Below are 144,179 nucleotides of genomic sequence, written 5' to 3'. Positions count from 1 at the left end.
CATTTATTTTTAAATACATTCAGGCTCTGAAGTACTTAGAAAAAGCTATTACTCCCCTGTCGTTATTGTTGCCATCACTACTGTTAATAAGATTTGGTGGAAGTACTGGAATAAAGGGCAAGGCCATCATTAAAACTCTAGATGTGATTTCACACCCTGGCCACCTGCCTCTCCTTCACCAGATTTAGTTTCTCCTTAATTTGCACACACCCCAATGTTAACAGGAAGAGGTAGGCCCAGAAACTGCAGTACTCAGGAGACAGAGTCCCTGTAATACAAAACAGGCCTGTTCCTCCTACTCCAGGAAAGCTTTTAAATAGCGGAAATTTTTGCCTCTCTTTGGTCATCTGTTTCTCAGGACAAAATCCCCAGCTCCTCTAGTCCTCATTTGACATGATTTCTAAAAATAACATCCTTGGCTTCACCTTTATACATAATAGAACAACTTTTAAGGCAAACATTTATCTTGCCTTATATTTTCATCCTACTTCCCATACTCATGAAGTATATTTTAACTATAAAAATTAAATTTAAATTATATAATTATTATTTCAGGAAACAAATATTCTCCCCCTAAAAGTCTTTATTTTATTCTTCATATTTTTTTTAAAGGGAGAGGGAGAGGGAGAGAGAGAGAGAGAGAGAATGAATTTATTTATTTAGTTTTTCGGCGGACACAACATCTTTGTTTGTATGTGGTGCTGAGGATCCAACCCGGGCCGCACGCATGCCAGGCGAGCGCGCTACCGCTTGAGCCACATCCCCAGCCCTATTCTTCATATTTTTGATACAACGTTTTCATCTAGGGTTTGGTGTATTCTCAGTAAATAACAATGAAAAAAAATCTATTGCATTTACATAAACAAAAGAAAATGCAGAACGTTAGGATAGGAAACATTTGCAAGAGCATCATGCTATCAGTAAATAACAAAATCATGGATTCCAATTTAATTTATTTTTTAAATACAAATAAACCTTAGTTATCTGAGATACCTCCATATCATATTAGAAAAAGTCAACTCTGCTCTGTGTTACTGTGTAATTGAAAAAAAAAAAATGACTTCTGAATAGAACGTCTGAACAGGCATCTTTCTGTGCCTTTAACTATTGATTTGTCCCAAAGCCAAAGTAACTTTTTAAAAAAAAAAATTTTTAAGTTGTAGATGGACAGAGTGCTTTTATTTTATTTGCTTATTTTTATGTGGTGTTGAGGATCGAACCCAATGCCTCACGCACGCTGGGCAAGCGCTCTGCCGCTGAGCTACAGCCCTAACCTTTAATGATTGAAGAGGTGTGCTCTGTATATGTATACACACTCCTTCAATAGACAAAAACATATCTTCTCTGTTGTTTAATGTCTGCTATGACAACAGATTTTTCAAGTTTGGGGGCTAAGTAGATGAGGGTGGAAGTACATAAAAATTGGTTAGGTAATTCTTAATTGACTAAATTATGGAAAAAGTTTAGAACTTCCACTTGTTAAAATTTACATAATTTTAAAGCACAAATCTGGATCTGATGTTGGTTTCAATGTTTAAGTATTTTACATGCTTCACATAATGAGTCACAGCAAAGTATGTTTTAAAAGGCATTCAGGGCAAGAAGTCATATGACTGAAATGGCTAATGATTTCATTATTAGTCTCATCGTTCATGTACGTAATACTCAATTACTATTTTCTTTTAATGACAAGGGGGGAGGAATCTAGGAGCTGAATGAATCAGACTTAGACTAGAAACATGATGATTTGCTCTCCCGTACCTAATTCGACGTTCAGTTCATTATCTCGGTTAAGCTGTAATGAGAATCTTGGCCCAGGGTGAACACTTCATATACAAAACCAGATGCTAAAAATGCACTCAATCAAAAGACACTGTGTTTTAGTCTATTTAATATATCTTCACCCCAATTTAACGTCACTGTTCCTAGGATCTCAATGTGTCCTATTTTTAAAAGCTGAAAATATTTTCAGTCTAATCTTGCATTTTTGACTGAGTCAGATAATTTATTTTTAAGTATGACATGCTTTCTTCAAGTTATAAAGAAAAACATTTTGAAAAATGGGCATAGCAAAAACAAAATAAAAAAAAAGAAGAAGAAGAAGAAGTAGAAATGTCTCATGTCTACAAGGAAGTTAAAGCTGTGAATCTCCCAATGATAGACTAACTATCTGCTTGAACATGCTATGACCTAAATTTTATAACTCATCATATAATTAACCACATTCAGTGACTTTCAGTACTATGTCAGACTATATGTCATGACAAGGATGCTTTAAAATTTATTGAGGTTTGCTTCTAGAAGACAGTGTACCTTACAAGTGAAAGAAAATGATTTTATGCACTCGTGTAAAGAGAGCCAGCAATGGAAAAGGCACTTTGCTAGATCCTGAGGGGAATATTTGCTAGGTCTAGAATAACCAAAATATGACCTTTTCTTCCAAGGAGGTCAGGTCCAGTGGAGAAATGGGAATGAATGTAAATTATTATAATACAAAGCGTGGTCTACATGGCAAAAGCAATATCTAAAGAGTGATTTATTTTGACACGAGTAGGGTCTGGAAGATGCTTCCCAGAAGGAAATAACATTGAATTTGACCTCAGAGGATCAGTTAAGCAGAGAAAAGACCCTGAAGGCTGGGATTGGTAATTTCAACAAAGATGCAGACTCAGGAAAAAACTAAGGCATTGTTTAGGGAGCAAAATTGTTTATTCTGGTAAAGTACATGGTGACTCAGGAAATACAAGGCCAGGAATCAGGGCAGAAAGAGGGTTGAGATGAAATGTTGAAAGGCCTTGAGTAACTGACAGAGGAACAGAAGATCTATTCAATAATCGATGCTCAAAGCATTGTCAGTTTTGCATTTGGCAATGACAGTTCTAGTGACAGTGTCTAAGAGTAATTAGAATGAGCATAAATCACAAACAAGGAAACCAGTGAGAAGTGAGTTGCAGCTGCCTAGGGAAAAGAAAATGAGGTGAAGTGAGCCTGAATTGAAGAAGTGGCAGAGGAACAGAAGAGAGTGGGTGATTAATATAATGCACCTATAAAAAGACAGAGACTGAGAGAGAGAGAGATACTTGTAACAGTGTTACCAATAAGATTTGGTTATAGACATCATGAAAGGCAGGGAGAAGAGAATCAAAGGTAATACTTAAAGCTTCTTGTCTGATGATTGGGTGGACAAAGATCAGGCACACTTACACCATTGCAACTTGTGAAGCCCTTCCTTCTGCATGAACCATTCATTCATCCCCTTTATAAAGACATCCCATCTCTCCTTCAAAGCTTGGATGACATTCCACTTCTTGCAGAGCAGCACCCCAATCCTTCCACACTCAGAACTCATCACTTTTTTTCTTGCACAAAGTATTTTTCTCTCTCTCTTCTATCATAGGTGATTACTTGTGTATCTGTTCCTCGCAGGTATGCAGATGCCTTGAGAAACCATGGTCCACTCATCTTTGCATTTTTATAATACTCAGTGTGGAGATATTCACCAAAATTACCTCTAAAGCTGTTTGAACTCATGGAATTCCTGGGTATTGATCCATGATGAAGGTGGTTCCGAGGTAATATTGAGCAATGATTCTTAAAGTGTGGTACATGAGGAGATATATGGAAAATAATTTAGAGTATGGAAATGTGTTTTAAAAGTTACATGTTTACTTCAATATGTGTTGGAAAGAAATTGCGTGACCAGCTCATCCACTCAGGACCCCACAGGAGTTAATGATGTGCACTCAGATTAAAACTGTCCCCAAACCCTTTGTATGCATCAATAGTCACTAAACAGGGCTTCTGATAATCAGAACGTCCTGCATTCTAAAGCTCACAGCTTTGCTGCCATTTTCTGCCTAGAAACCACTTTTGCTATTCTTATTTCCTCTACCACAAGAATCTCAGAATCCCAGGTTTACCCTCACCTTCCTCATTTAAGCCTCACACAGCCAGAACATTTGATTTCTGTCCTCATTTCCCCTGAGGCCCTTTAGTACACCTCCTAGAACCCACAGTCCTTATCTTCCAAATCCAATATTTCCTCAGTCGCTTCTCTGAATGATCCTTTCACCTTTTTTGTGTTCGCAGAGATCAGATCACCCCTAAGCACACCACCTTCCCTGCAGGCCTCATGGGAGTTGACTGTTTTCTGCATCAGCTCACCATACACAATTATTATGGTAGCCCTAAAGGTATTAGGGTAGCTACACTTCTCATTCTTCATTACGGAGTTCCAGATCATTCTCCCTGCGTGTCTGCATAACATCAGGCTACAACCTCCATTACTCGCCTTCCATATCCTCTCCTGATTTCCAGGTTACCCCCCATGATTTCTAGCTTGATTTAGAATAGTTCAGCAAATTAAACGTATTCAAAGCAGATAATTAAAGCAAATGTGTTAAATTATCAATGTGCAGAATCAGGGCAATGTATATATGGAGTTCATTTTGCTAGTCTTTCTAATTATGAGCCTATTTAAATTTTTACAATAAAATAAATTTTTTAAATATTTTTAAATTTTTCAAATGAAATACCACATGGCCAGTGTCAAACACTCCACTCAGATTAACAGCACATTCTGTTGCCATTAGCTTCAAGGTACGTTTAAAGCACATCAATTCTTACCACCTCCACTGCTGTCTTTCTGACTTAAGCTACTTAATCTCTCAGCTGAACTCACAGGAGCCTCCTGGCTGGGTCCACAGTCTCCCCCAAGGTGTGTGTCTATAGTCCACAGTAAATTCAGAACCTCTTTTAAATGCACAAGTCAGATCATGTTACTCTGAGGCTCAAAATCCTTATTTCCTATCTCTAGAAAAGCAAAATTCAAATTCCTCCCTTTGCTCCTTAAGGTCCTGCGTGAACTGGTTTTCTTCTTCTTTCTCTCTTGTTGCATTTTCCTCCTTTCCTCTCTCTGCTCCAGCCACACCATCCTCCTGTATCTCTTCAAAAGATGGCAAGGGTAGGCTTACCTCACTGTGGTCTTTCTATTCTCTGCTCAAATCAAGCTAACAGAGTAGCTTTCTCTGGTCCCTCCTTGACAAAGATCCACCATTCCACCCACACTGCCCTCTCCCATTCCCTTTCACCAGCTTAATTTTTCTTCCTAAATCTGATATGCTCAACACTTTTTTTGTTGCTGTTGTTCCTTTGGGTCCTCCGGAGGCCGAATCACTGCCATTTCAGTTTCTACAATAGTGTATGCCACATGGTAGTTGGTCAATGAATACTGAGTAAAACGCGCATTGCTCTACCTTTAAGTCTAGATTTAGAAATTACAGAATTTTAGCTGACATTCCTGAACAAAGGAGTTTTATATTCCTCTCACCCTGAAATAGTATTAGCTACCCAAGACAGAACGGAGAAGCCATGAGTAAATAATTCACCTACATATGAGAATAAGATTTGGATACAGAATAGACAAGATCTCCAATTAGAGAAAGGAGGGGCCATGGGACTCTCCGTTGGGTGCAGCTATCCTCCAGGCATATGATTCACAGCTCCCTGGGCAGGGAGGAGTGAAGGTAAGGTGGGTGGAGGTGGAGGGGAACTCCCATGTTATTTACCTAATATACTCAAGAAGGCCAAGTTTCCATTTATGGGCCAAGGGAGACATATTGAGAAAGGGGTAGATCATTGCTAACCACAATGAAGCCAATGATGATGACTATGATAAAGAAGATAACGATTGGCCTTTACTATTCAAAATTCCTTTCTTAACTCATCAGAAACAAAATACGACTGAGAATTTTCTTTTCTTTTTTTTTCTTCTCCATCCACTAAGGTTTCCATCATTTATACTCTAAGCCCAGGAACTCATACAAAGAGAACTGGTATAATGTATTGAACATGACAACATTGCTTTCTAAGCTGGGCATGGCTATCTGTTAAGTAAGATAATAAGGATTAGAATTTTCTGGCAACAAGAGAATCTTCTAGAACCCAGCCTGATTAACCATACAACTTACTAACTATATAACCTTGGACAAGTTATTTAACCTCTCTGTGCTTCAGTATCTAATCTGAAAAGCAGGTAATAACATTTCTTTTATAGAGTTATTCTCAGTAATAAATGTGTGTAAAACTCTGAGAAAAATTCCTGGTACATATGCAGATTCAACTAATATAATTAACATTTAGTTTTCTTCAGTCAACATCAAAATGTTTTATGTGATTCTAAAATGTGTGACTTTATATTGTAATATTGGACTATTTTTCTGTGGAGTTATAAATAGAAAGTGTATTTTGCAATTACTATTACAGGGACATTAATGTAACCAATGGAAATTGGCCATGTTCTTATATTCTTCATTAAAAATAAAATTTATTTAACTCATATTACCTTTTTCCTCATATTCTTTCTTTGGCATCCAGAGATGAAAGATTGAGATTGTCGCCATAGCACAGATTCCATTAAAGATGTACTTTACATTGTCTTTTAATGAAGACATTAGATAAAGTATTTGCAAAGGAGGAGATAAAAGACAGACTGAAGTCAATATATAAGCCTAATCTGTAACTGAACAGTTATTTGGCAAAGATGGCTTTCTTTTTGCAATTTGTGAAAAAAGAAAAACAAGACACTCCTAAGTAAGAATACCACTCACCAGCTCTTTGATTCTACTGTAGAATCCATCTCACTCATTTTCTTTTATTATTTGAGTAAAGACTAAGGTGGCTTGAAATCTGATTTGTCAGTACCACAAAGAATGGCTAAGAGATAAATAGCACTGAGGGTCAACTAAAAAATTAAAAAGAGCAGGGCAGCCTGGAATATTGGACTAAAAGAAATTGTAGAATGTTGTTTATAAAAATGTAGAAAGATCTGAATAGCAAAAGTTTCATGCAATCATTAATTATTCATTCAGGTCCTTTACAAGGAAATGCAGACATTACAAAATATAAAAGGATGGCGTATTTCAATAACTCATAATACACAGTCTAGTTAAAGAGTGAGATCCATAGGGAAAACAAAAGTATGAAGATAGGTGTATTCAAATAAGTGCAGAAAAGCAGCATTTAATTCATCCAATAGGGAGTGAAAGGTGAAAAGAAAGTATCCCATTGAGATGGGCCCTTAAGCTACGGACTATATTCCAGGCAGAGAACATAGCATGAGAAAAAAACACATAGGTAAAACTGCGACAGTGCATGCATGCAGAAAATCCTGATCTCCAAAATGCTGAGGAGAAAGATGGAAGAAAAGCTGCTAGAGAAGGAAAGTGAATTATGCAGACTGTAAGCCCACGGAGAGAGAGCATAACTTTATCACGTAGGCTTGGGGAGTGAATGCAGAGATTTTACTAGAAGAAAGCAGCATGTTCAGGATTGTATTTCATGGGATCACTCTGCCAGTGGTGTGGAGAATGTGATGGGGAAAAGGAAAGAGGAAAGGGAAAGACTGCTGGCATGGAATCAGATGAGAGGAGTCAAAGACCCGACCCACAATTATGCAGTGCTACTGAGGGCACCCCAGGCTTAAGAGCCAGAAGGAAGAAGGAGTAAAAGAAATCCATATGGAATATTACTCAGCAATAAAAGAGAAAAAAATCATGATTTTCAGGTAAATGGATGGAGTTAGAGAAGCTAATGCTAAGTGAATTTAGCCAATCCCCAAAAAACAAATGCTGAATGTTTTCTCTGATATAAGGAGGCTAATTCATAGTGGGATAGAGAACAGGAGAATGAGAAGAATAGACGAACTCTAGATAGGACAGAGGGGTTGGAGGGGAAAGGAGGAGCATGGGGTAATTAATGATGGTGGAATGTGATAATCAGTATTACCCAAAGTACAGGTATGAAGACACAAATAGGTGAGAATGTACTATGTATATAACCAGAGATATGAAAAATTGTGCTCTATATGTGTAATAAGAATTGTAATGCATCCCACTGTCATATATAAGTAAAAATAAATAAATAGATAAATAAATAAACGAAATCCAGAGAGAAATAGGAAAGAATGATCAGCAAGCTACAGGGAAATCTACGTAAGTCCTGTGTCATAGAAGTCATAGAAACAGCAAATTTTAAGAACGAAGTGATTTTCAGTATTGAATGCAATGCGGAAACCCATTAAGATGAGAATTTTAAAAGGACCTTCGAAATTTCACAGGCAAACCGATTGTTAGACTTAATGGGCACAATTTCAGCAGAGTGGTTGAGATGGAAGACAAATTAAAGTGTATTTTAAAATATAAATGAGAGGTAAGTGTAGCTTGTACTTCCTTAAGAAGCTTTGTAATAGAAGAAAGATAAGGTGGTAACTAAAATGAGATTCTGTTTCATATGTAATCAAAGAGATTTGATTCAGTTTAGAGGCAGATGTGACAGAGCCAGTAAAAGAGAAATGAATAAATAAATAAATAAATAAATAAATAAAATGATACTAAGTCCCAGAGAGGAAAAGGCAAGTGAATTCCATGGGTGTAGAGATTATCTTTGATAAAAAAAAAGAGAGTCATCTCATCCTATTCTTTTTAAAAAATGGAGAGAAAATGAAGAGAAGTCTAGACAAGACAGGGTAAGGGTATAGCAAGAATTGAAGGCAACCAGTTTCCTCAATGATATCTTACTGGAGTTATGTAAGTCCTGAACTTCTTGTTTTACACCATGGCAATACCAGACTCAGCTTCAAGACAGTGCCTTAAGCCTCCTGTTTTCAGCCATATTAATACTTGATAACATAGCATATGAAACAGATCCAATAAGATGATAAAGGTGTCAGGAATATAAACGTGGTCCTCATCTCTCATATTGGGATAGACATAGAGGTCATACTTCACTTATTGTGTTCAATTTTGAAGGGCTACATGAAAGTCTTTGTGAAAGAATTTCATGTTCAAAAGAAGAATATTAAATGAAAATAACTCGATAAGCTCATTTGATGAAATCAGTTGGAGAGCTTAGTGGTGTGTTCTCCAAGAACAAAGAATTCAGAGGCAAAGCTCTCCACACAGAGAGTATATTTGCTCTCAGGTAACCCATGCAGCAGAATTTGGGTATAATCAAAAGGTATGTATTCAGAGAAGGGAATAATCCTTTATACAATTGTGTAATTCTCCATCACTGACAGTCTTTGAAGAAGTTTGATAACCAAAAAGTTGTGTGGAATCTCCTGCATTTAGAAAATGTTGGGTATCTTCTAAATCTAAATCTAAGTTTCCAAAGCTCTATTTCTAAATATGGTTTACCCATGAAGGGCTGTGGGATGGAACACATCAGTCTTAATATCTAATGGGATTTTGAATACATTCAAAGAGGAAAGCAGATGACACTGTAATGTTTCAAGTTTTCACTATAGGGAATTGGCACTGACTTTTAACTACATAAGCCACTAAGAAGGTCATTCAAAGTTCTAAACAGTAAATTCCAAACCATAGTAATGGTGTTTGAGGAAAATGACTGGAAGCTTTTCAGAATCTTGAACTTGACAAAATATTTTAAAAATGAATATTGGTAAGATTCATATAGCATTTGTGGACAGGAGAAGGTTTTGGGTAGAGCAATGTTCAGGTATGTAGAGACAGAGAGAGAGGAGTGAAGAAACCACTAAACATATAACTGAGCACTCAAGCAACCAAGTTTATTACACAGGAAAAAAAAAGTAATGGAGTTGGCAAGACACTGAGAGGTCCTGGGCAGCCATAGAAAGTAGTCCATGGATACAAAAATCTTCTGTGAACATTGCCTGCAGATATTGCCCATCGACAATGAGATAATGGATTACAAACAACTGTTAACCATTGAGCCTGGCTTATGTGGGTACAAGATAATTCATTACAAAGCTACAAGAATGTCCTAAGAAACAAGAAAAAGGACTTCAGAAGGCACATGGGACCCAGAACTAGAATATTCATTTCTTTTTTCATATTTTTTGGTGCATTATAGTCATACATAACGTGGGGATATGTTGTTACATATTTGTACATGCAAATAATATAACAATATAATTTGACCAATATTATCCCCTAGTATTTCCATTTATCTTTCCCTCCTCCCTCCCTCAGTCCCTTTCCTCTATTCTACTAATTTTCCATCAATTTTCACAAAACCCCTCCACCATCCTTCTTTTCCTTTTTTTCCTCTCTAGCTTCTACATATGAGAGAACACATGATCCTTGACCTTCTGAGTTGGTTTATTTCACTTAACATAATGGTCTCATCTGCGAGCCATTTTCCTACAAATAACGCAATTTTATTTTTCTTAGTGGTTGGACTAATTTGCAATCCCTTCAGCAGTGTAAAAGTCTTCCTTTTTCCTCCACACTCTCTCCAGCACTTATTATTGTTTGTATTCTTGCTTATTGCCATTCTGACAGGTGTGAGATGAAATCTTAGATGAGTTTTGATTTGCATTTCCCTAGTTTCTAATTATGTTGAACATTTTTATATATATATATATTTGTTGGCCATTTGTATCTCTTCTTTTGAGGAACATCAGTCTAGTTCATTGGCCCATTTATTTATTGGGTTACTTGGGGGCCTTTTGTTGTTAACTTTTTAAAGTTCTTTATATATTCTGGGTGTTAATCCTCTATCAGAAGAGTAGCCAGCCAAGATTTTCTCCCATTCTATGGGTTCTCTCCTCACATTCTTGATTGTTTCCTTTGCTGTGCAGAAGCTTTTTTAATTTGATGCCATCTCATTTATTAACTCTTGACATTATTCCCTGAGCATTAGGGATTTTATTGATAAAGTTGTTGTCTCTACCTATATGGTCAAGGGTTGACCATACATTTTCTTCAAGAAGCTGCATAGTTTCTAGTCTAATTCCTAGGTCTTTGATCCATTTTGAGCTGATTTTGTGCAAGATGAGAGATAAGGATCTAGTCTCATCTTCCACACATGGATAATCCATTTTTTCCAACACCACATGTTAAAAAGTTTGTCTTTTCTCCAGTTATGATTTTGACATCTTTGTCAAGGATCTGAGGACTGTGTCTGTATGGGTTCATCTATGTGTCTTCTATTCTGTACCATTCTGTACTATCTGTTTTTAGGCCAGTACCATATAGTTTCTGTTACTATAGCTATATAGTATAACTTGAAATCAGGTATTGTGATGCCTCTAGCATTGCTCTTTTGGTTTAGAATTGCTTTGGCTATTCTGGGTCTTTTATTTTTCCAATGAATTTTAGGACGGTTTTCCTAGTTCTGTGAAGAATGTCATTGGTATTGTACTGGGGATTGCACTGAATCTATATATTGCTTTTGGTAGTATGGCCATTTTAACAATATTAATTCTGCTTATCCATGAACATGGGAGGTCTTTCCATCTTCTGAGTTCTTCTTCAGTTTCTTTCTATAATATAATAATCTATAGTTTTTATTGTAGAGGTCTTTCACTCCTTGGTTAGATTTGTCCCTAGGGTTTTTGTTTGTTTGTTTTGTTTTGTTTTCCAAGGCTACTTGAATAGAAATGTTTTCCTGATTTCTTTCTAAGTAGGTTTGTTGTTGGTATATAGGAAACTTATTGATTTTGTATGCTCATTTTGTAACCTGCTACTTTGCTGAATTTGTTTATTAGATCTAATAGTCTTTTAGTGGAACTTTTGGATCTTCTAATTATAGGATCATATCATCTGCAAACAGTGATAACTTGACTTCTTTTCCTATTTTTTTTTCCTTTTATTTCCTTCTCTTGCCCAATTGCTCTGGTTATAATTTCTACTACTATATTAAGTAGAAGTGGTAAGAATGAACATTATTTCCATATTTTAATGGAAATACTTTCAGTTTCTCCCCATTCACTATGATGTTGGCTTTGGATTGCTCATATAGAGCCTTTATGATGTTTATGTGGGTTCCTTCTATCCCTAGTTTCTTCAGTGTTCTTATCAAGAATGGGTGCTAAAATTTTCCAAAGGCTTTCTCTGCATCTATTGAGATGCCTAAGTGATTTTTGTCCTTAATTCTACTTATATAGTGAATTATAATTTTTGATTTACATATGTAAAACAATCTTGGGATACAACCAACATGATCATGATGTATTCTTAATATTTTGTTGAATAAAATTTGCTAATATTTTATTATGGATTTTTTGCATTTAAGTTTACCTGAGATATTGGTCTGTAGTTTTCTTCCCTTAATGTGTTCTTATCTGGTTTTGGTATGACTGTGATGCTGACTTCATAGAATGAATTTGAAAGTGTTCCACCACCCTCTAGTTTGTGGAATAATTTGAGGAGCCTTGGCATTAGAAGGACTGGTATATTCTTGAGATTATCTCTTCTCAGATCATCTAATTTTATCTCAATATCTGTTGTCTCTTTCTTTTAGTCTACATTGGAACCAACTGCTGCTCTAGTCCCAAACTTTCCTACAAGATCAACACTTATTGAATTAATTTGTGTCAGAAACCTATTGTGATCCAATTTATTACTGGCACAAAGAGTCTCACTGATTTAAATGACTGTCTGGGCTCTATAGCTGGTACCTCATGGAAGAGGTTGAGAGGTAGCTGATTATAGAGAAGCAGGAATTGAACAAAGAAAAAAATATGTATTCATCAAATAGGATTAAACATTTTTCTGATATACTGATATAACTATCATGAATGCTTAGATTCTTCCAAATAATAGAAGAAAACAAAACCTGCCAAACTGGCCAACACCAGAACACCATGGATGTATCTTTAAAATTCTGCCTCTGACAAGTACTGACTTTGTGTCTGGAGACAAGTTAATTACCTTCTTTGTGCCATTTTTCTTCATCAGTGAAAATCGCCAGTGTTCATACACACTGAGATGACACCCCAAAATATTTGCCACAGAATATGGCACAGAGTGTTTCTGAGATGGGGCTGCAGAGCAAAGGCTGTTCCAAGTATTTCAGAAAACAGCCAATGAAAACTAGACGAAAATCTATCTCCCCTTCTTTTGCCCTGGTGATAACAACAGGAAGGTCTAGTCCTTCTTATTCCCATTACACTTACAAAACAGCCTACTCTAAACCATCCTCATGTTTTAGCTTAGGAGCTTTTAATAAAAATGTGGCTTTTAATAAAATGAGCATCCAAGCAACTAAGAGGACAAATTTTAACTGAGGCAATTTTCTTTCTTCTTGGTGACAGCTCCTTAAACCACTCACGGTCCTACCAAAGGTGTAGCTACCCAAGAGCCTAAGCATCTCATTCCAGAGAAAATGTGCAATCATGGGCAAAGTTCCATCCCAGATGATGCACTGGTTATCAAGCAGGTAATTCAGGGGCAAGCAATACTGAAGCACCTTTGTTTTATTCTTGTTCTTTGTTTGGGGCCATTGTTCTTTAATCTACACTTGTTTATTGGCTCTGCAAATTGCAGGCAGAGAAAGGCCCAGTGAGAAAATATATTTTAAGACTAGTTGGTACCTTAGGTCTTCAACCATCATGGAACGACAATGCCTGACACTTGTTTAGTACTTTGGAATGATTGTTCTTAACCTGTGGAGGCAGCTGAGTCACCAGGAAGGTTTGTTAAAGGGCAAGTTGCTAGACCTCATTCCTAGAGTTTCCGATAGAACAGGTCTCTAGTGAAGCCCAAGAGTTTGCATTTCTAGCAAATTCCTAGGTGGTGCCCATGCTACTGGTCTAAGGAGAATGTTCTTTGAGATCCAATTACAAAATGTCAGGTGTTATTTAGTCCTCTTCACAACTCTGTGAAGGAGGCCTTAGTGTCCTCATTTTTCAGGGGAAGAAGCAAAGGAACACAGAGCTTCTCATCCACAAAGTAGAGTCAGGAATTCCAATCTTATATTGCTAGGTTCCTACCCTTTCCCTCTACCCTCTTTCTATTTGGTGCCATGTTAATTACCTGTAGCTAACATAACCTGATGAAAACAATATTAATGGCACATCACCAATACCATTTGTGTACTAATTCCACAGCTAATGAAAATATTGTATTTCTTAAAAGACAAGGCTTTTGTATTTTTACACTATAAAGAGGGAAATTCAAAACTTTTCTACTAATTTATTTAACGTACTTTTATATGAGAATACAATGCTACAATTAAAGAATGCATAGGTTCCACTGTATTAGTAGACAAATTTCTTGTAATTAATGCTATTTTTCTTTATTTTTTTTTTCCATTTTTAGCTCATTTTTACCCATCCTCTGCACTAGTGGCCATAATTTGCCATGAATGCATTGTTTGCCATGAATGAAAATCAGTTTCTACATGTAATTTATCTTTGAAAAACCTACTTCTTCCTTCTGTTCCTTCAAAAGTTTAAGAAAAAAATAATTTGAAAATGGTCAAGAGTTTCAGGCTATTTTTTCACACTATCTATTTTCTAATTTAATTATTTATTTTCTAAATTTTAGTAATTTTTGTCAAGCACAGTGTTCCATATTTTGAATATTATAACCATATAGGTTAAGAATAGTAGACATCATGATGCTAAAAACTTCCTAATTGCTTTTAAAGTGGTGGCAGTTAGAAAGTAGAATGCCTGCAGATGGGTCTTTGAACTTAAATTCACAGGGTGTCAGATTTTAACTTCAGTGTTTTCTAATTTAAAAATAATTAAAGGATACAACTGTGTCCTGAGTAACTCTTCATGTAAACAAATATTGTTTTTTAAGGACACATAGAATATTAATAACCGTAAGAAACAACTAAATATAGCTAATTCTTACGAGTTTTCAAGCCATAAAAATTGTACTTACGGAAGTTGTTTCTATAAGCATTCATTCAATAAGTATTTATTTGGCACCTATTATGCACCAGACATTATATTTGCACCAACTGAGTAACTACACCAATAGGCTTACTATATCTAAGTAGTCCTGCTGAAACCTGATATGAATGTTATCGTGGTTTAGTAGAACTTATTTCTAACAATTTACTCAAAACAGCATCTCAGGTTGTTGGCCTTGCTACTGCCAAAGCCATTTTTATAGAACAGGCTATGAAAAACGTTTCTTTCAAGGGCTTATGTATTGATTAAAATGGCGGAGGTGGGAGGAAGGAGAGAACAATTACTACACAGCATTTTCATAGTTTTCATTCATTCATCACAATGATCTATGGAGTAAGAACAATACTGCCCCCCTTATCTTTGGACTATCCCCAGTGGATGCCCCAAACAGGATAGTAACTAATCCTATACAAACTTTTTCTTTCCTATACACATACACTTACGATAAAGTTTTATGTATAAATTAGGCACAGTAAGAGATTCAAAACAACTATTAATAAAACAACAACTATAATAGCAATATACTGTAACAAAAGTTATGTAAATGTGGTCTTTTTCTTACTCTGCCACTCAAAATAGGTTATTGTACTCCTCACCCTTATTCTCATGATATGAGTGAGATAACACAAATTCTACATATTGGGATGAAGTGAGGTAAACAACAGAGCATTGTGACAGAGTATTGGGCAACCACATAAGCTTTACTTGAACATAAACACTTCCAAACATGGAAAGTGAATCTGATAAGCAAGAGGAATAATAAGTGTCTAATGGGTGGATAGTACATACAACATGGATACACTAGACAAAGGGAAGATTCATGCCCTAGGTAGGACAGAGCAAAATGGCATGAGATTTCATTATAGTGCTCAGAACAAAGCACAATTTAAAACTAATGAATTGTTTATTGCTAGCATTTTCTAATTAATATTTTAGGATCATAATTGATTTCAGGTAACAGAAACTACAAAAAACTAAACCATGCATGGATCAGGGAGAATTAATGTATTAATAACTACACAATACACATCAAACACTGAAAATCCAAGGCATCAAGCAATGTGTTCCATGCCCACTAACTACTACTGAATGAGAGACTCAACTACACACCCCTGTGATCCTCAAATCATGATTTCAGCCTTTGCACCATTACTCAGAGCATGTGATTACATGGAGTTGAATTCTCCTTGGGGCTGTCATCTGCACCTCTCTATTCACTACCCACTCATTCTTTTTTAACTACTCTCACCTCAGTCTCCTTGTACTCTCTTAAGCTGGTGTCTGCCACTATTGGAAATTAGCAGAGTTGAAAGCAGGAAGACCATCTATGGTGCTGTTGAAGGTGAGGCACAGCTGAGTGACATAGCATTAATGCCTAACCTCTGCTCACCTGTTAGCAGTTGGCATCTGTCCATCAGATCTAAAAAATAAATAAATAAATTTCCAATGCCAGAATATCAGAAATCTGCAAGAAACCATTGGCTAGAAAGGGTTTAAGGCCACAGGATTTTTCAGACCCCTTAACATCACACCCCATAATGGTTGTCCTATCATTGCAAACACAAAAGTATATTTTTTTAAAGTCTAGTTTGCATAATCTCAATTATGCAAAGAAAAATAAACATGGACCAGATATTCACCTAACTCTGGATCTTGGAGGGAAAAGCCACAGATATACTGATCTCACAAGGACAAAGTCTTCCATCCTGATACATTTTGAAGCAAGAATTGGCAGCAGAAACTTGGGGACTTTTGACTAGATGCTGCCTCTGAGCAGAGATGACAGCATCCTGTTCTGAATTGTTGGTACATGTTGCTGAATACAAGGTCACCGTATTCTCATAGGTTTTATATTTCCTTTTACTGACCCCTAACAAGCAGGACCAAAGTCTTTCAAGTCCATGGATAAAAACTGAGTCAGCCACCTAAGCTTGCAACCTTCAGCCTGTAGCCCCTGTGCAAGCTGAATTTCTATGCAATCCTGATTGTGAAAATTTTAAGCTCAGAACTTGAGCAGACACTGATCTGAGACTCCTGCATTCCCCAGAGTTCATGATGTTGCCCCTACAAAACGTTTATAACACTTATAACAAATCATAATTTTTCACTTCAAAATGTGCTCACAGGAAAGAAACTAAAAGATTTTTTTGGCCAATTTGTTTTTCAAATGAGAAAGAATCAGAAGAAACAGGAGAAAATACACCCAAGGAAACACAAAATAGAGCAAAGAGAATGTAATTTTAAACTGAATATGGTTAAACTTTCAAGGAGATGAAGGAAGAGAAAATAACCTAAAAACAATTAATCGTTTAATAAAGAGAGGATTGGCAGATTTTAAAGGACCCAGTAGAAATTAAAGATAATAAGTAGACAGGCAAAGTTAAAGAGAGAATATACAAACATATGTCTACAATAATCATTCAGATTCAGGTGAAATATTCAATGAAATAAATGATAGAAAAATATGCCTGAACAGTTAAGGGACATGAAGCATAGCGTGAGAAGTTTTGGTATATATTTAATAGGAGTTGCAGAGGAAGATATTAGAGGAAATAGGGAAACACATTTAAAGTAGAATTAACTTCAATAAATATGTGAGTGTCCAATTCAAAGTGGTTGCCTGATATCAAACAGAGTAAATAAGTCTCTGTACACACTGGAGCATAATACCTAAAGTGCAGAGGAGCAAGAATACAGAGAGGATCCTAAACATTATCAGAGAGAAAAGACAAAGTTTCAACCAAGACAATCAAAGGGACATCAAAGTCCACCCTGGCAACAAGAGTGTCCTCACCAAGACCATCATTTAGGAATGAAAAAAAAAAAAAACAGGGAATTTCTCAGATGCACAAAATGTGACTAACTTTACCACTCATAGATCCTCACGAAAGAAGTATTGATGAATACATAGATGAGGAAGGACATGAACCCCATGTCCTTTAAGGGAACAAGAAGCAATTATGAGCAACTAAACCAATCTAAAGAAAATATATTGGCATTTAACATTAGACAGGCATTATAGAAGTGTTCTTGACACTTAGTTGTTATGGTTTAGACACAGGGTATCTCCCAAAAATCTCTCATGTGAGACAATGCAAGAATTTTCACAGATGAAATGATTAGATCATGAGAGGTGACACCTAGTAAGTGTGTCAATCCATTGATGGATTAACTGGCTAGTTACAGTAGGTAGGTAGAGTGTAAATGAAGGAAGTAGTCTCTGGGGGTGTGACTTTAGAGTTTATATTTTATCTCTGGTGAGAAGTGCTGTCTCGTGTGCATTCACGCTTACTGATTGCCGCGTCGTGAGCTGCATTTCTTCATCATATCCTTCTGCATGATGTTCTGCTTTACCTCAGGCCCAGAGATATGGAGTCAGCCAACCATGGGTTGAACCTCTGAAACCATGAAACAAATTAAACTTGACCTTCTATAAGTTGTTCTTTTCAGGTCTTCTGGTCAGAGAGATGCAAAAACTGATAGTATGTCAGAAATTTCAATTATTTTCTATAATATGGTTGTCTTTGCCAATTTGTTCCTCAAAAATCAATAAGAATACAGCCACATCAATGTTTATAGCAGCACAATTCACAATAGCTAAACTCTGGAGCCAACCTAGATGCCCTTCAGTGGATGAATGGATTTAAAAATGTGGTATATATACACAATGGAATTTTACTCAGCAATAAAAGAGAATAAAATCATGGCATTTGCACGTAAATGGATGGCGTTGGAGAAGATAATGCTAAGTGAAGTTAGCCAATCCTCCAAAAAAACAAATGCTGAAATAAGGAGGCTGACTCATAGTGGGGTAGGGAGGGGGAACATGGGAGGAATAGATGAATTCTAGATAAGGAAGAGGGGAGGGAGGGAAAAGGAGGAGGCCGGGGATTAGCAATGATGGTGGAATGTGATGGACATCATTATCCAAAGTACATGTATGAAGGCTCTAATTGGATGTCAACCTACTTTATATACAAACAGAGCTATGAAAAATTGTAAATTTTATGTATACGTGTAATAAGAATTGTAATGCAAAAAAGTCCATGAATTGGCATGAACATACTTTAAATACAAAGATATGAAAAATTGTGCTCTACATGTGTAATAAGAATTGAAATTCATTCCACTGTCGTGTATTTAAAAAAATAAAATCAATTTAAAAATAAAATTTAAAAAAATTAATAAGAAAAAAATAGCAGGTGAACATTTATAGATAGATGCCCTGTTCCAATCACTGTACCAAGAGTTTTTTATGGACTGTCTCCTTTATTCATTGTAACAATTTTGAAAGACATATCTACTTGTTATTTCCATTTTATAGATGTAGCAACTGAGTTATAGAACAGGAATGTTCTTCCAAAGTCACATAAAAAGCAAATAATATAAGAGGATTAATGTGATCTAGGAAAAGAAAAATCCAATTTCCTCATCCATGAAATGAAGATACAGATATTTGCCCTGACCATATAATATGATTAAGTGAAACTGAAATAATTCTAATATATGTTAAACTGCTTTCAGAATTACAAAACATTGCACAACTCAAAATCATAATAAAAATAAAACAGAATACATTGTGAAAATTTTTAAAAAGGCATTTTGCCACATTGTTACTAGATGATGATCCTAATTTTTATTCATTCATTCAAAAAGTTATTTTTACCACGGCTTCAGTAAGTAATTTCAAACTATAAAGTAAGGGAGTTTTATTTATGTTTTGCTTGTTTGTCTATTTGCCTGCTTATTTCTCACCCACCCTACAACAAAAAAGATTTTCAAGCAGTTAACAAAAATGTATTAAAAATGTGGGCTGGGGTTGTGGCTCAGTGATAGAGTGCTTTCCTGGCATGTGTGAGGTACTGGGTTTGATTCTCAGTACCACATATAAATAAATAAATAATATACCTTAACTTTAATTTCTGGATATACACATACTTTGTAAAAGCAACTTATTATTAATTTAAAATATAACTGTTCTATGCGTCTTCTATCACCACCCCGATTCCAACACACACACACACACACACACACACACACACACACAACAAATTTAAGCAGCAGGAAAAGTTCATATTGTCGCTTTTGAAAAATGAAAATTGCTAATTTTCATACTGCTATGGCATGGTTTGAGCTAATGATGTGCTAATGTGATATTAAAGTAGTAACTCCTGCAGTTTTAACAGCCTAATCGGGCAGCTGACATCACAATAGTACTGCTAAAATGTTAGATATTGTTTGATTTCCATCAGTAAATGGAATCTGAGACTCATTGCATGCTAATCACTGCAGTTTAGTAGGTCCCTTATTTATTTTGGATAAGCATTGCATTCTCAAATAAAGAATTAAGTGAAGAAATGGGCCAGAATCTGACAGACTCTGGTGGGTACCCATTTCTTTTGGCTCCCATAATGAATAGAGATTTTTAAGCCTATAGAAAATGAGAACAGATGTGGATAATGACACAATTTGTTATTTATGAATGCAGGTTTTCTCTGAAGACTTACAAATTATCATGAGAACTATTCATTGAACCTCAAAAAATCAATAAATATTAATATCAGAATGCAAATGTTTTCACTACATTTAAAACATGAAGAATATTTACCCATTTCGCCTTTGAAAAATCCAGGACATCCTGAATACTTATTAACTGTGTGTCATCGAATGATTCAGAGAGCTTCTCTGAACTACTTACAATTCTCAAGCAAAACAGTGAGAACATATTCTTAGTAAAGAAAAGCTTGTGCATTATGCTGTCTGAATTTGCACTAGTTCTTATAAGCTGAGCAAAAAGAGGATAGATGTAGAATGACAAAATTTGCACTCAAACATGGGCCTTGGGACTTAATAGCCAATACAAATTCAGGTAAGTTCCTTAAACATGAGTTATATTTTCTGCATCTATAAAAAGGAAATAAGGACACATCTCACAAAGGATTATTTGAAGGTAAAATGAGTACAGAACCTAGTATATACTGGCAATTTTGAATTTGATTTAGAATTGAGAATATTCCACTAAAATAGTAATTAACCTTATTCACCTTAGGAATTCTATTTTGCTCAGCATGAATTTAATGATACCTTTCTTGTGAAAATGAAGTGATAGATAAAAATGTCTATATATATTGTCTCCACATTCCCAGTTATAGTAGTTTGGTTGTATGGACCTGACTAGAAGTTTCTAACTATACCAAGTTGTTATGATGCTTTAATTCAATCATTAATATAATGAGTTCTATGCAAGGGATTAAATAACTAAATTTACTTACTCATGAAAATAAGCTACATCCATCTATTAGTTTTGTTTTAAAGACTACTGTTGGTCCCATTCTGAGAGAAACTAAATACCTAGTTGGTTTTATAAAAAGTCATCCAGCTAATGCATTGTGCAAACAATAGTAGAACAAGAAACCTTGTTCTCAGGCATCTTGGAATTGTCTCCTCCTAGCTTCTGTTGAGTCCACAATGTCCCATGAGGGCCCTCAGGCAGCCCCAGGGAGTGGTGAGACAGGAGGAGGTCAATCCTGCTCCACACTTAATTCAAATCAAACAGTTTTGACATTTGACTAAGATTTTATTTGCATGAAGGGTTTTGCCATTAGAAAAATGTTTAAACTTCTCATCTATTTCATATTCCTCATTTCAGAGATGAAGAAATCAAAAAACAGAAAGGGAAAAGGAACCACCTAAGACCCCTCAGAATTTGTTCTTCAAATCAGGAGCATTGGAAACTTGTCTGGATCCAGGCTGTCATCCCTTGATGCCATTAATACCGATCATATGCTGAAGGACAAGCATCATGCCAGATATTCTATCTGGACTTAGTAATGAATTCAGAAAAATTGCTAAGTATCTTACCCATTGGAAGATGAAGTTCAAACGTTTCAAGCAACTTGCACAAGTGTACACTCAAATCCAGCCTAACTCCAAATCCTGTACCATATTTGCCAAATTTAGTTAAACTTGAATATTTTGTGTCACTTATCAAAACAACAGACTAAATGGAGAGTCAAACTAATTTCATGTTATTTTTAAAATCCACCTTTTGCCAACTCTAACTTCCCATTAAAATTAAGTTCTAAGAAAATCAAAAAAGGAACACCATCATAAAGTTACCCAGATGGACAAACAAGTGAATGTTATAGTTAATTGCCAAATTTTGCCTCCACTTTTTATATGTATTTTATTAAAATTTAGGCCCAGTGAATATGAATGTAGCAAGGCCAAATGAAAACCTTGTTTGAGCATTGCTTTCTTTTCTTTCTGGGCTGGGATTCTCAATAAGCACCTCTTATTATATGTTCATTCTGTATTTTATTAGAATAAGCATATGGCTTTTCTACCCTTTGATGTATCATGTGTTTGTACACATTAACTCCTTTCCTTGTTGAAAAGATCTGCTGTTTATATTGCAAATCAAATGTGTTTCATGTGCTCACAGAAAGGGAATATTGCAAAGATATTTTCCCACCAGCATTTTCATTTTTCAAGTTTCTTGTTTAAATCAGTTCTTTGCATCTTGAATCCTCAAATGCAGATAACTGATGTAGTTTTCAGTATAATTATGATATCACTTTGTTTTTGTCCCAATTTATTTTCTTGCATTTCATTTTCACAGAACATCAATGTAATATATATTTATCCTTTAAAATATCCATCTCTAATATGAAGTTATTGAAGACAAACCTAAAAAGAGGCTATAAAAAGAAAAGTGTTCTACAAATGGAAATCAAATCATAAGAACAGAATGATAATATTTTTATGCTGAATAAAGTGAGCAACCAGAAAGAATATATATCTGATCTTATTATTTTTTTTCTGAAATTTTTTCAGTGGTTGGTCTAAGTTTAAAATATAACTCTTCAATTAATCATAATCTAGCTTTCAACAATTTAACATTTTTCTTATAGTGTATAAACCTTACAACTGTATACTACCAAGTCTTTCTTCCCATTATTTAGGCTATTATAGTCAGATATTATACATGTTAAATACAATGAATCGATTAGCTCTGTTTTGCTTTACATGAATAATTATTTATTAGATAAAAATATTTTTAAAAAATTTTTATTTTACTTTGTGTTTACTATTTTCAGTGTTCTTCATCTCTATAGATCCAAGTTTCTGTGTGATATCATGGTCCTTCTATCTGAAGGACTTTCTTTAACATTTTTGTAATTAAAGGTGTTGTTGCATTCTCTTCTGATTTGTATACTTTCTGATAAGAATTCTCTGTCTCTTACTTTTCAACATTATCTTTTTCCCTATTTTTTCTTTTTCTAAGATTTTTATTACTCATGTGCTAGACTATTCTATATCATTCACAGCCCTTATATGTTTTTATTCTTTTTTTTTTTTTACTTCTCTCTCTCTTGGTGTCTTGAGTCCTTTCTGTTAAACTCCTGTTGAGTTCCTCAATCCTTCTCTTGTATGTATCCAGTCTACTGATAATCCTGTCAAGGGCATTCATTAATTGTTACCATGTTTTTCCCTGTGATTTTTTATTTGATTCTTTCATAGCGTTTCCATCTGACCGGTGAAATTCCCTAGCTATTCATGACTTTTGTCTACCTATTTCACTGGATCCTTTCATGAAATAATCATAGTAATTTTAAATTTCTTGTCTGATGTTTTCAATACCTGACCATATTTAACTCGGTAATTGCTCTACCTCTTAACAATGGGTAGATTTTTTTTCTTTTTGTGTATCTCATAATTTTTAGTTGAGAGTTGGACATTGTGCATAAGACAAGAGTAATTAATGAAACACAATTTATGCTTGCAGATGGACAAGACTGGCCTTCTGCATTTTGTTGTTGTTTGGGGGGATGGAAGTGGATGAGTTAATCTACTCATGAATTGAGCTCAGGTTGGATTATAATATTGCTATGATTATCCTCAAAGTTCCACCAATTTAAAATTCCTTTAGTATTTTTTGTGCTTAGGCAATTTTTTCCACAATGTTTCTGTTTCAAATTCAGGTTTCAACTTTCTCTATAAAGTTGTGCCTCCTTAAGGGTCCTTTTCTATGCTCTTTTAACAATCACAGTGGTACAGTGTGCTGACATGTTTCATGACACTTGCTAATTGGTGTTCAAGGGACAAAGGGGAGTTTTCTCTTTTGGGGGTTTGCATTCTATCTTATGCAGGTCCTATGTCCCTGGGTTGTTGGATGCAGGAATTTTTCAGTGACTCTTTCTCTCCCTAACACTAGGAGATCTCTAGTAATCTGTGTGCAGGATGGATTTTTGCTCTTTCCCTCGTGGTGCTGAATTTCTTTTATCAAGTCCCTGCATCTGGAGCAACAGCAATTTTTCTCATTCCTCAAAGGTGAGAGTTTTATTTATTTATTTATTTAGATACAGGAGACATATGAGAGAAGGATCAAGACCAAGCTTAGCATCTTTTCCACAAAGGTTGCTGTCCTTCTCCCTTACCCTACACCACTAAATCAATGTTTTCAGTCTCCTGTTCCACCCACAATCTTTCTCAAAAGCATACATTGTGATCTACAGAGAAGAACACACATAGTAAATGAAAATCTTCCTGCATCTACAGCTCCCATGAGTTCTATATTCTCAGAAAGCCACCCATGGTCCTTAACAATTCAATTAATTTTTTTCTGAAATGATTTTATTCATTTCTGTGATATCACTGACTTCCTCCCTTGTTCTGCACCAGGCAAACCAATGTCCATATAAACTTGTGCCCACGTAAGTCAGAAACCATGTAAGTCACTGTCTTCACTCCTACCCCTCCTTTAAGGTACTGTCTTTCTTCAGATTTTTGGCTAATTAGATACCCCATGTTATCAGTCTGTGATAAATTCAAGAAAAATTATGGTTCTGAAGATTGTTGCTACTGTTGTTAGAGCAGGAGCAACATCCCAGCTTTCTATACTCAAAACTAGACGGTAGGAGTGTTTCTGATCTAACTAAATATGTGATATTATTATTACTTATTTTTATGTTTATGCCTGCTTGTTATTTAAAATTGTATGAGAGAGCTTGAAATAGGGTCATGTGATGAATAATTTCAGGTGTACACTTGACTGGACAAAGGATATTCCGCTGGTATAATATTATTTCTGGATGTGTCCATGGGGATGTCTCCAAAGCCAACTGACATTAAAATCAGTGGACTAAGTGACAAGATCTGTTGTACTCAACGTTGGCAGTCATCATCCATTTGACTGAGGCCAAATTTCATTTATTCTCTGAAATTAAAACTAACCCCATGGCACTCTAGTTAGGCTAGTTGATGGAGCCTCACAAATTATGTTCATGTGTTATTATAGTATACACATACCTCAGGCATATTCATCAAAAATGTAAGTGAAATGGTAAGACTATTTCACTTAATAAATATCTATTGAGAATTTATTTTATGGGGTTCAGGATATAAAATAAAAAGAGGCATTTCCCAATTTCTTGATCCCTACAGTAATTACAAATACATAACTAAATGCACTGGTTAAAGTAAATGAAAATATATTTTTCAAAATTTAAATAGCTTATTGTTTCTAAAATTTGCTCGAAACAACTTTCACATAGACATTATAGCAGTTTATTGTATCTATACAATCATTAGTAATGGATATTTTAATTTTTTATTTCAAAAAAAATTCAGAAATTTCAAATTTACATTTATGTTACCAACATATGACTAATTTATTCAATCTTGAACTTCACCCAAAACTATCAGGTACATGGAAACATTTTAGACCAAATTGTATATAAATTCTAAGAATGATGGGAAAACCCAGAACCAAATCCTGCTAAGGATATAGAGCAATAGAAACTCTCATTCATTCCAACTTGGAATGAAAAATGGCACAGCCATTTTGGAGGGCAGTTTGACAGTTTTTTACAAAACCACATAATCCAGCAATAGTACTTGTTAGTATTTACCCAAAAGGAGTTAAAAACTTATACACATACATATAGCAGCTGCATTTATAATTGCCAACACTTGGGAGCAATCAAAATGTTCTTCAACAAGTAAGTGGATAAACTGTGATACATCAAGATAATGGAATACTATTCAATGCTAAAAAGAAATGACCTTTCAAGCCATGAAAATATAATGAGGAACCTTAAATGCATATTACGAAGTGAAAAAAAAAAAGCTAATATGAAAAGGCTATATATGGCATGGTTTGTATTATAGGGTGTCTAGAAAAGGCAAAACTATAGAGACAGTAAAAAGATCAGTGGTTGTCAGGAGTTAGTGGGAGAGAGAGAAATAAGGATTATAGACTGAAGATCTTTAAGGCAGTGAAACTGTCCTGTGTGATACTATAATGATGGATATATGTCATTATAAATTTGTCCAGACTCACAAAATGTACAATACCAATATTGGACTCTACCTTCAACTACCAACTTTGGGTAATATTAAGGCATCTGTGCACAGTTTAGCAGATTGTAACAAAGGCACCATTTTGAAAGGGGATGTTGCCAGTGGGGATAGCTGTTGAGTGTGTGGGGACAGGGTGAATACATGGAATTCTTTATATTTTCTGTTCAATTTTTCAGTGAATCTAAAGCTATTCTAAAATAATAGAGTCTATTTAGAGGGCACCGGGTGGGTTAGGACATACAACACCCAGGCTCAAGAATCTAGAAAAAAGTTATAAGACTTTACCTTCCCACAATATGTTATAAAAATGGAAAATCAAATTTAAAGAAATTGATAATTTCTTGAACAAAACCATGCAGCCAGAAAAAAAAAAATGTAAAACACACTTGGAGAATAATAAGTAGGCAGTACATCGGTATGTCTTGGCATCCAGGAGTGCTGGAAACGAGTCTCGAAAAGTAGACAAATTACACCAGATGTCTGGAGTAGCCAATCAGATGTGTGAATCTCCAGTGTCATCTAAGGAGCTGAATTTAGAGGCAAGGAGAAAGCGATAAAAATTCTGTGCAGGAAAGAGATGAGGAAAGTGGTCCTTGAAGGAAAATCTGTGCGGTGGCCTGTTAGAGACAGACTGAAGGTAAGAGAAACCAGAAATGAGGAAATGAAATATTTAGTATCATAGCCCAGGAGTAAGGGGGTCAAAATCCAAATAAGGAAGCTAGCAAATGCAAATAGGGAAAACTGGGAGATATTGTAGACAAAGAATTTATAGGACTGGTTGATTTGATAAGAGTGATGAAGGAACAGGAGAAATCAAATCCAGAAAGCTCCATGCTGGGATAATAGTAGTGCAATTTTCTCTCTAGTATCTTCAATCCATTTTTTTTTCCAAGAGCTTTCTCCTTTCTGCTTATAAACTTGCCCATGCTTGAATTAGCATGAATGTTTGGAAAAGGTAAAAAAAAAAAAAGGTTTATCCTCAAAATGTTTTTGAGGTAAACTATTTCTGAAATAAGAACTTGTTTGCCAGCCAAAACTCCATTTGTATTCAAACTGTGGTTTAAACACTCTGTCCAAACATGACAGATGTTGGAACCAATTTGTTTGCAAGTTTTATTTTTTTTTCTCAGCTTCAATAAATAAAATCTTCTTAATTTATCTTCCATCAAATATATTTACCACATCCTCACAATGCATATAGATTTTTGTAAAGTTAATTGAAAAATCACACTCTCTTCAAGAGCTAAAAATAAAGGTAATAGGTGCACAATTGTTTTAAAAGCTTTAAAAATGTGTTTCAAAATCCTATGCCAGGAAAATGCATACACGCACAACATATAAAAGATTTTCTCTTTTATTTCTCTGAATTTTTTATAACATTTTTAGCTAGGTTCCAAATAAATTTCCATAAAAAAGATCTTTTATGATTTTTTTCACCAGATCCCATAAAATACATGATTGGCATTTTAATAATATTATATTCTAGTTCAGCAATTTACGTCTATTTGTTCACATCATCTCCAATATGCTAGAGTGTGCTAAAAAAATAATATTTGTGCAAATGGAATGAATCTGAGGTTGTTTCTGTACACTGTGATGAACAACAAATATTTATTAATACTCTTTTGATAAAGATAATGAGAATAACAACAGACTAAATTCAGTAAAAACAAAAGAAATTGAAATGTAAAACTTATCCCTAAGGCCACCTGGCCCCTCTCTGCCTATTTGTGTATCTATAAACTAGGGCTCAAAATAGAACCTAGCTTTCACGGTTCTAAAGATTAAGTTAAAGAATATGTGCAAATACACAGCATGGTGCCCAGCATAGACTATATATTGAGTGAATATTATCTAATGTTATCATATTATCATATTCATTTATTATCTAGTTATATCCCTTTTATACAGTCTCAATGTTCACTAGTCAGTGAACATTATAACCTTAATATTTTAATTTAATTTAATATTTTAATTTTAATATTTTAATTTTAGTGTGTTTTTTGTGTATCAGAATATTATCCCTGGGTTATATATATTGCAGGTTCATTTCCAATAATTTTTTGCCTTTCAAATTTTGTACTTCATTAGAAAAATAGGGGGAGAGGGACTTTTGATAGTATTGCTTCTCTTAATCTTTTCTTCTTGGTATTTATCATTGCTTCTAGACATAGAAAATCTTCCCTGCTCAAGAAATGCAAAATACCATTTCTGTTTGAGGATTCTCTCTCACCTTCTCTCTTCTCTCTCTCTCTCTCTCTCTCTCTCTCTCTCTCTCTCTCTCTCTCTCTCTCCTGTAATAGCTAGACATTTTACCTTTAACTGTTTAATGCAGCTGGAATTATGGGTATGAGAAGTGAAGTAGGGGCCAAATTTCACTTTTTTAGTAAACATTGCTTACAATTCCAACCTTACATACTGACTAGTCCTCCCTTTCATTATTGATTTACATATATGATTAGTCTGGCTTATCTTTTATAAAATCCAGCTGCTCAAACCCCAACTCCAAAAAGAAGTTCTGCTTCACCTCCCACTCTCCATTTTGAAACTGTCCTCTCTGGTCTGAACATTTGGTCAAGTCCATTGCTTCATTTAGAAATTTTCTTCTCTCTCCACAATAAGTATTTTGGTTCAATTTATTCACATCTTAGGTTTCTCACTTCACTTGGCTTCTACTGACCAACATGTCCAATGGTACCCAAATCGGGTGTCCTAGGAGTGGGAACAGACACTACCACCTTTATTACTCATTAGGCAACCTTGGCAGGCTCTGAAGGTTTACTTCCGTTTGCCTCTGTACTGAGTTCTTCAACACAGCCAACCGTGTTCAGTAGCTTAATTTAATTTAGATTGGTAGATGTCTTTAAGGCCAAAGCAATGATTTGCTTACCACTCTCTATTCTAAATCAAAAACCATCCTGACTATCCCAGGTTAGAACTTCTATGTTTTTATGAATGTATTTTATAGTTTATCTAGTAATTTTAGTTTCTTTCAGCCTCATTTTACCAAACAAAGACTAGCTCTGCATTTCAGATTATCTTTTCAGTTAAATGTTTCCCTATCTAAATTATGTTTCTTCCATATAGAATCATTGCAGGTTCCTAGCACAGTGCTTAAGTCAAGGTACATAGATACACAAATATACTGGGTAATAATCACAGAAAGAGCCGTGGTGATGTCAGACAATCAGAAAACTTGGGAATGAGAAAAAAAAACAAAACAAAAAGTCAAATAACTCTAACACTGAAACTTTAACTATTAAATATTACCTTTCTTTCTTTCTTTCTTTCTTTTTCTTTTTTTTTTTTGGCAGAGGTGTACCAGAAATTGAACTTAGGGGCACCGAACTAGTAAGTCACATTCCCAGTTCTATTTTATATTTTTTATTTAGGGTCTCACTGAGTTACTTAGTCATTGTTGCTAAGGCTGTCTTTGAACTCACCATCCTCCTGTCTCAGCCTCTCAAGCCACTGGGATTACAGGCATGTACTGGATAAGTATCACATTTTTTACCACAGAACCCTTTGAAACAACAACAGTAACATAATTATAAAAAAATAGAAAGAAACTAGTTTCTGTCTATAGTAGGCATCTGTTTAATTCCAAAATATTTCTAAGGGAAATGTGAAAGATGTACAAATATGAAGACCAGAGAGTGAGAAGAGGCACCATCATAAGTATAACTTTTCTATTCTCCAGCAGCATTCCGGAGTAAATTGCTTTACATACTTGATTTTATTAATAGTACAGAGAATTCCCTGATGTTCCAAGTGGTGGTGAAACCATATAATCACATTTTCATTTACCTCGCATCCATAACCTCTGCTAAACCATAAGGCCACAAGGAGAGAGACAATTGGTTTGTTCGTGACCACATATAGAAACAAGTGCACAGTAGATACCAATTAGAAGTTCACTAAATCCTAGAATGGATACAATATTTCCAGAGGCATAAGGCGTGACTATACCTCAGAGAATGTAGCATGTATGCATGAGGAAGAAGAAAGAAGGAAGGACTACCACTTATTTAGCATTTACTACATACCAGTTTTCATACATTTTTATCATCTATTGCTTGCAAGGAACTCAGGAAACAGCTATTACTGCTATAAATTGCGAACGCTACTCTCTGCTGTGTAAGGTGGGGAAATTGCGGCACACAGAGGATGTGGAACCCATTGTTCTCAAGTGGTGCAGCCAGTATTTGAATTCAGTGTTCTCACTCCTCCTTTCTGTGAGTGAAACACAAGTGAAATACAATGCATAGTTAAATTAAAATTGTCTAAGCGTGATTATAAATGACCTAGAAATGCAAAGAATGAGACTCATGAAAACAAAAGACAAGAGGAGGAGTTGGGATTTCAGTTAATTCCTCGAGGTTACAAGTAAAGATTGACACAGAGGTCACTTCAGGAAAGCAATTTCAGAACTCTCATCAAGACTTTTTAGAGTCAATAATTTTTTAAGTGTTACTGGTTGATTAGCACTGTAAATAATGTGGAGATGAGAAATGGTTTGCTCACAAGCCACATAATGTAGCTTAGGCATTATGCTGGCATGTGAAGAATGAAATTGATACAGTATCAACTTTTGCCTCTTAAGATTATCCTGAAAAATAATTGAATGGGAAATGCTCAGAATACTCACACAATCCTTTACTAATCTAAATGATAATACTCAATATCTGAGTCCGTGTTGTGCCTAATGATGACCACACAGAGAAACCTGAAGAGCCAATGACATGTTCTGATTCCTGCATGGTAATTTCACCACTTGATGAGAAGGAGGATGCTAATTGTTCAGTGCAAAATTGGCAATGACCTCTAAGATGCTTTGAAATGACTGGACTCTCTAGATTCAGATAAAAGGTAGACAAGAGATCTTATTAGTTAAGCATTTCTTTTTTTTTTCCCCAAAGCAAAGCTTACTGGCATTATGCTGACTTGAGAAACCCCATTTTGACTGTTAATGAAAACTTAATGGAGCTGACATAAGTAAGATGATCGTAAGCCTGCCTCACTCTCTAAATTACTTTTTTTTTTTTTTTTTGCCTTCTGGAAAGTTATTGGGTCATTGAACATGGATATCATGCCAGGATATGGGAGAAAAACTGGTGAACAACACTAAGAAGCTGATAGGTCCAGACTTCATCTAGGCAAATAGATCTTCCTCTAAAAAAAGCAGAAGTGGGAAATTGAACACCAAAGTAAAGGCCGGGAGTTCAAAAACTGAGAAGTGGCCCAGTAGTTTGGCCAGTTAGTAGGTTTGTTAACTTGGGGTTGTTACTTCACTTCTCTGAGCCTCTGTCTCTTCATTGCCAAGACAGATTATGAAAAGAATACTTCTGATACTACTATAAAGCCTAAAAGAGCAAATTCTTTTTAACATTTTTGCATTGCATCTGACACAAATAGCTTTCATCCATTATCATCATCATCATCATCATCATCATCATCATCATCAAGAAGAACAAGATAAAGTGCTGGAAATTAAAATATGCAAAATAAAAAGGAGAAATAATAAAGTGATAGTAACTCAGGACAGAGGCCAGAAATTTAACACATAAATCCTAGAGTTTAGAGATTATCTAATCAAACACCTTTGGTTTACAAATAAGCAATACAACACTAAGAGATATCTCAATAGTACAACTTTTAAAAACATTTTGGCAGCTTTTATAAAGTTAATTACAGACTTGCCATGTTAACATGGGCAACCTAGTAATTCCATTCTCAAGTATCCACTGAAGAGAAATAAAACCTATGTCCACACAAAGACTCCTGCAAATGACTCATGCAAATGTTCATAGCAGCTTATCAATAACAGCTCAAGCTGGAAACGATCAAAGATCCATCAGCAGGAGAATGTATTAAAATATTCCATACGATTTTAATATAACTATTCATTTTATTTTTCCACTTGTGTTTCACTCACAGAAAGGAGTATGGGACACATTCAGCAATGAGAAAGAATGACCTACTGATACACACAACAGGGACAGATCTCTGAAGCTGCTGCTGGGCAGAAAAAGCAGTGCAAAGAGTACTCACTGCCTGATTTTACTAATAGGAAGTTCTAGAAAATGCAAACTAATACAAAGAGATCCAAAGCATATCAGTAGTTTCCTGGGGTCTGGGGACATGGGGCATTAAGGGCTGGACTGTAAAAGGACACTAGGGAACTTTAATAGGTGATGGAACTATTTGATATTTTATAATGCCTTGTGTTTTGTATCTTGATTGTGCTGTTTGTTACATAGTATATAAATTTGTCCAAATTCATTAAAACTGTACACTTGAGTATGTGTTATTATATATAAGTTATACCTCCACAAAGTTGATTTTAAAGAAAATACCATGCTCAATATCTCATCCTTTCCAAGGCTGGAGCTAGAATTCCAAGTTGGGTCTTAGTTACCTAGTTAGCTAACCTTAGAAATTAACTAGCACTCATTAAGCAAAGTTTTGCTCATTAACTGGTGAAATATTCTGCTCTTTTTGCTCTTATTCTGAGAAGTAGCCAGGTGAAATGATATAAACCTCATCTAGGAGTCATGAGAATGTGACATAGTGACATAGCTTCCCCCTTTTCATAACCGTGGCCTTTGCCACTTTGCTAGACTTCTGTGAACTACCTTTTACTCACCCTCTCAATTGGAGATAAAACCAGTGTTAGAGGATTCTTATAAAGATAAACTGATATGATATAAAAAGTGACTAGAAAATGGCACTCAGTAAGTTGTAAGCTATGGCTACTATTAATTTTTCTGAAAGGACATGCCAGATCTTCTGGGCCATAGATAAACTTAATGTTACAAGGTTATGGTATGACACCTTCAGACTGCATGTATTCATTTATGCCAATAATGTTATAGAGCCTGTGATGTGGCCAGCACTGTTCCAGACTGTTGGAATTCAGCAGAGAAGAGATACTTTCTAATGGGGGGAGACTGCAAATTGATAAGCCAAATACATGTACAATATGCAGGTGGAGTTGCATTCTAAAAAAAAATAATAATAACAGAGTAAGAGAGAAAGAGAATGATTAGAGATGATGGGAAGATGCTATTATCTGTGAATTCAGAGAAATGGTTGGGTGGAAAGTATTTCGGGTAAAGGGAAGAGCAGAGAAGATGCAGGCCTTGATGCAGAAATTGCTTAGCATATTTGGAGATCAGTGACACTGTGGAACAATTTGTATCATTTTCAAGATACAGAGCAGTGCCAGCTTCTTGTGCAGGGAGCATTCATTACCATACACAACTTACCAACTCTTCAGAATGCTAGACTCTGCCTCTCCTTCATTTAAAACTGGATTTTTTTCACATAGACACAAATCTTCATGTCAAGTTCTTATTGTTATTGTCATGCTGAGCTTTTGGGCTAAGAGGAAGTAGTTACCTGTCTATATAAATGATAAAAATTGGTAAATGGCAAATGGTAAAAAAAAAATTATTTAAAATAAGTAAAATTAAGTCAATACCCAGTCCAAATTCATTGTTGTTTTTTTTTTTTTTCACCTGAGTTGGAAATCCGCATACCATACATGATGAGGAGGAGCAGCAGAACAGTAAGGTGCCATGTTTTTTCATTCCCATGATGCACTGGGATCAGGGAAGAAGCAGGACATGGACACAGAAGATGAAAGTTCTCATTCATAGCTTCTCTCCATTCTGATTTTCTCTTAAAGATGAAAAGCATAAAGTCCAAAAGCCCTAAAACAGTGCTTACATTGTCTTAAATATTGTTTGTCAATCTAGGTCCATAAAGTTGGGTGCATCAATACTGGAGTCCAACATCCACACTGGAGAAGAAGAAGGCAGGCATGAAGGCAGAGGTCAGCCATGGGCACTCAATTCCATCAGCAGTCCTGATGACAGCAATTGGCTTCCCTTACACCAGTTAATCCTACTCATCCAAGATTCAACTGCAGGAGAAATCTACAGAGAGGGATGAAAACTATAAATGCTTCCTTATGTTCTGGAACCAGTACAATCCAATTAAATGCTAGAATACTATAGTCACATACTGAGACAGAGTAGAATGCAACTCTGAAAAGCCTCAAGGATCATTCCTGGGGAACACTACCGACTCAACTAATGGCACAGCGTGGTTCAGAAGTGCAGCCAGGCTGTTAACTGACAGGACCCCAGAAGATGAAAGAAACAAACAGTGGCATCAGGCACAGAGCTGGGTAGAGTCACGATCCACCAACAAAATAGTGAAGATAGGAGGGGTTGTTTTAGTCAGCTTTTTCACTGCTGGAACTAAATGACTTGATCAAAACAATTATAGAGAAATAAAAGTTTATTTAAGGGCTCACAGTTTCAGAAGTCTCAGTTCATAGACAGCAGGGACCATTCCTTGGGGCTCAAGGTGAGGCTGAACATCATGGAGGAAGAGTGTGGCAGAGGGGAGCCTCTCACACAGTGATCAGGAAGCAGAGAGAGAAACTCCACTGGCCAGATACAAATATATAGCTCGAAGCCTTGCCCCAATGTCCCATCCCCTGCCTTCAGTTACCACTCAATTAATCCTATCAGATGATTAATTCACTGATTGGGTTAAGGCTCTTACAACCTCATCATTTCTTCTCTAAACCTTCCTGTATTATCTCACAAGTAAGCTTTTGGGGGGATGCCTCAAATCCAAACTATAACAGTGAGGATGCAAGAGGTAAGTGCTTCTTAGTTCTCAGGGAAATAATACTTTGGTGGGGATCCTTGAAAACGATAAGGCACTAAAAAATATGGGCATAGAAAGTGCCTCTTGGATTCCATGCCTGTACCTTCAAGATGCTTCTGACAGTGCATCTTGCCTTTGGATAAGCTATAACTGAGCTCTACTTTCATTGGTACAGACAGTAAAAATTACTTGTGTCCACAATTATTCTAAAGAAAACAGAATTGAGGAAGAATTCAGTGAGGGACCCAGGTTTGTGAGAGGATTGTTTGTGGGAGGATTAATTCAGTCCACGGACCTAAACATTAAATAAACAGATTGCTGTTTAATTGGCTATCATAAGACCCCAAAAGCACAAAGTTGAAATCCAAATTTAACTTTAGAAAAACAGAGAGATAAGGCACTGCTTAGTTTTCTGAAGTTCACAAGATGTATGTGGGCCAACCAATAGAGACTGCCACACTGCTCCTAATACAAAGTCAACAGAAGCCGCTACTGAATCTACATTGAATAGTATATAAAATTGTGTGTGTGTATGTGTATAGTGTATATATATATGGTTATATATATATATATATATATATATATATATATATATAAATATATAAAGATACTCAGAGGAAATAGAATTAATATAAAACATTACCCAAGTTCAATGATATTGCCTCTATAAGAAACACAGAATACGAAAAGTTTTATATTTTAAAACTTTTAATTGAAAATTTTAAAATATTCATAAGGATATTGATGTATAACGATAGCTACTGTGTGATTTAGAATTTTATGAGTATTCCCCTCATCATTTATCAAAAATCGCCCATATTTGTCAGTGCTTTATTGTTTTCAAATGTTGCCAGAAAAGTTCATTCATTTTAATTCTCATAAAAACCTTTAAGGTAAATATTATTAGCTTTTCATTACTGCCAGCCATTTTCCTGAGGAAACCAAGGCTCCGAGATGGTAAATTATTTTCCCAGATTTCTGCAGGAAAGCACCATCGGCAGCACCAAGTTTTCACAAAAAGGCCTTTGACTCTAAAATTCTTTTCTATTTACCCTTTCTGCCTTTTCCAGAAAAACTGAGAACATAACGTGACATAAAACGGATGAATGAAGACTCTCTCCATATATAAGACATACTTTATGGCCATAAATATGAGTTGTTTTACTCATGTGTATGAAAGAAAGAGAGAAAAGGAGAGGGACAGGGACAGAGAGAGACGGCCCACAGGGAAGGAAAGAACTGACTTATTCCCCCTTTCCTTGTCTATCTCTACACATCCCTCCACACTTTCTAATGCTTTTTGTATCCTAGAGCTACCTATTGCCTTTACCAAACTCCATAGCTGATTTGTTTGCATTTTCTGAAATCCATACCATGATTATCTTCAACACTAACGAGTTTTTATAAAAATCTATTCTAATACACATGTTTATGGTACAAACACCACTGCATTTTGATATTTGTTTTCTCAAGCCAAGACAACTATGCAATCTTGTTTAACTATGCAAACTCTGTTTTTATTAATATTAAATATATTACTTTTTAAAGATATGTCACACAGGTAGGACAAGATATCAGTTTCCTGCTCTTATATATGTAGTGAGTTAAACAGAATGCCAAAGAGTACAAAGATGACAATTATGAGCCTAATCTGACCAATTGGGAGTTGCCACCTGGAGCACAGTGTTGTAAAGTGTTCTGAGACCAAGGCCAGACACATGGAAGGGAGTGGCCAGATTGATGAATGACGCCTGTCATGGCCTCATGAGGAGGGAGTGGCACCTACTTCCCATCCTGAAGTTATTATTTCTTGCCAGACTAGGAAATAAAATATTCAAATGCCTTTCATTAAAAGTTAAATTCATAATTTGCATGTCAGACTATAAAGAGAATCATATACTTATTTCAAACTCTCTGAGTTGGACTTCTGGATGGGCTCCAAGGGATGGTTTTAATCAATGGCACATTGGGTGGGTAATTTTAGACCCTGAGACAGCCCTGTCTGGCATCTGACTGGGTGTGTTCAGTGTTTCAATATGCAGGCAGTAAAGCAGAGATGTGGAGGAGGAGAAAAAATGAAGGAGAAAGAGTGTACTTTTAAGACTGATCAGAATATTTAAAAGTGCACTAAATTTTGGCAACATCCAAGATGGTGCTTCCACATCAAAGTTCAACAAATCTATGCAGACCACGTGTTGAACATCTCTCCTCCATTCCCAACTCCATCCCTGCCATCTGACCCTGGGCTCTCTCTCTCCAGTTCACTTGTGATCCTGTTCAAAGACTAAGAAGCTCAACATGAGGTTCAAACATTGATATTGAAATGCAAAACAACTTAACCAAATAAAAATTGCAAATACCCCTTTACTTTTTTCCTTCTGTTATTTCATTAGGTCCATTCAGTTAGGGTCTACTTTCTGAAATTTGCCACTGTTTGCAAAGTCAGTCTTCAGATTTCTTATTGATTTGAATAGAGAATTGGTTATTTGTTTGGAATATCCTAACACCTATAAGACAAACAAGATAAATAAAATCTGAATAAATATCCAAGCCCTCCTTTCTATTACCAAGAAACTACAAGAGCTTCCATTCCCCCCTGGGTGTCATTCACTAATAAAATTGAGCTCTTTTCAGGAGCTGTTGTGAGGTAATGAAATTATTGAGCTGTACCTGACTTAAATACAGTTTCAGAACTCCTTCCTTTTTTGATCATTTTAGCTTTCAAGATCTTTGGTGCTGCCAGCAGTTACAGGAATATTCAGTAGACAGATGCAATCATTCCTATTTGCAAAGTTCCTGGAAGAAAAGAAAGCAGACCAGAGCTCCCTGCTGTGGATTGTGGATTGAAATATATTTAACCAATAAAAATGCAAGCCACGGAAAACACAGCGGCGAGGGAATAGCATGTATTTCTTGGCCAGGAAGTCATTGGTCCTTGAAATACAAGGAGTCCAGAGGAAATCTCCTCACTGCAGTCTCCTCCAGTTAAAATCCAGGCCAATGCTCTCATTCATTTCTCCCTATGCCTGATGTGAATTTCTAGCTGTTGTTTGGTGTTCATGGTCCTGATACTCTTTTCATCATATGATCATCTTTTGAGTACTATAAATCCAGAAGCATGTTGGGGATACAAAAATAAAACCAAGTCCTGCTTGCAAAAACAAAATCACACTTTTTGGTGTGCTGAAGATATCATTTATTCAGGTCTGTAATCTTATGTATCTCCTCAGAGCAGTTTTTCACCTCTCCATTATTTAGGAAGGTAACTCCCTCTTTAATATTTTTCTTCTCTGCACTTATAATTCCTGGAATCATGTTACTTATTTATACATGTATTGTTTATTATCATCCTCCCCCAATAGAATGTAAAACCCATGTGGGCTGAGACTGTAGCTGTGTCTTCTGTGTTGTATCCCCAAGGATGAGAGTGGTTCCTTCTATGTAGGAAGCATCCAATGAATATTTGCAGTATGGATGAATGAACAGATTGATGCATGAGCTGCAGGCAGTTTACATAGTGGTTATATTTGGCTTCTCTGGATTTGAATTTTTGTTTCCAGAAATTACCTTGGGATAATTATTAACTTACAAAAAAACCCTATTTTCTCATCTGTTAAATTGAGATAATAATACTTCACAAATTGGTTGTGCCTGATGCATAATTAACACTCAATAAATATCAGGTATTCTTGTTACAATGCAGACATGGCACAAGACTCACAAAGCCAGAGGATGCTCCAGATGTGTCTTAAAGAAAGAAAATGATACAAACTACAGAAAGGACAGCATGTGCGAAGGTCAGAACCTGAAGTGTCAATACACTCTCATGTCACCCAAGGCTGTCCAATATCAAAGTCATTACCATATCAGAACCTCACAGCTTATATTCATTTATCTCAAAATATCTATCTTCAATCTTCAACAAAAAGTCCCAACAATCTTTAACAGATTGGAAAGGTCTAGAAGAGACTTCTCTACAACTAAACATAATACCTGTGTTTAAGACTTGAGATGATGAGGTGATGAAGGTGGTAAAGAAAAAGCATCTGAGGCTGTCTCACTGATCACAGCCCTTGAAACTGGCTTGAACCTCCCCATCCACCCTACGCACCACACTTCTGAGAGAGGTGCATTAAAAGGGCTGTGATATCTAGGAGAGTCCTCTGGACCCCCTCTTGCCAGTCTTGGTCTAAATGCCCTCCAAACTCTTTTAACTGCAAACTCTGTTTTTATGCAGTTCAACAGCAATCCCTACCTCTTGCTCCTCTGACCCTGTAGTTTTATGAATCAGCACTGGTATATGGACTTACTGTATTTTAAGGGGACCCAGACTTGGTCTTTGGCTCCTAGCATCCTTTATTATTTTGTGCAGAAGCACTTTGCAGGAGCCTCAGCTGTCAGATTCCAGGCCCCTATGTACATCAGTGTAGTTTCCGCCCAAATAACTAGCTCCAACCCCAACTGTAATGAAGAAGGTAGTCAGGAGACATGGGCTTTATTCCAGTTATGTCTTTTGTGATCTAAGGCTTAAATGGGTTTTCTCCAATTAAGAACTATCAAACAGGCAACCTGAGAGATATGAAGACCTATGAAACACTTCCTTCGGCCCTAGCCTTGGAGGAGAGTAGGCAGTGAGGCCCAAGATGGGACATCCTAATTGCCTATGCTTGGAAGACATGCAGTTGGGCAAGCACGAGATGATGCCCACAGGAAGAAAGATAGGGAACTGGTGACAGCTTATGCTGGGAACTTCAGTGAAGAGTCAGAGAACTGCATATTGGGGCAGTTGCAGATAAAGGGAATCCAGGTCACAGTACTGCTCAGATGCTGAGATGGGCAGCCTGGAGACACAGAAAAGGAGATCAACATGCTAGAGCTCCAGCGTCCTGGTGACTTGAGAATTTCTAGTTTCTTTCTTGTGGGATTGGAAGAAGCATTATAGGATCCCAGTTGGTGAAACCATGTTTCTAAAGAATGTACTCTCATTTAGGGAGTAGTTTTGATGCTTCCTTCCTTGCAAGACAAGAACATGTAAATGACACATAGCAGCAGTAGGCTCATTTCCCCCAGTCACCTGCTCTGCCCCTTTGCTGCTATTTCTTACCTCCCTGTCTCCATTGCCTTATCTATAAAATAGACTTGAAATAGTTTTCATTCTACTGAGCTTTGGAAGTTTCCAGTGATGTTCAGGTAAGACGTTCAATAATATCTGGAATGCATAAATACTCAATAAATGTCTACTCGGATAATTACCTTGTATGCAATAATAATTAAGATTGAATTAGCCATTATTTCTTGCCAGACATTCTTCCAAGGGCTTTCTATGAATGCTTTCCTTAAATCATTAAACAACGCTGCAAAGTCTAGAGTAGTACACCTCTATTACTTATATAAAGAAGTAGAAGCACACAGAGTTAAAGCAACTTGTCCCAGGTCACACAATCAACATGTCATGTCACCCAAGGCTGTCCAAGGGTAATAACAAAGTCATTACCATATCAGAACCTCACAGCATATGTTCATTTATCTCAAAATATCTATCTTCAATCTTCAATAAAAAGTCCAAAACAGAAGCAAGCTGGAACATAAACCCAGGCAGCCCACATTGACAGCCTGGGCTCTGAATGTCCAGCTCACTCTGCTACCTCTTCAGATGGGGACATAGTATCACCCTCTGAGAGTCAGGTTATGAAATTGGCACAGGGATATGCAAAATTTCTACAAGGAGGCAGAATAGCCTTCTAGCCAGTGTAAACTCACTAGAGTTATTGATGTAGTGATCTCAGAAGGGTAAGTGGTCAAGCATGGAACACAGAAAAATGAAGTTCCCAGAGAAGAGGACCTCAGCACATGCACAACCCTAACCACATGAGAGGAGGCCTTTGGTCACCTGGCAAAACCACTGGGGCAGATTTGGTAGGTAATCCTACAGTACAGGAAAAGGGTTCCAGTTATTTTAGTTGAGGTATATTTTAAGATCAACCAAATTTCATTGTTCTGATTTGATCCTCAGCAAGTAAATGCTTATAGTTTGACTATAAAGAGGCTCTGGGGATTCAAGAATTTTGGCAACTTAATTGAGTAGGATTCTGGCTTAAACTCCAGTCTTGTCTGTTTAGTGTGCTCTTCCCCTGAAAATCTACTCTACTCTCAACACAAAATCAGGTCCTCAGAGTGGAGAGCCAGACATACATGAAAACACAGAGTCTGCTGAATACAGATGGCTTCAGGAGGGCTCTTACAGTCAACTGGTCAACCTTCCCACAGGCCAGCTTTGCAACTTCAGCATGGCTCAGGGCAGGACCAAGGAAGCAAGGTCATTCATGCTGTATCTGTTCTAAACTAGGGCACTGCAGAGCTTTAAGTCCTTAAAACAGTCCATTCTAAAATTAGGGTTGATAAAGGCAGGTTTACACATGAGTGTGGTTTTAAAGATTAGCTGTGAGGTAGAGAGAGAAGAGGAATTGAAAATATGTGAGCCCACTAACTGGGCAACATTAGACAAGTTATTGAACTGCTCTGAACACTAATTTTTTAATATAAATTATTGTGGATTACATATCTACTTCACTCACCCATAGAGCCTTTATCAGGGTCCAAATCTACTTAAAATTCTTTTACAAATCTATATGCTACTATACAAACTAAAGGATTGCACATGTAAGTCTTGAATATAGTGACAACTGTCATTTATGCAGCACGTACCATGTGCCAGGTACTATTCAAAGCATATTTTGTATATTAACTTATTCAGTGCTCACAATAGTCCTGTAGTAAATACTGTGATATATCTCCTGATGACTGATGACAGGACCAAGACCCTCACTTCCTCAGCCACCTAGCCAAAATTGGCAAATGAATGCTCAGATCTGAGTTGCTCTCTGAAATTGCTTTCGGTCAAAGGAAACTGCTTCATCTAAGATTACGACCACTCACCAGGGGCAGGGTATTTCCAATGATTAGTTGTGGGTGAGAGTGAACAAAGACCCAGCCCCTTGCTCTGTGGCCACTCAGAAAGACCATCCAGCTCTACAGCTCCCCATGGAGTGGGCCGAGGCCTCTGTTCCACCTGTGTCACGACCCCGTCTCCTTCTGTGCCCCATCTTGTACCTCTCAGGCCCTTACAGTGCTATTTCTGGAAGTCTTCCCCAGTGAACTATCTGAACACAAATGTCTGTCTCAGAATCTATTTGGGGGAGCATAAAACTCAAGACAGACATTATGGAATGTTTTCATCATCCTCATTTTCAAGAAGTGAAGTCATTGAGTTCATGCAGTTACTCAGTAGCAGAACTGAGATTTGAAACCAGGCCACCTAAAAAATATTTTGACAATTACCTTCTGCACAGGAATTCCTCTAAGTGAATGGACTATTTGTGTTAGATATGTAGTTTTTAATGCTTGGGCTTGAAGCTAAACTCCAGGACCTGGATGTTGGTTGCTGCCATAACTTCAAAGAGGAGAAAAGCTACTCTGAAAGAGAAAAACAGTGAAACAAATTCAAATATTGACATTTGGGGATTAACTCAGGTTGGAGGGGTGGAGTAGGAGAGGAAATGGAGAGAGGTGAAAAGATTTAACTGGGGAAATGCTGAGATCTGTGTGATGTGATTCGTCCCCATGATGTACCTCCTCCCAGATCTCTCCAGTAAAATCTCCCAGCTTGGTACACATTGGGTGTTGTGTTGATTTGTCAGGGCCACCCTAACAAAGTACTTCAAATTGAGTGATTTAAACAACATACTTCATTCCCACCATTCCGGAGGTTAGAAATTCAGGATCAAGGTGTTGATGGAGGGGGTGGTACAAAGGGCTCCATGCCTGTTGTTTTACTCAGCTTTTTCACTGCTGTGACTAAAAAGACCCAACCAGAACAACTGTACAGAAGGAAAAGTTTATTTGTGGGCTCACAGTTTCAGAGATCTCAATCCATGGATAGCAGATTCCATTCCTCGGGGCCAGAGGTAAGGCAGAATGACGTCATGGTGGAAAAGTGTAGTGGAAGGAAGCAGCTCACATCATAATCAGAAAACGAGAGGTCTCCACTTGCCAGATATTAATATATACCCCAATTCTCACTTCTTCCAGCCACACCCTACTACTTTAATTCCCACAAAGTTTATCCCTATCAGGAGATTAATTCATTGATTAGGGTAAGACTCATATAACCCAATCATTTCTCCTCTGAACCTTCTTAATTGTCTCTCCTGTGAGCTTTTGGAGGATGCCTCACATACAAACCATAACACCTGTCTTCCAGCTGATGGTGCTCTCTCACAGTCTTGACAGTCCTTGGTGAGTAGAAGTGTCACTGATCTCTGTCTCCATCCTCCTGGGGGGTTCTCCCTGCGTCTGCATCTGGGTGGGTCTAAACGTCCCCTTTTTATTAGAACAACAGTCATACTGGACAAAGGACCTACCCTCTTCCAATATGACCTCATTTCAACTATTTACACTTGAAACAGCACTGTTTCCAAATAAGGTCACATTGTGAGGACTGAAGGTTAAGACTTCACCAACTGAATTTCTGTGGCACACAATTCAAAACCATAAGTAGTATAGACTGGATTTCTGGAGGAACCCTATAAAGGGGTTGAGTTCTACATCTGGATTGATGTGGAAAGAGATATCACTTATCCACCAGGCTATTCAGAAAAGACTGAGAAGATATTTTGGAGTAGCCTAGCCTTTTCAAGTTGGGAAATTGAGTTTAGAGACAACTCATATCTCAAGGGGTAGCAGACACAACTGTGCCTTGAAGTAAATTCAAAGGTTACTATAAATTCCCTTCCTACCATGACCTTAAGAATTTATAGAACAAACTGTCTTTGCCCTCACCCCCCAAGAGATTATCCTTTCCCTTAAATCTTCAAGTTCAATAAGAGGTAATATTCTTCAACTTATTTTATTTCCCTTAATATTTCTAATACATGGGAAAATGTCCTACTGGAGATGGATTACCACAAGTCCCCAGATGGCTTGTGAACAGATATAATTTTTGATGATATAGCATTGCCATAGCTAGATGTATACATATCATTTTTCTTGGTATCTGACTTAAAGAAAGGCTGACAAACAAATAGTATATCATATAGTATAGAAATTTCCTATTCAAATTACCTGAGCTAAAAATCCAGCTCTGTCACTGACTAGCATCTCTCTTTGCCTCAGTTACTACATCTAAAAAATGGGGATAATAATAAACCTCATCCTGATGGGGATCTTGTGAAAATTATATGAGTTAAACCAATTAAAATTATATAAGTTAAACCAATTAAATACTTAGAAGTTGGGTTCTCATTATAATGAGCTATTATAATATAGTCAAAATAGAAATTACCTTTCACAGTATCAAAATGTGATACAACTGGAACTGTTATAAGAAATACTCAAATTAACTATAGGACTTGAAATTAAGTAGAGAAAGGAAAATTAATTAGAATTTTAATTAGCTCTAAAATTGTTGGGTTAAACTTAAATCAATAGTCTGTGTCCAGCCAATAACAGAGTTAGGCCTTTGTAGTATTTTAAGTATAATCTTTTTCTACCTGTATCTACAACATCAGCCAAAGCAACTACATAATTGTAAACAAAAATTCTTAGCTGAAGTCTCTGATTTAATTATATGTTCAGTCCACTAACTTCATTATATAGACAATTTGATGGTTTAAAAATATAAATCCTGAGCCAAGATGCAGTTTCAGAGTAACCATTATGTTTTTCTCCTTTTAAAAATGTCTTGGGAAGAAAAAGAATGACATTTCACAGAACAATGGCTATTATGAAAAGAATTGGGATAAATGAAAAAATTGTAATGCTAGGTCAGGTTTATACTAGACGACAAAGTCAAAGATCTGATGGATTCACCAAGTTTGACTCTTTTAAAGAAAACTCCAAGATTGTGGTATTTCTGCTTGAGAAAACCTTATCCATGATCTCCCTTTTGTAAATTCCACCATTTAGAAGACAGTAGAGGTTCCTCATGTGCAAAATGAGAAAATTTAAAAATATGCTATTCAGGACATCATTAGAGAATCAAAAATGAAGTAATTTATACAAAAGCAACTAGAAAATTGAAATGTATATATAGTAAGTATTATTAGAGTTAGAAAGGGATTCATAACTTCTCAAATGAATATTAGAAACAATCATATAAAAATGAAGCAAACTGAGTAGAATATTCAAATGTAACAATACTGGTATATTGTTTAGGATTTTATAGAGCATTTTGATATTTACCACATCTGTTGGTTCTCATGAACACCTTTCAAGGAAGTCAGGTAGCTATCAGAAATAAGACTGAAGCTCTGGGTAATGTGTGTGTGTGTGTGTGTGTGTGTGTACACATATACACAGCAAATCCAGAACTTGAAAATTCTTTTATTTTTTTTCCTGATCTCAGATCTTGCCCCTGTTTTATGCTTCTTACCCTCTAAACTGAGAACTCCTTCCTTTCATAGAACACATCTCACTGTTACCAGTAAACTAAAAATAATTGTGAGTTAACTTCTTCCTTTCTTTCAAAGTCGTGGAAGAAGGAGCAAACTCTGTGCTACCCCCACAATATCTTACCTACTGTGCTCCAGGGAGAATACAAACCAGACCCATTTATTTGAGTTCACACTCTGTGTTCAGAAGGCCCTCATACCACTCTGCTATGCTGCATAACAGATCACGCCAAGTTTAGTGACTCTAACAGGCATTTTTATTGCTTCCAAGTTTCTGGGTCAGCTGGGCAGTTCTGCTCTCAGCCCAGTTCACTTGTACATCTGTGGTTATCTTGGGTTGGGTTAGCAACTCTGTTCCGCTTGGCTGGACTTTCACACACATTTGTGGGATGACCACCTGTAGCCTGCTCAGGTTGGCCTGCTGGGACAACTGTCATTTCTTCTGATCCTTTGTCCACCAGTTTTTCCCAGGTTTGTTCCTGTGACAGCAGCAGGAGTCTGAGAGAGGAGACAAAAGTGGACAGAGTTGCTTACAGCCTGAGCTTAGAGCTGGCAGGTTGTTCTTTCTGTTGCATAGAGTGGGCCGGAACAAGTCACAGGTCCAGCCCAAATTCAAGGACTGGAGAAAGACATGCCATCTTTTTTTTTTTTTAATTTATTTTTTTAGTTTTCGGCAGACACAACATCTTTGTTTGTATGTGGTGCTGAGGATCGAACCCGGGCCGCACACATGCCACGCGAGCGCGCTACCGCTTGAGCCACATCCCCAGCCCGACATGCCATCTTTTGACACAAGCAAAAAGAGTGAATGGGCATGAAAAGACATAGAGAATTAGGATCATATTCAAGCAGTCTATTGTAGCCATTAATATGTCACATCGATGTGCAAGGCTCAGGGTTTGATTCACAGAACTAATACATAAACATAAAATATGTGTATGTTTAATATCATAAAGAAGGAAAGCCTAGCATATTAACATGAACATTATGCATTGACATTGATTAGATTCTTGGTTGTCACCTTATGGCATGTTAATCAAGCAAGGGATTTTGTAATAATTCTAACTTACTCATCTTTGTATTCCAGGCACTTGGCCTTGCATCAGACAAATTGTAGGTATTTCATTAAAAATTAATGATTAAAAAATTATAGTGGAAAAATCACTGTACTCGAAACCAGGGAATCAGATGAAGCACTGGGCATTTATGCCAAATTCTCCATGCAGCTTCAGAAGGGAGTGATCATCCTCCCTAGATTTTGAGGGACAGAATGAGACTAGGGATTCTCTCTTTCTTTTAAAATATTAAGACTAATAAGAACTTTAGAAATTATATAGATCTACCTACTCATTATCCAGGTGGTGAGGCTGAAGCCGGGAAATCCAGCTTGAAAGCACAGATGGTTCATGTCAGAGACTAGAACTCAGAGCTCATGGCTCCTGGCCCAAGCTACTATGCCTGATCCCAATACCTGGTTACTCAGAGTGCATTCCACGGAAAGGATGGTCTGGGAGTCTCAGCAGAGTCTCAGAGTCTAGCCCAAGGTTTCTGAATTAGACTCTGGGTTTTTAACAAGATATTTCACATTTATGTTAAAGTTAAAGATAATCTAGGCTTCTGACTAAATGATTAAAGGCTGAAAAATAAAAATAACTTGTTTAGGAGTGATGTTCCTTCAGAGATCTTAACACTGAAGCCGACAGATACCTCCTGAGTGTTTACTCCATGTGAGCTATTGCAGAAACACAGAAACCAGGTCCTGGCCCTGCTGGAATCAGGCTCTCCACAGGGGAGTAAAAGCCCCTTCTCTCCTCCCAAGTCCTCCTGACTTCTTCGTGCCCTCTCTTTGCCCTTTCCTTTGCCCTTTCTTCTATGCCTCATCTTAATGATTCCGTGACTGGGTTCTTTTTTCCTGAAGCTATTGATATAAGAGCAAAGTATTTTATTCATTTGAAATTCCAATTTCAGAAGAGTGATTTTAAAATGTTGGAAAAATTTGATTTGGCCCACTTCCAAGCGGCTTACATTATACTGTCAGCATGACCCTAAAACTGTGTATGAAGAAGACTGAAGCACTCAGAACCCTTTGGGGGAATTCTATATGAACATACTGTGGGTTATTTGTACATTTGAGTTTTCATATTCTTCTAATGCAGTCTTTTCTCTAAGAAGATAAAAGGTTGGGAAGCTCTAATACTGAAATAAAAATTCAAAGAGATCCTATTTTTTTTCTCTAACATTCAAAGCCAGCATATCTCTAATAAAATATTCATTTCTTCATTGAAGAGAAAAGGAAAAAAATTTAATATCAACAGATTGATTGTGTTCAAGAATTTGGGATGAAACAGAGACAATGAAACAGAAATCCAGCAAATTGGCTATTTTCTGATGAGTAATGAAGCCTGGAGTCTTTACATTAAGCAACTAGAGCACAAGTCATGGTTATGGGATACTGCTCAATTCCTCTGAGGCCCAGTATGCCTAGCATTTTAAGTTCCAGTGTTTGACAGTGTTACACCTCTCTTCTTTCTTTATACTCTCTCATAGTTCTGAAGAGCTCTGAACTCATTTCATTCTTCTTTCCTTCCCTTGTCTTCTCCCTCTTCAAAGATATTCCACAATGACTATGCTTTTCAAAATCAAGACTGCTTGAACTTTAGCTGAGAGTCATGAAATTTCAATCTTACACACAATGGCAAATACATCCTCTTTCTGCTCTCTTGGTGTCCTCAGAATAGCAACTGCCCGCATGAACAATAGGGCTCCTTTTCAGTTCTGAGGGCCCGGCCGTTGCTGACCAGCAGTGCATAGAAATAATCCTTGGCAATCCCATGGGTGACATTCCTCATTCCTTATCGCCCATGCTGCACACAGCCGGAACTTGATAAGACACCCAGAAAGAAGATAATGGCTGCTATCAAGCTGTCTAGGTAGAAATAATAATAATAACCTGTGTATGGAAAAGCAGCTGTCCTATTGTTTGGGATTTCATGAAATCCCAGAGTCAGATCCTCTCTTCCATGCCAGCCCCATTCCTGTTCCTCATGCCAATCCAATCACTTGGGGGCTTTAACGACAGGCTTTTTTTTTTTTTAATGATCTTTGATACAATAGACAAGGATACATGTAAATATCCCATCTTCATATTCAGTCACACGGTATACTTTTTTTTTAAATTTTTATTGTGGGTTGTTCAAAACATTACAAATTTCTTGACATATCATATTCCACACTTTGATTCAAGTGGGTTATGAACTCCCACCTTCACCCCATACACAGATTGCAGAATCACATCAGTTACACATCCATTGATTTACATATTGCCATACTAGTGTCTGTTGTGCTCCGCTGCCTTTCCCATCCTCCACCCTCCCCCCTCCCCACCTCTCCCCTCCCCTCCCCTCCTCTCTCTCTACCCCCTCCACTGTATAACCCTGAGGGTCTCCTTCCATTACCGTGCAATTTCCCTTCTCTCTCCCTTTCCCTCCCACCTCTCATCCCTGTTAAATGTTAATCTTCTTCTCCTGCTCTTCGTCCCTACTCTGATCTTAGTTACTCTCCTTATATCAAAGAAGACATTTGGCATTTGTTTTTTTAGGGATTGGCTAGCTTCACTTAGCATAATCTGCTCTAATGCCATCCATTTCCCTGTAAATTCTATGATTTTGTCATTTTTTAATGCAGAGTAATACTCCACTGTGTATAAATGCCACATTTTTTTTTTATCCATTCGTCTATTGAAGGGCATCTAGGTTGGTTCCACAGTCTTGCTATTGTGAACTGTGCTGCTATGAACATCGATGTAGCAGTGTCCCTGTAGCATGCTCTTTTTAGGTCTTTAGGGAATAGACCAAGAAGGGGAATAGCTGGGTCAAATGGTGGCTCCATTCCCAGCTTTCCAAGAAATCTCCATACTGCTTTCCAAATTGGCTGCACCAATCTGCAGTCCCACCAGCAATGTACAAGTGTACCCTTTTCCCCACATCCTCGCCAGCACTTGTTGTTGTTTGACTTCCTAATGGCTGCCAATCTTACTGGAGTGAGATGGTATCTTAGGGTGGTTTTGATTTGCATTTCTCTGACAGCTAGAGATGTTGAGCATTTATGATCTGCCCAGATTGAGTCAGGAGGATATAGAAAACCTAAACAGACCAATATCAATTGAGGAAATAGAAGAAACCATAAAAAGACTACCAACTAAGTAAAGCCCAGGACCGGATGGGTATACAGCAGAATTTTACAAAACCTTTAAAGAAGAACTAATACCAATACTTTTCAAGCTACTTCAGGGAATAGAAAAAGAGGGAGAACTTCCAAATTCATTCTATGAGGCCAACATCACCCTGATACCTAAACCAGACAAAGACACTTCAAAGAAAGAAAACTACAGACCAATATCTCTAATGAACCTAGATGCAAAAATCCTCAATAAAATTCTGGCGAATCGGATACAAAAACATATCAAAAAAATTGTACACCATGATCAAGTAGGACTCATCCCTGGGATGCAAGGCTGGTTCAATATACAGAAATCAATAAATGTTATTCACCACATCAATAGACTTAAAAATAAGAACCATATGATCATCTCGATAGATGCGGAAAAAGCATTCGACAAAGTACAGCATCCCTTTATGTTCAAAACTCTAGAAAAACTAGGGATAACAGGAACATACCTCAATATTGTAAAAGCAATCTATGCTAAGCCTCAGGCTAGAATCATTCTGAATGGAGAAAAACTGAAGGCATTCCCTCTAAAATCTGGAACAAGACAGGGATGCCCTCTCTCTCCACTTCTCTTCAACATAGTTCTCGAAACACTGGCCAGAGCAATTAGACAGACGAAAGAAATTAAAGGCATCAAAACAGGAAAAGAAGAACTTAAATTATCACTATTTGCAGATGATATGATTCTATACCTAGCAGACCCAAAAGGCTCTACAAAGAAACTATTAGAGCTAATAAATGAATTCAGCAAAGTGGCAGGATATAAAATCAACACGCATAAATCAAAGGCATTCCTGTATATCAGCGACAAATCCTCTGAAATGCAAATGAGGACAACCACTCCATTCAAAATATCTTCAAAAAAAATAAAATACTTGGGAATCAACCTAACAAAAGAGGTGAAAGACTTATACAATGAAAACTACAGAACCCTAAAGAGAGAAATAGAAGAAGATCTTAGAAGATGGAAAAATATACCCTGTTCATGGATAGGCAGAACTAACATTATCAAAATGGCGATATTACCCAAAGTTCTCTATAGGTTTAATGCAATGCCAATCAAAATCCCAACGGCATTTCTTGTAGAAATAGAGAAAGCAATCATGAAATTCATATGGAAAACTAAAAGACCCAGAATAGCAAAAACAATGCTAAGCAGGAAGTGTGAATCAGGCAGTATAGCGATACCAGACTTCAAACTATACTACAGAGCAATAGTAACAAAAACAGCATGGTACTGGTACCAAAACAGGCGGGTGGACCAATGGTACAGAATAGAGGACACAGAAACCAATCCACAAAACTACAACTATCTTATATTTGATAAAGGGGCTAAAAGCATGCAATGGAGGAAGGATAGCATCTTCAACAAATGGTGCTGGGAAAACTGGAAATCCATATGCAACAAAATGAAACTGAATCCCTTTCTCTCACCAAGCACAAAAGTTAATTCAAAATGGATCAAGGAGCTTGATATCAAATCAGAGACACGCCGTCTGATAGAAGAAAAAGTTGGCTACGATCTACATTTGGTGGGGTCGGGCTCCAAATTCCTCAATAGGACACCCATAGCACAAAAGTTAATAACTAGAATCAACAAATGGGACTTACTCAAACTAAAAAGTTTTTTCTCAGCAAAAGAAACAATAAGAGAGGTAAATAGGGAGCCTACACCCTGGGAACAAATCTTTACTCCTCACACTTCAGATAGAGCCCTAATATCCAGAGTATACAAAGAACTCAAAAAATTAGACAATAAGAGAACAAACAACCCAATCAACAAATGGGCCAAGGACCTGAACAGACACTTCTCATAGGAGGACATACAGTCACACGGTATACTTAAAAGACTAGAGAAGAGACACTTCACAGGAAGATTTGAAGACTAGGAAGACTTTGTAATGAATATAGGGAAGCCCACTGTTTCTTTTGAAAAGAGGTATAAACCCCAGAAGTATTCAAATGAATAGTCCAATAGTGATGATAGTCTAAAATATTGACCCTCAAAATCTCACAGGTAATTCTTAAAATACTTAAAGTGAAACTCCAATGAATTATGATACTGTGGTTACCAGCAGACAGGACAGGTCACATCTATGCTGGCTGATTCCCATTTGTCCTGAACAGAAGAGCTAAAGGTTTAGTTAGAGAAGCAGTCTGGCAGTAATGTCACTGTTCTCCTTTTCTTTGACCCAAATCACTCTCCTGGATGCAAAAAGGTCTCCCTGGGCTAAATGTGTGGCTGCTTCCTTTCAGAGAGCATTGGCTTCATCGGGGTATCTGGGGATACTACTTTTCTTCATCTGTCCACTTATCTCTAGGGCAGCAAGCCCTTCAGGGTGAATCAAGTGAAGAGAACCAAATAGATCAGTCCTTGTTTTCCCTCCACACAACACTAAAACCTACGTAAAACTTGCATTTTTATTTCTAGGGAGAGGAGACACCTCCATCCTTGAAAGAGTTAATCCATAAGGGTCCCATTGTGGTAGTGAGAAGACGGTTGGAGGAGCTCTTCCTTCTCCTGTGGTTTCTCTAAAATCATTATCACTTCCACCTGGCTGAGTTCACAGTCTCCCTGGTTCCTCTTTTAGTAAGGACTGGAAATAACCTAAGAATGAAAAGAAGGAAAAGATAAGGGCAATTAAGTGGAGAAACAGCCTTAAAGGATTTCCCACTGACCAGTCCCTCCATTCTGTGTGACAGAATTACTCTTTGAGCCAGAAATATCTCTGCCTCTGGGTGAGTTCAGTTCTCTTGGTACCCAACAAAGACACACTCAGCCAAAATCTCTCTCCTTTCTCTCTGCTGAGTGAATTTCTAGCCACAGAGGCTTCCTCTACCCTCTCCTACCTTCTCCTCCCTTTCAACAGAATTAGATCACATGTGTTTCTTTCCTCACCAAACAGAAGGGGAATTCCAAGAAAGAAAGTTAATGTGGTTTTATCTTTTGATTCATCTTTGGGAAGACAACATCAAAGTAAATAGGGAAATGCATTTTGCATCAAACATACCTGTATGTGAATCCTACTCTGATATTGACTACATGTGTGTCCTTAAATTTTCTGGGAGTCAATTTACTAAGATGTAAAATAGAGCTGTTTCTTCAGGGTTTTGTTTTTTTTTTTTTTTTTAAGGATTAAGTGCATTCATGCATTTGAATGTAAAATGTTTAACACAATGCTGATATGCAATAAGATCTGGCTAAAAGGTAGACATTGTGATTATACCTTACTTGGTTATCCACAGCCACTGCACAGAGGACTCTTTGTAAATATGTATTAAAGAGTAAATGAAAGAACAAATGAAATACTAAAATAAATATATAGTATTTATACACACATAGGATATACATACACACGATGGTCTAAATACTTATATTATCATCCTCCCTCTGAAAATCGCATTGCTCTCTGCTTTATCTGAGATCTCAAAGCAGGATGGAGTCTGACAGCCTTCAGGGAGTCTATTGGGGCGGGGGGGGGGGCTGATGCTGATCACAGAGTTTGCAAGGATTCTTCTTTCTCAAAGTTTTACTGTAAGAGGTAGCCTCCAGGAACCCATGCATTTTCTCAATGAGGGCAGAATGTGACAGTCCTTTAGACATCAAGACAACACAGGTGGGACAGGTGGGTAGAGTAACGTGCTTCTGGCCCACAACCTAAGGCCTGCAAAAGGAAGAGCACAGGTACTCAGTCTGTCCATTTACCAGGAAGAGTCATGGCAGAATTCGAGAAACCAGGAGATGTGGTCTTTAACTTGCACTTCCTTCTCTCAGTTGCTTTTTTTTTTTTTTTTTTTTTTTTTTGCAGAAGACACTGTAAATTGCAGATCTCATGCTATTCTGGAAAATATCTGGATTCAGACTTGGCATTTCTTGCATGAGACACCAAAGGAGTTAATGTCTGTCCGGTAATCAAAATCTGGCGGCTCCTCCACCACACATAATAGGCATTGTTGTTCTTGAGAGTTTGTCTGTTTTTTCTGGCAGGCTTGACTGTTTGGAACCGATTCTAAAACAGAAAAGGAAAAAGTCAGTCGGCTTTTTCTTTTTTTTCTTTCTTTTTTTGTTTACATGCACATGCAACAAAACATAAGGCTGGTCATATAACTGTTGTTTCACCAGATTTCCAGGAAAATTGATGACTTGCTATTCAAAGAAGATGATATATCAACTTAAAACGTTCTTACCAAAAGAGAATTTATTTATATATGTGCATGAAACATCCCAAACACCCTAAAGTGACTGCCTTCTCTCCATACCAAGCAACACATTACAACTATATTAGCTGGTAAGTGAACTGTGGCTGGCTGAGCCATTCATCTACATAGAAAATCCATTTTCACGATGTTATTAATGTGCTTGTTCATCAACCTTCCCAGGTCACTTGCAATCTTAAGACATGCTTGTCACTCCCACCTGATGTGCTTCCAGATGTTTTCATCTAAAACCAACATGAACATAACTTACTAAAGTTACTGATATGATCAACATCCCATTACAAAACAGACCCATCCCTCTAGGAAAGGGCAGATCCTTTTCAATTTCCAAACTGTCATAAAGCAACATTTTTGTATAAACCAAAATCATTCACTGGGTTTTCAATGACAAATTGTTATAGAAGTTTGTAAATACTTAGTTTCTGTACTCCCATTTCAGAATGAGGATCAAACTTATCCATGGACCATGCCTGATTGGCTCTAGGCTTAGTTATATTGGAGACAGACCAATATTCTAGATGAGTGTTCAAGTACCTTTTCTGTAAAGGGCCAGATGCTAAATATTTTGGGTTTTGCAACCCATACAGTCTCTGTAGCTACTCAATTCTGCTGTTTTAGAATGAAAATAGCCATAGACATGAAAACATTCATAGAAAATAAATGAATGAGCTATGTTCAATAAAACTTTATTTATAAGAATAGGCCACAGGCTGGATTTGGCCCATAAGCTCTAATGTGCCAACACCTGGATGCTAATGTGGTTTATGATAATGATGGTGATGATAGCTAACCGTTACTGACCAGCTACTAAGTGCCAGGTCCTGTCTGTTTTCCCACCATACCCATAGTTGTCCCTGTGATTGAAATACTTAAAATATCAGTATCATCTTGATCATCTTGTTTCCTTTCTCATCTCCCCATCCATCATTTGCCTCAGCAGTACCTAGATCTTAGTGACCAATCACACCACAAATCCTGATCGAGTCAGGGTCAGGGGTAGATACAGTCCGGAGTGAATACACTCACGGAAACATTTGCATATTTGTGTCTTTGGTGCTTGCTCTGTGTCACACACTGGCCTAAGCAATGGGAAACAAAACACCCAAGATCCTGCCCTTATAAAACTTAACATTTGGCCGGGTGTTGTGGCGCATGCCTATAATCCCCGTGGCTCTGGAGGCTGAGGTAGGAGGATTGAGAGTTCAAAGCCAACCTCAGCAAAACAGAGGTGCTAAGCAACTCAGTGATTCCCTGTCTCTAAAAAAATACAAAATAGGGCTGGGGATGTGGCTCAGTGGTCGAGTGCCCCTGAGTTCAATCCCTGGTACCCACCCCCATACAAAAAAAAAAAAAAAACTTAACATTCTACTAAGGAGAGGCAGACAAAAACAAAGAACTATGTATTATACTGAATGTGGGGACTCAGTGTTGGAAGAAAAATAAAGCCGAGTAGGAGAACAGAGTGACAAGGGAATGTTGCTCTTTCATCCAACTCATTTATTTCTTATTCAACTACACTCCAAATAGACCTGTAATCTCCAATGTATCTACTAGGCTTAAATATATTTATAGAATGTGTTCATAACATATTTTTTATCTATTATTTTCCCCCAGTTGTTCAGGAGAGAACACTGAGGTAGGAACTAGTTTATTTGTTGCAGCTGCAAATATTTATTAAGTGCCTACTTTGGGCCTGGTCCTGTTTTTAGAAGAGGGAATCCAACAGCTAGCAAAACAGAGATGCTCGCTCCTGTAATATTTACCTATGACCAGGGAAGTCAGAGAATAAACAAAAACCATAATAAACACACGTCAGAAGGTGATAAGTATAACAGAGAAAAGTCATCGGGGGATAAGAAGAACCAGAGTGCCTGGAAAAAGACAGATTGTCACTTAAAATAGCCGAGCAGAATGTTCTCCAGCGGGTAAGTGCGACTGCAAGAACACCTATCTGAACGTCAAGCCCTGGTGTTTAGTCAGCTCACCACCAAGTCAGCGTGTCATCCATTAAAAGGAAACACAGGATGTTCTGTGTTGAGTGTTCTATTTAAGTGCATAGAAAGAAATGTTATTCTTTCAAAGTCATTTTTGCCCTTCCTTTTCCCTTGCATGAAAGAAAATACTGCAAGACTGGCAGCTGAAACAATGCAGGGATGGAAGAGGGAAAAGGAAGGAAAAACCAAAACTGAGGGCCAGCATTCAGGCTGCTGTTTTAACAAGGATGTAACTGTGGCCCCGCCCTCCCAGGTCCCAGGACAGCCTTGCTAAAGAACCAGGGGAAAGCAGGGCTGGCAGACGCTGGGCATTTTCCATTAGTGTGCAGTTGGCTTTTTCAAACAGTAATGAGATGTTAATATAGATTTGAATTTTAATCGGATCCAACATGGGAACCGGGTGTTTTTCTTCAAATGTGAAATATTTCTAGGCTTTTAGAAAAATGTCAGCTGTATAAAGGCTAACTACTGTTTTACATATAAAACTGCCATTCTTCATTGGTTTCTCAGGAAAAATATGACGATAAAATGAAACATTACTGCAAAGATTTTTTTTTTACTTTCTTAGGAACATTAATTGTTTCTGAGGGTTTTATTTTTTATTTTTTAATCATTCTCACAAACTAAGAAAAATGCTTGTAAGGTTAAGGCAAGGATTAGGAGATTTCAGTTAATACATCGTGAAAACAGACGTAATTGAAATCTATTTTTGATAATCATAATATTAAGTTAAGAGAGCTCAAAAATTTCTTTAAAAAATGTGATACACTCAGCAGCTCGGTAGGATGAGTCAGGAGGATTGCAAGTTCAAAGCTACCCTCAGGAACTTAGTGAGACTCTAGCAACTTAGAGAGACCCCTGTCTCAAAACAAAAGATAAAAAGAGCTGGGGAAGTCACTCCGTGGTTAAGCACCCCTGGTACAAAAAAAAAAAAAAAATACAGATTTAATGCTATGTGATATGGTTTAGATGTGGTATCCCCCCAAAAACTTACATTACACAATGCAAGAAGGTTTAGAGGACAAAACCATTGGGTTATAGCCTTAACCTAAGCAGTAAACTAATTAATCCCTGATGGGATTAATTGAGTGGGAAACTGAGACAGTGGGGTGTGGCTGGAGGAAGTGGTTCATTGCTGGCAGAGCTATGGGGTATCTAATTTGTATCTGGAGAGTGGAGTCTTTATCTGCTTTCTGATCATCATGTGAGCCACTTTCCTCTACCACACTCTCTGCCATGATGTTCAGACTCACCCTGAGCCCTGAGGAATGAAGCCTCCTGCCCATGGACTGAGATCTCTGAAACTGTGAGCCCCCACATAAACTTTTCTTCCCCTAAAACTGTTCTGTTCAGTTCTTTTAGCCACAGCAATGTAAAAGCTGACTAGAACACTAGGAATACCAATAGCAATAACTCTGCCGACAAGCAAAAGGGGTTCAAAGTCAAGTCTGCTTGCCCAGAAAGGACATACTCAGTAACCACCACCCATTGCTACCAGCCTTGACAACACTGTTCTCTCTGGTATATAGTGTTACAGCTGCTCCCTCCACTCCAGTCATTTCACTAAACCCTTCCTCAGAGTGTGCTTTAACAAACCCTGACCCTGCGAGAGACGTGGTTCCCATTTCACAGATGAGAAGGATGCTCAGACGTGTGGTGTAACTTACCCAAAAGCAGACGACAAGGAAGGCTGGGTTCTAGTCCACAGGGCTTCGACTGTCAAGTCAGCACTTCGCTTGGACTTTCTCCCTTCTTATCTTTCCTACATTTCTCCCTTCCCCTCTAGTATTCTTTTCAAGGAGTATGCACTACTTTTGTAATTGGAAAAAGATCTTTTTTTGGAATATACTTATCATGCCTAGTAGCTCTACTAATCAGTTTACTGAGTTATTCAGAATAATGTCCTCTGGGGTGTTAAGGGGCATCCGGGTCCTGGGAGTCTGTCTCTACTACCACACGGGAATAAATCAAGCTATTTTTTGCATGACAAGTCTATCCAAAAATCCATTGGTCAAACAGCAGATAGGAGCTCAAGTCCATGCCCAATCCACTTCCTATCCACCCCCATGAGAATTCTCTGAAGGCCACTAAACAGAGCCTGCTGTGGGTGGAAACTAGGAGACTAGGGACAAGATTTCTGTAAACTTCCTTCATTGAACTCTGATTTGGATAGTCCTTAGAGAAAACAAAGGCAAGACCTCATGAGTGTCCACTTTTGGGGAATGTAAGCTTGATATTTTCCATCTGTGCATATATTTGGATGCCTAAACACATGTTTATAACACATAATCCTATTATTAAGCATCCAGAGTAATAAGACAAATATTCTGGAAAGAGAGACAATTATTTACTTTATTAAAGGATTTCAACATTAAAATATAAATCTCTATTGTGTTAATTTGCAAAGTAAATTGCCTGAAAATGTGAGATGTCAAATTTTCTATCTAACCCAGAGTGAACAGTCAGACTGGGAAACTAAGCATGCTGTTAACAAAGGAGAAAAAGAATGTATACATTGGAGAGGGTCACAGTAGCCCCACAAGTATTCTGATAGGCCCCTCTCAAAACGTCTTAAACATACCTCCACTTATATAAATTAAATATATTTGTTTTTGGAAATGATGCTTATCATCTATAGAAATATCTGCTAGTATAGTAATTTTGAATATTGTATCTGTGAAAGAGAATATCAGCCTAGAGGTGTCAAGTTCAAAGCAGTTGGAGTGGATTTCAACTCACATTATTTGGGCACCACAGCTGAGAACTCTGATTCTGTGGATCCAGAAGGAATTCAGGCATTGGCATTTTAATAAATCCTCTTCCAATGCCCCCAGCCACCACATATGATTCCGAAACACACCTAATTCTGAAAACCCCTAGGCTTGTTAATGTAAAATGGTGGACAGTTCCTTCAAATTTAGGGAGAGAAGGTTAATGCTTCACAGGATAGCATGAAGGCAAGGAATCATTGTTGATGTTTTCAAGATGCTAACAATTGCAGGAGAGTATATGGAAGATATCACATAGTGAGACAGAAAGCAAGAGGGATTCAGGTTCCAGGTTTGCTCTTTGTATAACAACTCACCCTCTCAAAAACTGACTACTCTGTAAAACCAGCATTAATCCTTTCCAAGGACAATGCCTCCCTCAGCCCTAATCACCTTGCACTGAGACTTACATCTAAAAGATTTCTACCACCTCAATGCTACCACTTTGAAGGCCAATCCTTCAACACTTGAACCTTTAGGGCACATGCTCAAATTATACCATGCACTGTCTTAGCTCAGGCCATCATAACAAAATAGTACAGATCGGGTGGTAGCTTAAGCAACAGATAATTATTTCTCACAGTATTTAAGGCAGGGAAATCCTAGGTCAAGGTACAAGTCAGTTGATGTCCTTTGTTAGGTCTGTCTTCCTGGATTGCAGACAGTTGCATTCTAGCTGTATTCTCATTTGGTGGAGGGGGACAGAGACAGCAATCTGATCTCTTTTTCCTCTTCTTATAAGGACACACATTTCATCATGGGGGCCTATCCTCATGGCCTCATTCAAATCCAATGGTTTCCCCAAGGTCCCTACCTCCAAATACCATCATACAGGAGGTTAGGGATTCCATGTAGAATTTGGAGGAACACAGCATCCAGTACACAAGTTTCACAGTTCTCCAGAGAAGAAAAGAGGCCAAAACCATGAACTCCAGCCAACATACTGATAATGTCAGGGCAGTGCTCCCCTCCAATGGATCATCCAAGTGAAAACTCAAACTCAATTAAGAAAATGTGAGTCCATCTTATTTAAAAAAAAAAGAAAGTTGTTGATGTCCTTTTCTACCATATCAAGAATTTGTAAGAACAGAAAATTAATGAAGGCTGAAATTCAAGATTCTAGTAAAAAAAAAAAAATCATTATTCACTTGATGACAGTTGCTTGGTGAGCGACATCCACTGCTCAAAGCAAAACATGAAAGAAAGAAGGAAGTTGTCCATCCACCTCTTCACTCTGTAATTCTATCCCTGAATTATCCACTCTACTTACTATAATTGTCTTTTGGAAGATAACTGGTCTTTCCTAGTTCACTTCTTTCTCTCAATTCAGACGGACTATAGTACATATTTTATAACAGTGCTATCCAGGCTAGGAAACTTGACAAATATTTATCTTTAGACATGCCAAGGTCAGGACTTTCTTTCTCTCCTCCTATATTTCCATTAGCTCATACGGTTGATGAACTAGTGAGTGTTCTATCATTCCCCTCTCTGCTTGCTCCCCTTCAGCCATCATGGAAAGATTTTGAGCACAGACATGCTATCAGATCTGTACTCCTGGAAATAAGGAGTGTGTGTGCAGTGAATAGCAGTTACATTCTAATTATATTAATTCAGACTGCAATTTCACTGAAACATAAAGGACCTGCTGTCGGGGTGGTATGGACAATGGAGGCTGAACATGTCAACGACATGACAAATTCCTCGAGCAGAGTGCCAGATGTATTGTTGCCCAGGATTCTTTTCTGAGAGCAAATTCAGTCCGAACTATCAGTGTCAACTCTGGAGTAAGGAATTGGTTCATTTGTTATCTTTCCAACTTGCAGGTACATCTGCCAGAAGAGTCTGCCAACAGATGAATTGGTAATTAAAATCATTTCCGTGGTTGGAGGGAGTGATTCAGAAATTGTCCCTCTTTTCTTTCTTTCTTTCTTTCCCTGTGTTGGGGAAAGAATACTTTGGTGAATATTGATGAGACTTGGCCACGGGCCGTACCAGAACTGTGTGATTCACTAGTGCCTCCGTGTTCACTTTAGTACTGAGAGCCTTTACTGAGATTTGATTCTTTTTTAAGCTTTTTCATGGAACTTAAGTTCTAGTCTCTGTTAATACCATGGTGTCCTCCTTTGTCTTGTACAAGTTCTTTGGAGCAAATTCTAATATGAATCAAATACAATTCAATTTATGAAGACGTGTGTATTGTATCCCCTTCCTCTGCTAGTGACTGTGCTAGAATAAATAATAATAATAATGAGAATACATTCATCTGGATTTCTTTTACTTCAGCTAACCAAATGTTAATGAGGGGTGAAGTTTCTCCCCATAGAGGAAATTCAATAAATGAAAAGAAAATCATTTGTGGATATGTATCATTCTATATTTGTCAAAACACATAGAATGTACAATTGTGAGCTTTAATGAAAATATCAACTCTGGGTGGTAAGCATGGGTCAATACAGGTTTATTGGTTTTCATAAATAAGCCCCTACTCTGGGGAGTGATGCTGGTCATGGGGGATAATGAGCTTATATGGAGTGGATTATGTGGGAATGTTACTTACATTCCATTCAATTTCTTGTGAACCTAAAACTGCTCTAGAAAATAAAGGTTTTTTTAAAAAATTATAAAATTAAGATATATTTTTAAAAAAAATTATAAAATTAAGATATCAACAATTTTTATAACTAATGAATTAATGGATTCATATAAAAATTTTTAAGAGTTGATAATCTCTCTCTCTCTCTCTCTCTCTCTCTCTCTCACACACACACACACACACACACACACACATACACACACACTTCTATTTACGGAAATACCGCTACTTAAGAAGTAGTATTACCAAAATGTGGAACCAGAATCAGATAAAATCTCCAACTCTAACTGTAATTTTACAGGAAATACAAAGGACAAGATGATGAATATGTTTGAGAATTCCTCAGGAAATGGAATCAAGAAAATCCAGCTTATTCGAAATTGTCCTGGAAAAACAATCTCATTTCTTCAACCAAAGAGTGATTCCAAGAAAAAATGGGAGATGAAAAGGGAACACATATATTAAAGGAAGCCTTGAGAGACAAATCGAACAATCAGAATGTATGGCTTGGATCTAAAGTTAATAGATTGTGATTAAACCTAAATTAGTAGATTGTAAAACAATTGGGAATATACGGTCAAACTGACTACACATTTCCTGAAATGAAGACTTACTGGCAATGTTTGTAGGTGTGATAAAGGTATTGTGTTTATTTTATTTTTGAGAATCCCCACCTCTTAGAGACACACACTGGAAGGCACGTGATGGAATGAAGTCATATATGGAGTGGGACCAGTACAGTTGCATGTGACCATCCCTGAGTGGTGAAGTAAGGAATTTCAGCTCATTATACTTTATATTCTTTTGCATATGTCTGAAATGTTTTAGAATAAAAGTTTACATAACTGAGAAATGGTCTCTATCTGACCAAGCCTCAGTTTCGATAGTAAAACAAATAATATTTATTATAGAAACAACATCATATTGTAAGATTTTCTGAAAATTTAAATAGTATATTTAGAGTACCTGGCATGCAGTAGACACTAGGTTATTTAAGGGACCCGATTTATCTGTTCATTACTGAACTGGCTGGTCTGAACCTGATGGTGTTTCCACACTGGGGAGGGGGCAGGCAAGGGGCAGGCAGGGCTGACACCCTCAGGTTACCACCCTTTCAAGCACCACAAAGATGTTGATTAGAGGGTTTTTAATTTCCATCTTGTGCTGAGTTACTATTTTTAGATTGCTGATCCTGGAACATACATGTAGGCGCCCTGGTTTGTTAAATACTTATTTAATCAATTCCAGGCGACTCCAGGTGCAGGGAGGAAAAGTGCAAATATATCATATCTCCTAAAGCCAATTACTCCGTTCCACCCTCGCCTCCACAGATATTTTTCTTTTATGAAATATCAAAAGACAATTATATTATCTTCCAAATTAATTCTAAGACTATCAATTTCCCCAGCTCATTCCAACTCCCTCTGACCATTTTCTTTTTTTGTATCTCGATCTTACTTACCCTCACAAACCCCTGTTTACAGAAAGACGAAAGTTTAAAGGAAAAATAAAAAACATTAAAAAGTGAAGCACATCCGGAAAAGATTAGATTGCACACAGAGGCACAGTCTGCTCTCCGGGATGATAAGCCCTGACCAAGCAGGAACTCTTCCAGTTAGCTTCGAGCGGCTGAGTTTTCTTGGCTTTCTGGGTCCTGCTGCAGACTTCATATTGTCAAGAACCCAGCCTCAACCCTTTCCAACTGGGGTCTACATGTCAATTCCTCTTATTTCTAATAAAGCTAATTCTTATTTTTCTAACTTGCTTCCAATTCTCAAATGTAGCTCCAAAGAAAACAGAAAGTAATTAAAATGTCAACACTTCCCTGAGAAAGAACATAAATTCGCTTTGGATTTTCTTTCCACTAGAAATGCTGATTTTTCTCCAACGCACTGGGTCCTGTGCACAGCAACCACAGTCACCGAGGCAGAGCTGGCCCATCAAGCAATGTACATAAATCCCCTCTGTCCATTACCTTGTTTGCATTTCTTCTTCTCCCTTACCATTTTCCAAGTGGAGGGATTCTATAAATGAAGCACTTAAACCTGTCTCTTATAATGGACTAATATCTACTCCATTATAATATATCCAAATTTTATGCGATATGAAATAAGCTCTAGCAGCAATAAGCAATTTGATTTAACGTGAAAAAAGCCATGTGGAGCCTAACAGCTTATTATTCAGCGCAATGTAATAAATTAACTGAGCACCATTTTGCATAATGGAAGCCTGATTATTCCTTTTACCTTCATTTGGATTGGTTTGGATGGATTATCACTCTCTTCAGAGTTAATCAGGTTTACGTGAAACAGCTTCTTCTTTAAAGGTATTACATTAAAGAATGAAATAAGGGAGAGAAAACATATGCCATTATTTTGTAATTTGTGTTTGTAAGGCGAGTTCTTTGAAAGAGAATTCCCCAGAAGGAGAATTCTGTGACCAGTAGTCCAGGAATTATTCAATTAAGAGAAGAAAAAAAAAAAAAAAAAAAACAATTCAGGTCTCATGCCAGCCCCTTCCCATTTCCTTTCCATAGATCCCTGCCATTTCCTTGGCTTGATTTTGCAAAGGTCATTGCTCCTTGGTATCAGGTAGATTGGTTCCAGGATCCCAATATTCAAGTCCTTTATGTAAAATGGAACAGCATTTGCATATAATCTGCACAGATTACTTATAATATCTAACATAATGTATATGTTATGTGAATAGTTGTTATACTTCATTGTCTAGGGAATAATGAAAAGGAAAATCTGTACATGTTCAGTCAAACACAATTTTTCTTTCAATATTTTTGGTCTGCAGTTGGTTGAATCTACAGATACAGAGCCAGCAAATACCAATGGCGAGCTGTTCTTTTAGAAGAACTCTTGGTTCCTTCTTTCCATTATCTCCCCTCCCTGCTATCTGTTCTATACATACCCAATTACTTAGCACTTTGGTGCACACATCATGCGGCCCAGCACTCTGTTAGTCAGCTTTACATTACTGTGACCAAAATACCTGACAAGAACATCTTAGTTCAGGCACCATGGTGCACACCTGTAATCTCAGCAACTCAGAAGGCTGAGGCAGGAGGATTACAAATTCAAAGCCAGCCTTAGCAAAAGTGAGGCTCTAAACAACTCATTGAGACCCTGTCTCTAAGTAAAATACAAAATAGGGATAGGAATGTGGCTTAGTGGTTGAACACCCCTGAATTTAATTTCCAGTACCAACAACAACAACAAAAGATCAATTTAGAAAAGGAAAAATATCATTTTGGCTTACTGTTTCAGAGATTCAGCCCTTGGTCAGTCATCTTCATTGTTCTGGGTTTGAGGTGAGGCAGAACATCATGGTGGAAGTGGGTGGTAGAGGCCAAAAACTGCTCAGTTCATGGCACTCAGGAAGGAGAGAGAGAAAGAGAGTGAGAGAGAGAGAGAGAGAGCATGCAGAGCCAGGGACAAGATATAGTGCCTAAAGGCACGCCCCCAGTGACCTATTTCTTTCCATTCCCACCTGCCTACAGTTATCACCCTGTAGTTCATTCAAATCACTAATCCATCAAGTTGATTAATCCACTGATGAAGTTATAGGCCTCATTCCCCAATCTTTTCACCTCTGAACACGGATCTGTTTCCTAGCACATAGCTTTTGGGGGACACTTCTAGATCCAAACCATAACAAGCAACATTGGTCAGTGAATATAGAAGAAGCCCCATTAAGGGTCACAGTCAGATCTCCCATCAAAGTTCTCCAAATGCATGGAAATACATGTCAATAATGACTGCCACAAACCATCACAACCACCCTTTTTTTGAGGACTACGCACAATCCAAGTAACTCTTAAGTTCTTAGAGCAGGCCTACAAGGAAAAGATCATTGTCTCATATTTGCAAATGGAAACTGAGCCTAAGATAAATAAAATATCTTACCAAATTTGCACAGCGAGTGAAGAGGTTGAATCCGTGTGACATGTTACACTGTCTGCTGGAAAAAAAAAAAAAGTTAGCAAAGTAGCATCTCCATTTTTACATCACCGCCCAGGGGAAACAAAACAATGTCCTCCCAACAGTGTGGCTGACTGTTCATAACTGTATACATGGAGTTATTTTATAGTATTTAAAGGAAAATATGTGGCACCACCTCTGCATCTTACAGAGACATTTGGATTTCTTTTCTGGATTATAAATTGCATAAGGCCATGACACTTATTTTCTATATGATAAGACATCAATGTGGTATGGTGTTGAAGCCAGAAAACCATAGGTTCCTCATTTGACTCTACTTACCACTAACTGCAGTGAACTCTAGCTGGTTTTGCACAAAAAATAAGCTTCATAGAGCTATTGAACTAAACTATTAAATGAAGTAAGTTAGATGAACACATAGCACAGGTATGCAATCAGTAAATCTATATTCTCTCTCTCTCTCTCTTTCTCTCTCTCTCTCTCTCTCTCTCTCTCTCTCTCTCTCTCTCTCTCTCTCCATGGATGAAGCTAGTTTCATGGATGTTTTCCCTAGGAAACAAAAGTGCCCACTTTTGTGAGATTCTGATAGAAAATTCCACCCCTTGTGTTATTTTCTTTTACAATTATTCACTGGCACACATTTACATTTTCCCATTTCACCAAAATATTCTAGAAATTAATTTGAGTCCTAAAATTTAGAACAATGAAGTAAATGAAGTTAGCCAGCATTCGTCTTTACATCTTTTTTTCTTCAAACTCCTCCGTCATCATTGCTTCACTTTCTTTTCTTCAGGCTGTGACAGTGCTGCTGGTGATTTAAGAGAAATTTAGATCAAGATCTAGCACATAATTTTATCTACTTCTGCCTCTGACATGAAATGCTTTCCCTTTAGGGGGGAAAGAAAGGGAAAGGAAGTAAAAGGCAAATCTTCAGTTTTTTTTTAAAAAATTAGGAACAAAGGGAAGAAAAAGATGAGTGACTATCTCACGCACAAGAAAAAAAAATTATGTGGCAAAGTTTTGTTATGTTATGAGTGGCTTCAAATTTTAAAGATACATAGAGGTCACATTTTTCTTTGGAAACAGTTACACTTTGTTGGGATCTGAACAAAATGTCTGACAATAAAAAATGTTACATAGAATCTTCAGTGAATGATCATGTATTTTGTCTTTGGTTTATGGCATCTTTTTGCCAAACACTCAAAGAATTTTATATATTTCTTTGAGTTAGAATGAGAATATTATTTGCCAGAATATGGTTTGATAAAATTATAGCTCAGAGACATTAAGTGAAACATACAGAGTCACACAGCAAGTTAGTATCAGACATTTTAAAATTTGGATTTTGGAGCATCATGGAAGCTATAAAATGAGAAAACAGTGAATACTTGCTTCATGGATCAGCTTTCTTGGGGACAGAAACTTTGCTCTTGAGTCTTCCTCTATATGCCCTAAAGGAATGTACAACCTAATTGGATGTGGGTGGCATGGGAGTATATATATGAGATAAAAATTTTTTTCTAGAAATCTAGAAAGGGACACAAAAGTGATGTTTGAGGTAAGCCTTGCAGAATGAGAAGGACTTCCCAAGGTCAACTGTGTGGAGCAGGGGTGGGGAGGGGAGGAAGTGCAGGCAGATAGGGAACTGAGCAGTAGCATGAAAACATGAGTGGAGGGGGGCTGTGTCATGAAAGATGAAGGGGTGGAATCTGGGTCATGACCAGGTTCAAGAGCAAAGGAAGGAGCTACAATTGGGACGACAGAGACCCATTAGAGAGCTCTTACCATCCTCTTGCTGTGCTCTGGCAAGCATCCAGCTGAGGGTAGCATTGTGGACCCTGAGCAGGGTCCTGAGCTGTAAAGGGAGAAAATAGTGGATACTTTGCTGCATTCCCCTCAGAGATGGTCCTCATGCTCACACATCACACCCGTGTCTAGGCAAATGACAAACTATGTCACAGGGCTTCGGATTTCTCTAAACAAAACTTTTGTACAAGCCGCAGTTGATGAGAAAAGAAAGCAGAGGACAGGATGCTGGGGGACACCTGTGAGTCAAGGAATGATAGAGGAACCCATGAAGGTTCCCTGGAAGGAGAAGTCAGAGGAAGACAGAAACCCCAGAGAGCTACGAGATGGAAGTCAAGGGAGAGGAAGCAGGTGAGATACAAATAGAGAATGGGCCTGGGCAGAAATCGCTGTGGCCAGGGACCTAGGAAGAAAGAGCCACCGATTAAACAGCCTGCACAGGTGGAGTTCATGGGGTCCTTGGTGACCTCAACGGACGTTACAAGTCAATTGGGGAATGTAAAGAATGGAGAAAGCACATATGGAGAATATTTCTTTTTTATTAGTCCTTACTGGTTATACAGGACAGTAGGATGTATTTTGACATATACAATCATAGAGTATAACTCATTCTTCTGATTGTACATGATGTAGAATTACATTGGTCGTGTGATCATATGCACACATAGGATAGCAAGGTACAATTCATTCTACTACATTACCTGTTCCCATTTCCCCTCCCTTCTCCTCATTCCCATTTGTCTAATCCAAATACTTCTATTTTTCCCTACCGCCTTCCTTACTGTTAGCGTCTGCATATCAGAGAAAACATTCTGCGTTTTGTTTTTTGGGATTGACTTATTTCACTTAGCATAATATTCTCCAATTCCGTTCATTTACCAGCAAATGCCATAACTTCATTCTTCTTTAAGGTTAAGCAATATTCCATTGTGTATATATGCCACATTTTCTTTATCCATTCATCTGTTGAAGGGCACCTAGGTTGGTTCCATAGTTTAGCTATTGTGAATTACGCTGCTATAAACATTGATGTGGCTACATCACTATAGTATGCTGATTTTACGTCCTTTGGGTATAGGCCATGGAGTGGGATGACTGGGTCAAATGGTGGTTTCATTCCAAGTTTTCTGAGGAATCTCCATACTGTTCTCCATAGTGGTTGCACCAATTTGCAGTCCCACCAGCAATGTATGAGTGTGCCTTTTCCCCACATCCTCACCAACATTTATTGTTGCTTATATCCTTGATAATTGCCACTCTGACTGGAGTGAGATGAAATCTCAGTGTAGTTTTAATTTGCAGTTCTCTAATTGCTAGAGATGTTGAGCATTTTTTCATGCGATGTGTTGGAGCATCTTTTTATACTTACCTATGAAAGGAAGGAGAAATGAGGCCAGAGCAGCATTTAGGGTTAAGATTGGGGCTTTGGGACTTTTTCTTTTCATTTTTATGTTTTGTTGTTGTTGTTATTGTTGTCTTTTTTTTTTTTTCAGGGATGGAGATAGAATCCAGAGCCACAACATGCTGGGTTGTGCTCTACCATTGAGCTACATCCCCAGCTCTATTTTGTTTTTCTTGTTTCAACAGAAGAGAGCATTGAGTTGAGTGCATTTAATGATGGTAATGAGTCTAGGACGAGGATACAGTCCAGAAATGTTCTGAGCAACAAAAGCATAGATGCTAGAAATGAAGGCTTTGGGTAGGGCTGGAGGTGGTTATCAGTGAGTTAAGAAAGAGGAAATTCATCAAAAGGAAGCAAGGACAACCCTGGCTTTTGGCAATAATATATAAAACAGCCTAGTGGAAATAACATTTTCGATCACCAAAGAGTCAGAAACTTCCAACCTGGAGTCCTAGCCTTATCTCTCAGTCCTTCACTCAGATCCTTCATCTGCAATCAGTGAGAAATGCACTTACCTTGGCTAGTGACCTCAGCCTTCAATCTCACTGTTCTCTACTGACATTCCCTCCCCACTGCTCAGCTATATTTTTTATTTTGCCTTCTACACATAACTTTCTGATATGCTCAATATTTTAGTTATTTATCTTCTTTCTTACCTGCTCCTCCTATTAGAATCCAAAGAAAAACAAAAGTGAAAACTTTTTCTCCAGTTTTGTTCACCCCAATATCCTCAGCTTTCTAACGACTGGGACATAGTGGGGTCTCAGTAAATAATGGTTGGATGAATAAATTAAGGATTAAGATGTTACAGAGGAGTTTCTCAAGTTCAGCATTATTGACATTTATGTCCAGGTAACTAATTTGTTTGCGAGGGGAGCTGTCCTGTGTCTTTCTAATATGTTTAGCAATATCACTGGCTCCTAAGAACTAGATGCAAATAGCACCCACCCCTGTGGGAGCGAGCAAAACCGTGTGGAACATGATCAAAGTCCACTGAGAGCAAAACCACCCTAAACTGAGAGTCTCTGCTACAGAATGCTAAAAATGTTATGATATGATATGATACGATACGATACTACACTATATTATATTACACTGTAATGGAGAGAGAAATGCTAAGTGACAGTGACACTTGGTCACCAAATTCTCCCACGGCCTGCTTAATTTGAGGTGCAGGAAAATACTACATCAGTGATGGTGTTGGCTTCATGGGAAAATGACATTTTAAAAATTGTTTTACTAAGAAATATGTTTAGAAGGAAACACCTTATAAATCAAAAAAGCACCTGCTTAACTCTTGTCTGGCAGGTGAGTGTGATGTATATTTTTCCTTGTCACCCCTCTGGACAAACAATAATAACAAAAATAATGATCCCCACTCATGTAGACTTGTGTCATCCGAGCTAATAATGTGTGATAGATGATTTATGGGTAAGATGATTTTAAAATTGATGTCTCAGCCTGCACATTCTAATTACCAAAGGATTATAAGGAGCCTGAAGATACAGCTGAAGTTGTCCTTTTCGAAATTATCTTCCCTTCAAACTGTCCATTTTAACCACTCCCTTCCTCTGCTTTGAATAGAAATCAGTTGTCTTGGATTAAATTGGCTAACACTGACCTCTCAGAAACATAAGGATCTCAAAAAAATGAAGAATGTTCCAAAAACTGCCTTTGAGAATGTAGAAAAAAAAATAGATGCAGAAAAAAGATCCAGAAACATCTTGGCCCTAGGATCTCTCCTTAAGCACAGAGAGCACCAACTAGGGAGTAGTCATCAGGCCAATGACTACTAGGTAATCATGTGGTTAGGACAACCATATGTCTGGTTGGCCTACAATATTCCCCGTTTATGCCTGGCATCCCAATATACCAATTAAAAGCAGCCCCTTTCACTCTCAAAATGTCTGCACATGGACAATGAATATAGGGTCACCTTCCTCAGAGTTAATTATCTCTGGACTGCCTGCACAAGAGCAAGGTGAGCATGGAGGGACGTGTTGCTAAACATCCTCTTTGTTTTTCTGTCTCTGAGCCTTGGGCACAGTTCAGACTTCTCAACACTCCAGGGCAGACCCAGCTACAAGGATGGTCCTTTCTGTTGCACTGGCTCAAGGAAAAACTCTCTGTGAGTCAATAAATGAATCAGTCTTCCACCTCACTCATTGATCTATATGTCATTTCTCTCTCCACTCCCAAAAAAAAGGGAAATGGTAATTAGGCTATCACGTCACAGAGTCTGGCTTGCTCAGGTTTTCTAATGGCATGGAGATTCCCGAAGGCCATGTGGTGTGAGAGCTGACAGATTCTGAAGCTTGCTCTGAGGGCACTCCTGACTGTACAGTGCTGGCTACAAGGAGCCTGAATGAGAACCTCGTGGAGCCATAGCTCAGTACTTCTCAAGATTAGGGTAGGGACGATAGAGAGAGCCAACTGAGCCACAACATCCAGCCCCGTAACTAGCAAGAGACGCCTTTGTCTCTCAGAACCAAGAACACAGGCAAGAGATTACACAAGGGTGGGGTTAGCCACATCACCCTCTGCCCACTCATATCAGAGGTTCAGGTGGTCAGCAGCACAGTAGGGCTCTTGTCCCCGAACTAAGATAAGGGACAGAGACTGAGAACTCAGTAACAGCTACAGGGCATCCCTGAGATGAGTCCCTAACCCTCCTGTGACCAGGAAGTCCTGCGTATCACTAGCTTCTACTCTCATCATTCACCGCTTCAAATTCCAGAAAGAACTACTTTTGATTTCTCTCCTGAGTCAAAGCCCCTCTCAACCCAATACCTTTTTGCAAATACAGTTCTCTAGAACACACTCTAACCTCTAATTCCCATTTATTTATCCTTCCTTTTTCAGTGTGAATGTGTGATTTTTCCTGCAGGGAACCCTCTTTCAACTTCCCAAATTGGAATCCAGGGCCCATCCTACCACACCCAGTCTGCATTTCTTATTCTCACAGGACTCTTCACAGTTTTGATTGTGTTTATTTCTAATCTCTGCTAATTATAACCCTTCAAAGTTAGTAATTTTTCCTTATTCTTGGCCTTTCATTTTTCCCTTGAGTAATCTACATTACCTGGTACATAGAAGTTTCTCAAGGAATGCATGTTGAATGACTATGTGAGTGACTGACATGTTTCACTTTGGTAGCAGCAACTGTGGAGGTGAAAGGTATGATGATCCCCACCTTGTTATTTATGTCACCCACCATGTACCACACACTTTTCTTGAAAAGTTACTGTGAAGACTACTTTAGATAATGCATCTATTTGGTGTTTAATAAATAGTAGCTATCCATAAGATATTACTTAAGCCTCCCTACAACACTGCGATGTATTATCTGCCTTTTAACAGGTAGGAAACCGAGCCTCAGAGAGGTTAAAGTGATTCAGAAGAAAATGGCCAAGTCAATCAAGATTCTAGATAATAACTAACTGCCTGACTCAAACTCAAGCTCGTTCACTGTGACACCCTGATGGAAAGAAAGAAGCAAGAAGGGAGGCAAGAAAAAAGGGAGGGAGGAAGAGAGAGAAAGAGGGAGGGAGGGAGGGAGGGAGGGAGGGAGGGACTAAGAAAGAATGCAAGGAAGGGGATTTGAGATTATAACCCTAATCCTGGCAGAATTCTTCAAACAAGTATCATTGAACTGCTAGCATCTAAGCATGAGCAGTTAACAGGATTTTTGAAAGAAAATTATAAAGCAAACAATTAAAATATCTGATGCAAGGGAGTGCTCACCTCTCGGTCATGATGTCATAGCCGGCAACTGAAGCTCAGCCCGCATTGTTCCTCTGCAAGAGTGGTTTCCGTCAACACTTCCAGCATCTATTAGTTGTGTCCTGACTCTGGCCTTGCCTCAATTCAGGCCTGCTTCCGGCTTATTGGTGTGAGTCACACTGTCCTTGTACAGGGTGATGAGTCAGATGGCTCGGCCAAGTACTTCAGTAAATGGAGGTTAGGGACTAATATGAAGTCATCGAAGTTCACATGAAAGGGACAAAGGAGACCTCACAAGGTTGCTGCTGAAGTCTGGTTTATAAATAGCCTTTCTCTACAGATCAAAGCCCAAACAGGAAACATCTAAAAACTCTCTCACACCTAGGGGTTGTGAAAAATTGATCATGCCAGATCAATGCCATCTCCATTCTCCTCCAAAAGGAGAACATCAATAGCTTCGAAAATAAAAAAATTAAAAATGTGGCCCCATCAGCAATACAAACCAAAGAACTCAGATAGACTTCATGTGAGCCATATATTTTCTTTATGGAAAATTCTGGGATGATTCCATGATGACATATGGTCTCTGATATAGAACCACCCTAGTCAGACTCATCAACTAAATTTCTGTAAATACACTCTAGGAGCTAGGCGGCCTCCATGTTAAACTCAAGGATGTAAATGTGAACTAAACAGAAGTGATCCCTGCTTCCTGGAACTTACTTCCTGTGACAGTTGTAAGGTGCCTGTTCTTTTTTTACAGTCTGATATAAAGACAGATAATAAAATAGTATGTATATATATACATACTATATATATAATATGCATATATATGCATATTATATATACATACTATTTTATTTTATATATATATATATATATATATATATATATATAATAAAATATAGTTCGTACTCATATATATGAGTACGAACTATATTATTCCTCTCAGAGAAAATAATTTTTAAAATCTTTATTATATGATGTGTCGATTTTGGTAAACAGGTGTAACTGCAATTTTGATTACAATATCCAAAAGACTGAAAATACGTTCCAAAATGATAAGGCTTGCTAAGTTGATGGAGAAGAAAAAAAAAATTATTTCTCAATGTAGACTGAGTCCTGTAGGACAAACTACAATTCGCATGCCTTTCTTCTGGAGAAGAAAATGATATAACAAATCATTCCAATGGTTATGACTACTAAACATTATCATTTTATTTTGTAAGGATCAGTGAACTAAGAAAACTCATTTTATTTCAGAGAATTGTGAAATTTGAGAGTTGGGAAGCCGTTTTGTAATAAAATCCTATTCTCTCTCATTTTAAGATCAGGAAGCCAAGTCCCAGAAAATGTTTCTTCAACATCACACCCAGAGGCACATCAGTGGTGGAAGGAGAACTCAGATTTCCTGATTCTGTGCTCCCCTTTCCAAGACAAGTTGTAAGGTGCCTGTTCTTTTTTTTTTTTTTTTTTTTTTTTTAGGAGTGCTAATTTACCAAAGGCATAGAGATAGTAGTTTGCTTTTAAAATTCTCTCGCTATGTCTCTCTCCCACATACATACACACACATGAACATGACTTAAAAAAATCTTGAAGGCAAAAGTTTTCAACTACTCATTGCTTCATGACAGGGACACATTCTGAAAAATGTGTTGCTATGGAATTTTGTCATGCCACATCATAAAGTGCACAAACTTGTACAACTATGATGTCACTTGGCAATGTAATCCATGGGACCACCATCATATACACAGTCCAAAGCTGATAAAAGTGTCATTATGCAGGTCATGATGGTATACAGTAATCAAATCTTCCACTAGTGCTATATAGCAAACAGAAAGAAAAATCTGTTCTTTGTTAATTCAACTTGACAAACAGCTTTTAGACAAAGCACAATTACCCAAGATACTTTGCTTGTACTTGTGAGATTGATATTATATGAAAAAGTGTTTAGTGTTTAAACATAAAAGCCTAAGTGGAACAGACTAGAACTCTTTCAAGGACTAATATTGTATTATTATACTTAGTTTTTGGCAAGGAAAATTTTTTTCCAAGGTGACATTCATGTATGTTCTGTGGTTATTTAAGGTTTATTTTATCAACTTAATTTATTTTATATACTCAAATAGCATAAACTCAGCTATAGTTGATTAAGAAAAAAGACAACTGAAAAAATAAATTTTAAGTGTAAATTTCTTCAAAAGCAAGACAGAAATTTAATATGTTCATTCCATGTTCTAAGAACACATTTATATCTCCTGAAATTTGGTGTCATCTTAGCTTGAGTCACATGGTTTAAAGTGTGGCAGGAGGAAAGAGCTATGAAACCTACTCCACCTTCTCTGGCTGCTGGGGGTGGTGCCACACAGCTGTGAAGATATAACTGGCATTTCTTTCTGTAGGACTGTTATCTCATGTAAACACTGAAACACTTGCAAGGATTATTTTGTAACAGCAGCAAAATGCCCTTATTTTCCCTATAATCTAAATAAGACTTGGTGTAGGTCCCAGGAACAGAGAGATCTGGTAAGACAATAATATACACAGCAAAACAGGCTCCATGCCAAGTCTAGAAGTATGCATGAATCATATGTGTACTATAACATAAATCATGTACATTAAAGGAAAAACATCTTGCCAAGAGCCCAGGAATCAGTTAGGTCGTGGAATGCTAGTGTAAACCTGCTCCCATTAAATAGACCTCCACTCGTGAACATTTTAAACATGTGAAGATCTTTCTGCTTAACCAAATGTTGTTTATGCACTGATCAGTCTTTCTGAATTTGTAGAAGCAATGATACTAAACTTTTAAATCGGTTTCTTGAAAGAAAGAAGCAAGTCATTTAAGTGCACCAGGCTTCATGGCATGCATTCATTTCAAACAATGCAATCATGCTAACCCTACCACAGAGTGTCTGAAATGAAATTCTATAAATTAACTTATGTTCCTAGGTTTATCATTATAATTTCAGAGGTGGGATTCTGTCACGAAAGCAATAATTTGACACCAATAAATGAAAACAGCAAACCTTAGTGTTTTAGTCAGGTTTTTTGCTGCTGTGACCTGACAAGAACAATTTTAGAGAAGGAAAAGTTTATTTGAGGGCTCACGGTTTCAGAGGTCTCAGTCCATAGAGGGCAGCTCCATTCCTCAGGGCTTCAGGTGAGGAAAAACATTGTGGCAGAAGAGTGTGGCAGAGGGAAGCATCTCACATGGTGATCAGAAAGAAGAGAGAGAGAGACTCCACTCTCCAGATAAAAAATATATACCCAAAAGGGATTCCCCCCAATGCCCACCTCCTCCAGCCACACCCTTCCCACCTTCAGTAACCACTCAGTTAATCCCATCAGGGATCACTTCTCCTCTAAACCTCTTGCATTGTCTCACACATGAGCTTTTGGGGGACACCTCACAGCCAACCTATAACATTTAAACAGCACAGCTATACTTCTTTAAAAATAATCTATTTTATAGAAAACCTAATTTTCTAAAAAAAAAAAAATATCAATTATTCTCTATACGGATAAAAGTGCCAAAAAATAAATTTAGTAATAAAGTTGCAGATAACGGGGTGATCACCAATGAAAAATATGGGAAGAACAAGTATCAGTCTCCCTGAAGGAACATAGACCTTTTAAGATTAGTATATTTACAGAAAACTGTTCTAAAAAAATTAATAAAATAAATAAAATAAAAACACCCCCTAGGAAGAAAACTGTTTTGGACAACCTGACTTTCTTTGATCAAAAGTTTTCGGCTCTTTTATGTGGCCATGTCTTTACAGATGCATTCTTTGACACCTGACAGAGTATATGCAATAAGTGAATATCAGAGTTAAGATTCTGTTGTTGTTTTATTTGAGGCTTGTTATAAAGGATTTCAGGTTGGATCATACTAAGCAAAATGAAAGATAAACATTTTTTTTAAATGATAAGATCAAAAGACGGAAAAACTAAGTCAATTTTCTTTTTGAAACAGTAAACAATAGTAGACAAGTTGGTTAACAGGAACATTATACTGTGCGTGTGTGAGAGTGTGTGTATACAAATAGGAACAAACAGCAGACTGAACACACTTTCTCTCCCGTCCCAATTATTCTGACATGACTGAATATATTAAACACATTCAGACAGCTCTGGCAAAGAAGAAATCGTGATGTCAACAACAAAGATGTTGAGATCATCATAAAAGATACAGAACAGAGAGCATCAAGTTCTTGGCAAAATAAGACAACAGAAAAACTCTGAGGAGAGAAGCAGTGTGGAGATGACGGGGATTATGGGAACTTCTGGCAGAAGGATGTGAAGGAACAGTTGTCTCCGAGATTAATCCGTGCAGTGCATTTTGAGCAACTGCCTGGTCATCCAGCCCAGAGAACAGAGATTGCCCACAGGCTAAAGCACATTAGTGCCAGCTCTGAGACCCAAGAGAGGGGGCCATTCACTATCACAGGGACCTAGTGATGATACCCTGGAGGACAGTGAGAGGCTCCATCTCCTCCTGCTAGGCTGTCCTGTTCTGTCCCCACAGTCATTGCAGACAAGCTCCTATAATCTGAATCAATTCAAATGAGTACAAGCATTTATACATCCTCCAACTAAGAAGCCAGAAAAAGAATGATATGGGATTTAAGAAATCATGGCAAGAGAAAAACAATTAAATGTGTATTGTTCAGTTTAAATCATTTCAAATCATTGGTGCATACTAGTAAAAGTTATTATTTTTATTATGATTTGAAATTAAAATTTCAAATGATCCCAAATTTGAAGGTGGTCAGGCAGAGGAAAATGAAAATACTTATCACTCTCATTTTGCTTTCTGGGAACATACAAATGCTGATGAACTCTGCAGTCAAAAACTAATTATGTTTGAAGAAAGATCTTACAAATTTAAAATAAAACTTCTAGTTAAACATAATGGATTAGCTTTACAGATTTATTTTATTTCCTTTTAGAATACTGCTAAAAACTTTAAAGGAAATTAAACATGCACATAGCACGCTCACATACATATACATAAACAAACAGATGTTTGAAACCAATAAGAGCAAAGAGAATTTGAAAAGAAATGATAGCAAATGAGGTTTGTAAAATAAAAAGAGAAAGATGGAGACCAAGACACAGGACAGAAAAAGAGAAGAAAGTGGTTGGATAAGTGGTAACTGATTTAATAGTTTGGGACTGACAACAGGAAGCAAGACAATTTACACAAAAGAAACCCAGAATGATTGGAATCAATTGGAGTTTCATCTCTGAAAATGAGAAAGGCATAAGAACCCCAAAATTTTCCCCATACCAATAACTAGGTGATTACTTCATACCTACCTGAAGAAGACCAGAAAAAAAGATTCTGAAAACATTGAATCACAAAAGTTCTATGTTTCAGGGACAAGGAACAGAGCAGATTCAATGAAAGACTGCATTAAAATTCTGGGATCCCTCCAACCTCAGCAGCAGGATTATTATTTCTATTTCACCAAGACAGGAGTCTGAAAAAGTCCTCTCTAAGGAAACCATTAGGCCCAAAGGAAAACCCTACTTATAGGGTTGAATTCAGCCTATATATACAGTATTCTTATATGAGCCCTTTATGGTTAATGCATCCTGACTGGCTGGATGTCTCCTCTGACTGAATGACACCTAGACCATATAAGACGTTCAATATGTTTAAATGTCACCCTTGGGGACCCTCAGTTATAAAAAAAAAAAAAAAAAAAAAAACTCTGTCTACTCTGGTTACTAAGGAGTTCAGCAGTCAATAAGACTCAGCCTCAATGCACACAGCAATCAACAGCTATTTAGAGCATCATTCTTAGATGTGAATAGCCAACCAAGGATTAGCAAATATGAGAAGCAAAGACAAAAATAGTAGCAATAACAACAACAATGAATACACAAAACTACAGAAACAGAGATAATGCAGAGAGCAGAAGAAAACTTTTAAGAAATGACACTGGGAGATAAACATTGGAAGATATTTTATCCATGAAATAAGTGACAAACAATATGATTCTCTCTCTCTCTTTTTTAAAGAAACCACCAGAAATAAAATGAAGAATTCTTTCTGTCTGCAGAAACAAAAGAAATTAAATAAACAGAATTAAAAGCACAATTTCCTGTGTAGAAACTGCACAGGAGTTAGAAGAGAATAATAGAGGGGGAAAGCAATCATAAGTGGGGGGAGGACAATTCAGGATCAGTTCAGGAGATCAGAGATGAGAATTATTCTTTCAGAAGAAATAAACCTGGCAGGAGCTACCAATGAATTCATATAAGAAAACGTATCATAATTGAAGGATTGTACAGATTAAAGCCTTCAGAATGACAGCAAATACCCCCAAGTGACCTAACTCGATGTACTGAAACATGAGTTTGGCTGATAAAGAAACAAAGGTAATCATAAGCTCAACTGCTTTCTGGTAAAATAATTAATGACTGAGTCTCTCTGCAGTTAATTAAATCAGTCACGAGGCTATATCATGCCAATTTGGGAGCAGTTGGGTTGAGAAGCAACGCTTTCTGTAATTCAAAAAAGTACTCCAGACCACAGATGTCTGAAAGTTCATGACTGCCCACAAGGAGTTACCTACCTACTAACTGGCTTGAATAGTGCTGAGAATCAATTTCTCTACTGGTCCAATCATCCAGAATGAGAACATTGAATAATGCTACAGAGACTCTGTCAACAACAACAGAACACTGGTCTCCACACATTTATTGAATACTTGCCCACATGAACATAAAAATACACTGGAAAGCAGGATTATCAGGTTATAGGGCCAGAAAGATGAGCAAAGCAATTAATCTATTTGAAGCTGTTTAAGTGAAAAATTCGAATATATGCAAAAAATGAAATAATAGGATCATAAATGCCATGCATCACCTTCAATAATTATAAACCTCTGGTCAATTCTGTTTTATATATACCCTCACCTAATACCCCTCCCCTCAATATCACTAAGTTATTTTAAAGCAAACTCAAGATATCACATTGCTTAGTGTATACCACCCCCATATACATATTTCAAAGATAAGAATATTTTCTTATATATCATCACAATTAATTATCAAAAATAAAGATAATTAACAGTAAGTACAAAGTATTGCTAACTATTCAATCATTGTTAACATTCCTTTAATTATCCACAAATTTTGCTTCATTTTTCTGATTCAAATCAAATTATTTTCTATTTGGTTACCCAGTGATATAGTATATACAGAAAAAAAACAACATTTTCAATGTTTTCCCTTCATTTGCTAGTTCTCAAATTTGTGAGTTATTTATCCAACACCCTCCAAAGATGACCAATGGTCTTTGGCTTTTGAGATGCACCTACACACATGTCTTAATATCTCTATAGGTTTAAATATACTTGATGTGTTTCAATTTATTGCAGGTACTATTTTATTGATGGCCAAATTTTTCTATCTTTAAGGAAGAAAAAAAATGATGAAAGGGAGGAAAGGAAGTAAACAAACACAATATTATCACCAACAATAATATTAAGAAAACAGCTTGATTTCTTTTTAATTGTACACACTAATTGTACATTTTATGGTGTACAGTGTGATATTTCAATAATAAGTGATATTCAAATCAGGATAATTAGCATATCCATCACCTTAGATATTTATCACTTCCTTGTGGTGCTAACATTTAAAATTCTCTCTTCTATTTTAGGATATATAATAAATTATCACTAACTATAGTCACCCTGCTGTGTTACGGAAAACTAGAACTTAAAATTTGTCTTCTATGGATATAATTTTGTACCATTAGTCAATCTCTCCTTATCCCACCACCACCCCACCCTTCCCAACCTTTGATAACCTCAGTTCTACACTTTGCTTCTTTGAAATCAATTTGCTGATAAGCTTCCACATATGAATGAGAACAAAGAATGTTTGCCATTCTGTGCTGGACTACTTCAACTAACATAACGTCCCCCAGGCTTTAACCATGTCGTCACAAATGACAAGATTTCATTCTTTTTATGGCTGAGTAATACACCATTGGGTACATATGCCATATTCTTTATCCTTCATCCACATCATTTAGGCTGATTCCATTTTCTGGCTGCTAAGAATAATAATAGACATGGGGATACAAATATCTCTTTGACAGGCTGATTTTCTTTCATTTGGCTATAACCTCAGCAATGGGATTGCCGGATCAAATAGTATTTCTATGTCTAGTGTTTTGAGGAACCTCCAAACTGTTTTCCATACTAGCTATACTAATTTACATTCCCACCAACAGTGAATTATCCATTTTTCTTAGGGTATATCTATAGACTGCGTCACTTGAAATAATTTCTGCATGAGATTAAGCCACTCATTTGAGATTTGGTTTTATTTATATCATTTTCCTTTCAAATTAAAAAAATTGCTTCATTTTATGATTAATTTTTTATAATCATATTAAACACTTATATGCTTTTGAAATAAAAACAAAAACAAAATATATTCAGATGCATCTAGCTTCTATCTCTTCCATTCCATTTCCTCACTCTCCCATGAATAAACATTTTCTGTGATTTTTTTTAATGTAAGCAAATTTATATTCAGATTACTTTTCCTTAAAGGCTAGCATACTATAGACACTTCTCCCCACAAAATTTTTTAACTCAATAAAAAGCCGTAGGGATCATTTCATAAACTTACTGATTTTTTTTTTTTAAAGTGCATTACATCCCAGCCCAGATGAGAAATTTTGGCCATAAAATGGGCTGTTTGGGCTACTGCTGGGGAAAAAAAAAAAAAAGAAAGAAAGATTTAATCGAAATGTATTACAAAAAAAATATGCAGATTGGGGCTTTGTAGTAAATCTTCATAAAATGACTCACCAAGTTCACAGCATCACGGCATCGTGCTGGGAAAAATTAGAGTAGGTGGCTTTGCTTCTGAGAGGCATACACAGTGTACAATTTTACCATGCAAAATGCTTTTGCTACTACAATTTTCCTTTGCTTTGCCTTTTTGAAAAGTAATGTTCCTTCCTATTTTAGTGGCACCATTTGCATTCCTATTATTCACACTGAACTGTGATTTCCATTTTTATCTTTCCTTTGTTACTTGTTTTCATTCCAGCATTTCTCCTCTTGCTCTTTGCCTTTCCTTTATCTTGCCCTTAAATGGAGGCCTCGTGCTATGGGAACAGTGCCATGAATTTTCTAGCCATCATGCCAGGCCTTGTCCCAATTTAATGATATAAATTCCCTTGAACCATTGCCAACAAAGCTAGGACATCCCACACACATTTGCTATGGAAACACCTTCATGACTAATGGTCTCTCAAATTAAGGCATTTTAAAATTGAAGCTCGAAGTGGTTTTCTTTTCTTTTCTCTTTTCTCTTTTTAAAGCATATTCTGCAGCTTAGGAAAAAAGCAAAGCAATTCCCTAAAAGTCATGAGTTGCCATATTATTATATGGAGCATATTTTAGAGGTAAACTCCTACAACCCCAATCCCAAGGTATGGGCATAATGAAAGCCAGAGTTTGCTCCTACTCACCTGTGTCTTTAACAGCAACCTCTGTTTTCTTCTGCTCCCTGTTTATGAGTTCAGGTCTCTGAGTTGTGCCAAGTGCTTTCCCCTAAAATCAAAACAGGCATCCAAGACCCTGCATGGTGTGCATGCTGCCAAATCACCAAATCACAGCCCACCACTTTTTCCTCTCACACTGTACTAGTAAATTGCAGAGACTTGTTTAGACCCACCAGGCCATTCTGTGTCCTTGTTCAAGCTATTGCCTCAGTCAAAGATTATGCCTATTTCCCAGGCAAATCATCTCCCTTTCATTCTTCAACGCCTTGTTCAGGTGTTACCTGTTCTATGATTTCCTATCACATCTTCTCCTCCCATCCAGAGAGAGCTGATCATTCCCTCTCTGTATGATTTTTTTTTTTTTTAATGTGCCCATGGAACTGTGACTGTCCCTAAGGTAAATTTGTTTCCCACCACCTGGCACCGTGCTTGACAAATATTGGTTTTTGCTCAATTAATGGCAGTTAATTAAATGATTGAATGAATCAATGGACATGTGACTATTCGCATCAGCTGTCATTTCACTACCCTCATTTTCTTCTAATCTTGAACTTCTACCTCCTACCTGGGCCCCTAACAGAAGACAGAACTGGCCTGCCCAGGAGTCATGTCTCCAGATTTCAATGAATGAGTGGCGAAAGCTGATAATCTGATGAGTTTATCTATCCCAGTGAGGGAAGACTAGAACAGTGTCTCCCCAGTTCATTATAAGATTCACCTCCATAAAATTATAGATGGCCGGACCTTGTTCTGATGTATTTCCATTCAGTAGGTATCAGTTTGACGAAAGATCTCTCTATTCTTCTTAAAGCATTTTCTTGAACTTCCCTTGAACTTTTTTAGAAAGCATTTAAAAAGCACTTTCTTGCAGTGATGAGGCAAGGTTTGGAACTACCTGATGAGAAACACAATCACTGTACATCCATTGTGCTCTCTAACAGAAACCATCAAAAGACACACCCTGCTGTTTTGCCCAGCTCCTGGATGGCCAAGCAGTGACTCTGTGACTCGATAGAGAAGACAGAAGGGAAACGTTGTCTTTTTTATGTGATCTGCAGAAGTCAATCCTATTCTACTTGTGAGCTAATTGTAGGTCAGCTCCCTGACCACAGAAGTGAGATGTTATTCTTTATTACATTTACATCCTTGCAATAGATGTAGTTAGACACAAGTCCACTTAAAAGCTTAAATAAACATATTGTACCAAAAAACCATTTAGGGAGTAGGTCAGCAGTCTGAAATCTCATTGTCTAGGAAGGTAAATGGCTTCACTTATACTTACTTTTTTCTCAGTATCAGGCTTCCCCTCCCCCCCACAACCCCCATCTTTCCCCAATAGCCACTCTTCTTTCCCTGACTCTACAGGAGCAAGGTTCAACAGATCAGCAGCTTCCTCCTTTGATAACCACATGATTTCTTTTCTTTCCTTTTTAATTTTTTTTTGTAGTTTTTCTATTTACTAATACTTTTGGGGTTCCCAGTAAAATCTTAGTTTACTAAATATCCCAAAGGAATGAAAGACCTAATTTTAGGTAAAATAGAAAGTGCACTATCAAAGCACCTGGCTGTACCCATCCTTAACTGTCAGAGTGACAAAGGGGCAGGGAGAAGTGGCTCATTTCCTCCTTCTTACCATCAACATCTCTATGAAAACTGAGCTCAGCTGTTCACACCCTGGGCAGGGGCTGCTATCAACCACATCACAACCAGTTGAGAAGAACAGGATGTTATGAGTACAGCACAAACCTCCGAGGTAGACTCAAAATCATATTTCCCAGGCTAATGCTTACCTGTTTTCTTTCATTTTCAAGAGAAAACTCTTGTGTTCTATAAAATGTAAGCAAACCTTACCCTAGAGAAGAACAGTGCCGAAATGACAGACCTCCTTATTTTCATTTTATTAATGGAAAGAAAGCCCACTCTGGATTTATAGAACCCCAGCTCTGCTCTTTTGTGGTTGAAGCACTTGTAGGGTGTGTGTCAGACATTTCACCCACTCTTAGGCTGCAAAATGAAGACACAGAAGTCAGGTGGGATTCTTCTGTTGAACCTTGTTCTGGTACTCAGAAAGCAAAACAAGATAACAAAAGGAGGCACTGATAAGGAAACTGAAGTTGAAGAGTTTGACCCCTAATATTGCACATGCTCAGTAGGTGCTCATTTGTGAGCCTGAGTGCACCCCTCTGTAAATAGCAGTTAAAAAACAAATGATCCCACTGTGCAGTCCACCAGCTGTTGGGCCTGACTTTGATCACGGGTCACTGCTGAGCTGATACCATGCTGGTTGAGATGGAATTTTAGAATCAGACATATCTGGGTTTGCATCTGGATCTACGACTATTGTTGGAGGGATCTCATGCATGTGACTTAACCTTTCTGAACCTGTTTCCTTTAATTCACTTATGGGAGAACTGACTGAAAATGCATGGCAAGGATTTACAGTGTCTGTCACTTGAGAAGAACTCAATTGTTATTTTTATTATTAAATAAACATATTAATCAGAACCCAGTTGGTCGTAAGGGAAACAAACTTAACTCAAAATGGCTTAAAAAAAAATGGAAATGATTGCCAAGTTTGATTTAGGCACATGTAGATCTTGGGCCCAAAGGAAGTCCCAGAACTTGATATTCACCCCACCTTCTTCCTTCACGTGGCTCTGCTGGGCTGTTTGGCCTTCATTCTTCTGCAGGTTCCTGAACAATTCTAGGCTTATATTCTCCCAGCTGAGAAACCCTGGCTCTATCAAAAGTTCTCTTTGTATCTCACTAATGGGTCAATAGACCCATCTCTGAGCCCGACATTGTGGCAGAGACAGAGGGAAAGAGACAGAGAGAGAGGGGCATCCCTAACTGACCAAGCTTGAGTCGTGTGTCATCCTGAGACTGGATGGAGAACGATGCCAGCCCCACTCAGGCCACAGCAATTCAGAGTGTGAGATGAGAGTCTCCCAAAGGGAGATGAAGTCACCCTATCACTCAAGAAAGTAGGTGTGAGTACTGAGTAAAGGTCCAAAAATTAACTTCTCTGTTCTTAAGCACTTGCAGAGAAAGTACCAATTTCACCTTCCAGTTGATGGAACAAGGTCTTCAAAAATGGAAAGACTTCTCCCAGACCCCTTCTAAGGCAAAAGAAATAGGAACTATGGGAATAGACCTCTGACTCATCATCCCCCAAGGCATCAAGCTGCAGTAGATACCCCAGAGGACTTTGGGGAAGGGAAATGCAGCTCTTCTTGATGTCAAGCCAAAAGGCCATCCATAGAAAAGCTTTTCTTGGTCACTGTGTGTGGTTTTGACATGTATGAATTTGTTCTGATTCATTTTGAGTTTTTCTTGTGTTTTTTTTTTTTCTGTACTTCATGTTAAAGAGAAGCCCATCAAACTGTTTCCTTTCATATGGTCCTAATTAAATCTCACTCCAAAATAGTGGTCCTTCATTCTAATGTCCCTTTCTCCTCGAATTTCATCACTTATTGAATAAAAAAAGGAGCTAAAAATGTCCCCAGGTTTTCTAACCACTGGCCAGAGGGAGGACAGCTCTTTTTCAAAAGAAATCCAAACAAACTTGTCTGACATATTTCTTCTTACCAAAGCAGTTTTATATTAATTGTAGAAAGGTTAGAAGATATAAATAAGCAAAAAATAAAGGGAGGGAAAAAATAAAAGAAGAAGAGAACAAAGAAATGAAAGAACAATGGAGGGCAGAAGAGAAAAGAAAGGATAATATCAGCCCAGAGAAGCCCTTGCTAACCTCTTCACAGTCTGCCTTTCAAAGCTTTCTCTTTACATATTTAGTGGGGTTTATTTTTTTTCACAAAGACAGGATTATACTCTTTTGTAACCTGCTTGTGCCACTACTCCATACATCCAAATTATTAAATATGATTTATCTCAGTTCTATATGTTCAGAATCCTTAACCTTCTAGTGACGGACAAGTATTTGTTGAAATTTCCTGATATGATATGAAAATGCTGACCATATGAATATTTTTTCTGGGGGGAGGGCTTCTAGCTTTCACTAAGCTTTTCAAAGGTATCTCTAATACAAATTTGTTTTTAAAAGCCACTGTTTTTACATCCTCATTTTAAATGGTAGAAATAGATATCTATCTGAAAAGGAGAGAGACAGAAGATGGACCTCATGATTCATTTTATCAGATTCTTCTTACTGGGTGTTTAGATCCATTCGGGTTCTGAGCTGGTATAAACACTACACTATAAACCTAACTGTTGATTTAAAGCTCTAACCACATAACTATTTCCCCATTTAGACATTGCTGGCAATTTCTAAAGGGTGGAGTAACAGACACTGAAAAATTGTCACAGCTCTTACTAGGTGGCATTTTACCCCCAAAGAGGCCACATTGTTCTCTCACCAAAAGAACAGTGAGAGCCCCTCCTCCTGCAAATCCATCAGGGGGAGGAGCAATGTTTCCTGACTCCCTTTGGGGATGTTACTGATACAAAGTCCCACCCTCAGCTCTGGGGCAAAACTGCAGCACCTCTGTTTACATTTCTGTAAGGAAACGTGGGCATGCCCAGGCAGAGAAGAACAGCACACCACCACGCAGTGATCACACACTGAGATCTGATGATTCCCTTTGAGGAAACAGAATGATTTTCAGAATTGTGGGGGTTGCCAGTGGGAAGTTCACGCAGATGAAGGAACAGGCCTCACTCTGGTAGTTTCAAAGGGGTGGGGAAGAATAGGTAAGCAAAATAGTAATGGGAAATAAAGGGTTCCACTAAGTTTCACTTACATCCACGAAAAGTTTTCAACTAGTGTTTGGAAATACAGGAACTGCAGGTTAATGGAAGAAACACCATTCTCTGACTTCAGGTATTTCCACACAGGGTTCTTATTAAGGAATTTACTGGAACAGTTTTAATCACCCCAAAGTAAATGCTGATTTTGTTTACAAAGCATATCTGCTCTGGGAGATCTAAGGCAATCTGGATCATAACATAGAAGGACAAAACCAGAGTGTACTGACCTCCAGAACTCCAAGGACTGGCAACACGGGGACCATTGTTTATGTGTTCTGTGTGACAAGCAGCTACAAGGCCACCTTCGACACTGAAGTCCCCTCGGAGCGAAAGAACCAAACCACCAAGAGGTTGTTGATCACTGATGATTTGGGACTCACAAAAGGTGTCCTCCCAACTTCAGGTTTTCCTAGAGAAATAACAGTAGCCATGAGCCCTTGGAGAAGTCCACTAGGAAATATAGGAAATACCAGGAAGGACCCTCCCTTCCTTTGGCTCTGATGTTTCTTCAGCAAGTCCTTTTCCTCGGACTATCCTGCCAAAAAGTTGCTAAACCACCTCAAGATGACACTCTTTCTAATGAGAAGTGAGGCAAAGCTCTTTTACAAAAGCCCCTTAAGCAGCACACCTCTGTCCTTCCTCAGAGCACTTTCCTGAGAAGCCCAGTGTGTGTAATCCTGTGTTCTCAGACGGAAAAACCAAAACACAGAAAGATTCAATGGGCTTATCTGAGATGACCTAGTAAGTCATCCACCAAATGTGTGACCCCTGACAACTTGTGACACACCAGTGTTGGCGCTGACAACTCAGGGCCATCGGTGCTCCTGTGCAGAACAGGGAAGGAACTCATTTACTGGCCCCAAAGACTCACAACTGTTATGGAGATGGCAAATTCAATCAGACCCTCATTAAAAGATCCAAATCAGGCCTGACAGAGTCTTCATTAGATCTCAAAACACTGTGTGTTGTGTATTTTGCAGCTCCGAGTCCCCGAAATGTTCATGGCTTCAAAATTGGTTGTTTTGGAGTCAGAAAGGACTCTCCACAAAGAAAAGCACTAGCAAAACCCAGACGTCCTGTATGAGATTCAGAGACAAGATTAAGAAGCTAAAACTAAACAATGCTGTATGCAGGGGCAGGTCCTGTCCAAAGAAGCAGGCTTCCTAATGGGCTAGAAGTAGACAAAAGAAAAAAAAAAACCGTCATTGAAACAAACCAACTAGAAAAAAAGGAAAAAAAAAATGACAAGAGCATTGTCCTGATTTCATCATAGAGGCAAATGGAAAATTCTCTTTTGAAGAAGAATTTCCTATCAGTTATGTCTCATTTTATAAATTTTGTTTTCTTGGCCAGAAAAATGCCATCCTGTAGAATTGGGGGTGGTGGGGGCAGTCATCTAACCCCAGACAAGTCATTTTCTTCCCTTCTTTGACAATGGAATCAAATCCTACCACTTTTTTTCAAAGGTGGTGCCAGTGAGACCAGCCGTTCAGATAAGCAGTCAATGGCCATTGAATTAATGAGACTTGAGAAGAGCCAAAAAGCCTGCTTGCCAGAGTGCCAAAGGCTTCCATCATTAAAGCCCCTCGGATGAATGGGGCATTGCATTTCCAAAACACTCCATCGCAAATACTAATGTCGGCCTAGCACAGTGCCCAGGCCATCACAGTCATTCAATGTTTATTGAACGAATAAAAGAATGATTGTGGCCTGTGAAAGATAATAAGCTGTGATTATATTGGTTAGATTCTATGCCAAAAATATGTAAGTATCTGGAACATATTAACTCATTTGCTCCCACTCCATGTTGTTGTGAAGTAGGTTCTCAGTTGGCCAGCTGCCAACAAGCCCAAGTCAGCTCTTAAAGAAATTGGAACACGGGGAGCCTGTGTGGGATGGAGGGAAGGGATCTCAGGAAAGATCCTGAGGTTTGGCAGAAGAAGAAGAAACCCAATAGGTTAGCTCGTGCCCTTGGCAGCCAGCACAGTGTGGGGGCCCACGCCATTCTCCCAGAGGCCTGGAGGAAGAGTTTTCCCATCTAGAGGAGCTACCGATTAGTGGTGATCACACAAGTTCAGGAGTTCAAATCCCTGCTCTCTTATTTTCTAGAAATGAGACAGGGCTCAGCGTTACCTCTGTCTGCCTTAGAAACCATCACCCCCAAAAGAAGCATAAAAATAACTCTCTTTAGCCTTTTGTAAGGACTAATGCAGATGCTCCTCAACTTACTTTCCAATAGATTCACCATAAATTGAAAAGATCATAAGTCAAAGTTCGTTTCACACACCTAACCTACCAAACATCATGGCTCAGCCTAGCCCAACATAAACATGCCCAGAACACTGACATTAGCTAGCAGTTGTGTACAACCATTTAACAACAAAGCCTAATTTTACTTATATATAGTGTCTGATTGTTTATTTTATTATATGTTTTATTGATCCAGGTCTCACTTCATTGCCCATGCTGTCCTTGAACTCTTGGGCTTGAACTATCCTCTGGCCCCAAACTCCTGAGTAGCTGTGATTGCAAGCATTTGCCATTGTGCCCAAGACAAAGGCTGTTTTATAATAAAGTGCTGAATATCTCATGAAATTTATTGAATACTTGTATCCAGAAAACACTGGCAACTCAGGACACTGCAAATGACCAGTTGCTCACTCTTGTGATCACCTGGGTATGAGCTCACTGCCATGTCCAGCTATCAGAGAATGTCACACCATGGCACTAGCTTGGGAAAAGATTAAAATTCAAAATATAAACTATAGTTTCTATTGAGTGCATATCACTTGTATACTATATGAAAGTCAAAAAAATCATTAAGTCAAGCCATTGTCAAGTTGGGGATCCTCTCTACACAGAAAGCCCATAGAAAAGTGGTGGTGGAATTTAGGAAGCACTCAATTAATAGGGGTTATTAATATTTTCATTAATAGCTTCACCATTTACTTGAATCTGTATAGCAAGATAGTGGGGGCAGGCCACTTATTTCTTTCCATTATAATTTCCACAAATCACAGTAGGGAAGCTGGTTAACTGCCTTAGCAGCTGCTGCCTCTGGTTAGTATCACAAGTCCATAGCAGAGACAGACGGTGCTTTTCACATACACACTTCTGCCATGGGCAAGTCATTGGACGGCTCTTTGCCTCAGCGGCTCAACAGAAAAATTGGATAATAATATTATGTCTCTCATTGTATGGTTGTGGAAGAGAGTTAGCCGACTTAATTCCCAGATGGAATCTAGAACAGTCCCAGGCAGAAAACATCTATGATCATTGCTATTTCCTGTGTGTGAATGTGAGTTCTTGATTTTTTCTAAGAATGAGTACAATATTGATAATCAATTTTCTTTTTTATCTTATTTGTTGTTGTTTAGTACCAGGGATTGAACCCAGGAGCGTAAAACCATTGAGCCACATCTCCAGCCCTTTTTATGTTTTATTTAGAGACAGGGTCTCTCTAAGTTGCTTAGGGCCTCGATAAGTTGTTGAGGCTGGCTTTGAACTTACCATCCTCCTACGGTGAATCCTCTGGAGCCACTAGGGTTATAAGGGATGTGCCACCAGGCCTGGTGATAATCAATTTTCAATTGAACAACAACAAAAATCTGGGGACATACAGGTATTTACCAAAATTAGTGTTTTCATAGGATGGAACACAATAACTAGCCTGAGAGGGTTGGGAGATGGGGTCTTTAGCTTCCTATTCCCACTAAGCCTCTCTGAATACTAAATCCATGTCCATATTGTGACTCTGGTGAAACTGCTATTAAATGCTGCAGTGGCAATTAAGGTCTCTTAAAACCATGATTAAAGGCATTATGCTAGAACTGGACAAGGAAGGCTAGAGATGATCATCATTCAATTTGCAGTCCCCACTTTCTGTGCTGCTCTGGGCATCCGTCTAGAATCACAAAACTCTGCATTCAACCTCAATTCCCTCAGTGGCCCTTCCGGGAGAGATAACATGCCATTTCTTTCCAAGTCAGTCAAACAGAAAGACCATTTCCAACTCTGGGAAAAGGTATTGGCAGAAATGGGATGATAAGTGGAGGAATAAGTTCTAGGTTGTTTTCTTTGGAATTTTAAAGTCTGGATTTCCTGGGTAATCCCATGCTCTATTTTTATTCTTACATAAATCCAATTTGAAACTCAAAATGATTGTTCACAGCATACAGCTATGAAAGAAAGACATACATATATGCCCATATCATTTCGGGGTGGGCAACCTATTTCTCACCCTTACAACTTCCACAAAAACACAATAGAGAAGTGGGAGAACCGCCTCAGCAGCTGTTGCCTGTGCTTGGGACACGCTGTGTGTTTGAAAGAGGTAGACATGTGCATTTCACATCTAAACAGAGCAGTCCCCAAGTTAGGAAACCGGCAGTGCTGTGTAATAGACAGCGAGGAGCAGAGAACGTCTGTTCATTGACATGCAAATGACAATAGCAGGCATTCTTCAGTGTTTAAGGAATCCCATGACGGGTTTGACCACAAGCAGGTTATTAAAGTGAAACAAGGCGATTTTGTTCGTTATGAAAAGCACTGTCCTTTCCCAGTGAGTGGCACATTCAGGGCTATTTACATTTCAACAAACAACCAACAATAAATCAATATAAATACTCCTTCAAATCCATTTTCGTTTTTGAAGAATAATAGTTGTTCCAACGAACGCGATTACACAAGAACCTGAATCAAGTAGAAATAATAATAATTTTTTAAAAATCCAGCATTCGGTCAATTCTATGTAAATTGCTAAATCATTCATAAGAAAGGCCCCTCAAAAGCACTGGAGCAGAATTAAGAGAAATCGGATTTTGCGATTCAAGAAGTGGAAATCCAATTGTAATAATGATAACCGATAGCTACATGTGGGATTATCATGTGATATCTTTATTATTTACTATGTGATAGAAAATATTGAGTACTTATTATTGCAGTAGACATACTACATGCATCATGACATTTAGTTCTCACAATTACCCCATGGATCAGATACTGTTATAATCCTCGTTTTAAAAACAAAGAAATGGAAGCTTAAAGTTACTGAAAATTTTCAGTAACTTCTCTCAAACAAACAAACCAAAAATAGTAACAGAGAGGATTGAGGCTTCTGATCCAGGATTCTGACCTGCATTGGAATGGAGCTCTTAAACATAACCCACACATCCTCTCCATGGAGATTAGATTCACTGACAGAAATTGGATTTTAGCTAGTAACATATTCTGGGGATTCGAGAGGTACATGTCAGAGCTTGGGTCAAGAGCTGTGAACCAGACAGACATGGCCCACCTTCACTGATTGACAGTCCATGGTAGGAGAAGGATATTAAATATAATCACCCATTATAATTGTGACAAGTGTACAGGAGGAAAAGACTTCAATACAAGGAAAACAAAGAAAGGAAGACAGAACTGAGTCTTAGAAAGTCAGGAAAAGCTTCTTTGAGGAAGTAACATTTAAGCCTGGGCAAAAGTTAGCCAGATAAGAGAATGGTGGGAGGAAGAGGAGCATGGATCATGATGCTTTAAGTTGTCTGGACTGTCAGAGAAAGCCCAATGCAAATTTGCTTAAAACACAAAGATATTTATTGGTCACTGAGCTCTTAACAGCTTCAGGAACAATTAGATCCAGGCACTGGCTTTGTTTCGCAGAGACTTTAGCTATCCTTCCAAATTATATGTTGGTGTCAGTCTCCTAGTTTCTATCATGATAGTGTCTTCCAGGAACAACCACACTGTGCTTATTCACATTCAGAGAAAGACAGAGTTCCTTTTAATGCTCATTAAGTCATCTCCAACTAATCCTTGTCATCAAGAGATGCCTAAACCAATCACTGTGGAAAGAAGGATGGATTTGTGGACCTATATATTTTAGGGTAAGTCTATTCCATCCAAACCACATGGCTGCTAAGGGTGGACGGTAAGTATATGAAAGAAGCAACCAAAACTTTCGTGTCAAAGAGAAAGCTACTCTGGTCAACGAGAAAAGCACATGCAAAAAATCTTAGGCGGTAAGATAAGATGTTTGAGGATCTAATGTGTCTAGTGTGGAAACTAAAAAATGAAGAGGAGGAGGACATCAGACAGGGTTTCACAGTCAGGAAAGAGGCTGGTAGATCACACAGATGCTTTAAAAACCATATTTGAGATCTGAGCCAATAGACAGCCAGCTCCGACCTCAGGGCTTGAGGTGAGGCAGGACATCGTGATGGAAGGATGTGGTCGAGACAAGTGGCTCAAAATATTACACCAGGAAGCAGAGAGACTTCACTTACCAGATACAAAACATATACCCCAAAGGCACACCCCCCAATGTCCACCTGCTCCAGCCACACCCTACCCACCTTTAGTCACCACTCAGTTAATAACATCAGGTGATTAATTCACTGATTGGGTTAAGGCTCTCATAACCCAATCATTTTTCTTCAAAACTTTCTTGCATTGTCTCACACATGAGCTTTTGGGGGATATCTAATATCTAAATCATAGCATACACATATACACAGACTATTTCTGAAAACCACAAAATCAACTGCAAATGTGTTTGCTTATAGGAAGATGTCTTTGGGGACCAGAGGGCTCACTTATCTGAGAGTCTTAGTTTTCATCATATGGACTTTTGAGCTTGACTCCTTTTTTAAAAACTATATATATATATATATATATATATATATATATATATATATATTGCTTTTAGATTAAAAAAAATAATAGCCAACTATGTGATTATTCTACCCACTCTATGGAAATAAAATTGGAGATAGGAAAGAAAGCAGAGGAACTTGTATAGAAGACTCCTTCAGCTGACCAGGCAGGTGATGGGGGTGGCTGGACATTGAATGGCACAGAAACAGTTGAGCCCAGGTCACCTACGGCTGTAGCTCCTCCCCTTCACTACCACCAGTGCTGATAACTACAGGTCTCAAGTTCCTAGCAAGGAATATAGAGGAGGGATAGAAAATAATTGCAAAGCCAAAGTTCTTTCTCTTTTCCTTTCCCCCCTCCAATTTTCTTTTAATTGACATGTAAACTTGTATGCATTCATCATGCATAACATGTATTAAAGGATATATACATTATGATTAAATCTAATTGATGCATCATCAAAATCAACTTTTTTAGATTTCACATATAAATGGGATCATTCAGTATTTATTTTACTTAATAAAATGTTCTTTCAGTTCATCTATGTTGTTGCAAATAACAAGATTAGTTTCCTTTTTATGATTAAATAATATTCCATTGTGTATATTATATGCTACCTTTTATCCCTTCGTCTTGTTGGATGATCATTGAAATTGATTCCATAATTTGGCTACTATGAATAGTACCCCAATAAACATTGGAGCACAGATGTGGGTTTTGTATGTTTTTTGTTTTGATGCTGAGGATTGAACCCAGGCATGTTTTACCATTGAGCTACACCCCCCAGTCCTTTGGTTTTCATTTTTTATTTCAATACAGAGTTCTAAGTTTCGGAGGGTCTCACTAAATTGCTGAGGCTTGTCTTGAACTTGTGACCTTCCTGCCTCAGCCTCTCACTTGCTGGAACTATAGGTGAACAACACTGCACTTGGTTCCAGATGTCTCTTTGACATACTGATTTCATTTCCTTTGGATCTATATACCTAGCAGTGGTAGTGCTGGATGCCTAAGTTATTTTTAGGCATGAAAAGCAATATGGTGAGGAGGTCTGAGAAAGAACCAGAGCCCAAGCAATGGTTATAACAGGGTAATGGGGGCCTAGGGAAAGGGAACAAGATTTTATTTGTGCAGAGGCACAAACTTATTTGATTTACCTGAGCTACAGATATCCCCAGCTGTGAAATTATGCAAAGGCAACATCTCTGGAAATGAGACTCTGCCTAGGAGTGGAACTCCTAAGATCCAAGGTTGTTGAGTGGAATGGAAGCCTGGAAACCCCACTAGGAGGCAACCCACATGCAGCCAGAAAGTGGGAAATTGCAGTCTGCTCTCATCCTGCAGGTTGACATCGTGAATTGGTCTCCGCTGGTTAAAGGTGGATGGAATAGTTCACATTACTGGCACCATTAAATAAAGAAAGAATTACCAAAAGAACGCATGAATGTCAATGGCAACTTTAGTGATAACCATATACATTTAGCAAAATATAAAATTGGTTTTGGTAAAATCTAGTAATTACATTAGTTGAGTTATACATGAATATAGCTGGTAACAGCTCCAGCTAGGTGCGGAATACATATGTAGGATCCATGAGTTTCCATTTGGGAAATACCCAGTTGTTTAAAACATGAGGAATGATGGGGAACTGGGGGATTATACCATATTTTATACTGTATTTAGAATTCTGGGCATTTTTCTATTTTATTTTGTGCCGTCCAATGGCCATAGGAATGGAAATATTAGATGCAAAAATGGGCTTCTCCTTGAAGAGAGAACTAGAATATATAAAAAGTAGAGTTAGAAGGCACACAATAGGAGGTAGCAAATCAAAACTTGGGAGAAAAAGATTAAGGGAGAGGCCAGGTCCAACAGAAGCTCCGCCTAAATGCTAGTGAGGTCTTCCTGACTGATTTTCCCCAGGGAAATTAAGCCATTCTGTTTCCCATTCCTCCTAGGTTTTGGTACTAATGACCTTGTGACAAACCTACTACAAACCATGCCACCGCACGTTTATCACGGCATCTTCTGGACCCTGTTCTGCGATTCCTTCAACAAAGACCTCCATGATATGTTTCCACCTCACTGAACTTAATCCTCCCCAGCTACAATTCACCTTCTCCACAAAGTCCTACTCTTATCCCTCAAACTGGATGTAATTCCTCCTTTTTTCAGTTCTTAACATTCCATGATCATAACCTTATCTCACTTATGGATGCACACTAAAGCTTAATAGTTACAAAAAAATCCATCTGAGAATTGAGTTTAAAATTTGGTCCACCACTTACCCCCCTAACTATATGCGTGATTTTAAATAATTTACTTACCCTTTCTGTGACCCTGTTTCTTCATCTCTAACACAGTTAGGCTAGGTATGTCATACATAGTCTCTTTGGATGCTAGTGGTCAGACAAATGATAACCCTTAAAGTTCCTACACTCCTAACATAGATTTCACTAGATTTCTTTTTTTTTTCCCCATCTCCCCTGTTGAACACAGTGCCTGATAGATGTAACAAGTTAGGCTCTACCTGAGTTTGACAGAGAGAAGGACAAGTGTCAGGTTGGAGACAGACACAACTTAACCTGCACCCAGGCCAGCTAATGTTCTCGTCTGCTTTTCCAGGGCAGCTGATGCTTCTTTGTTAAATTTTGTTTGGCTTCCCTTCCACCCAAAAGCAATGCTTATATGTATCAAACTCAAACAAGGCCACTTTCCCTACCTAGAAAAAGAAAATAACCCCTGCCCTAGTCATGCCTGGGAATGAATGCACTTCAAGAGGCAAACACAAGAATTTCATGTGATTATATATAGGCTTCATCAATTCAAAAGAGTGGGTGTTGACACTGAAACATTGACAGGTAATTATCAAAAGTACCTTAGAAAAGCAGGTTTCTGTAGACAATCGCTGCAATTTATTATTATTGTTGTTGCTAGCCTCCCTGATGGTCTCCATTTATGATTCCAGTAATCTTGTCTCTTTTGATGAAACTGCCTTTTGTTTTTCATTAACGTGTCAATGCATTAGACAAAAGGCCTGTTGAGTGTAACAAAAACCCTAACAGAGGAAAAAGCAGAACTTTACACCTGTAAGACAATTGTCCTCCTGGGATGAAAATATATATGTAAGGAAACATATATACATGCAGATGCATGCATTCGTACACACATAGACACATGCACCCATGCACACACCCATGCACACACACATGCACACACACATGCACGTACACTTTCATGCACACACATGCAATCATGCACACACACATACCTGCAAATTGTTCTTGACGTCTTTAAGATTATGTTAGGAATCTTTCAGCCAGGTTAAACTGAAATATGTCAGGATGACAGTTCTAGATCATGCATAATGGAAACCAGCAACCTTCTGCTCCTACTGACATCTATATGTCTATTTCATGATGATCCTGATGAACCCCTAGACAGATCCGAAAGGGGTGAGAAGTTCCTAAAATTTTCAAGAGACGTCCCCTAGTTAGAGATTCTAAGCTGCCCATGTTGTACCTCAAAAGATTATTTATTCCTGCGCTATTTCAAGGCTTGAACAGTTACTCCTTAAAGTCTTTTAAGTCCCTGAGGTCACCTCTCAGGGAGGGGTGTCATGTTCTCAGTTGAGTGTCAACAGGGGCAGGGGCACTAGACAGGCACCTCACCAAAACCAGCCCTGGTGTTTAGGTTAGCATTTCAATAGGTGATTAAGAAGCCACCCACTCCTTCTGAGCTGTGTGGGGTTTTATCAGCCTAACATCCTGCACCAGGGACACAATCTTGGAAAGCTGTCAAGACTCATAACCTGTCACCCTATTATCCTCAATGAGGAAGGAGGAAAGGAATTTCCCTAGTGCTCAAGGCCAAATGTACAAAACAGGTTGTTTGAGGGGTTTTGTTTTTTTTTTTGTTTTGTTTTGTTTTGTTTTGTTTTGTTTTGTTGTTTTTTTTCTTTGTTTTTTAATTCATAGAACACTTAAAATTGGAAGATCAATGTAAATTAAAACCTCTGTATCTTCAATGTAGGGAAATGGCAATTCTATGTGTCTCAAAAAAGGAAAGAGACTTTTAGAAAAGCTCAATTTTTAAAAAATATTCAGAACATACATTTTCAGGTAATTGGGAAAATCTATTTTCTACTTGACAGTAATCAAAAGTACGTGTATTCTGGATAAAAATTCTGCTACCAAACCATAAATAGCAATGGAATATGAAATATACTGCATGTTGAAATCTAGCCAGTCCCAAGAGAAAAATATGAAAGTAAAAAACGAATTTTTACTTTTATTTCTTCCTTTCTTTGGTCCTGGAGATAGCACCCAGGACCCCGTTCCCCACCACCACCACCACTACAGTATGATGGCACTCTACCACTGAGCCACACATCTCCAGCTCTTTTGTTGTTACTGTTGTGGAGATTAATTTTGAGAGAGGGTCTCACTATGTTGGCCAGGCTAGACTCTAACTGGAGATCCTCCTGCCTCAGCCTCCCAAAATGCACCACCATGCCCAGAAAAATAGATTTTTAGAAGGAAAATTTTTACACACTCCCATTGCCTGAGTACTCACTCAATAAAAGTGAATATTTTAAAACAAAAAAAAATTGGAAATTGCATTGCTTGTAATGTTCCAGCTTTGTTTCAGTGAAGCCTCTTTATTTATTTGTTCTCTCTGTACTCAACCACTGTTCACTCAACAAGCTAAGATTCCCAGAGCTGCTGTCTTGGTTAAACACTACGATAGGAAGGAAAAGATGAGTAAATTATTCATAGTATCTACTCAGAGAAGCTCACTTCCATAACACACACTACAGACACTGCATCTCCAGAACCAAAAATGCTGAGCAGCTAACCCTGGGGGACTTGAATTATCTTCACGAGGAGGTGATATTTAAGCTGAATCTTAAAATATAAGTAAGACTTGGCTAAGTGGCCAAGATGTGGCTTTCATGCACTATTTCAGAGCATTCAAAGCATTTGTTCTGATTTCAGCAGAGCATGCACAGGGACACATGAAGGAGTTGGTAGGAGATGGGGAAAGACAAAATCCAGCCTTCAGTTGACTCATGCTTTAGCGCTAAGGTATTTGGACTTCACCCTACATGCAGGAGGAAGCCATCAGGGATTCTTAAAGCAGAAAGATTTTATTTTCATTAAGTAATTAAATATCACCGAGGACAGATGAGAAGGTCCAGTTGTTGTCAGTATTTTATATGGCTACCTAGGATGCTGCAAAGCTGGACCAGCTGTAATAGTTTAGATCTGGAATGTCCTCCCAAAAGTGCATGTGTTGAAAGCTTGGTTCCCAATGCTACAAAGTTCAGAGGTGGAGCTCTTTGGAAGTGATTCTATCCTGAGTGCTCTAACCTCGTCAGTGTTTTAATACATTAATGGATACATAGCTGAATGGATTATTGGGAGGTAATGGAAACTGTAGGAGGTGGAAGCTAGCTGAAGGGAGTGTTTCCTTGGGATTACATCTTGTCTTTGTCCCCTTTCTCTCCTTTTGTTTTCCTGGTTGCCATGAGGTGAGCAACTTTGTTCCACCATGCCCTTCCGCCATGCTGTTTCTGCCTCACCACAGTTCTAAAAGCAATGGAACTAGCTGATCATGGATAGAAACCTCTGAAACTGTGAGCCAAGATAAATCTTTCCTCTTCTAAGTTGCTTTTCTCAAATATTTTGCTACAGTGCTGCACAGCTGACTAACACACCAACCATACTTCTTGCATACTGGATTGTATACCTTACTATATACTATATCTCCCCCTTTTGTTTGTAGTATCTCTCCCATTTGCCTTTCTGTTTCCACTGTTAATCATTCATTCGCTCAACCAGTCATTGCATCATTCAACAAATATTTACTGAGTCCCTACTAAATGTCAAATCTGTGCTGGGGCCAGATATTTAGTGACACACAAGAAAGACAGTATCTGAATTCTGGCAAAACCGATAGAGCAGCAAGACAGACAAATTTGTTTGAATACAGTTACAATGGTGTATAATGAGCAAGATGATGGAAAGCCATGGAAGGAAGTCTCTAAGGAAACTTCACTGAGGAAGGTTCAGACCCCAAGTGACACCCTTATCCCCTGCTGACCAGCACTAGCCACAAAGACCCTAACAACAGAAAGAGAGGATAAAAGTGCAGGGAGCACATGGACCATTTGGGAATCACCAATGTTTCTGCTAAGATTTGCAAGGATAAGCAGACTTTATTTGAAAGACAATGGTAAAACACAAATAGGGGATGGGTCAGGTTTATGTGGTAGAAATTACCCTGCTACATTGTGGAGAATGCATTGATTTGACAGAGAGACCATTTAGGAGGATTTCCAAAGGTTCAAGTATCAGAAGATGGTTACTTGAAACAGGGTCATATCAGTGTTCCAGCTTAGTGAACATCTAAACCCAGCCATGTTTATAAAACTCCTAACAATGAATTAGTTTAAAATAGTCCTTGGAACAGAAGAGGATTTTCTTAAGAATAACAACCATGAAATGCATAAACCATTGACTGAATTTACCTAACTGACCTAGTAGTTTCAACAGATTATAAATAGCTGAATTTTCTTCCCCCTGTGTTAAGGGAAAGCAGGTGGTGGGTAGGAACACGTTCTCCAGGGCTGGGTCTAGAGAATGGTGAAACAGGGTAAGGAATTCCTGTAATCACTGATGAACTATCTTGAAGCTGAGCCTAACATTGAAATCAAGGAAGTCTGCAGAGCTGAGATTCAAATGGGGGGGGCTGGGTAAGAAGTAAAAAGAAAGGATAAATGATTTTGTAGAACTAGATGAGGAAGTCAGAGGCAGAACCAGGAAACAGATGGATGGTCAAATGAGCACAAGAAACAGTGACAAAGGTCAAGAAGTGGATAGTCCAAATTGTTATTCCTTACTTTCAATAATGTAGAGACATGCAGGTCCAACAGCAATTCTAGAGCTAGAGATAGGACTGGAAATAAACATGCTCTTCCAAGTGATTTCTCCATCAGTCTTCTCCTTACCATGTTCAGGGTAAAACTCTTGATTTACACACATCTCCCACTCATCACTATTTCAATAACAAAATCTGCCTAGTCCTTCAGCAATGAGCCCTTTTTGACTCTTTTCCCAAGCTTCCAATTCATCCACCTGACCTTTTTCTACTCTGAACTTTGGTCTGATTTCACTCACTTCAGGTCTTCTCTCTCCTAGTCCAAGCCACGCCACGACCTGTTTTGACTATAGCAATCACTTCTTGACTGGTCCCCCATCTTCTGCTTCTACCACCTAATAATTCCCCACGGCAGCCAGAATGACTCTTTCAAAACATGCATATCGTCCTGTCACTTCCTTCTAATCCCACCTGGAATAAAATCTTGGCCTACAAAATCCTTCAAGATCTGGCCTCTGCTTTCCTTTCTGATGGCAGCTCTAAATCTTTCCCTTATCCATTACCTTAGCCTTCTTTGTGTTCCCTAAATGTGCCAAGTTCATCTTGGAGCCTTTGAACTTTCCATTCTTTCTACTTGAATCTCTTCCTACTGATCTTTACACAACTATACCCTCCTTGTCATGTAGTCCTCAGCTTAAATATCAGCTTCTTTGGAGCAAACGTCCAATCTAAATGATTCCCTCATTACAAAACAACGACTCTGTTTGAGGCGTTATGAACACTGTTTGTCCCCTAATATTTCTTTCCTAAGTTACTTGCGTGGTGTTGCCATTGTGTCATTGTTATTTATTGTCAGCTTTCTCCTATTAGCACATGCCCTCTAGTGAAAGTGCAGCCTGACCTGTCGTGATCATTGCTGTATCCAGTGCATAGAATAGTTCTTAGCACATAGTAGGCACTTTACTTCCACTTTGTTAAATAAACAAATGAATGAAAGAAGTGAACAATGAATGAATTCTCCCTTTGTCTTATCTCTGTCATCTCTCCCTCTTCACGGTCTTCTTTTCCTCAGCCTGAAACCTTGCTCAGACCTCCTCTGTCACTTAAAAAGCAATATCCTCTCTTGATCCCTTCTAGCAGATCTGGTTGGAAAGCTCCACATTCCACTCTAATGGTTTTATGTATTTATAGTTTGTTCGGAAATGAAGCAGGAAAAAAAGAACTTGGGTTACTCTGGGTCAGTTATGGTGGTTATGCCTCAAGATGGCTGTACTCATGTCAAGATGAATCCATACACTGTCCAAATCTATAAAGTAATATTAGTATCCTTATTTTATGATAAAGACACTGGTATTCAGAGGTCAGATATTTACCTAAAGAGCCCTTAAGTAAGGGATGGTATAACTAAATTTTAGAGTTACCCCAGACACCCAAGCCCATTTTGTCACTTTGTCACTATGTTAGAATAATAGAGATCTGAAAAATTACCATAATCTCATTCTACAGACAAGTTCCATATGCCATAGAATGGACAAAAATAAAGCTTTGTGCTGTTATTAGGGTGCTTTTAAAGTATGTTAAATGGGGAAATACTCATACCTTAAATTTTTTTAAAGTTATACATAAAATTATAAATAGTAAGTTCCTAATCTGGTTTTCATAGTTATGATTAAAATAAAGTCTAGAAAGTAAATAAAGAACACCACATGTTATCATTATGTGGTAGCATGACTATAGTTTAAATCATTAATTTTTTTCTCTACTCTCCGTTAGTACCCCCAAATTCTTTTAGAGAATCATTTCCTCATGTGCACATCTTGATGGGATAATAATCAAGGTTTCTTGCTTCCCATTAATGATGCTGAAGAAAGTCCCTGCTGGTCCCTTGGCCAGATGTTTTTTGCTCAATAACTTAGTATAAGCCCAGAAACTTGTGGCATCCAAGGAGGAACTGATGAGATCTTAGCTGAGATATATTGAGATAGAAAAATGGTAGCTTTTATTTAATTTATACTGGTGCCTGTGTTAGGCAACCAAATTCTCACCACATTGATCCCTAGAGCTGCCCTTCTTCTTAGCCTATTCCTTAAATTGGTCCTCTGTCCTCCTGTCCATTCTGAAATTCTCCTTATATCTTTTCAGTGAATATTATTTTTTGGAAAAATTAGTTCTTGTTGGTTTCTATCACTTATACCTACAGAACTCTGTTTGATACATGTCTATATTTTTCTGTAATAATCATGTTTTGCCTTTATATTCAAAGATAAATAGGAAAATAGAAATTAAAGATCCAATCTTAAAACAGTAAACACATATGACTGGGCTGGGCACCATGATATACACCTGCAATCCCAGGTACTTGGGAGACTGAGGCAAGAGGATCACAAGTTCAATGCCAAACTGGGCAACATACCAAGACCCTGTCTCAAAACAAAATATTATTATAAAGATTATATGTACTTTATAAAGACTTTTTATAAAGACTAATTTTTAAACTCAATGATATTCCACTTACCTAGGAAAGTGCAAGGTCTGGGTTCAATCCCCAGTACTTAAAAAGAAAATTAATTAAAATACATGTGACTAAAACAAACCCAGGTTAAATGTGTGACTTGAACTCTACTAATCCCTGAATGCTCCTAGTAAATAACCCCACTCCATGTTGTCATTTCGTATTGACGAAAGATCAACAGAATTACCTTCATATAAAAATAGAAAAAAAAAAATTATGTTTCTAATAATTTTGTGGCTAATGAGAATCTACCTAAGCCTGACTTCCCTTAGATTGAAAATACATTTGCTGGGCTGGGGCTATAGCTCAGTGGCAGAGCACTTGCCTAGCATGTGTGAGGCACTGGGTTCGATCCTTAGCACCACATATAAATAAACAAAACAAAAGGTATTTTGTCCATTTACAACTACAAAAAAAAATTTTAAATACATTGCTTATTCACTTGATATGTTTAGTAAATGCTTTCTCTATGCCATTCAGTGGGTATACCAAAGTGAATAGTACTCAGTTTCCAATCCTTAGGTTTTCTCACTATATACTGAAGCCAATGCATAGCAAATAGATTGCAACAGAACTTTGTCAGTGCTATTACAGAGATACAAACAAAATAAAACAGGGAAGGCAAAGGTGAAAAGAGATGAGCTGTCCATTTAAAGATTCTAAATGCTAGAAAGAAAATAACAAAGATGCAGTATTACTGTTTTTGATAAAAAGTAGTCTACAGCTAATGGTAAATGCACACTTATTTGCCAACAGAATAATCATTCCAATCAGATAGCATACATGGCATGGTATTATCCTTTTTGTGGCAAAAGCAGAGTAAAAACCCTAATCTCTATTTCTTTTAAAAATACACCTATGTGCTCTATATGTGTAATAAGAATTGTAATGCATTCCACAGTTGTGTATTTTTAAAAGTAAAATCAATTAAATAAAAAAATACCTAATAAATTGTTGATATCATTAGAATTTGAACTTAAAGTCCTTTGAAACATATAGCAATGTCCCTACCATCAAATAATCTTAGCAAAATAAAAGTATTTACCTTTTGTGTTTTCTTCTAATCAACCCTTTTGCTATTTAATTTTTCCAAAATCCAATTCCCATGTTCTCAGTAATAAAAGGTAATAAAAGATTTCTTAGAATTTCCCACAAGGACCTAGCCAGATTCTCTGTTGACTACACTTTGGATAAGATGCATAGACTTCTCAAAGATGTATCTTCACATCTATTCATACATACTACAGAGGTTTTGTTTGTTTGTTTGTTTGCTTGCTTGCTTGTTTGTTTCTGAAGATGTGATCTGAACCCTGCCCACACCAGTATATTGGCTGAGGCAGTGACTCACTGTATCACCACTTGCATATAATATGTTTGCATTTGAATTGAAGCCTTATAGAGAAAATATCCTCAACCAAAAAAGAACAGAAAAATAAAAGAAAACAATAGGGGTCCTATTGGTGGAATGTTTGAAGATTGATGGAGCAAAAAACTTTAAGCACTGTACTCAGAGACTCTCAGTAGTTCTGATGTTAGCTTTTATGAAAATAAATGCATATACATAAAAGGCTTATTTAAATCCTGCTTCCTTAGAAGATACTAATATTGTGGAAGAAGTTTAGATACTTAAGGAAATAAATAGACATTGCATCTTATCCCAGTATATTCAAATAAGCTTCAAGTAAAACTCAAGCCTGATTGCCTATATATAATAAGTGTTTGGGGATAGGCCATATATGAAGCTATTTGGTCTGGTATTCTTGACTTTCCCTGTCTCTGCCCTTCTGTAGTCAGCAAATCCTCACAGGAGCAGTTAAGCAATAATGACAGAGGACAGAGTTTTGCAATCAAACAGTCTGGGTTAATAAGTTGATTCTGCCACTTACCAAGTGTGATATTGGACAAGTCACTAAATGTCTCTGAACTGAAGTTTCCTTGTTTGTAAATGGTAAAAAATAACTTCTTCCTTGTAGGGCTCTTTGAGAGTTAAGTGATGACACATGAGCATGTCATCTGACTCACAGAAGATGCTCAATGATTAATAGGCATGAGGACACTTGGAGTCACACTTTCAACGACAGTAGTAGCACACCCAACCTTGCCCTTCTCGTCAAATAACACATGATTCAAAAGGATTCTTTCTTTTCCTTTCCAAATTCTATGATAAACAAGTATGTCTATGCCTTCTTTGATAGCGCCCTACATACTAATCCATGCCCGATGATGGTTTTGTGCTACAAAATACCCCTGAAAAGGCGCTTGGAGAGTTGACACTTGAATTTATGGGGATATGGGTGTGCCATCATGTACTGTCAACACCAGGTGTTCCAGCATAAGTGGTACATACTTAGAACATTGTCCACACCAGGTGTCAGTGGGTGCACAGACTTCAAAGGAAGGGCAAAAAGAACTGGGTTTCAAGTCTCACCACATATGTACCTGACCATATGGGGCCCAAGGGAGTGCAGGGATGTGTGCAGATTTAAGTAAGATTATCGTTTCCTATTTGCATATTCATCCTGTGTTCAGGTAGGAACTTGAAGTACCTTGGTTATTATGTATCAGCATTTTCAGAATTGGAAAGCAGGTGAGCTAAGAAGGATCTTAGAAACCACCCAGCACAGAACTGCTCAAGGTGTAAACTTTGTGTATCATTTATGGGATCCTTAAAGGGAACAGGAACCCGCAATTTTTTAACAAGCATCCCAGGAAATTCTGGAGCATGCTCAGGGTCAAAGACCACTGAGCTAGCCCATATGTGCCCATTTCAAAGCAAAACCATTAGGACCTGGACAAAAGAAATGCGTTGTCGAAAGCAGAGTGTCTTTAAACCTCAGTGCTATGGGCATGTTGGACTGAGTAACCTTTGGTAGTGGGGTCTTCCAGTGTGAGGCAGAATGTTGAGTGCATTCTTAACCTCTACCAAGATGTCACTAGCAGCAACCAAAAGGATATTCAGGCATGGCCAAATATGCCCCAGGGGAGCCAAGTCACCCCTAGTTGAGAACCACTGTCTAAAGTCACAGGAAGAGTCAGGAGCGAAGCCAGACCAGCATACAAGTGTCCTGATTCACAGCCCAGCAAGCTCCACACCCACATCTGCTGGTTCCTCCTCTATTACTGTGGGAAGCAGAACAAGGGGGAAGGAGGGGCACCAGGCCCCAAAGGCCACAGGGCAAGAAAGTGGATGCCAGCTCAGGCTATAGCACTATTTTTTTTCCTTCAGGAACCTGGAATATTACTCCTGGCTTTTTCCATGACTTCATGTGCAGTTAGTCATCCTTATTTCTATTTCTCCACCTGTTTAAAATCTCGATCTTACAGGAGAACTGGCAGGATTCACTTGGCAACATTGTGGAAACCTACATGGAAAGGTGCTGTACAACAATCTTTTTTTAACTGAGATGGAGTTCAAGGTGCCCCTGCGTAAAGCCAAGAGTGTCACATTCTAAATATAGCATCGTGCCTGGAAGAGGAGGGTGGTGGGGAGCAATGCAGAAGGAATCAGGAAATGTGGTTTCTAGTCCCAGTTCTTTCCCAACTACTTTTGTGGCCTTTAGCAAATCACTTCATTCTGCTGGACCATCAAATGGGGGGCACTAGAGCTGTCTTGAGTCTAGTGTCCTCTGCCCTTTGGCTGCTCACCAACTTCCAAACCCTACCCTTCTTCCAAATCCCAACCGATTCCTCAGTTTTCTTTGGTGATCATGATAATGGTGTTGTGGTTATGCAGGAGAACCTCATCCACAAGAGACACTCCAAAGTATTTAGGATCGAAGTGACATGACGTCTGCAACTTGCTCTCTGATGGCCCTGAAAAGAATACGCCTTTCATATATAAGAATGTATATGTATTCATATATATTTTGTATGAAGGGCAAGCAAATACACCAAGAGAGTACTACATATGGAATCTCGTGGAAGTTTATGTGGGGGTTCATTCTATGAATCTTTCCATTTTTTGATATGTTCTAAATTTTTTTTTGTTTTTGGAGAAAAAAAATAGCTCCAGTTCTTTCTCCTTCACAAAACCGTTCCCAATTCACCGAAATAATTCCTTCAAATTCCCACAGCACTTATGTGCTCTTTATCACCTCCTAACTGGTGTTATAGTTAAGCACTTGCATAGTGAGGCCATAAAATTGCTAACACAATACTCAGTTATGCAAGGAGCATTTGTTCTAAAATTCCTCTCTATTTAATCTACAACTTCTCTATTCCCATTCCTAAGACCTGCTGGAAACAAGGGGAAAAAAATAAAAGTGATTTTTTTTTTTGAGAGAGAGAGAGAGAGAAAGAGAGAACTTTATTTTATTTTTTTAGTTTTCAGCGGACACAACATCTTTGTTTGTATGTGGTGCTGAGGATCGAACCCGGGCGGCACGCATGCCAGGCGAGCGGGCTACCGCTTGAGCCACATCTCCAGCCCTAAAAGTGAATTTTTATCCAACCTCGTCATCTCAGTTTGATGAAACAAAGCTACATTAGGTACCTCAGTAACATTTGGATAAAGGACAGGACCTAGGTATATCCTTTTTTACCCTCAGGATAGCACCTGGGTGCAGGAGAGAAACTGGCTGGGTTTGGAGAGTGCCACAGGAAGAAGTCCACAAGATGGGCTTTCAAAATTGGCTGGTAATGTACTCATTATTGAGACCTTGACTCTGCACCTGGCAATAAGATGCTTGAGGGACATGTCAGTATTCCAGTGAACAGAGGAGGACAACAGGACATTTCAGTTCTGGGTCCCATGGAGGGCTTGGGCCATGCTTCATACCTACATGTTCTTCATTGGTGTCAGTATCTGTCAGCTCTCTGGTTTGTTGCTCCAACTGCCACAATGTGGCTTCTGCTATCATCACCCACCAAAGTGTCACAAAATGACAAAAAGTAATTCAATATTAGTAGTAACTAATTCACTATGTGCCTGCTATGTGGCAGGCACTGTGCCAGGCTCTTCATGTGTAATAGTTCATTTAATACTCACAGCAACTAGATCAGCAGCACTACAATAACCTTATAAGGACAACCACTGGTCTCTTCATTGCCTGATTATTGAATTAGCTTCTCTTCTAACCCACTGCAGAAAATAGATCACTGATTGTCATGCCACATCTTAAATTCCCATTTTCTCTGACTTCTCAATTTACTTCTCTAAGCATATCTTTTCTCCAGGCATATCATTTCACTTTCTATTTCCTGTAAACGTTATGTTTTCTGACCACATTTTTAACTCACTTTTGTATTCCCTCCAGCCTCCTTTATGCTCCTTCAAAATCCATCAAGGCTCAACTTTCCTTCACTTCATCAACACACGTTTATTTAACACCTGTTTGATGCTGCCTAATATCCTAGATCCTAGAAAGACAATGCTAAGAGAAGCAGGCCCCCATTCCTACCCTTGTGGACTTTATAGTCTTGTAACAGATCTAACTTGCAATCAGGTCTCGGTTGTTTCAGTAAGAAACAATCTTCCCCTTGCACTTCCTTTCAAGTATACATGATACCTGTGTCACCCCTTGGATACTTACCAAGTGCAGTTCTGTGGGGTTCATCATCTGTTCAGGGATGCATTTATTCAGGATGACAATAACAATAACATCACTGATATGCATGCATTGAATATCTCCTCTCTGCCAAGCACTCTTTCTATATCGTCTCTGATTTTCACAATGGCAGACTGAAAGGGGTGATTTTCCTCTTTTTACTAATGAGGCACTTAAGGCTCAGAGATGATAAGTAATCTGCCCAAGGCCACATAATTAGTAAATGACATTGCTAGTGTGAGAACCCAGGTCCTTCTGCTCTCTCCACAACACCTGGGAGCTGTCAGACTTCTTTGTTGCATCATGCAGAGGATCAGTGAGTACTCAGGAGTCAGTGGGGAGGGTTAATGTGACAGGAAGAACATGATTTTGGAATGAAACTGACTGGCATTCAATTCCCAGTGATGCCACTTATTGCTTATGTGACGTTGGGCAAATTCCTAAACTTCTTTGTACCTTCAAGTCTTCATTTTAAAATCTCCACTGCAAAAAAAATAAATATAAACCACTTATATTACAGGGTTGCTGTGAGGATTAAATGAAATTCTAAACACCGAAAAGCTCCGGGTGTATAATAGGTATTCAGCCATACAAAACCTCTTCTGTTTTGGTTGATGCAGATCCTTTAAAAGTTTTTACCATCTACCTTATTGTTGCTCATATAAATTTCTAAGTTTGATATTGAGAAAAACCTGCAGAAAGGTCTTTCAAGCACTGCAAATATATTAAAGAGGCAGATACAGGCCACTCTAAGAGATAAAGGCAGTGCAGCTGAGAAGGGACGGGAAACCAATCTAGAAATCTGGCCATAGGAGACAGTGTAGTTCCTTTTGTAGGAAAGCTTTCCAAAGACAGAGCCCTTGAAGCTTTTGTGTATCAAAAGCATTTTAAATGTTTTCCTCGGTGCACTCATATGGAATTGCTTCTGTGGCAAAGAAGTATGGTCTTATCAAAATGCTATTGATTTTTTTTCCAGAAGATATCTAGAAACCTCATTAACGAAGCCCTGCATACAAAGCCAAAGGCCCATTCTTTTATTTCTATATGCTGGCCACCTGTTCCAGGGTATAACATGGCTAATAAATCAAAGGTTCACATTTATTCAATCTTTACTGAACACTTTCATCAACCCATTCCATTAATGCTTTAAAAAAAATCCTACAAAGTAGAGATTATTATTTAGTTTGTTACAGGTGAGAAAATTAACCTCAGAGAAATTAAGTCAACTTTTGTAACATCACATGGCTAGAACCGATTGACCAGATTTCAGTTGATACATCCGTTTATTCAACAAGTATTCACTGAGTGACTACTGCGTGCCAACTTTGATTCTAAAGCTAATGCTGTTTCCACTACCTAATTCTTCCACCAAAATAAATAACAGTTTTTTTCTGTTACTTAGAATGTTTCAGAATGGGAAAACAAAGTGGCCAGAACATGAGATGCTCATGTCTCAGAAAAGATTACTGGGCTGATTGGCACGGCCAGGCAAGTGTCTAATGTGTCAGCACTACTCCATGTGTGTCCATCTCAAAGCTGGCAGTTTAAAAGGAAAAGTGCCCCACAGTCAGAAGTGCCATTCTCAGGAAAGTATATATGAATAGCTGTGCTAGACTGTTTACAAAACTTTACAATAATATACACCTCAGAACATTTATTCATTAGATAATTGAAAAGAGATGAAAATCAGTGCATACAACTCACCAAAAGAGAAAAAAAATAATCCAGCTTTCATAGTGCCATTCCTGTACATAGGGTGTGGTCCTTTTCTGTGCTACAACTTGAGTGATACCATTTTAGCCCCAACAGGAAGGTGCCAGCTATTATGCTCATTTCTCAGAAGAAGAAATGGGTGCAAGTTGCAAAAGTCATTGGTACTTCAGAAATGTCCAAGTTCACCTCATGATTAAATGCCAGAAGCAGAATTTGAACTTGGGTTCTTTCTGCTATTTCTGGTATATAATCTGCAATAGAAAGAGTAAGCCAGGTTACATTGCAGTAATAAGGGGTGCTCAGATCTCAAAAATTCACAATAGTCAAGCTTGATTTCTTGCTCATATTCCACATGAGCTGGGATCTACTCTGTGTTTGCTTCAGAAACCCCCAGCTGACAGAGCAGCCTCTGTCTGGAACATTTCCAGTCACAGTGGCAGGGTAAAAAAGTCTCATTTATAGCCCCCACATTGTCTCTTAGAGCTTCTGATAGAAAGTGGCTTTCACTCTCAGTTCATTGGCCAAAGCAAGTCACGTGGCCTTGTGCTCATGGGTGTCTTTTCTACAGGGAGGGGCCCTGAAGAGGAGTCAGAGTGTTTCAATTTATGTCACTATAGCTCATGTAAAGTGATTGTGAGCTTATTTTCCTCATCCTGTGAGGTTCTTCTCTAATAAATGCAGTACTGATTGAGAGATATTTTAAGTATAATCAGCCAAGCAGTCAAATTATATAAAAGCCAAATACATTTAATATTGCAAAAGTAACAATTCTAAATTACCCCTGTCAAATGCTAAACCTTCTGCATTTCGGAAAAAAACAAAAACAAAAACAAAAAAAAAGCAACTTTCACTCTGGGAATAAACTTTCCATTTCTGGCAGGAGAACTGGGTAGCAACACTGAAACTCTCCTGTGAATGGGCGTCAGGGTGTCATATTTGAATGTGTAATGAGTAAACATTGGCAGAAACCCCCTTTGCCACGTGACTTCAAAACAAACACCAGTCAGCAGGGAACTACCAGCTGTGCTGAGTAGGAAAAAAGAAAAAAAATGTACTCATACATGCTCCTTCCATGAAGAAAAATCCCCTGCTGTGATCACCTCCCTCCAAAATGAAGGGCACCAATGTGTTCTCACACAAAGCCCCACCCCTGGAAAGTCCTCCTGGCAAAACCAGGGAAACAAAGTTCAGAGGAAGAAGAAAAGAACTGAAACTGAGTCCAGGCATCTAAAGAATCCTGCCTTCCTTTAAAACAACTGATAATTTGGGAAATGAAGAAAGAAATGAAGCATTTAGCTGGAGTTTGATATGACCCAACCTGAATTATAATTCCCTTTACAATTCTAAGATCCTATGATGCTATAAGTTCATGTGCTAAGAAACAGATCTATTTTGCTTAAGTACAGAAAACAAAGAAAAAGACAGGCCTTATATAATAAAATATCATACATAGCATGTCCTCCATCTCTCTCCCCCAAAAATGTCCTGAGGACTGTTAAGTTGTCTTGGGGTGGGGCATCTACCTATGGAATTCTATTTCTTAAAATGTTTTGGCACTGAATCGGGACTTGATTTGTAGAAAAGGCATTTCCTTGATGCTTCTCTTAGAGCAGTGAGAGGAAGATAGATGAACAAGCTAGAGTTTTGCCTTGGTCTTTTTATTAAGGTCACCAATTGGAAAGCCCATAAAGAAACATCAGCCTTTAGTCACTAATGAGAATGAGATCTGACTAAGAAGAGAGAGCATCATTGCTGTACATCATATTTCATATTAAATAATGAAATTGTTGTGCCCTGCTTTTTCCCCTATGACTTTAAATAGAATTCAAGGTCCATGAACCCAGATTCATAGGAAATGTTTCTTAATAAGTAATTGTGCTTCTGTGATATGCTTGGATGCAACTCTATAATTGTGCTGGCATTGCTGGCAAATATCCACAACTTTTGTCCAGAAATAAGTAAAATTGGGTTTCTATAACCAACATTAGCATGCACAACATTTGAAGAAAAGAAATTAAGAGGGAGACTCACCCAAGATGTTGGAATACAGGAGTTCACGTTGCTGGCTGCTCCTTGATGTAAAACCAAGAAAGCAGACGGGCAGCTTCTCTTCAAGGTGGGTTAACAAAAGGAAAGGGGGGAGGGGCAGGTACCTTAATGGAACTTAAAACTGGACATTCAAAGCAGACCAGGGACATAGGAGGTTGGATATAATAAAATAAGGAAGAAATCCCCAGTGGCACATCTGTAGCTGCAGTGGGTCCAGAAGCTCTATGAGCATAGTAGAGGGATGAGGGAATTAGGAACACACATTTTGGGGAAGCCTAGGCATGTTTGGGTATGGAGCATTTAGAGACCAAGGACAATACTCAACAAACCTGAAAGACAAGCAGCACCATATCCATGTGTGGGAAAGAAGCCACTATCACTCCAGGCAGCCTGTGGAAAAAAAAAGAAAGGAACCATTTGGCAGTCACTGCATAAGGACTGGCAGCTGAGGAAGCCTATACCTGACGAACCTGAGTTTGGTTTCAAATACAGGCCCAGTAAACACACCCTGCAAAATATAGAGTGTGCTTAAGTGACCAGGAGAAAAATCAAACATGGAGAGAGGTTTACACAGGGAACAAGTAGCCTCAGAAACCCAGCTGGCTCTACCCCTCCTCCTCCAATCTGACTGCTTGCAGGACCCCTGGGAAAGACACATCTGGCCAGGAACTCACAAGGACGGGGATAGTACAGATTGTTTGGAGACTGAACCAGGAAACATGGGGTCCACAGGTGACACAGGGGACTAAGAATTGGCTCCCCCAAAATTCTAGGGGAACCCAGGGGAGATCCCTAGGATAAAGTCTTCCAGAATGGGCCAGCAAGTATTGGGCACTGAGGGTGCACTGTTTTAAAATCTTCAGACCAACTGGCATTCAGAGAAGAGCCTGGAGCCCATCTAAGCCTGAACACTGCCTCTAGAATTTCTGCCTTCAGGATTACCTCTCACACCCCAAAAGATCCCACCTAAAACTACTGAGAAGAGAAGCTGAGAATATTTTGAACTCCAACAGTAAGAATTCTTTAAAAATCTTCATCAAGATTTTTCCTTTCTTTGTTTTCTTCTTTTTCTCTGTTTAATTGTGACCTTGATGATACATGAACATTTATATAGTTTCATATTTTTTCTCATTTCTAGCATTTTTGAAGCCAGTTATTTTACATGGATTATTTTTTTGTTGTTGTTAACTAGGACTTTTTTTAGTATATTTTAGTTTTGTTTTATGTTCTTTTATATTTATTTTTAACTTTTTAAAATTTTTACTTTATATGTACCTTCTTCTCTTTTTCCCCCTGATTCTCTCTTTTCTTCCACTGACAGCCAATCTCTTTTTCTCTTTCACTCTTCCTTTAATCTTTCCCTTTGTCTTCTCCCCTTCTCCTTCATAAGCATCACATCCTATATCGCTCCTTTTCTCTCCCTGTCCACCATTTGAAACTGTAAACCCTTTTGTAAACTTGCTCTTTTTATTATAGACAATAACTGATCATATCATTTCTGTTTATTGTGATAATTAACATTGTACACATCATAGTAGGAATTATTTGGTTTAATGATGTATTATTTTTGCATTGGTTGTTGTAATTATTTGTCTGCCCCTAAACAGTGAGGTACTGGATACTTTCAGGAACACTATAAGTTCACGGGCCAGAAATGCTACTGCCTCAGATCCACACTGTTAGATGGGTAGACACACAAACAACATGAAAAAGCAAGGGAACAAATTGCCCCAAGCAAACCAAGACACTCAAATAACAGAATCCATCCACACCATAGTGAAAGAAATATCAAGAGAAGGAGTTTAGAATGTACATAGTTAAACTGATCTGTGAAATAAAGAATGGTATACGGAATGAAATCAAAGAGAAAATATAAGAAGTGAACAATCACTTTAATAAAGAGGCAGACATTCTGAACAAAACAAACAGATAGAAATCCTCAAAAATAAAGAAACAATAAACCAGATTAAAAATTCAACAGAAAGCATCACCAACAGGTTAGACTACTTGGAAGACAGAACCTCAGGCAATGAAGACAAAATATATCATCTTGAAAATAGAGGTGATCACAGAGAGAAGATGTTAAGAAACCACGGACAAAATTTCCAAGAACTATGAGATAACATGAAAAGACCAAATTTTAAGATTTATCAGGATAAATAAAGGTGTGGAGATACAAACCCAAGAAATGCACCATCTTTTTGATAAAATAACATCAGAAAATTTCCCAAATCTAATGAATGAAATGGAAAATCAAATACAAGAGGCTTACAGGACCCCAAATGTACAAAATTAAACAGACCAACAACAAGGCATGTTATAATGAAAATGCCTAGCATACAGAATAAAGATAGAATTTTAAAGGCTGTGAGAGAAAAATGTCAGATTATATATAGGGGGGAGACCAATTCAGATCTCAGCTGACTTCTCAATCCAGACCCTCAAAGCTTGGAGGTCCTAGAATAACATATACCAAGCTCTGAAAGAAAATGAATGCCAACCTAGAATCCTATATCCATAAAATTAATCTTCAGATTTGAAAATGAAAAAAAAAAACCTTCCATGATAAACAAAAGTTAAAAGAATTTGCAGCTAGAAAGCCTGCACTACAGAACCTTCTCAACAAAATATTCTATGAAGATGAAATTTTTTTAAAAAAGTGAAAACTGGTAAAGGGAGGAACTACACTAAAGGAATGCTCAATCAAAGGAGAAACTAGTTCACATTAAAAACTAGAAATAAACTCAAATGACTGGGAAAACAAATCATATCTCAATAATAATCTTAAACATTAATACCTTAAACTCATCAATCAAAAAACACAGACTGTCATACTAGACAAAAGTGCCAAAAATATATATTAGAGAAAACAGCCTCTTCAAAAAATGGTGCTAGAAAAACTGAAAATCCATACTCAACAAAATGAAATTAAGCCTTTATCTCTTACCATGCACGAAACTCAACTCAAAGTGGATCAAGGATCTAGGAATAAGACCAGAGACCCTGCACCTAATAGAAGAAAAAGTAGGCCCCCAAAATCATCATGTCAAATTAGGCCCCAACTTCCTTAACAAGACTCCTAAAGTGCAATAAATAAAATCAAGAATCAATAAATGGGATGGATTCAAACTAAAAAGCTTCTTCTCAGCAAAAGAAACAATCAACGAGGTGATGAGAGAGCCTGCAGAATGGGAGCAAATTTTTACCACACACACATTAAATAGAGCACTATTCTCTGGGATATATAAAGAACTCAAAAAACTTAACACCAAAAAAGCCAAATAACTCAATCAATGAATGGGCTAAATGTTCAACATCTCTAGCAACCAGAGAAATGAAGATCAAAACTACACTGGGAGTTTATCTCACTCCAGTCAGAATGGCAGTTATCAAGAACACAAGCAACAATAAGTATTGGTGAGGATGTGGGGAAAAGGTACACTCATACATTGCTGGTGGGACTGCAAATTGGTGCAATCACTCTGAAAAGCAGTATGGAGATTCCTCAGAAAACTTGGAATGGAACCATCCTTTGACCCAGTCTTTCTGCTTCTAGGTTTATACCCAAAAGACTTAAAATCAGCATACTACAGTGATGCAGCCACATCAATGTTTATAGCAGCTCAATTCACAATAGCTAAACTATGAAACCAACTTAGGTGCCCTTCCATAGATGAATGGATAAAGAGATACTCTCTGAAAAAGATTGTGTTTCATTTTTAAAAAATGGAATGAAGTATGGTGTTACAGGCTCAAAATGCTTGGATTTAGAATCTATAGTTAACTTGAAATCTATAGTTGCAGTTAGCTTTCTTCCCCTCCACAATTGACTCAAAGCTCTCTTTGACACCTGAATCAAATTGCTTATGGAACATGTAGGCAATAGTAGAAATCAGTGCAAATAAATAGGGAACCAATGATTGGATATACACCTACACATATGAATATATGTATTTATGCATGTTTATAAAAATGTGAATACACATATATATGGTGTGTCTATACATACACATATTGAGAACAAATTGACACATATATGGAAAGCTAATATGTAAGTACAGATTCCAAATCAATCATTTTCAAAATGCTCCCTAGATATCATATGTATATATATGTACAATCTACAGGTGGAAGAAGACTTTCTTGAGCAAGTACAGAAGATATTTAAAAAGATGAAAATGTTATCATATAGAAAACTTTACCATACAGTTAAACTTTTGGGCAAAACAAAGCTTCAATAACAAAGTCAACAGACAAATGGTAAGATTGGAAATATTTGTAGCAGAGATGACACTAAGCTTTTATTTATTTATTTATTGTTCTTTACAAATTGACAAAAACAAAGACGATGAACTGTCTTAGTTTGCTTTCTGCACCTATGACGGAAAACCACAGACTGGATAACATACAAACAATAGAAATCTACTCGTTTTGGAGGCTGGAATTTCAATATCAAGTGCTGGTAACAGGTGATTGACTGCATCATCCCATGGTGGAAGGCAGAAGGGGCAGGAGAGGACTAAAGGGGGACAAAGTCACTTTTAAAGCAAACCCATTCTTGCAATAATGACATAAATCCATTTATGAAGGCAGAGACTTCTTGATTTAAAAACCTCCCATTTGGCCTGTCTCCCAACACTTCTGCATTGGGGATTAAGTTTCTGACACAAGAACTTCCTTTCATTCATTTAATCCATAGCAACAAACTAAAAATAAATAAATAAATAAAAAAGGAATGAAGAATTAGAACAGGAAATGCACAGAGGAGCAAACCCAAATGGCTACAAACAGAGGAAAAATGGCTCGTGTTATATCACAGTCAGGGAGCTGTAAATTACAGTAATAATGAGGTATAACTATTTAGTAAAAACTGAAATAATCAATAACCTCTCTTGATCATAGTTATGTAGAGAAATTATTGCTTAGAATATTTTAAATGTAAAAATAGTTATGGAAAATCACTAACATATATTTAACAAAGATGCATGTGCCATTTATCCCTCAAGTTTCTCTCCTCAGTCCCTCCCACAAACAACAGAACATAAGGCCTGTGTAAAAGGACACTTTGTGGAAGTGGCTTTAGAGCACGGAAAGGAGAGGGACACAGTATCCAAGCATGGATGAGTAACAGCCACTCCAAAGAAAGAGACTCATGAGAGCAAAATAGTTGCTTAAGAAGGATTTCTGTTAAGTTCTACTTTAAATTAAAAAAATGCAGAAAATATACATTGTTGGGTACTAATAGTAACCAAACCTTCACCAAACATGTAAATGAAAAATGTGTATATATGATTATATAAACAAGGGGAGAAATATACAAATACATTTTAGGCCACTAACAAGAATTCAATGCCCTGGAGGGGTGCCAAGGGAATGCAAGCAGAAAAGAGAGGGAAGCAGAAGCTAAACAACAATTGGCAAGACACTTCTCTAAAGAGCAAAAAATTATGTGTGTGAGATAACATGTATGCATTTATGCGGCACTACATGCATGCTTATGCATATGGGAAATTACAAGAAGATTGAAAATCTACTCTAAAACCAAACTCAAACCATGACAACATCAATATAAATACCTAGGGTTTATTGAGCCCTTGCCCTTGGCAGACAGTTCTAAACATGTACAGACTCATTAATCCTCGCAATAGCCTGACTCAGGCGATGTTAATATCCTTATTCTCAACAAGAGGATATTCAAACTTATTCCTTCATTAATTTAGAATGGAATGTTAGAAAATTAAAATAAAATTGTTTTATTTGCTTATTTTGTGATCTTGATTTTTTTTTTCCCTGTGGTGTCTGGGTCTAGAAGATAGAATTTAACAGGGTACCATATACAAAGCTTGGTCTACCCAACTAGCCAGAGTTGGCGAGATTTCATCTAAGTCAAGGACAACCACCCTTCTAATAGCCATGCTGACGCTCATTTGTTCAGAAAGAAGGCAGTGAACACCTTCTGCATAATTCTAGCTCCTGAGGATTTGCTGGTGGCCAGGACAGACTGAATTGGTAGTTGGGGCTGGCTAACAATTTGTTTGGCCCTACTGCATTTTGACCTCTTATTCTGAAACTAGGTGAAAAAAAATAAAATAAAATAAAATTGTGTGGCCTTCCTTGGATACCACCATGGGGTGAGATTCTGACCCCTCCTGAGAAAAGGGGAGTTTCAATGACACCGCAATTCTACCTGACCTGAACTTGTCCATAAAAGCAAACCAAGAAAAGGCCACAAAAGCAGTCTTTAATTAGCAGCCTTGCACTAGCAGGCAGCAAATATCCCACACTGATGTTTTAGACAGAAGATAGGGGTTGTGAGTTTTCTATTTCCATATCTAATTCTTTGATTCGCACTTTTTGATTACCAACTTTCATGAAGACATGCCAAGAACCAGAGCGTCAACAACAAAGTGCTTTATGTTCAAATACCATGAGTCTCTACTCCATGTCCTTTCCATATTGACTGTGTGAGTCTCCCTAGGAAGATCAAGTTAAAACAGGACTACAGAAAGAAGTTACTAATTTATTGTATCAAGTAAAAGCCACTGAGGAAATCCAGAACGTGGGTCCACTGCTGTGAATTTGAATCCTGAACTAGATCTTCACTCTGTAAATAACACAAATGAAGCTTCATTGAGTCACACAACTCAGTCTGTCCAAAAGCTAAGACCTTCAGTTGCACACGTGTGTTTTTGCAGGGTCCGGACTTCTCCTTCCCTGCCGTATTCCTCCCACACCATTTTTGGCAAGGTTCACTCTGGAGAGTCCTGAAAAAGTTTCCATCCAGTCACTCCCTTTGGTTAATTATTAACAGCTCTGGTAAACTTGCTGGTGAGACCGCTGAAAACAACTAACTGAAAAGATGTTTTTGGAGTTCTTTGGGGGATTTCAAGAATCTAATCCTACATACACTGAGATAACAGTGGGCAGAGGTGAGACATGGAACTGAGAAAAGAGGTCTAGTCCCTCCTCTGTGACTAATTGACCAAGTGACTCTGGTCAAAGGAGAGAAGGTAACTCATTAAGTGGCCATTTGGGAACTCTGCTCTCAGACTTCATAACAACCTATAAACTAGAATTTTTATCTCTTATTGTACAAAGTGAGAGCCTTGAACCCAAAGCCTCTAAGCTCTGCATGAGACCATATCGCCATTTAATTTACCAGTATTTGAGGACATAAGTAAACAAGGAAATTGAACTTGTTGCTCTCGAAAGGGTTTTTCTAATTCTGTAAGCCCATGAATCATTTGACCAAGCAAGAAATAAACAATGAATGTCTCTCTTATAATTTCCACATAGCTTTTCTCTTCTTGTCCCGTATTTCCCAATAAACTTTGGAGACATATAAACAAAATTGGATTCTGCACATAAGGATGATAAAATAGTTGTTCACTCATTAGTTGTCAATATAACACGGCCCTTATTCCCCTGAGGCTATTGCCTCACCCTTGTTTATATTGCTCAGTTCCGTCAGTTTAAAAGACATTAAAAAGCAGAACTGGGTTGGCTGTTTTACGTTGGTGGTGAACTTTGTGCCTCAACTGTGTTGCAACCCCAAGGTTTACTCAACCCCACTGGCAAATCAACTCTTTGAGATAAAAGAGGTTTACTCTGGGGGAAATCAGTAGCAGTTTATCTTCTTCTTACTCTGATGCTGGCAAATAGCTGGTTGGACGTTTAATACAGCCATCTGCCTATGAGAGTTAATAGAAAAAAAAAATAAGAAAAAAACAAGTGGAACTCGAAGGAGGTTACTACCACATGTGAGAAATTAAAGCCAACACCCAGTGAGCTGTGTTGAGGACGAATACAAACTTCTTTGAAAGAACTCTGCTTTCTCTCTGTGTATATGTGTCTACGTGTGTGTGCATGTGTTCTTTAGCATCTTATGAATGTGTGCACAGGAGAGTGTGAAAGAGCCATGAGTGCAAGGATCATGGAAAAAATAACCAGTGGGGACTCAGAAACAACTCCTACTATTTTCTACACACTTAAGCATCATAAGATTTTGATCCGTTTCTCATGCTGGAAATCAAGTTTTATTTTGTTGATCTTTTCCAAATCCCATATATTGTCATTTATATGAGGAAATTACACTAAAAAAGCAACAAAGTCGTTTTAAAATGATATAAGGAAATGCAGCAATGTGAGACATGAAGACAGAAGGGTACAAGCTGGCTCATCGAGGATGATGGCTAAGCCACAAAAAGAGCATGCATGTTGGGATTTGCACACTTAAACAAATGTAACACCTCCTCCAGATTCAAGTTAGAGGGCAGAAAGAAGACCACAGCCTTTTCCAGCTTCAGTCAATCCTAGTGATATGGGTTGAATTGTTTCTCCCCAAAACATGTTGATGTCCTAATTCTCAGTACCTGTGTTTGCAACCTTATATGAAAATAAGGTCTTATATGAAATTACGATAGATACTAATGCAACATAAAAGGGGAAAATTTGGACACATAGGAACACACAAACACACACACACACACACACACACAAAATGCCATGTGAACATGAAAACAGAAATTGGTACAATGCCAAAGATTAGCAGCTGACCATCAGAATCCAGGAAAGAAACATAAAACAGATTCTCCCTCATAGGTTTCAGGAAGAACCAATCCTGCCACCTCCTTGATCTTGAACTTCTGGCCTCCAGGACTACAACATAATAAAATTTTGTTGCTTAAACCACCTGGTTTGTGATGCTTCATTAAAATAGCCCCAGGAAACTCCTACACTGAGGTTTCCTCAAGGTCAACACCAACAACCACACCCCCCTCCTCTTCCCCTTCTTCTGCACAACATAGCAAAGAGAAGAAACTTCCAACATAAAAGTAAGTGTCTGAGCTGGGGGTGTAGCTTAGTGGTAGAGTGCTTGTCTAACATGCACAAGGCCCTGGGTTTGATCCCTAATACTGAAAAAGAAAAAAAAATGCCTAATTCTACCCAAATGCCAAATAGAAAGAAAAATTAGGAGCTGCTATTGATCTGCAAACTGTTCTCCCCAAAGGTCTTGAGTTGAGGACTCCACCTGGACAGGCCACAGTACTTGATGAAGAAAACAGCAAAAAAAGGATTTACCTCTAAAGAGTCCTCCAGTTTAAATCTAAATCAAATTAGATTCAGATGTTCTCTTTGCAATGTATGCGTGCCTTCAGACTGCAGCCCCCTTTTTAAGGAAAAAAAAAAAAAAAAAAACGGCTGATTTGGGCCATCCACTTACATAGGTAGGTTTGATTTCCTGGCTTTGTTGCTGTTGTTTCTTCTTAGAGAATAGTGGATGGATCCTGATACCTGAAATGAGGCTGGAGTTAGCAGTGGCCTAAAAGACTTCAGAAAATGGCTTTTAGCATTAATTTAGGAAGCAGGGTGGGTTCGAGCCACTGAGAGCTGAGCAGATGGCAGTGCACTCTGGGAGTTCCTGGCGAGGAATCTATCACTAGAAGGGATGTATGAATGGGATGCTTCTGTGTCCAGGTTGCAGGCGGAACAGAAAGCTGAGGCTAGATTTGGCAGCTTCCAATACAAAATGTATTAAAGAGGAATGAATTTGATTATAAACAAATGACAATTTATGTTCATATCTCTGGTCAGTTTCCTCAGGAAATTTTCCTACAAACGTTGAGGCTCTTAAATTACTCCAATCAGGGAGTGAGAAGTTCAATACCACAATGGGACTTCAACTGATCCATATCAATAAGCTCTGCAAAGATGGCAGGAATCTAAGAAAAGTATCAGAATGCAGAGGATTTCTTTCTTTCTAACTATGACAAATTGCAGGAAAAAAAATACAATATGAGCACAATGTTAATAAAAACGGAGGATCTGGATCTGTCAATAACAAAATCAGAGCCTCTTTGCAGTTCTGGAAAGATCCCCTGGAAACTGTTGCCATGGGGGATGACTTCTGCCACTTAACAGGCTCGGTTCAAAGAAGAGACTTACCTCTTGGCTAGTCATACTAAGCATACCTCTCATAAGGACACCTGGAGGTCCTCTGCTACTGAACACACCCAGGTTCAAATATTCTTCTCACCCAGTAATGTTCACACCTCCTTCGAAGTTTGTCTCTAAGCAGCTTAATTAGCCTTCTAGAAGGTATCAAAGATGCCTCAAATGCAGTTTGAACAATGCTCAGTAGTCAGCAGTTAAGGACGCAATGACACATTCAAATAGCCAAAATACTTTAGTGAATCCTCAAAACATTAGCCCTTCCTTCAAGCAAATAACATATGTTTCTGCTGCTTTTCTGGTCATTATGTGGCTGCACCCACGGAGAGAACTTCTACAATGTTTACCCTCTCCACATTTGACAGCCATCTCCACATCCCCCAGCAGGATGCCTGGCTGAACTGGGGGGACAGGGTATGCTAATGTAGGTCACCTCCACCTGCTCCTTTGATCTGTGCCAATTATACTCCAGAAAGCAGGCCACAGCAACAGAAAGCATTAATATTAAACATCTATTGAGTGATCATTGTCTAGCATACTCTATTAATAAGCAAATGTTTTACATTTTCCTCAATATAACTTTATGAGGTTGAGCTATGATTACTTCCATTTTACAGATCAGGAAATGAAGACACTGATTGTTAAGGAACATACCTATCGTCCCACCCCCACCTTCAGTCAGAGAACTGAGATTTGAAACGCGCAGTAATAGATTCGGGAGATTAGCAAGCTCCAGAAAGTCTGAACCCACTCTGTACCTTGCAATATTGGGGACTGATGGTGGTAAGAAAACTTAAAAGAGCCTTGATTCAACATGTAATGTGGGTCTAGATAATTCTTTTTGTGGGAGTCGGTCGGTCCTGTGCCCTGTCGCATGTTTAGCAGTAGTTCTGACCTCTACTCATTAAATTCCTCATCCCCCGTGTTGTGGCAATCAAAATTGTCTCCAGATAAAATTGCCAACCACCCGCTAGGAAGAAGGAGGAGGGGAGCAAAACCACTCCCAGAACAGAATCACTGAATTAATGTACGAAAATTTATCCAGGTGCAGCATTTTTTTTTCTCTTTATTGTAATGATGGTGTTATTTCTAGAGCGATTTACAGGAGTTTTTCAAAGGCTTTTATTAGGCTTTTTTTTTTTTTTGTGGGGACTGTGCATGTAGCTTCCCCTAAAGATGAGATGGTTCAAAAAGTGGGTAGAGACAGAGATGGTGGGTAGAGACAAAGATGACAATAGAAGACACAAGGCAAATTGCCACTCTTTTTCCTTAATTAGGGGAAAGCTGCCTGGGGCCTGGTGTTTCCCTAGTTTTGAAACACCAGCTGACTAGAGGCTTCTGCCTTCCTGGTGATGTCAGAACTTTTGCCATGATTCACAAGAGCATTCTCAAATGCTTCTTCTTTTTTTTTTTTTTTTGTACATTCCGGCCCTTCTTCCAGAATATTCCCCCTTCACCTTACCTTCATCTTTCTCAGACATAATTCCAGATCTATTTCTTTGTAAATACCACCAGAAATCATCAAATTTGTTTATTGGCTTCTTTGATGAATGTCTGTCTTCTCCACTTCTCAGCTTCTACTAGGTTGTAAGCTCCATGGAGCAGGGACTCATAAATCAATCCTTATGCCTAAAAAAAAAAAAAAAATTGCCTAGTACATAATGGGCATTCGATAAATATATGGAACTCACTAATTCTAGAAGTTACCTTATTCCAAACGTTTTTACACATCTGTTTCTGAACCATCGACAAACCATTCGTGAAATGCTCTGGATGAAGCAGTCATGGCAGGAGTCAAAGAGAAGAATTTTTAAGAGTCGAGTTGCCAGATGTCATGTTGCTGTGAGTGTAAACCACTACAGGGAGTGGTTTAGACATCCCGGTGACCCTGGAAAAGACTCGCAAACAAACTTTCTTCTCTCTGCCGAGATTTTTCTTATCCCAGTGTGGGAACAAAAGCGCCTGTGTGATTCAGCAACTTTTTGCTCCTACTGTGCACTCCACCCTTGCTAGCCCTTCCCGGGAGGAGAGTCCTGGCGCTGTGTCCAACTGACTGTATTCAACCCTTCTTGGCTTTGCACCCTCTTTTTTCTCATTCATGAGCTCTCTTGGGAAATAGGAGATTTTATGTGGTATGATGAGGAGAAACACAAATGTAATACAAAAACAACACAACTGTGAAAAGAAAAAAAATGCTTTTAATGAAACAAATGAATATAGGTTGATTCATCAGTAGGAACACATGGAAATAGTTACACTGAAATTCAACAGTTATGACACTGTTGAAATCCTCTTTAATATCTTATTCCAAATTACATATTTGGCATTCAGGAATTTCATGTTAATTGTCTGCTCAAATATCAAGGAAATACCCAACTGATGGAAAGACTCTTTTTTTTTTCCTCTCAATTGATACTGAAGGGGAAAAAAGACCATCTAAAAAGAACCTTAAGTCGTTGCTTCTGCAGCCAGGAAATTTCAAATAAAGCTTGCCTGCGTCCAAGGACTGGAATGAGGTTAGCATGGAAGTGATAGCTAGGAGCATGTATCTACTCTGATCTTGGTCTTCTTGGCCTCTTCTAGGCATGGCCATCATTGTACAAAATCCTGGTCCAATAACGTCAGGCAGGCAAAATCATTGATATCTACCTGAAGTGTTCTTTCCAGTTCTGAGATGGTATACATTTTCTCTCCTGGCAGAAGGACCATCACAGTACTACATGGACAGACTTTACCCATTAGTCAGTGAATCCAAAACCTGTTTCCAAAGTCCCCTGATAACCATGATCAAACTCTTTTCACATTAGTAGCACCTCACCAGAACAACAGAATTCCAAATCTCTTTGACATCTCCATGAGGGACGGTTGGAGCAACCATCTTGTTCTGCAGATTCTTGGTCAGACTCCTAATATGCTCATTCTATTCAGTACTCCATCTCTTCCCCCGCCCCCCCCTCTGAATTTCTCCTACCTCCAGTGTCTTTATATTCCTTTGCAATAACAATCTTAGGGAGTAGGCAATATCCCTTGTTTCACCACCTCTAATTTAGATTTAAAAAGAGAAGCAAAGGACCAACTTCCAACTTATGTTTGTAAAATGGACTGAGAAAATAATATAAGCTTACAAACTGAGACAACATAGGATATATCTTGTGGCTATGATATATTAAACCTTTCTAGTGGACTTAAATATGTTTAGTTAACAAAGTGCCAAAGGTCTTACTAGTTTAAGAGAAAGTAAAGTACATTGTTCAATGTTGACATAACAAACACCATGGCAGAAGAATGTACCACAGGGGTGAGCCCAAAGGACTGACTGGACAAAAAGATCTAGAAATAAACTTTTTCAAAAGAAAGAAGAAATCCAAGAGAATGCTGTTTAAAAAAAAAATAGCACAGGACATTTGATAAAAGCAGCAAAGGAGACGTTTTTCAGGACTACTGCAATTGGGGATTGAGATTGGATTTAACTTCCAATACAACAAAGATAGTTAGGAATTTTATAGCCAAGAAAAAGAGTAAGGAAGTCAGTAGACAAAGATTACTAAGAGTGGGGGATTCTTGCTAAAGTGACGTGGCAGGATTAATATTACAAATTACATAATTTGGAAATTACATACATGTACGTATGTAATTCCAAATTACATACATTATCCTGAAACTGGATACAACAGGCCAAGGTTGAGGCCAAGCAAGCAGAGGGTTCAAAGGAGCCTAACTAAAATTTGGTCAAAAAATGTTCACCATCTCTAGCAGTCAGAGAAATGCAAATCAAAACCACCCTAAGATACCATCTCACTCCAGTAAGATTGGCAGCCATTATGAAGTCAAACAACAACAAGTGCTGGCGAGGATGTGGGGAAAAGGGTACACTTGTACATTGCTGGTGGGACTGCAAATTGGTGCAGCCAATTTGGAAAGCAGTGTGGAGATTCCTTGGAAAGTTGGGAATGGAACCACCATTTGACCCAGCTATTCCCCTTCTCGGACTATTCCCTGAAGACCTTAAAAGAGAGTACTATAGGGATACTGCTACATCGATGTTCATAGCAGCACAATTCACAATAGCTAGACTGTGGAACCAACCTAGATGCCCTTCAATAGAAGAATGGATAAAAAAAATGTGGCATTTATACACAATGAAGTATTACTTTTCACTAAAAAATGACAAAATCATGGCATTTGCAGGGAAATGGATGGCATTAGAGCAGATTATGCTAAGTGAAGCTAGCCAATCCCTAAAAAACAAATGCCAAATGTCTTCTTTGATATAAGGAGAGCAACTAAGAACAGAGCAGGGAGGAAGAGCATGAGAAGAAGATTAACATTAAACAGGGATGAGAGGTGGGAGGGAAAGGGAGAGAGAAGGGAAATTGCATGGAAATAGAAGGAGACCCTCATTGTTATACAAAATTACATATAAGAGGAAGTGAGGGGAAAGGGAAAAAAAACAAGGGAGAGAAATGAATTACAGTAGATGGGGTAGAGAGAGAAGATGGGAGGGGAGGGGAGGGGAGGGGGGATAGTAGAGGATAGGAAGGGCAGCAGAATACAACAGACACTAGTATGGCAGTATGTAAAAACGTGGATGTGTAACCGATGTGATTCTACAATCTGTATACGGGGTAAAAATGGGAGTTCATAACCCACTTGAATCAAATGTATGAAATATGATATGTCAAGAGCTATGTAATGTTTTGAACAACTAATAATAAAAAATTTTAAAAAAATAAAAAATAAAAAATAAATAAAATTTGGTCAAGGAAAAAAGTTTGCCAACATGCTGGTGATAGGTGGAAACTAAAGCTAAGATCCTCTGCCCCCAAAAGTTGGCTACAACTCTTTAGAGTTTAGGGTGATGAAGAAAAGTCTTTTAAGAGGTGTGAGGGCTCTCACATGGCCTGAGGGCTCCCAGAACCTCTGCAGTAGAGCATGATGGAGTCAGAACTTTGGTAAGTCCCAGTGAGAGCTCCTGATTCACATGGGACAGCAGTCAAGAAGTCAGGAGTCTGTGGAGAGGTGAATCACTCCATTCATTACTCGCTCAGCAAGTATTCACAGAGTGGCCACCACACTGTCAGTGCTGTCCCAGGTGCTTGAGATACAGAAGACAAAACAGGAAACAAAAACAAACAAACAAATTTTTAAAAAACTATGCTATGAAGCAAATAGGCGATTAAAAAACAATAAATAAATAATGTGGTCAGTTAGATATCGTGGAGAATAAAGATGTCTTGAAGAGAAATTGGTGGTGTCATTTTAAATAAACTTGTTAGGAAAGACCTCAATAAGAACGTGCCAACTGACTCAAGATCTCAGTGAAGTTAAGGGATAACCAGTGGGTATCTTGAATGGGTAATAAAAGAAATTAGCCAATTCCTGAACCCACCACCAAATTAAGGTATAGCTACCATTTTGCCACCCAATTGCTCAGGCTCTTTTCTTTTTCACCTGGCTGTCATCTCAAAATGCCCCACAGGTTTGGGTCATTCCTTAGAGAAGCAAGTCCAGGTTCTTTCTTGTCTGAGTTAGAAACCCTTTTTCTGTATTCCCACAGCATGCTACTTCCTCAATCAGAATAGTTATACTTTGTGGTATCACTTACTGTTTTCTCTCCATGTTTTTCTGTAATGGCTGAGAAGCTCTTCTTATGCCACTCAGTATTATAACCCTGTTGGCCACACAGTACCAAGGAGGCAGTGTTGCACTGGAATGAGACCATGTGAATCCATAATCTGGCTCTACCCGTAACTTAACATGTGTCCTCAGGCAAATTAGCCTCCCTGTAGCTCCATTTCCTCATTTTATAGTACGGGAGGATGAACCTGGAACAGAGAAAATGCTCAATGAATGGATCTAAGCATGGCTAAGTCCTTCCAGAACATTTCAGTTCACAGAGTGTTTCCTTCCATGATAGCCTGTCAAAGACAGTGTGGCCCAATGCAAGGAGCAGGGGTTTAGGCTCAGAAGAATCTGAGCCCATTTGATTACTAAGCTCCATTTTGTAATTTTATAAACAGGGATAGAGATATCCCTTTCAAAAGTTTGCTGAGAATTAAGAGATAACCTACACAGGGGCCTTAGATAGAGTAGGTCCTTGACAGTTGTCTATTCCGTCATCACCATTGTTCACACTTTATCTATTGTTATCATCCTTCATTAACCCATCATTATGTGGTGTCTCATAAACACTTCTTGCGTAGTCATTTAGGACTTAGGTCCACACTGTGGCTTCCCCAAGAGACTGTCATTTCTTTGGAATAGGGCTGTGTGCTTTATTTCTCAGAGATTCTCATAATGCCTTGCATGGAACCATTCCCAGCATAGGCCCTTGATATGAATCAAATGAATAATAAATAAGAGGAAGAGAGAGAGAAAGAGAGGGAGAAGGGTTTTGTTAAGTCAAGGGTTATATGAAGAATACAGACCTAGGAATGGCTCATGGAAATCAATGTAAATGACTCATGCAAATGAGATAACTGAAATATATTTAAGGCTCCCTTAGGGGGAGAAAAATTCCATTTCCATCCCTAGGATATATATTTATCTGTTCAGAATTCTGTAGATACAGTCCTTTCTAATGAAAGAGATGACCTCTCAAGATCCTTTCTTGACCTATTATATAGTCTTTCTCTCAATCTCTCTCTCGTTTTTTTTTTATTATCAATGAATTTAGATGGGCAGAAGACAAATAACACTGTATGAATGAGATGCATATTTTTCCACATGATACAAGTGAAATATTCCAAGAGATAACATAGCTACAGTTCAAAGTATTACTAAGAAAAACTAGCTACATTTTTATTAGATAGAAGAATCTCACTGCAAATAAACCAATCTGCTCTTTTACTCCTAAACAGGAAAATCCTAAATTATGAAAGAAAGACATAAGTTCTTGTGATTACAGAATGCATTGCAAAATATGTATCATAGAGAGGCTACTACTGATAACCCAAGTACTGAGGGGTGATGAGTTTAAATCTCTATAAAGGAAAGTGGTTGGGCCCATGGGAAAAGATACTTGTTTTGCAAAATGATATCTGTTTCACAAAAAGATACCTGTTTCCTTAATGAATTGCTTCAAAACAAAATTGAAGCAATTAAGGAACTTACAAGTTCACCCCAACAAACCCCCCCGCCCTGAAAACAATCTATGGGCCCTCCAGTCTACTTCTTTTTAAATGTAAACATAAAAAAAGTTTCCCATTCTGGGACTCAAGAACACTAAAGATCCATAGGCACCTTCTCAAGAATCATGCATTATATAAAATTTTAAAATATTTTGTATAGGGCTGGGGTCGTGGCTCAGAAGTAGAGCATTTGATTTACATGTATGAGGCACTGGATTCAATTCTCAGCACTCCATATAAATAAATGAATAAAATAAAGGTCCATCAACAACTAAAAAAATATTTTAAAAACAATTTTATGTGCTGGGGTCATGGTTCAGTGGTACAGTGCTGGCCTCACATGTGTGAGGCACTAGGTTCGATTCTCAGCACCACATATAAATAAATAAAACAAAGGCCCATCAACAACTAAAAAAATAAATAAATTTGTATACTAATGTAAGTGATATAGCTTTAAATTCTTTTAACAGTTTTAACAGCAGGACTATATTTATTATCTATTGCTGTCATAACAAATTAGCACAAACTTAGTTTACCCTCTTACCACCTTGTCAACACAAATTTATCATCTTACAGTATTCAGGTCAGAAGACTGACACAGGTCTCACTAGGCTAAAATCAAGGAATGAGCCGGGCTAGACTCCTTTCTGTAGGGTTCTAGGGGAAAAAAAAAAAAATCTTGCCTTTTCAAGTTATAGAAGTTACCCATAATCCTTAGTTTGTAGCCTCCCTCTATCTTCAAAGCCAGCGATATATAGCATCTCTCCATCCCTGCTTCTGCTCTCACACTTGTCTCTCAGATAGCATAGGCAGGCTCTGTATTTGCTTATATTTTCATATGAGCAAATACAGATGCCTATTGTTGATGAATTCACCTAAACAATTCCTGTTTCAAGGTCCTTAAAATTAATCACATCGTCAAATCCCTTTTGCCACATAAGAATACACAATCTCACTTTTGCAGGTTTTAGGGATAAAGACATAGACATTTTGGCTGTTCAGTTGCCCCCCCCCTCCAAAAGAAGAAGAAGAAGAAGAAGAAGAAGAAGAAGAAGAAGAGGAAGAGGAAGAGGAAGAAGAAGAAGAAGAAGCCCAGCATAGTGGTGCATGCCTATAATCCCCCAACTGAGGAGGTTGAGGCAGGAGGATGACAAGTTCAAAGCCAGCCTCAGCAATGATGAGGCCCTAAGCAACTCAGTGAAACCCTGTCTCTAAAAAAAAAAAAAAAAAAAAAAGAAGAAGAAAAAGAAAGAAAACACAAGTCTCACATGAAAGAAAAAGCAACCTGAAAATATTAAAAGAAATTAAAACCAATCTACACAATGGAAAATTAAAACAAATACCTGGGAAGAGGTGAGGGAAACAGGCATTTTTATGTTTTCATATGAGCAAATCTTCATCAAGCACTGCTTTAAGAATAAATGTGAGGGGTGATGGAGAGTTCACAGAGCTTTGTAAACCATGATCTGCCCTTTCCTCTTCCTCATTCCTCTCTGCACAGTCCGGCCTCACCCACCTGGTCCTCATAGCAAGACTATGAGAGACTTGGGCTCTTGACACTGTGCAGTGTGGTGACCTGGAGTGTGGAGTTACTACATTTATCAAACACTAGGAGCTCAGATGTCCTAAGGACATATTTGTGCATGTGTGCACACACTCACACACACACACACACCATGCAGACAAACATATGTAGACACACTGCCTTTTATAAAAGGGGGTATTAGTACACAAATGACCCAATCTGAGGCTCACTCACAACTCATCAAATGGCTTTTTCCTATAAAAATTAATCCAAATTAGAAATAAAAAAATATGATACCACTCTGAGCTATACTTTTTTTAATATTTATTTTTAATTGTAGTTGGACACAATACCTTTATTTTATTTATTTTTATGTGGTGCTGAGGATCAAACCCATAGCCTTGCACATGCAAGGTGAGCACTCTACCACTGAGCCACAACCCCAGCCCCTGAGCTATACTTTTTAAGGTGCATTTCTAATGATGCAGTTTACCACCACCATGTTCCCCCCATATAGAAGAAAGGGCATTAGTAGCAAATTTCAGTGATACTCTCCTCCAGAAATAGACAGGGTGTGGGGATAGTCCTCTGGAAATATTTACTCACGTTAACCTGTGTGTTGAATGCCAGGTTCTGCAACGGAGTCAATATACTCTGATCTCTCATTGTATCTTTTTATCACTTTTTCTCACATAAATAGTTTGAGTTTCCAAACCTCTGACAGTCTGCTATAAATACCATTCACTCATGTTTTGTTAAAACACTCCATGTTACTTCTTGGATTCCAATTACTCAACAGAAGGTGCATTGAATTTGCCTGGGAAACAGGGACAATGTCTGATTGTAAAAATTTATAGCATTCCCTCCCTCCCCTCAGAGTATTTTAGACATCTAAGAAAGTTAAACCCTGGGGGAAAATATAAACAAGCTGCTTGAAATATCCACACAATTACATATTTTATTTGTGAAAAAAAAAAATACTGCCGCCATCTTGCCAGGCAGTGCAGAAAGCAAACATTTATCTCCACATAATTCACACATTTTTTCTTCATTCCCAACAACGCCTAAATGGCCTAAATGATAAATTAAACATTTGGCTAAAACATACCAAGATCCCAAGTGTAAATGGTGAGACTGCACCCTGCTTTTAGTAATAAGTGAGGTAGTAAATATTAGATGAATCAATAAGCTTCTCAGAGAATGACTTCACCAAAATGCTACGCATACCAGGGCAAGGAACCATATTTGAACTCTTTCCTTTCTGATGGTTGAAAAACACATTTAATTCCCCATAGAGCAAAGGTCTCTTTCTCTCTCTCTCTCTCTCAACACACACACACACACACACACACACCAAGGCGGTTGAAAATACAAAATCCGAGGATGCACAAGTCCTTTATAAAAAATGGTACAGTGTCTACATACAACCCTTGCACATCCTCTGATATACCTTAATTCATCTCTATGTCACTTACAATACCTAATATAATGTGCTATGCAAATAGTTATTATACTGTATTGTTTAGAAATAATGTAATGACAAGGAAAAAGCCTATGTTATTAGACACAATTTTTTTTTCTGAATAGTTTTGATTCAGTGTTCATTGAATGTACAGATATCAAGTTCAGGGATCTGGAGGACTGACTGTATACACACATGCACACACACACATACACACACACACACACATCTCACACTGGATCTTGAACCCATAATCATGTCATAAGTTAAACAAAATTGATTTCACAATCTGAGCAGAGGGAAGTACTAAGAATTTGGGATCAAACAGCTATAACCTGTGTTAGAATGATGTTGGAAGTCTCTGTTGCTTTCTTCAAGTCTATGTAGGGGAAACAATGACTCCTTTGTAAAATGATTGAGCAAATTGACTTGCACCTGGTAGATGGTAGGCACTAGCTAAATGAAAACTGGTAGCATTAATCATATAACTGATGAGTTCACTTATCAGAGGTTGAGATTCTACTCTCCTCTCTGCACTAACATCCTGGGGCCCTAGACATACCCTTATTTGATGCCATCGGTACATATTTCAGCTCATATAATTTTTTTCTATTACTCAATTTAATTCACCTTCTGACCCTTCATTGTACATATTGGGAGATACCTGCATTCAGGTAAATCAGGGTCCTTCCTCCATCTTTTCTCTAGAGTTCTATCATGATTTAGAGTTAACAAAAGAAAAGTATTAGCTCACAGCCTAGTGAAGGAGAAAGATTTTTTTAATCTAATTTTTCCACATTTGTATGGGTGCATTATATTTGTACATAATGGTGGAATATATATGCACACAATATCACAATACAATTTTGTCAATATCATTCAATAAATCTATTTTAAAACAAAAAAAAGAAAGCACTATCATAGTAGAATGACATTTTGAAACATTTAGCACCATTTCTTATTTAGAACTCCATGTTTTGGCATAATTTCAGTATCGTGGGAATCTTTGCCAAAAGGATATTATAGCAAAAGATAGACTGAAAGTTTTTGAGTTTCAAAAGCCTACTCCCTGGGAACTCAGAGACAACAGGATGGGGTTAAAGTAAGTCTTCTCATAGGCCTCCTCCCACCTTCCACCCATGTCACCATCCACTGCATAATATTTCCTCAGCATGCAGGGAGAAAGAAAAGTCAGGACAGAGAAGAACTTAGAGCAGCCAGGTAGGTCAGAAGGGGCTGTGAGCAGGGAAAGGCAGAATGCCAAGACCCTAAGTAAAATGGAGGTCTCCAAAAACAGGGAACCTATACTTCCCTTCTTCCATGGAATCCTGGAGGAGCATCCACACACCAAGGAAGAAATGTCAGCATGCTGTATCCCAGGGGACAGGGCTCAGACAGCCTTGCTGAGCTAACAGAATGATCTTATATGCCTAAGAGCATTCTCGACAGAGCAGGGTCTTAGTATCCTGAACTTCCCCGTTTCCCAACGTAAACTGGGAATATAAATTGTCAGAGGCCCAAAAAGACGACAAAGCTGGGAGGTTTGCTGAATCTGAGGACCTGTGATGAAAGTGATGTTACAGCCACCAGTCTAGATCAATGGTCCAAATGGCATAAGTTTAAACATAATCCCAGAGGAAAGGTAGGAAAAATATCCTGATCCACCAGAGCCGAGGTCCTAAGAGGTTGAATAGGGTTCAAAGTATGAATTAAATTGGAGAATTTTTAAAATGAACTGAAATGTGTGCAGATGACACTGAGAACAAGGGACGATTCCCAAGGCAGAGTCTACAGGATGCAGGGAAGCTGACTTTGAGACTGAAGGGTGGAAGGAATTCTGTAGGGACTAGGAGGGCTCTAAGCAGCTGTGCAGTGGCACCAAGGTGGGAATGCAAGTAACCTGGGGTGGGACAGCAAGTAACGTGGTAGGGCTGGTCCTAGGGAACAGGGTGGGGAGTGGTAGGAAGAGTAGCTGGAAAGGAAACCTGGGTCAAACCATGAAGCCTATTATATAAAATACCCTGGTGGTTGAAGAGAGGCATTCTGGCAATCATGCCTGGAGTGATTTGGGATGGAGAGATAAGAAGCTTATGCTCCAATTAGAGACCACAAGTCCAATCTAGCTCAGATGGCAAATGAAAACAGGACTGACTCAAGGAGAAAGCAAATAGAATAAAGCTAAAGAAAGCACTTGGTACATCTATGAAAGAACAGGCCGAGATGGATTTAAATGACATTTATTCCACTTAGAAGAGTGCTAGTTATGTGTCTAAATTTGATTTTGTTTTTTAAAGAAGATTAAATTCCTGAGATCAGATATCTCACTAGAAATTCTTGGTTTTTTTAAAAAAAATCAGATTTAAAGACAATAAATTATCAGGCATTCTGATTTGGCATTTTTAGTTACATAGTAAAATGTCCCCATTTCTGGGCATTTTTTTTTTTAAAGAAGAGGAGCTATGTAGTCTCAGAAATGTGGTTAGCTTTGAAACAGTACTTACTTGTTTCCATCAAAGGTAGATTTCAGTGAGATCTAGCTGAGAATGGAACATTCTTTCAGTCAACAAGTACAAAATTTATTATTGGCAGAGGTGATTCTTCCTTTTATTGTTATGATATTTCCTCTTCATTCTTCTTTAAAACTATTGTAATTTATTCTTCTCAATGCACTATTGCTAGATGAAGTCGTGTAGCAATAAGGGAAATTCAGTGTTTCCAAAGCAGACGGTGTAACTTGCAGAAAGAGGGATCAGAGAAAAGCACTTCATTTGCTAATATTAATTCCTTTCCAGTCCCATAGTTGTTGTCTTTTTTTTTTTTTCCTTCAGTTCCTCCGGTAGCTTTTCATTTCCTGCTGTAGTACACAGTGAAATTCTTTCTTTTTTTTTTTAATTTTTTATTGTTGGTTGTTCAAAACATTACATAGTTCTTGATATATCATATTTCACACTTTGATTCAAGTGGGTTATGAACTCCCATTTTTACCCCATATACAGATTGCAGAATCGCATCAGTTACACATCCACTGATTTACATATTGCCATACTAGTGTCTTTTGTGTTCTGCTGCCTTTCCTATCCTCTACTATCCCCCCTCCCCTCCCCTCCCCTCCCCTCTTCTCTCTCTACCCCCTCTACTGTCATTCATTTCTCCCCCTTGTATTATTTTTCCCTTTCCCCTCACTTCCTCTTGTACAGTGAAATTCTTGAAATATAAAAAGCTTTCATTTGGACAGAAGAATACTTTAAAAGCAAATTTTATTTCTTCCATGTCAAAAAATAAAGTATTTTATGCTCCTTGGGTACTGCTATGTCCAAAGACACAATTTTTTAAGTAGTTCTTTATTGCATAAATTCTGTTCATGCAACATCATATATTCCTTAAGTATTATGTCAATACTAAACGAAGGTAAAGAAAAGAAATGGAAAAGCCTAACTATCTTGCTGGTGAGGCATTCAAATCTAAGGCAGTATTTTCTCTAATATTCTTCTTTAATAAATGTGTTTTTCTGTTATAAACAGAGTATCATCATATAGTTCAAAATAAAGTGAAAAGGAGAAAAAAGTGGCCCTTGAAGAACTGGAATAGAGAATGCTCAGGCCAGCAGACTGGGCTTAACTGATCAGAAGCATTTCAATACACAGGAAAGAATATACTGTACAGAGTGAATATAGAAAAGGAGTAGATGCAGGGAAAAAAAGATGTAGAGGACAGAAAATAATTCTATGTTATTTGTGCAGACTGCTAGGCATCCTATGTCCTCCAAACAAGTACAGAAAGCCACACAGTTCACATTCAGAACTCCTGGAGCATCACAAGTGGGAGAAGAACCCAAGGTACAGCAGCTGGAGCTGTTGGTGCAAGATTTTTCACTCGTCATATTATGAGGTGGCACAAAGCAAATGGGAAGGGTTGGGTATAAGTCTCCAGGACAGAGACCTTAATTCTCAAATGGGGGACTTTTAATGAACACAATTAATAATGCACTTTTCCTTATTAGGTCAGAAGTGTGGAAAAATAGCATCATGAGATGGCAGAACCTAGACTCCAGGACTTTCCTCTCAATTCAGCTTTAGTGGCTGCAGAGATCACCTCCAAAGTGATCAGCATAATGTAGAAGGTATCAGCAGATCGGCTGCGTCACGTTCATGGTTAGGATCCTTAGGATCGCACCTCTCCTCCCTGACACGATGAGGGCTGGGGTCAGAGCCCTGAGAGAACAGTTTTAGATGGTGAATCTTTACTTCTCACCCAATATCCATTACCCACTTTGTCCCTGATATTTTTTGGGGGGAGCAGGGTAGGGGATTTAGCCCAGGGGCACTTTACCATTGAGTTATTTTTTTACTTTGTCACAGGGTCTCACTAAGTTGCTAAGGCTGGCCTCAAATTTGTGAGCCTCTAGCCTTAGCCTCCCAAGTTGCTGTGATTACAGGTATGTGCTACCATGCCCAGCTGTCCCTGATTTTTGGCAGCACATTTGGCTATGCAGGATAGTCTTAATTTTCCAGATTTATTTGCAAGGAGCCTTGGAATTTGATTCTGGACTATGCTAGGCTTGGTGGCACACATCTGCAATCCCAGCAACTGGGAGGCTGAGGCAGAAGTTTAAGTCAACTTAACTGTACCCAGTCTAAAAATTTAAAAAAATCAATCAATCAATCAAAAGGACCAAGGATCATTGCTGGTGGGACTGCAAATTGGTGCAGCCAATTTGGAAAGCAATATGGAGATTCCTTGGAAATCTGGGAATGGAACCACCATTTGACCCAGCTATTTCTCTTCTCGGACTATACCCAAAGGATCTAAAAACAGCATACTACAGGGATGCAGCCACATCAATGTTTATAGCAGCACAGTTCACAATAGCTAAACTGTGGAGCCAACCTAGATGTCCTTCAGTGGATGAATGCATAAAAAAAAAATGTAGCATTTATACACAATGGAATATTATTAAGCATTAAAAAGAACAAAATCATGGCATTTGCAAGTAAATGGATGGAGTTGGAGAAGATAATGCTAAGTGAAGTCAGCCAATTCCAAAAAAACAAATGCAGAATGTTTTCTCTGATATAAGGAGGGTGACTCATAGTGGGATAGGGAGAGGGAGCATCGGATGATTAGATTAATTCTAGGTAGGGAAGAGGGATGGGAGGGAAAGGGAGGGGGAAGGGGATTAGCAAGGATGGTGGAATGTGATGGTCATCATTATACAAAGTACATGTATGAAGACTTGAATTCGGTGTCAACATACTTTATATATACAAACAGAGATATGAAAATTTGTGGTATATATGTATATTAAGAATTGTAATGCAAAAAAAGTACATGTATAATGGCATTTAAAAAAAGGAAAAAAAATGTGATCCATTTCAGTATATCTTCAATGTTCTCACACCCACAAAAATAAAATAGTAACTGTGTGGTGGTGGCTATTTTAATTAACTTGATTGTGCTGATTATTTATCAATGCATAATTCATCAAAATATCAAGTTGTATACCTTAAATACACAAAATTTTTATTTGTAATTTCTAGCTCAGTAATGCTGAAAATGACCTGAGAAACAGATATTTTTTAATGCTATTTGTGTATCCAAAATGTGTAGTTATCTAATATAAATGCAAAGACATTTTAAAAAAATAAATAAGCATTTATTTTGTTTGGGATTTTTCTGTCATTCACATCTAAATAATTCACGGGGGCAAGCTCTACTCAGGGCTGAGAGTATACTGGCCAATATGTGACTCAAGCCCAAAGATTCATGCTAGCTGCTCTTCGGTGAGGCATTTCTCCTTGCAGTGAAATGGAATGTATCCAACTATTATGACCTTTAAATATTTGCATTATAGAAGAGAGTTCCCTTGGTCCAATCCCATATTCATCCAGCAACTTAATTATAGTTGTAATTTGACTTTCTGCAAAGCAGGAAGATCATACTCTGACCCAATGATGAGAGGGCCTGTTTCCCCTGACAGTTATAATTTTCCTTGCATATTGATAAACTGATGTTCTGGGTTTTAAAGGAGTTTTTAGGAGCCCATCATAGAGAAAATGAATATTCCAATGGGCTGACCAGATCAGGTTTCTGCAAACTGTAGGCCAGTTCTTGCACTGGGAAAACTCTCCAAGTTTATGGCAACCTGTAAAATCTTTCTGATGGTCACCCCACTTCTCTTGCCACTTCTCTAACATTGCCTTGTGCTTTCTTTTCTAGGCTTCAACAATCATCGTCATCATTGGAAGCAATCACTTGAATTGATTCAGAGTGAATGATACAGTTAATTGGCTATTTCTCATTAGCCAAGAACATATGGCACACTAAGGACAAGGGAGGGAATTTGTATTCACGGTGGCTGTGATGGATTTCTATACGCAATTTATTTTTGCAAATTATCTTGGAGCTAAATAAAATTACAATAGATCGATTCTGCACAACTATGATTAAAGGACTATTCTGGAGTCATGCTAACCTTGAGTTTAATTATTCCCTACACTGCTTAGCAGCTGTGTGATATGAAGCAGGTTGCTGTTTCTCTAAGCCTCAGGTTCCTCATCTATAAAACAGGAAAGACAATGGTACCATCTCATTAGGTTCTCATCATGATTTAATTAGTATAGCATGCCTCAAGCTCAGAGAACAATGCCTGACATACAGAAAGTACTGCTAGCAATTCTTCTTTTGAGGATGGAGAGAATCCATGTACACACAGAGTGTTCCACCTATAGCAACAACGTGCGATCATCTTACGTTGGCCATTGCCTTGCCGTCATTGTTAGCCAAAGTCACTCAGTATGGTATTCCAGGTCCTTGCTTAGTCACAATGGGGCAGAGATGGTCACTGCAGGGGACAAACCCTTGCTGCCGGGGTGGCAGCCATACTGGTAAACACAACTTCAGCTGTTGTCAGCTGTCCTCCCTGATAAGGCTGGCCTTGATACTGCCCAGCTCTGATAAGGGAGGAGGACTATCTACAAACAAGGCCTTTTAGAAACTCAAGAGGGCTAGTCCCTCTCCAGTTTCCTTCCCCAGTCTTTGCAAAATAGACACGGGGTGAGGGGCACAAGTACATGACTCTAAACAGGAGAAAGTTCAGACAAGCTGGCTTGCCAGCTAAATGGCCCTAAACAGGGGCTACCACAGGGCTTATCAGGACCCTAAAGGCATGCCTTGTCACCCTGCCTCTCACTTCCATGGAAATGAATGTTAGGCCCCTCCCAGGCTGTGGAAAGGATGTCCCTTATAATGTCAAAGAGCTTCTGCATGAGAGCACCTCAATGTAAGACTGGCATTTTTAAAATGAGCTTTATTTTTAGAGCAGTTTTAGGATCATAGCAAAATTGATCAGGAGGCACAGAGAGCGCTTGCCTCCCCGCAGCACACACACAGCCCTCCCCACCATTCCACCAGAGTAGTGTACCTGTCCTCCTTTGACACATCATTATTATCCAAAGTCCATAGTTTACATTTGAGTTCAATCTTGGTGTTGTAACTTCTATAGGTTTGGACAGGGCATCATTGCATTTATCTACATTTACAGTGTCACAAGAAAAACTTCACTGCCATAAAAATCCTCTCTGCTTTGTGTATTTATTACCATCCAACCTCTGGCAACCACTGTTCTTTACTTTCTCCATTGGTTTTGCCTTTTGCAGGTGCCATATACTTGGAATCCTATAGTTCATTATCTTTTCATTGGTTTCTTTCACTTAATAATATACATTGGAATGTGGAAAAAAATAAAAATAAATAAATGCATAAGAACTCCTTTTCATGGCTTGATAGAACTTTTGTTTCTAGCATTAAATAATATTCAATTCTCTATATGTATCACAGTTTATTTAGCCATTCACTTAGGGCAGGATATCTTGGGTGCTTTTACATTTTGGCAATTACAAATAAGCTGTTGTAAATATCTGTTTGCAGGTTGTGTGGATTTCAGTCCCCTTGGGTAGACTGTAGAGTTCATTGCTAGATCATATGGTAAGAGGATGTTTACTTTTGTCAAATGCTTCCAAAGTGGCTGTCCTGTTTTGCATTCCCACTAGCAATGAATGAGAGTTTCTGATGTTCACATTTTTACCAGCACCCCTTGATGATGTCAGTGTTCTGGATTTTATCCAGACTTGTAGATGTATGGTGGTATCTCATTGTTATTTGAATTTGAAATTCTGTGATGGCATATGATTTTAGCATATGCCTGTCTTCCACCTGCATATCTTCTTTGGCGTGGTGTCTTCAGGACTTTTGCTTAATTTTTAATTGGGTTGTTTGTTTTCTTAAAATGTTGAGTTTTAAGAGTCCCTTTCTATGTTGGATAATAGATCTTTATCTGCTATGTCTTTGGCGAATATTTTCTCCTATTCAGTGGTTGGTTCTCCTCTCATTTTCTTGGTAAGAATTACTTTCTAACCCCTATTATGAATGATTTTCTTCCTTTGCAGCAATTTTACTGCTGTTGCTTTTTTGTTAGTCATGAAAAGAACACAAATAAGTGGCAGAAAGAGAAACCACAGTAGAAGAAACATCACCCATTGCAGACACACCTAACTCAGGAAAAGCAGAATAGCTCTCATTAGCTGAAAGTATGAAATAGTTGACTGGGTTCACACTGATTGGCTGAGAGGATATGATAATACTTGGCATATGGGACCACTTTGACATCAGAGTGTATTATAATCAACCATCAGGTATATTTTATTTTAGAAAAATATTTCAGGGACAAATACTACTCTGATGAATCAACCATGTCAAATCCATGATAAGGGGAATGTTTGGGTGGGGTGGGGACTTTCCAAGAGGGACAGCAGAGTTGGCTTTCTAAAGTGAAACAAAAACTGCTGGAGAAAAGTGAGTGGTCTTCATAGGACCCCAAAGATGTGGAGAGACTGGATAAAAATTTATCTTAATTCAGTTAAGAAGCCGAGAGTGCATAAATCCCTGAATCAGCCATAAGAAGGACAGTCAAAGTCCTATGCAGTCTTTGTACTGTGTGCTGAAGCACATGGAAATTTCTAAGGGAAGATTCACAGAGACAGGCTAAGGGTTCCCTAAGAGCACTGTTCCTGACACGTGGAGGTCATCATATAAGCGTTGTCTAAATCATGCAGGAAGCTTGAAGGAGACACCTTTCTCGTACGCATGGCCAAGCATCAGACACGTATGTCTAGAAACGTAACATAAAATTTAATATAAAATGTTAAGCTCTGATATCAAGCAGAAGGAGCATTCTTATAAAAGTCACTTCTTGTTGGCAGCGTCAGAAAAGTCTCCAGATTCTGCCTATGGGAATGTCCATGTACTTCAGGACAGATTTACCACTAAGAAGGACTGCACAGTCCTGTAAGTCCAAGAGATGAATTCCAAGCACCATCTAACTTCAGGAGAGCGTATGTTCATGTTATTATGATATCATGGAGGCCAACACAAAAAGGCACATTGAAAACCCTAAGTATGTTCCCTGAGCTGAGTTGTGTCTCTCCACCCACAGCTGGACTTTGATCCAGCAGAGCTCCTGATACACACCCTTTGCTTGTATCTCTCTTCCAATAGCTTATCAAGCAGACAGTAAATGAGAATGCGGAGGAATCTGGACTTGATCACACTGGCTTCTAAAAGACTTGTGTTTTAACCTTCTATCAGATGGCATGTATATAGGCCCTTATGCCAGTTATCAGCAGCCATAATAAAAAGCAAATACTCCATTCTTTACTTTCCTTCAATGAACTTACTTATAATTCTGATGTTTTTTTAAAATATAAGACTTTTAAAAGTTCGTCAAACTGAGCAGTGTAAATTAGGATATGACTTTAAATGTCATGAAACCAACCACTTCATTTTAGAGAAAAAGAAACCAGATTCAACAGAGATAAAGGGCCCTTACCAGCAAGTGTGTGCCAGCTCTAGTTCTACCAAGGATCTCTTTCAAGTTAAAAACACAGTATGATAGACTCTCACTGATTTTACAATCCAAGAATCCATTTAACCTTCTCTGGGTGCCCCAGTATCCCTCAGGGGGTCTCCTCCCCTCCCTGCCTTCTATTGTCCCCCACACCTCACCCAAGCAGACACATACATACTCTCTCCATCTCTGCTGTTCTGGTAAAGCAAGTGACACAAACATAAAACAATCAGTACACTGCATTTGCTCTGACCACAGTGATTGGTACAGAAATAAGCAATGACCCAAACAGAGCAAAAAAAAAAAAAAAAAAAGGCAGAATGAGATTTTTGCTGATAATGCTGAAACAAAGACCTTAGCTCTCCTCACAGTTTGTAGTACAAAGATGTAAGAACCATGAATGCTATAGCTATCTCATGGCCACAAAAGACCAAACTATGTAAGAACTAAACCAGCACAGAGAAGAAAGCAGAGAAAATAATGGTGTCTCAATCCCTTTATGAGGCCATGCCTCAAGTCAGTCTGGAGCCTCTCAATTTTCAGCTACATTGAACCAATGAATTGCTTGTCTAATGTAGTCTCAGAGTCACCTTTGAACTTGCTCTTCCTCTGCCTGAAATACATGTTTCCTCAGATAACCAAATAGTTAACTCTATTCCTTTCTTCAGATCTTTCTTTAAATGTCACCTTCCTGAGGGCTTTGGGCCTCACTAAATTGCTGAGGCTGACCTTGAACTTGTGATCCTTCTGCCTCAGTCTCCTCTGTTGCTGGGATTACAGGTGTGTGCCACTACACCCAGCTCTCACTGTCTTTCTTTCTGACGGGTAGATCCTGGCTCCCCACTAAGAGGGTGATCTGCAATGCACAAAAATAAATAAATAGATAGATAGATAAATAGATAGATAAAGCCCAGATTTTCCTTCTGGACTACCAGAGTCTGACTTTTCCCCTTTCTGGCCTTAACCCTTAGGAAGAGTAGCATACTCCTACCTCCAAAAAGGATCCTAGATCAAAGAAGTAATTAAGAAACACACCAGGTGCTGTGCTCTCAAAGTGAGAAATGTGTGCCTCTCAGCACCCAGAGAGATCATTTTCTGACCCTCAGAAGAAAGATCTCTTTTAGTTTTCTCACATTCTCCAAGGAAAGACAAAGAAACCCATTCTTTGTTCTTAAAACCTACCCCAACACTTTTCTAACGGTTAAGATAAGGAAGTACTCCTAATGCAGTCCAGCAAGATCCCATTAACACCATCACCACCCCCTGCCCCCCTTGGCAACTCCAGCATAGAGGATAACCACAGCTTTTCCTGTGCCTTCCCTTGTTCTTTCCTGTGACTCCAAATTTACACATAGGCCGCAGGAAATTCCCCAAACCCTCTGTGGCAGTACAAACCTAATGGTGCGATACCACCTTTCGAACATCTTTTTTTAAAATAGACTATCCAAGAATCACATCCTTTGGGACAGAAGTTCCCTGTGTTTCTCCTTTGTTAGCAAAACAATAAACCTTCTTTTCCCTTTTTTTCTCAAAAAATAAATTAAAAAATAAAATAGACTATCCATTAGTCAAAATGGAAGCCTGGTAAAACCAGGCTGATGGATAACTTGTTTGGTCCTGAGTAGAATTAAGAACGGTAGACCTGCAGCCTTGATAAAAACAAAACAAAACCGAACAAAATAGTTGTGCATTACCCTTCCTTTTCTTAGAGAAGATTTAATAAATAAAGTTCAAAATTTTTCAAGTGGGCATGTGTCCCCAAGTAGGGTACACCTGACAGGATAAATACAGATTTACTAATCATTATTTCCCACCATTTCTTGATTATCACTATCTGCTAGCATCTATTAACAAGAGTATCAGGTTAGGTGTGCAAAAGAAATCCAAGTAAGAATGTGAAAAGATGACACCATTGACCTATCAGTCCTAGGACATCAGTCAGACATGGATCCCCACTGAATTCATCACAAGTTGCATCCCAGTCTTCCTCATTAACACCCTCACACATTTTGCATTGAGAGGCTAAGATTAAGGTATAATCAAAGGGCATTCTTTCAGATGAGTGTCTGCCTCACACTTGGCATCCTTAGAAGCCTGATATAATACTCTAAACATTTTTTTTAATATTTTAATATTTATTTTTTTGGCAGACACAACATCTTTGTATGTGGTGCTGAGGATCGAACCCAGGCCACACGCATGCCAGGCGAGCGCGCTACCGCTTGAGCCTCATTCCCAGCCCCATACTCTGAACATTTCAAATTTAGCAAAGACTCTGACTTATATAAACTTCAATTACTCATTCCTATGAACAAAGGCTTGTGTTAGTGACCATCCTTAAATACAATCCTGACCATTTTCTTCTGTGTTAACCTAGCTACTCTGTTAATTGTTCCATCACCTACTAAAGAAGTGGGGTGATGGGAATAAAGGGAAGAAAGAGATGAATTCAAAGGTGGGATGGAGAGCATGGACAGTTTCTGGAGAAGATTGGGAATGCATTAATGCCATTAAAGCATTCAGGCACTTCTTCATTCGATATTTAGTGGGCACTCCTGTGCTAGGTTCAGGGGATATCATGGTGAATAAAGTGGCCTAGTTCTCTTCCTTCACAGAGTTAAGTGGAGAAGACAGTTCTTCATCAAATGATCTCACAAATATGTGTATAATGTT

At 38.1% G+C, this 144,179-nt stretch overlaps 2 long non-coding RNA genes across 4 annotated transcripts; one reads left to right on the top strand and one right to left on the bottom strand.

Moving 5' to 3' along the window:
- Positions 1–48,607: 48,607 nt before the first annotated feature.
- LOC124075775 (uncharacterized) lies at positions 48,608–130,099 on the bottom strand. Of its 3 annotated transcripts, XR_009224468.1 has the most exons (13): positions 129,962–130,099; positions 127,094–127,313; positions 122,951–126,583; positions 120,761–120,831; positions 111,867–111,927; positions 109,480–109,739; positions 86,415–86,596; positions 81,388–81,469; positions 71,892–72,115; positions 64,904–64,958; positions 64,257–64,370; positions 52,768–53,423; positions 48,608–52,021 (listed from the first exon to the last, which is right to left on the bottom strand). It is a non-coding gene; the product is annotated as an uncharacterized LOC124075775 (long non-coding RNA). The 3 variants fall into 3 exon arrangements; XR_006846155.2 differs by lacking the exons at positions 109,480–109,739; positions 111,867–111,927; positions 120,761–120,831; ... (1 more) ...; positions 127,094–127,313; positions 129,962–130,099 and adding an exon at positions 99,740–101,136 and having other exon boundaries at positions 53,120–53,423; XR_006846156.2 differs by lacking the exons at positions 109,480–109,739; positions 111,867–111,927; positions 120,761–120,831; ... (1 more) ...; positions 127,094–127,313; positions 129,962–130,099 and adding an exon at positions 96,107–96,542 and having other exon boundaries at positions 53,120–53,423.
- Positions 112,076–139,006, top strand: LOC124075684 (uncharacterized). Its single transcript, XR_006846136.2, has 3 exons — positions 112,076–112,549; positions 135,606–135,725; positions 137,822–139,006. It is a non-coding gene; the product is annotated as an uncharacterized LOC124075684 (long non-coding RNA).
- The last annotated feature ends 5,173 nt before the right edge of the window (positions 139,007–144,179 follow it).

This window comes from Marmota monax, unplaced genomic scaffold (assembly GCF_021218885.2).
Source record: "Marmota monax isolate L192 unplaced genomic scaffold, Marmota_monax_Labrador192_F-V1.1 WCK01_AAM20220418_F8-fsc00036, whole genome shotgun sequence".
NCBI lineage: Eukaryota > Metazoa > Chordata > Mammalia > Rodentia > Sciuridae > Marmota > Marmota monax.
This window is presented reverse-complemented; position numbering and strand designations above follow the sequence as displayed.